Source organism: Clytia hemisphaerica, unplaced genomic scaffold (assembly GCF_902728285.1).
Source record: "Clytia hemisphaerica strain Z4C2 unplaced genomic scaffold, Clytia hemisphaerica genome assembly, whole genome shotgun sequence".
In the NCBI taxonomy this organism is placed as follows: domain Eukaryota; kingdom Metazoa; phylum Cnidaria; class Hydrozoa; order Leptothecata; family Clytiidae; genus Clytia; species Clytia hemisphaerica.
In genome coordinates this window covers 10,947-155,125 of record NW_027103590.1, presented here as the reverse complement: position 1 = coordinate 155,125, position 144,179 = coordinate 10,947, and the positions used below count along the sequence as shown (strand labels likewise).

Below are 144,179 nucleotides of genomic sequence, written 5' to 3'. Positions count from 1 at the left end.
AGCAATTAGAAATGGTAGACCATGTTTCAAAATAAGGTGCAAGGGCTTCTTTCTTGTTGTCGTTTTTGTTAAACAATATTCTAAATTATGAATTTTGTAAAACTATGATGTGCAGAAAAGAGAATTTCAATTATCGTTGCTGCACTTGACTGGTATTTTGTATTTTTTGCTTTTTGTTTTTGAAAAGTTCAAAGAAACGCATTTGCTGGAAAGACAAGGATAGATCAATTTTTGACATTATGAATAATCAAAGGTAATCTACAATCCTGTCTAAGTGCCCCCTGAGGAAACTTTGACACTAAGGGGACAGAAATGTCCATTCGAAATTTTTGTGGGGAATCTTAAAGATCTAAGGATTTGGGTATACACCCCCTTCTCAAAGATCTAAGGATTTTTTCAGCCAGTGGGATAAAAAGAACGGGCTGAAACTCGATGGAGATTGACATTCCCAATTTTTTTTAATGTCTGGGGATTTCAATTCTTTTGTTTTCAATTCAGAAAATTTAGTAGGGATGGAAAAAAAGCATAATATTTGCAGTGAGGATTGATTTATTTGATTATTTTCAGTGGGGACAAAAATTGGAGAATAATTTTCCACTGGAGACGATAATTTGGACAATTTTTCTAGGGTAGGAAGGGGTCCCAGTGGGTCTTTGAGGAGAAGGGGTTGTAGGTATTGATATCCAGGAGAATATTTATTAGATGTAAGTACCAGAAAGACACTTTTTCACGGACCCGGTGCTCCTCCCCCCGATTCGAAAAATAAGCCAAACAGAAAGTTATACTCCTCATTGCACATGTACTATTTTTCCATTCCCAATTAATATTTTCTGATTTGAAAACAATGGATTTCAAATACCAAGCTATCAAAAACATGGGAATATCGATTCACATCGAGCTAGCTTCAAGCTTCAGTGTTTTTATTATTTTTATCTCCGCAGGAAAAATCTTACAAGGTCTGTGAGAAAGGGATGTAAAGACATGAACAGGTGCTCATACAGTATTAATGAAAGCTCATGTATTGGATGCCACCATGAACATATAAACGACTGGACATCCATCTCCTTTGTCTTTTTGTAGAAAAGGCTGCTAGCTTCGTTGCCGCCTCGTTAAAAGCATAAAATGAAACAATAGATTTTGATGGTATACCACTTGGGAATACCTTGCTAACAACGTCAAAACTTCGACAAAAGTCTCTGTTGTTCTACTCTTCTCAAGTCGTTTATCTATATCATAACAAAGATAACAGAGGCAAAATCTTTGTTAGCTTGTCAAAACTCCGACTAATATTTCTAACTTTTGACTTAAAAGTGTCTAGTAATTTTAGAGAGTGTCACATTCTAATTTCGATTTTCTTATGAAACAGGCTCTCAACTTTGGCAAGCTATTTTTTTCAAGTCACAAAAAAAATTATTTGAGTGACAAAAGAGATTCAAAAGTATACACGCAGTTGAAGCTCCGCATTTTAGAGTTGACAATGTTGATAAAATATATTGCAAACTTGTGAAAAAATTCGAAAATAATTTTTTTGGACATTAGGAGTAATGTTCAAGCTCTATCAATGCTTTTACCTAAATAATTCAAAGAAATAAAATTATGACGGAATATTGTCGGATTTTTCATACCAATTTTGAAATACAGGCGGCAACGAAGCTCGCTTCAAAGAGACAATAAAAGATAGACGTCTAGTCGTTTATATGTTCATGTTTTGATAGAGTGCGCTACAAGGGTTTTCTCTTAGCTGGATACCCTGTAAAGCTGTGTCTGGAGAATGCTGAATCACAAGTCTGACAATAAAAGTTTGATGTGTCATTATAGCTTTGACTTGCACCCATTTTGATTTGTTTTGCACATTGTGTCGACATCTTAGGCTCATTTTCAGGTGGGTTCAGCAAAGTTAGATATGCAACCAAACTACACTTTAAGAGTGAGAAACGTTCGGTAAAATACACTGTAAGGGTACTTTTTCACTCCTCAAGAGATTCACTGTGTAGGTGTCCGATTTTGAAAGCTGATTTTTTGGCAGCACATGCCGTCGTTTAGAAATCGAGTACCACACAAGCATTAGACATCTTCATTTATTCCCAATGGTAAAGAGATTCTCACCACATCAATGCGATAGGGTAATGTTTGGAAGTTTATTAAATTAAACTTTTGTACTAATATATGATTTGCTTGCCATTTTTCGAAAGTTTTTATCCTAACATATTATACAAGTGTTATACACACCGTTGAAAAGATAACTTGGAGCAACTATACACCCCTGCCTCACAGCGCTGGTGGGACTTTTTTTCTCAGTGGGGATAAAAATTCCTATTGAAATCCCAATGGGGATAGAAATTCTATTGTTCAAAGGTTAAAAAATCCAGTGGGGATGGTTTTGGATTGCAAATTTTAAACATTTAATTTCGAGTGGGGATGAAATATAAGTCAATTTCCCAGGGTATTTTCCTACCGGGGACAAAATTTTTGCTCGTTTCCAGTGGGGCTGGGGTCCCAGCGGGTCTGTGATATAGGGGTGTAACTATAATTTTGAGAAAAATGTTTCATATTTTTCGAAAATGAATACGATGAAAAATAACAAATAAAGAATTTTTCTTCATTTGTGCTACAAGATTTGTTTTACTACTTGGAATCTTTGAAGCCTATGGAAGATTACTTTCCCAAAATATTTATTGATATCGTAAATTACAACCTCGAAGATAGTAGCTCTCCTACTCTATTTCACTGGGCTGAGATAAAAAATTCATCCCTGTTTCAGTAGTCCACCAGAATTGTTGAGGAAAAATAAATTTCACCGGGTTTTAATCTGAGATTTGGCTTAATTTTCATCGGCGTGTCTTGCTTCCGTGCGTTATCCACCAGGTCACTGTTGCAGGGGTGTAAAAATGGTCAGAGAGAAAGTTCATTCACAAGTAGTTTCTCAAATCAATATTGCTTCAGGTAAAAGTTTCGTAGTTTCATACCATATTGATTGTTTTTGCTATGAAGGGGAATTCTTAGAATTCGACAGATGGTCTTCTCAAAAAAGCTTCGTACAATTTTTGTCTAGTTGAAACCGAGCCTTCCATCTCCTTAAATATTACTCCATTTAATTTATGCGCATTTAAAAACTCTGAAAGCCTGACTGAGGTATATCTTATGTCAGTTTCTTAGAACTTAGCTGATGCTGAAAGTAGGAAAAATAAAAACACTCCATAGTGAAGGCAATTAAGTAATAATTTCTTCGTTAATTGCCAGCTACAACTTCAACGTTCTTTCAACGTCCATATAATGCGTGATTGGAACGTTACCGTCATTTCAGGGACGTAGTTTAAATGTTTGGTGTGAGCTTGGTTTCCTTCTGTAAAAATTCCTTTGATTTATTTTTCTCTTAAATGTCCTATTTTCACATATCATCTGCAAAACATATCTATCTACATGCAAATACGAAACAAAAAGAAAGTACCTCGTTGACATGATTATGTTCGTTATCCCAGACAAGAAGCAGTTAATATTTAGTACTTTCAAAATATAATTCTTGGAAATTTTATGACAGATGAAAATGAATAAGGATCATGGCTATAAACAAACACCGAGTTTAAAATTAATGTTTTTTTGGGTCAACCTACTTACTCATAAAATGAGTTCAGCCTGCCCGGGGGGAGGGGTACTTAGGGAGAATTGAGTACAAGAACGTGCCAATGATGAGGGTTCCTTTTTAGGCTCTGAAGATGTCTTAAAGGTTACCAATCTTTATTAGCATATTCATCCTACTTTTAACATTCATAAAAAACTTCGTGTTAAAGCCTCATTGGAAATTCTATCTTTATATAGCCTATATCGTTTCGAAAAGAAATACCTTGAATTTTCCCTATACTCTTATCCCCAGTGGGAAAGGGAGTAAATTATAAAAAATCCCCACTATTATTTTAGCCGTGAGCAATGATATTTAACAAAAAACTAATAGGGGATCTGTCATTCACGTTGGTAATTATTGTTCCTTTATCTCTACAATGGCTAAAACTTCATTGAAACAAGGGTGTAACAAGTTCATTTGGATATAATATACGTTGGATGGAAGTCATCCATGAATTATACCTCAATGGCTAAAATGTCACTGAAACAGGGGTGTAACAAGTTTATTTGGCTAATTATGTACTCTTCGAGCCACTGCTAAAGTATCCTCAGAAAAAATGTCCATTACTCATTGTGATCAAATGATTCTCTAGAGCTTTAATTTTAAACGGGCTTTTAGCATAAGAAAAGTCAAATATTTCACATCAAAGCCTGGTACAAATACGTATCTTTATAAGAACATCTAAAACTTTTAAAGCCTTCAGATGTTCTTAATTTTTTGAGTTTTAACATGAAGGTTTTAAGCTTAAAAGTTTTCTTAACATGTTCTTATTTTCACCGTTTTGTGAGTATTTTTATGCAACTTCCTTAGATGATTTAGGGTCCGCAAAGCCATAAAATGTTCTTAACTTGTTCTCAATATTTCTGCCATCGATGCCTTATGTACTTAAGGGCTCTGATCATAGTCAAAAGATCAGTTATGAGATTGAAGATAAATCTTGTGTTTTGAGTTCATTCACACTTTTAACAAAGCAAAGCATTGAACTATCTAAATGTTTTCGGAAAATTACTCTAAATTGACGCTTTTTGTACGAGAAATTGGGATGAAAATTGGTGAAAATCTACTATTTTTAAGATTTTGAGACAAAGAAGCTTTTACAAAAAATTTCCGAAAATCTATCGTTAGTTTGCGGCTAAAGATACACCATCTAGTGCAAAAATTCGCCGAAAATAAGGTCCTCAAAGTTAAAATAGTTGTCTTCGCAATTGCTTTCATTTTCTTCTTCTTCAAATTTTTTTCAATTAAATATTTGAATTTTCAGCTTCAGGAATAGTTGGCCTAACAGAAAATGTATAACATGCTATAGTTTTGTTGTTACATCAGTCAGAAAAACACATTTTATACACGACAATTATGAAAAACTCACTTTAGTCAGAGCCCTTAAATAGTTTGTTCTTATAAAAAACGTGTACGTTCAAAGGTCAAACTTATTGTACGCACGGTATCTATTGTGTTGACGTTCAGAAGCTATTCTAAGCGCTTACTAATTCTGAAACTTTGTCATAGATAACGTATATGGATTTATCCCAATTTCGCCTTTTTGCTCTTTGAGGAAGTCGTAAAAATTATTCCCTTGGTAATACGCCTACATGTGATTTATCTTGTTAAGCTTTAACTTAAGTTGCCAGGGGTTTCTAAGACTCCATTTGCCAGTAACTTTCTCAGGCACTTTATTTTTTAAGTTTCCCTGTTGTTTAAAGCTGTTAATAATCTTCATGAAATCATAGAGTTTTGAAAACAGCTTTGTTAATCTCAAATTAGGAAAACATTTTTTTAATTAATTCTTAGAAGGATGAGAAGTGATGTTTTTGTTGAATCTTAATATCAGATGAAAAAAAAGCTAATAAATGACGTTAATATTCGTCCTGAATGATTCTTAAACTATTTTAGCTCTAAAAAAATACGTGATGAATTTTATCGGTCATTCGTTTCAAAGAGACCTTCAATGTCAACTTTTACAGTAAAGCATTTTGATCTAACACCATAAGAAAGTGCCACCAAGGCGAATTCTGTAATCATATGTATAAAGTTTTTCACAAAAGCATGACCTGTGTGTGACTCGAATGACAAAACATTTATTGCGACGAATTGTTATTGTTGTTTAAAGTGATATCTAAAGAAAACTCTCTACAGTAATCAATTCCCTTCTCACAGACCCGGTAGGATTTTTTCAGCCAATTGGGATAAAAATATTGGACTGAAACTCGATGGGGGATTGATATTCCCATATTTTTTATGGCTGAGGATTTAAATTCAATTTTTCCAGTTGGAATGGGTCCCAGTGGGTCTGAGAAGGGGTGTATCAATTGACACTCACAAATTTATAAAGACATTTTGTAGGGGATGCTAAAAGGGTTTGGTTTGGAGAACAGCTCATTAAATGACCTAGTTAAAAACATTTCTGTGTCACAGAGCTTCCAGTGGAAATGTGGGCAAAATTCGATCCCAAGTTAGAAAACTGCCCTAAAATTTTACCCTTTCTCCATGATAAGCTACACTGAAACTCTTTTCATCTTTTGGATAGGCACAAAGATGCTCAAAATTTCCATGAACTAATACTGAAAACAACAGAGTTTGAGATCCCTATATGGAAAGCAAGCCATTAAAACATAGAGTTTTGTGATTTTATTCACTTGTTGAAAAGTTATAACCGGATCAGTTCATTCAGTTTAGAGTTTGAGAAATCATTAAGTTTTCTCAAGCAAGAAAAATTGAAGCCTTAAGCTTTTACCGCTTTTAAGATGACGGATTAAATCTAACACTTCCTTTGTTTTTACACGGCAAAACTTTCAAAATCTGGCGATAAATTTCATTTCAATTTGACGTTTGTGTGAAAACCAACATTTAAGATGGGAATTACTAGCTTCATTTTCCATTCGAGAACTTCAATACTTCAACGGCACTTCATACTCAAAGGTTTCGAGTAGATTGAGCCACCCACAATAGTTCAAAAGGGTCTTGATTTTCATTACTTCATAAAAATAATTTGATGCTTAATCAACAAAAAGTTTGCGGAACATCTTGTTATTGTGTTTGCACAAATGTCGAAACTTCTTGCTTAATCACTGGGTAAATAATCATGTGATTTTCTAGAAATTCCCTTTATGAAATACGATAAGCTTTTTGCACATATTTCCACTATGATCATAAAACATCTGTAAGCCTGTATAGAATTTCTAATACAAATATGGTATCTCCTTCCTAGGTTTAATAGCGCGCAAGTTTGTATCAGCGTTATTTGACGGCTGTTTCAAGCTCATAATTATCGAGTTCTAGCCGGATTCTTGACCGAGAAATGTAGAACAAACTCATTGTTTTGATTTTGGTCCATTGTTTTAAGAACCATTAATAGCCCCCGGGGGAAGCAAATTTATACTTTGTGAACTTAATTTTCTTGTGTGTATGCCGTTTGCTGTGACCAAAATTAAACCCCTTAATTACACAGAGCTATGTCAAATAAATCAATTGTTTCTTTATCAAGGCCGAACTGTTGTGTAATATATCGATTATAATGAAGTTTCTTGCATTGAGATATGCAGAAATTCATCAGATATGCAAAGACTTGTGAACCTTATCTTTAAAATAAAGAGAAATAAAAAGACATTCGGTTTTTACGTTTCCTGAAAATGTCATTGCAGTTATGGTTATGAGTGACGTTTGATTTTGGTGCAGTGGCTTCGCTTTAGTGGATCACAGCACTCAAAAGCTCATAGAATATTGATGCCAGCTCTGAAGAAGAACTATGAAAATGTTCTAACCAATCTGGGCAGAACCTCATACGATGCCATATGGGCTTTAGAAAGAATGCGTGTTATGCGCAATTAGGATCTGCTCGGGGAGATTAATATTGGAAAGATTCTCTGAATGTTATCTTTAAACAAAAAATTTGATTTTATATTTCCTTGAAATTCCATTGGCATTCTCCGTTCTCACTAATTATCTACTTTCCCATAAAACCTTACAAAAGCGCCATTATGCGATTAATCAGCAAAGAAGACCATAAATAGCTTAACAAATTGATGGCTCCTTATTGATATAATGCTATTATCTTCTTCAGCAATGCTTGCACACCTTACTTTTCCTTGGAGCAAATAGAGCCTCATTGAGGTATATTGGCAAAGATCTTTTATCAGTCACGTTTCAGCAAATTTGATAGGTTTAAATTGTTGTTTCAGCTTAGATAGCATATCCTAAAGATTGAATAATTACATTGAAGTCCAAAGTTGTGACACATAGAATTTTATCATTTAGCAAACATTTGGCTCAACATCTTTCTATCGTTTCCATTCATGTAAAAAAACACGAAGTGATTTAAGAAGATTCTTAGAAAAACCAATTATGTATAAACAATGTCAAAATCTTTCGATCACGTTTTCTTCGCATGTCGACGATATATGTAGTTCTAAAGTCAAGCTGCAGCAAATTCTATCTAAATAGTTTTAACAGTGAAGTCGGAGTAAAACTTCTGTAACAATCTCTTAAATAGGTGAAGGTAGTAAGATACTGGATACAAACAAAGAAATCTAAAGAAGAGCTTCGTAGGCAGGGGGAGGGCTCAATTTGGAAATTCAGGGTCTCCAAAGTTTATTGGTCTGTGTAAATACAGTTTTGCTAAAAGAAATTGGGCACATTTGCGTAAATTCGAGCAAGAATATAAACCCAATTGTGAATACTTTCGGAACTATCGAATGTTTGAAAGTCTTGCCACAAAAAATTAGTTTTCTTTCACTTTTTACACGTATTACATCTTATGTTAAACTTATACCAACTACTTCTTACTCACTACAATTAATAGAGCCTGAAAACTAAACCGAATGGCTGTAACTACACTAGGTCAATCATTACCTGAAACCCCTAGGTCTGTATGCAAATCATAAACTTATCTTTACAAACATATCCGATGCAATATAGCCGGAAGATCAATGCTATGATTTGTTTTTTTATATATTGATGGCGAAATGAATAGCATGGTTTGGACTGTATTCGATTTTAAAGTGAAAACTAATGCGTAGTGGTATAGTGGAGGTCATCATCCTTGACTCCCACCTGGGAGGACCGAAATCAATACCTGCTGTGTCTCTACGATGAATATACCTTCGCCCGGGTCAACCCATACCATGTGAGGGGAATTCGGTACCATTACTCTGATACAAGAGTGTGGGTAGATTAGACAGACATTGTGACGTGTCGTGGCGCTCATAAGGTTCGGCCTCGCGTGAGCATCGCTCTCCCAGTGTCGTTCAAGTGTCATGGTATACGCCATGGCTTTGTAGCTCGCGTCTGTAAAGTCGCAGTGTCTGTCAGCGCCGTGATTCCTACTCCTTCGTGGGTAGGACCCATCCCGAATGCATTCGGCCCGGGGGGGGGTACTACCCTTGTCAACCGACGGGGGTGCTCCGCTGAGGTTCGAAAAATGGACCCTACGTGGGACTCGAAATTTGCGAAAAAAGTGACCCTGAATGGGACTGAAATTCCCAGATTTTCTAAAATTTTCTACTTTTTCCCTAAATTTTCCAAAAATAGGCACCCTACGAGGGACTGATTTTTCTATTTTGGTGTTTTTGCGACCCTACCTGGGACTCGTGGAGGTCAAAAAAGGTACCCTGACCAGCGGAGCATCCCCGTAACCCATCTTGCCCTAGTACCCCCCCCCCCCCCCCCCCCCGGGCATTCGGAGGGCTCATATCTATCTATCTAAAAAGATTCTTACTCACAGTCACACCACTGTCTCGGTGAAAAGTTTTTATGCAAGTTTGGAAATTGTGCGAAATTTTCCAATTGTATCCAATTGATTTTGATTCAAAGGGTGATTTAGAAAAAATTGAGTTCAATTACAACTTTAACTTTTTGTTATTACTGAAAGTCAGCGCGAAAATGAATTCTAGCGCTAAAAGGCTACACTTTTTTTATTTTAAGAACAATCATATAAAAGCGAGGCTCAAAATCGGCAAAAATGAGAACAATTTAAGAGCAATGCTGAACCTGCAATTACTCTATTTCAAGCAATTTAAGGGTCAAGTATTGAAAGCATTGGGTATAACTACAATTACACCCTATAAATAAAACAGGATAAGAACAATTTGAGGCTCAAAGTGCCAAAAAGAATAAGAGCAGCAGAGCTTCAGCAAGATTTTACTGGTTCTTATAAAAAGTTGTATCACACGCTGAATTCCAAAGAAAGCCTAGCATGTGATGTTCACAGTAGCTAAAGGGCACTCCCAGATGACATGAAAAATGTCTCCTCTGCCATATCATAAACAATTATGGTCTTAAAGAAAGTGCTCAAAATTCCTGGAACTTAGTCTGGAAGTGATGCTAGAGAGTTTGCCACGATAGTTTCATCTAACATTTACCAAATTAGATAAACGTTCAAAAAACGCTAGCTAGGAAAAGAGAAGCAGATATGTCAAGGCTCTTAATCACTTAACAAAAGTTTTATTACATAAGAGGAAAGTCAAACAATGGATGGATGAGTAGGTTAGATAATATTTCCTCCCTTCATATACTTCTCAGAAGAGATATGAGTAGGACTTCACATCTCTTTTTTTTCTAAAAAAGTTTTCTAAAAAAGTATCAAACAAAGTGTTCTTAGAAAATGGTTAGGGGTGATTTAAAACAGTACAAGTAGTACGTGACAAACATAACGATAAGTATATGACTGTATACACCACCCCTCTGTGCATGACCGAAAATGTTGATCGCGATATAGAATCTGTAAAGATCTAGCCCTGATTTTCTTTAGCTAATCTAGCATTTTTTTTTTAATTTCAATAATGTTCTTAATCTTATAATTGGTCAAGAAAAAGTAAAAAGATGATTAACATCATGTTTCTTAGATAAAAAAATCAAATTTGGCTTGACCGCAACACAATACTTGATGAACAATTTAAAACAAGAAAATTTTGCGGTCTTCCATGACTTCTATCAAATGATTGTATCAATACCATAGTAGTAGGAAAGTGTAAAGTCCCAACCTTTCTTTAAAGTTATGGTAGTATACCATAACATAATCAAACATCATTAAAATAAAATTAAGGCTTTTTCCGTCGAAATAAAAAACGAGGATAATTCGTCATTCTTGCTAGTGTAGGTTTAAAAAAGTGTACATGTTGACAAAATAGCTCTCAAGTTTCGATATAAGTGTTTTTGAATCATTCATTTTATAATTTCATAGAAAATGACACGTACTTACGTCTATGAGGCATTTCTTACACAAAAATTTCGCTACAGGAATAGACATTTTTTATAAGAAAGAAACTATATAAGAACATAAGGCTTTGATTGCCAAAATGTTAAGAGCATTTTAAGGCTTTGTGGACTCAAAAACACCCTATTTCTTAGCAAAATGGTCAAAAATATTCACAAAATGGTCATCATATAAGAACATGTCAAGAACATTTTTAGGCTTAAAACTCAAAAAGTTAAGAACATCCGAAAAATGTTTTGGATATTCTTATAAAAAAAGGTTTAGATTGATAAAGAAAATAAATCACAAAATGGCATAATGATTCATTTGTAGGCTGAATACCCTTTTTTGATTCTTTAGATTTTTCCCTTATTGGTTATGTATAAATGACGGGAAAAAAAAAACTTTAAAAAATATAATATATCATCATACACATGCTAAAAAAAATAATCCACACTTTAGTACATTAATATTTTTAACGACAAAAATATATGTTTTTGTCCAATAACTTAAAAAGTTTAAATACAAGTGAATACTCCACCAAATTTATTTACAAAATAATTTGGATTTGTACAAAACTTCTTATATTATAATTAATTAATGAAATATATAGAGGGCATATTTTCTGTTTGTGTTTCTGCGCAGAGACAGCTGCAGAAATACAACGTAGTCTTAGTATACATAAAAATAATAAAAATCTCTTAAGTTAATCTTATAAATTATAAATTTTTACACATTTTATAAATATATTTGAACAGTACCAAAATTCATAACATAAAATTCAACATAGTTAGCAACTAAAGCCTAAGCCCTTACAGAATATTTTTCTTAATATTGATTAGAGGTTATTTTAATGCATTTTAAAGTCTTTCACATAAATAAAATATTGATTTCCCGCAAATTTCATTTTCCGCTTATTTCACTCTTGAAATGCTCATAAAATTTGATATTAAATATAAGATTTCAGACTTTATATGGATAATTTTTGACATAATCTTTGAGTATCCTTGGTAAAACATTTGTATCAACTGTCTCGTCATTTACACAAACACGACACATATGCTTCAATGAAGAAACAGTATGTTTAATTGGTGTCAAAAGAAAAATCTTTTTAACTGATTTATTAGTTTCTTTACATTTCTTTACGTACAGTTCAATGAGTTTGATAACAGAATCAGCTTTCAGTACGGAATCTTCTTTAGGAGTTTCTTGCTTTCCCTTTGAATTCATAAAAAGTGTTGGACTGTGTGGTGACATACGTTGATCTTCTTGTACAGGCAAAGACGATTTCTTTGCTGACATTGAGAAATAAAATAAACCAAAGCTATATTGAATTCTCGTGTTCTTCACCTCATTCTTTTGATTTTTAAAAGTTAACGTGAAATAATTATCAACAGATTTACTTTCCCTAATAAGAAAGTGACCTGGTCCTTTATCAATCAGTAGGTTTGTAGCTTGCTCCTTTGACATTCCCTTATAATAGAAGTTTGACTGGTGTAACTCGTTTAACACATGCTGAAATTGATCTTTTTGGTATCCAATGAAGCGATCAATATTATATTCTTCACTTTCAATCTTTGTTTCTTCCTCGTACTTTATGGGATATGCTCCCGAATAGTGTAAAATCAGAGCCATACAATTGCTGCATTTCTGTTGTATTTGTCCTACAGCACTTGTCATTAGAATACTGTTGTAGATTGAAGCTGTCTCCATTATTATTATAGCCACCACCAATAATTTATGCAAGAACAAGTAGCCTTTTTACTGCGGCTATGTTCTCGTCAATCAACCTTTTGAATATGAACAGCTATCACTTTCTACCTTTTTATTACTGAAAAACAAGAGCAAAGGAAGGAAACGTTATAACCTTTGGTATATTAGATTTCCTAGAAACCTACCCAGTGTGTGGTGTTGCCAATGTCCAAAACAAACCCGAAAAAAAAAAAAACGCTTTCTTTTTCTACGATCTCAAGTTCTTGGAATTCTCATGGTTAGGCTCTTAGTACACGACAAAGCAAAAAAATATAAACAAAAAAGTCGTGAAAAGATGGTAGCCAAAGTAGCGAGCATCAAATGTTTGGATTTTTGCGGCTTGGCAGCCAATTCTGTTCAGCATCACAAACTAGCCGTATTGTATAAGGGTTGCGAAGCGATCCAGACTCCACCTCAATTCGCAAGTTGCTAGCAAAATAAGAGACTCTCTAAAAATCCCTCTTCTAATAAAGCCGCTACAGGGTCGTAAGAGCCTTAATGCCCCAAACACACCACATAATCCACGGCGGTACAACACCCGGGCAGCGGGCCCGCGCACCCGGGGGGGGGGTACTTAGGCAAAATGGGTGCCGGGTATGTGCGAGCCATAAGGGTACCTTTTCTCATTCCTCAAAAGTCTCTCAAAGGGGTACAAATTCAAAAGTTGGTCTCTGAAAGGGTCCCAAAATCACAAAAATCAAAAATTTCTCTCTCAAAGGGTCACGATTTCCAAGAATTTTGACTAAAATTTGGTGAAAATCAAACCAAAATTTGGAAAAAAAGGACCAAAATTTAGGAAAAAGTCTCCCAAAGGGTCCCAAAATCACCAAATTTTTTTCTCTCAAAGGGTCGATTTTCGATTTTCGGCTCGGACATACCCGTCACCTCGCAAACCTAGTACCCCCCCCCCGGGCCCACGCATCGATCTTTTGTTTTCCTTCTAGTTATTCTAGTGTAAATGTGCCTTAATAAAATCGAACGATATTCGTCGATCGAACATTTTTATTCGAATCACGAATCGTCTGTCGAAATCATCACAAAACATAAAAATAAAGCAAAAACAAAAATGTACAAAGATGGCTTGTTGGTTCTTCGGCAGTTTTGATTTATCTCGGATTTATTTCTTGACAAATTCGACAAATTTGACTACCTCCGTACTTCTTTATTATAGAATATCCACTTGGTTTTGCAAGGTAAGTTTCGTTCACTAAAAGAGCACTCCTCCCGCCCGCGCGACTTGCAAAAACTCTCATTGATTGACCTTATTTGATACTTGATACTTGCTGTTAAAAGTCAAGGGATGATGAAGATCCTTTTTGTCACCGTTCAAACTTTTTTTTTTCCATTTAATAGCAAAATAAACATTAAAAACCGAAGAACCACTGCTTAGATTGCTTAGATGCGTGCCGCCCGCGCGGCAATATTTTGATCAACTTCAGATTCTAAGTCCGTGTTTCGGCTTCCGGTAATTTTGTTGCTGTTCACTGCTAGGGTACACCATTTTAAAAAGGCATTTTTCGCAGTCCTAGCTACCAAACCGAGAAAATTTGCGTGGCTTCAAGCCAAACCATTCAAGGTCATTTTGATAAAATCATCGGTTGGAAGATGTGATTTATATAGCAAATTTTATGGCAAATTTTCGCTTGGGATAGAAGTTAAAGGTACGTGCACAATATAGCAAAACTGCTTCGCTCATAAATTCGCTTCGCAATTATTTGTACCTTTTAGCAGTATTCACTTATCAGTGAAACAAAGAAACACATACACAAAACGTCAATCTTTCAGGTAAAGCCTTTCGATATTGGTTATTGATGCTTAAACTATTAGTTTTGTGTTATTATGCCAGTTATGTCTAAGCTTATGTGCCCTGATTTTGGGACTTCTATTAATGATTAACAGTGCACCTGACCCTGCCTGACCTTGTGTACCTTGTGTATCAAAACTGGGGTTTTGATATTTGCTTGAAAGGGAAAGAATGTGTGACATCATAATTACTGCTTCTAATTCGGGTGTTCTTAAAAGTTTTGTGTATGTCTGTACTCCGTGTCTTCTTAGCTTTCTTCAATTCATTCTCTTCTGAATCTTGCATCTTGGAATGTTTTAATGGCATCAAAACCAGACAGTGTCAATCGAACGAATCGAATGAGCCCAATTGAACATAATTGAATAATTTCAATTGGATTGTGTCGAACGCAATCGAATCGCAATCTAATATTTTCCCCATGATTTGACGTTCAATTGTTTTTCAATTGTAGCGTCAACTGCTCTTAACTTTTGGGAGGATTGGTCGAAACATGCCCTTGGGACTGTTGATATCTAACCTGTATTTTCACTTACTGTTAAATCTCTTTGACAACAAATTTGTTTTGATAACTCCACCAAGTTTATCACTCATACTTTCTGTAATACAGGGTTCAGACAGACCCTGGAAAACCTGGAAAACCTGGAAATATGATAAATTTTCAGAAAAATCAGGGAAACTCAGGGAAACCCAGGGAAAAATTTTTTTTTTTCCCAGTCTGCTCAGGGAAACTCAGGGAATTTTATTTTTTGAAGAATGAATTTAAAAAATTTTAAATTCTTTCTTAGATTCATTTAGATTTTTGCTAACAACAAAACTTACTCCAATCAGTGTCATAATACATTGGCACTTTTGGCTAATTTACAATCTTTCAAAAATTGAAGTTCGAGCGAGAATGTCAATTTTTAGGCCTTCAACTTGATTTCATCGAGTATTTCGATCTGGGAGGGATTTATTGGTTTCTACAGGGGGGCATCGAGTCAGTGTACTGGCCCATAGCTGGTGGGGTGGTGTATTTTTTAGGTTAAATTGAGTTAGTACAGTGTACTAAAAGGGTGGTCCTCTGAGAAAAATACAATAAAAAAGTTAGTACACTGTACTAAAAGGGTGGTCCTCTGAGAAAAATACAATAAAAAAGTTAGTACACTGTACTAAAAAGGGTGGTGTTCTGAATTGATACACACTGAGAAGTTAGTACATTGTACTAATTTCAGTGGTAAAAACACACAAACCCAATGAATTCCCATGTATATTTGCCCTAATTTGCCAGGTGCAAGCTGGTCCGAGACCTTCAAGTCAAGGCTGGTTAAGCTATACAAATTGATACACTAATTTTCTCCCAATGTTTCCTGTTTACTTGATTGGATTTGTTTCAGAGTCGCAGAATGCGCAAGTGGAGACCGGCTTTAAGTCCAATCTTGTTTACGTTTTCTTTAAGGCCCTATCTACATTATGGCAACAACAAGAATGTGTAAACGTTCGAATCGAAGCTTTCAAGTTTTGTAAAAACAAATGTTTCATGTTTTTTAGTAACCTTGTTGAATTGATGTTAATTGAAGAAAATCTGTATATAAGTGAAATCACCGGGGGGAGGGGGTGAAAACGACCGTACGTTCGGCCAAAGATCAGGTCTCTAAAATCGGTCCCTTACAGTACAGGAAAAATTTGGCTGAAATTCGAATTTTTTTTGCCCTTTTCAGGGCAAAATTTTTTGAAATTTCTCAAATTTTACCTCAAAATTTGGTATTTTATAAAATTTTACACCCTTACAGTGCACTTTTTCCTACTTGCTCACAAATCAACCCTTACAGTGCACTTTCCAAAGTCCAAAAAACCTACCCTTAAGGGCCGCACATCCGGTAGGTAACTTACCTAGTACAGTGTACTAAAAGGGTGGTATCAAAAATCCGGTCATGGAGAAGTCAGTACAGTGTACTGAAAGGGTGGTAATAAAAATCTAGTTGTGGAAAAACGCCAGTACAGTGTACTAAAAGGGTGGTATCAAAGCTCCGGCTGTGGAAGAAAGTTAGTACAGTGTACTAAAAGGGTGGTGTCAAAGCCCCGACCGTGAAAAAAAGTTAGTACATTGTACTAAAAGGGTGGTGTCAAAACCCCGACCGTGAAAAAAAGTTAGTACAGTGTACTAAAAAGGGTGGTGGTCTAATTGTTTGGAAAAAATCCAAAAATCAAGTTAGTACCCTATGGTCCAGTACACTGACTTGGTACCCCCCCCCTGGTTTCTAGGCTATATTTCAAGCCCTACTGGACCATTTTTGAACTTTTGGATCCTCAGATCCTAAGGTCCTAAGTGTTAAGTCTAGCGTTAAAACTCAGAGTTAAAACTCTACCCTTTCAACCTACTTTAGAGCACTTACAAATCGATTGTGGTTTCAAAACACCCCGGTGAATTTCCCTTTTGTGCCAAGTATTTTGTCACTGATTGTAGTTTTAAAAGATACTAATTTAGGTAGATTGTTGGCAGAGATATATTTTTTGTCTTGAAAATATGCTGGAATGTGTTCGTCTTCAATTTTAGTGTTGTGTTTGCAGTAGTTTATTCCATTTATCTAGATGATAGGTGCTAATCAAGTAGATTGTTGTGTTGACAGAGAGAAAGACGCTTACTAATAAGGTTTTATTTTTACCTTAGTTAGGATTACCTTTTGTTTGAAAATTATATACGCATAGTTGGTATTGATTTTTCCGTCAGTTCATTGCTTCAAAACTTAAACTTGAGTCCAATTTTATAAAAAATGAACTACCGATGGATTCACAAGTGGTTCTTCTTCAGGTCTAGAAAGCCTAGGTATATACCAAAATATGAATTTTTATGCATTCTCTTTTAGTTTTGTTTTCAAGACAGTGTAAAATTTTCAAGGTCTAGGGTTTAAATACCTTAAATATGAACGTTTTGGGACTTCAAAGTCCACCATTTTCAACATTTTACTGCATAAAATTTGAAAAACTTTAAGACTCAAATCTAATTTTGTTAAGGCTTTTTAAGCTCTGAACACGCGCCTGTATTTGCAGTTTTCTCAAAATGGAAAAAACAGATTTAAAAGTTTTTTTAGTTTTAAAGTGTTTATTCATATGCAGTATTTGTAGCTTTAATTTTTACCTTAGGTTCACCATTTGATTTGTGTGCCTTTTGTTTAAAGATACATCTCTTTTGACTCTGCTTAGTTTTTATGGTTTGCTTGATACTCAGGGAAAAAAAAGCTAAAATGAGGAATTTCTCAGGGAAAAAACCTTTGAAAATTGATTAAAATTCAGGGAAACTCAGGGAATTTTATTTTCGAAGGTCTGTCTGAACCCTGTAATATAACATGTCATGATAACTTTCACTGATAGCGTGTCCTTTTTAACTTTTTTGTTTTCATTCAAAATGACCGGACGCTGATTGGAGAATTAGAGAACACCCGCCGCCTAACCGCCTATTGCCCAATGAGATTAACAAATAACGAGTGTGTAACTTACTGTGCGAGTGACATCAAACGCTCCATTGTTTTACCACTAATTTGGTCAGTGAAAAGGTGGCCGAATATAGCAGATGGATCAGCAAAAAGGTCTGACCAACACAACATAACATTTCCCTTTTCCAAAATGTTTTGAGCCTGTGACCAACTCTTTTGAATTTTAAATGTTTCTTACTCATTGACAGTCAGTTACATCAAAATGCCTCGAAAAAGTCAATATGAAAATTGCGTAATCAGAGAACGTATGTCTCGCTCATTATAAAAAAGCCGAGACACACTTTCAATAATAGACCTTTTTTCAAAGAGGACGTCCTGTTGAATAATTATGTACTCCAGCCATAAAAACAATGATAGAGCCATGTATAATTACTTTATCATGCATATTGTAATAATTATGCATGGTTTTATCATTGTTTTTCTGCTGGACTACATAATTATTCAACAGGGTGGACTCTTTGAAAAAAGGTCTATTGGATTGTAACATCGAGTTAAGTCTCTTTTGTTAAGTCACCAGGGGGTAAATAAAACAGACCTTGATACATTTGTCGTTCGTTTCAACTCGACGATTCGTTTAAAACTCAGCCTCCTCTAAATATTTGGGGTAGGTAAAATATGTACAAAGAAATTCATACTTTTCCAACCCGGCGAATCTTTAAAAAAGAAGCGAATAATAAAATATAATTACCCTTTCCAAATAAACCTCCTCGGTGGCGAGCGTAGTCTACTCTGACGTAATTGTAAAATTTATGTGATGTGAGTTTGACATATACTCTCTGTGTATTTACGTTTGTTGTAATGTAATGTTGTTTGGGGAATTTTGAAGTTCTCTGGAATTTCGATTGCATTTATTCAGGTTGATTTTTTATGACTTCTAAGGGGCCATTCAAAAAGTACGTTCGTCCAAATTTCCCTATTTTCAGAACCCCCCTCCCCCCTTGTTCGTCAGCGTTCGTTTTGAAGTACCCCCCCCCTTTGTACGTTCGTTTTTATCTCAAATTTTTACCCCCCCCGTTTTTGCTCTCTTATTATCTAATAATTACTAAACAATTATAACATACACAATTGTTTAGGGGATTAACAATTATCTTCGGTTATCGATTCAAAGAAAAAATGTAATTAGGAGATAGATAGAAAAAGATTTTTCATAGACTAAGTTAAAAGTCACGCTTGTGACAAGCACCCTCCGCAAAAGCGAACGTACACAGATCAACTTAACCCCCCTCCCCCCATTCGTTTTCGTTCGCTTTTTTGCTGACCCCCTCCCCCCCCCTCGGCGACGAATGTACTTTTTGAATGGCCCCTAATGGTACTTTTTCTAACGAGTTTGATTACTCTGTTCTCACACTTATGTCTTTTTTTTTGCGTCCTTTTCCGTGATTACTTTTATATTTTTAAAGACAGGTAAGAAGGCATATTGATGTAACTGACAGTGCTGAGTCAGAATTTGAATGTTACCAAGCTAAGAAGTCCTCTTTTAAAATAGTTGTTTGAGAGAACGCAGCAGTTATTTGAATAACTAATTAGAGTCTTGCTTACTGTGCGATTTTGAGCTCAATTTTTTTTGTAGAAAAATTGCCGTATTGATCAAAGAAATTTACTTTACTTGCAATTGATAGAAGTAGGGCTTTCAAAGTTTGTAAAATATTATAGCGGCTATCATGAGTAGGGGGGGATGTTAGGACTAATTTTTTAAGCCCATTTGTCAAAATTTGCCTTTGGGTATAAAAAGAAGAAAAATTCATTTAAAAACCCCGTGGCACTTTTTTCAAGGTTGCCACGGGTAGGGTGCCACCGACAGCAAAATCGAAATTTCAAAAAATTTTAAAACATAGTGAAGTGACCTCATTTGAAAGGTATTTTCATGCTGATTAAGAAAATCAATATTGTAAGGGTGAAAAACACTCTAACAAGAAGTAACTTAAGAAAAACGATCAAAAAATTGCGTTTTTAGCAAAATCCTCAAAATTTTGCCAACTGTCGGAAATTACTTTTTGTGACAGTGTTATTCAACCTCATTATATTGACTTTCTTAATCAGCATGATTAATACCTTTCAAATGAGGGTCACACTTCACTATGTTTTGAAAATTTTTGAAATTTCGATTTTGCTGGCGGAGCGACGGTGTCACCCTGCCTATGGCACCCTTGAAAAGGGTGCCACAGGGTTTTAACATGAATTTTTCTTCTTTTTATACCCAAAGGCAACTTCTGACAAATGGGCTAAGAATTAATGCCATTTTTGCAAAATAACACCCCCCCCCCTATCATGAGCTAAATCTTGCTACCATTTTCAACTTTCCCTAAACTTGCCCTCCTCCAAAATGAAGAAAAATAAATCAGCAACCACGATGGGGCCTATGGCATCAACTGCGGGGCAAATTACCAAAAATTACACCCTTGTTATTGGTTTTTATAGAAGTGTTGGGAAATTTGACAGTGGGTGCTCTGTTATTCTCCGATCAGCATTGTCATTGGCAATTTTGAAGGAAATAGAAAAATTAAAGTGGGTGCGCTAACAGTGAAAATTTATTTGTTGTGGTCTCTTTGCAGAAATGTTCGCTCAATTGTGTTGTTAAATGCTGAGAAACAAACATATCACTGTGTACCCTACTGAATTACTCCAGCATTTATTTTGTTGATTATCATGTCTTTTATATATATAATTGATTTAAGTCTTTAAAACAGCTTTTACCTAGGGGTCGGATATTTTATCTCGTTTGTACTGGGTAGAATAGAAAGAAATGTATTCAGGCCATATTTTAGAAAGGCAGGGCAGCGTCCGTTGGTGGTAAAAAAAGGCACTTTTTCTCGTGTTTCTCCACTGAAAAGGCTGTTTTTACCAAAACTTTAGTCCTAAATTTTTTCCCCGTAATTTTCAGTTTCTCTTAAAAAATAGTTCAAAATCACCTAAAATCTACTAAATTCTCCTAAATTTTGATCAAAACAAAATAGTAGCAACCCTTATACACTTATACACTTATAATAATATTTTAAAATGTGTCATTTTTTCAGTGCCAGAGTTTTTAATTATCCAACTACACATGGCATCGCATCTAGCAAAAGGTCTATTTGGTGTGACTAACTGATTCGAGCCAGGCCAACCTCAAAAAATTTATTTAATTTGAAGAACAATGTTCCAAGCAAAAATCTACAACTACAGGGGAGAACACCCCCACCTAGATCTATGCACTACCGGATAGGCTATTCCTGGGAAATTTTGCAGGACCTAAAACACTGATCCATTTATACATAGTTAGGGATCATTTTTACTTTACTTTAGCGTGTTATAGAGGCCTAACAAGTCGAAGCCTGTTCTCTGGAGTTTTATAAAATAATGACAAATTTTGGTTGGTTGATAAGCTGGCTGCGGCAAGTTTTATTTTGGTTCAAGCTTTTAAAACAATTTAATTAAAAAATTGACTGAGGTAACTCCCATCCTTGTTACATTCCGTAGATCACTGATGCTGTTTTTCAGAAACCTTGATTTCTTATTGTATTTTTTTTTTAACTGGCAGGAGTAATTTGTTATCCAATAGGTGGTTGTGTACTCAAATGACTATATACTGTACATGCTGATTATAATTGAATCAAAAGTAAAATACACATCAATATCAGTATAGCTCTAACTCTTCTTTTATTACCTTCTGGTCTTTGTTATACACAAAGCGAGCTGTTGAAAAAACACACTTTAAAACACATTCAGAATACATAGCGTCAACCGCTGTCAATTAAATCAGCAAATATTTTAAACTAGATATAGGACTCGGGGCTGCTTAAAACACTTTTGATATTTAGGACCTAAATCTTTGGGGGATCTATTTTTTTGCTTGGGACCTAGACCTTGCTGACCGTATGGAATATTGTTTGATAACTTTTTCGAGCTCTAGAAACATTTTCCTTTGAAATTAAATTCAAATTTTTTGAGGGTTAAACTGTCATCACTAACCTATAAAATGTAACCTGCAACCACTACTATGTTTTTTATTGACTGTCAAATACAGGTTATTGACAAAATTAATTTTCCATTAATTTTTGTGAAAACTGAAATGATATATAAACCTTCAATATTTACAGTAAATTAATTTTTTGCATTAACTTTCACTACTTATATTATATTGACAGTTGGCATCAAAATAATTGAAAGGGAAACCGAAATTACAAAACTCTGTAAATCTATGGTCATTCTTGCCAATATCTTTTGATATACTTCATAAGATATGTAAAAAGTTTGTTAAAACACTTTGGTTTGGGATTGTTTTAGCTTCAAAAGTCTGCAAGCTTCTTTCTGTGAAGATACTTTAAAGAGAAGAAATTTTGGCGGATGAGCCCATTCGTCAATTTTGGCATTGCTGGGTATGCACTAAAAATATTTGATATAAAAGGCGCGTTTAATGTCCAAAATGAAGTCCAAAGTAAAATTGCTTTTTCCCTTTTTTAAACATTTTTGCAACAAACTTGAATGCAATTCAAGAATTAAGATTCAATAATCAAAGACGAATTGTAACTAAATCTCAAACGAGCAGGAAAATTCAATTAATATTTTATTGGTTTGATTGGAACTTTGCCATTCAATAACCTCACAATCTGTATTGAAGCCTTAAAGCTAGCATCACAAGTTATCTTAGAAAAAACATTTTTACTTTGTTATTCTGCACATTAAAATAAAAGACCAGCAACATCCTCACATTAATCCTCAACAAAAACTTGGATGTATTTGTTTTTGAAAACGACTGTATGTGCAGCCAAATAGACGGATCTCAAATTTGATCCTTCTAGTGCAGAGAAAATTTGATTAAATTTGTGCAAGAAATCAAACCTTGCCCACAACCATTGTAGTTTAATGTGTTTTTCTTCACTCAAATCTCTTTCCAGTCGAAGCTTAAAAGATCTTGTCTAAAAAGTTTCTTGGAATTCTTCATTAAATCCACCTGCTGTTATCTCATGAAAAGCTTCTATTCCAAAAAATAAAAGGAAAAAAACAATGACAACGAAAAAGAAAATTTAATGTTTTTCCAATCATAAAAAGACCTTCTGTTTTTGCAATGACTATTCATTCTCCTTCGTTTCTAATTCATTAGTTAGACATTTGGATAGGTTGGGAAAAAAGAATCCCATAATCTGTCCATGATGAATCCAGCTATGAAAAGTGCTTTATCATTAAGAACTTGATTGCTTTCTGTTTGTCCATCAACTCTTCATTTTTCCAAGAAAACTTAAACTTATTATAGAAAAAATTATGTAAGAACGCAAGACTGAAACTGAAAGACAAATTTTAAGAAAATCACAATCATCCATCAAGCACTACGTACAGTTTGAACAGTTTTTACAAATGTGAAAGCAAGAAGATCACAAGAAAAGGACACCTGAGCCGAAAGTCAAAATTCCCTGGTTATGAGGGAAAAAAGTAGTGTCCCTTGCATTCAATGGTTTTTCCCTTAATTCCATTTGCATTTAGTGTGCACTGATGCTTTTTTCTATTATTACTTTTTTCAAGGAGTAGTATAAATTTTATAGGTCGTAGAAATGTAATTCAGAGCAACGAAATTTTCTTTTTAGAACGAAAATAAAACAACAAGAAAAACAAAAAATAATTTCTATCCTTTGAGACTTCTTTTTTGACACACGTGTTCTTCAGAATCCCCTGACTCCAACTATATTTTAATTACTTTTCACATAGAATAGTTGTAATAGAAGGTACCTTAAAAATCTTGCTAGAGGCTGTAAAACAAACTAGAATTCTGTGACCAAAAGGGCTTAAAGTACCAACAATGTTTTTGACTTTTTTTGTAAAATAATGTAAGCACAATAGAACTCAAAATAGAAAATAAGGACAGTTTAAGAACAACCCTTATTCTTAAATAGGAAAGGAAATTCAGAGAATAAAACAAAACTCCAAAAGTTGAGCTTGAATAAAAATTTACTGGCTCTTAGAAAGAAATAGTGTAGCCTATTTTAAAGGATACCAGAGAAATTCCCACCGAATATGACCAATAAAACAGTCTAGTCTTTGCCTTTATCTCAACAAAAAACGTAGTTAATGCTACTTCAAGTTAATTGCTTGTACATAGCCCTAATTGCTACAGTTTTCGAAAAAACAGTTTTTCCACTTCCTCCCCCTTTTATTAATGTTGGTGTTGAAGTCGCGTGAACGTGCAAATTTTCAACTCCAACATTGGTTTTAGGGGGAGAGGGGGACTTGCTGGTGAAAAAGGGTCCTTACACCAGTTCTGACCATGATTGTTCAATGTGTATTTCTTCAAGACACCAAGCAATCCATCCTTCTTAAAGCTCTTCTTACGACTAAAATGATTATTCACTGCTCTGCTTTGGTCTTTATACTATGTGTAATTCTTAGTAAATTAGGTGAGGTGATATTTCTGTTAAGTGCCTACTACTTAAAATGTTTGATTGACGTCATCTATTTGATTGCGTTATCTTTTGCGTGGTGATAAATTCGTCGTTATGGTGAGAAGGTTAGAAAATGGTTATGAAGTGTCAAAGAAAAGACTTTTTTATAAGAAATTCAACTTTAGATTTGTATTTCTATGAAAGATTTGAATTTAGATTGAATATTGAAGAAGGGATTGGATTACTTAAGTGTGATATACTTTCAAAGCAAGTTATACCCATGCTCCTTCTATTACGCCCTTAGCTTTACTCCAAATTATATTTCAATCTTCCTTCTAATTCATGAATTAAAGATAAAAATGTGGAACATTTTTGTAAAGAATGATTGTGAAATAACTTGTTAAACATGTTTGCTTAGATAGGTAATATGACTTTATCGTGATGTTTAGTATGGCCAATTAGTTCATTTTATTTATTTATAAGAACTTATCTCAAAAAAAACAAACAATGTAGATTGAATAGCTCATGCCATTTAAAGGTTCTACAGTACTAGAGCTCCCAAAACATTAGAATGCTGTTATCTTTTTGGCCAGAACAAGCCTTATTTTGAAAATTCTTGTTGAAGCTCGACTTTTTTTGGTGCTTTAAAATTGTTCCCATCTTGTTTTCATTTTTAGGGAATAATTTATTCACTTAAGCTTTCATACCAGATTTTTACATACCGATTTTTAACCTAGACGCTTAAATTGCTTGAAATTCAGAAATTCCAGTCTCAGCACTGGTTTTAAATTGTTCTTATCTTTTGACAGTTTCGAGTCTTACTAATTGTTCTTATAAAACCTTACCTTTTGTTTTCTTACAAAGAAGAAAATTACCAATCCCATTACAAAGGATGGGAAATTCTTTGAAATTCCTTAACTTGCACTCATAAAGATTAGTAATTTTTTAAACAACTACAAGGCTTATCATGTGTACATTGTGTGACAGATCATTTCTAGGAAGTATTATTTTCAGTTACTTAACTAGTAATATTTTTTTCATTGCTTTGTTGTTTTCACAAAACTGAATCATCGGCACTCCAAAGTCAACAACACCACTTAAATCTATTAACAACAAAATTTCACTAACAAGTAGAATACGTACATACTGACTTTTTTCATAAGAACAATTTTATGAAGAGTGCGAGTTTCGATATTGGTCAAATCTTTATAAAAGCAAATTAAGAAATAATCATAGCTACAGATTTTAGAAATGGCTAAGAAGGTGCTGGTTTAAGCCCCCTTTTTAGTCAATAAACATAAGCATAGCTAAGGAACATTTTGAAATAAAACGGTTTTGGGACGCTCCTAAATACTAACGACCAGTCCTTTATCTAGTAAATAAATGGAACAATCAGGAATGTCGTGAACGTTCAAGAACGTTTCGAATCGTTCGTTTATCTGGACCGTTCCATTTTATTAGTTTTTACAGTCGCCTTTGGTGACACATTTAAGCTAGGAAACAACGAAGAATAAGAATAGTCCTTCGTGTATCTAGCTGAAACTGCCTCTTATTTTTGTAACACTTGGCAATGATACCTTTTTCAGAAATACATCTCGAATCAACAAACTCGTGCTTAGAATCAACTTGCCAACAGCCAATATATTCGTGCTCCTATTTCAGTTGTTCTTATTCATATTTTTGCCAATTATATTTAAACATTTCAAGCCAAATAACACTTGATATTCTGCCAAGTCCATTCTTCAATTTTTCTCTAGTCATTCTAACATGGTGGCCACGCTCCTGGAAATTCCTGGAATATCCTGGAATTAATGTTTTCTCCTGGAAAGTCCTTGAAACTCCTGGGATTTCTTGTAATTTTTCAAAATGTCCTGGAATGTCCTGGATATTCTAAATTCTTTGAATATATTTTTTTTTCAATCGACTTTTTCGTTTCGCATTCTAAAATTGGAAAAATCTTGACTATGTATCTGTTGTTATAATCTATTTCTTTTTCTTATTAGCAATATCTTGACTGCTATCTGATATTTTCCTTGCTGAGATAGTAATATTTTATTTTTTTATCCTGGAAAATCCTTGATTTTTTCTGTTTAATGCTTTTTTGTCCTGAAATATCCTGGAATTTGATGATCTAAAGTCCTGGAAAAAGTCGAAATTTGTCCTTGAAAGTCCTTGAAAGTCCTGGAATTTGAAAAAAATAATTCTGTGGCCACCATGTCTAACACCCCTACAAGTTAAATCTTTCCCCATGACAATTCAATATTTGAACAGAATTTGAACAACAGTGAACAGTGAAACTAGCTTAAACAGCGAAAGAGATTTTCCTTACGTTTTGACCTGTTTGAATTACTATTTCAAAATCAGAGAATTTTGTTTAGAATTCGGACATTAAATGATTGATAGAGTCATGCTTGGAATTTAAATAATTTACTTAATAAATCAACTTTCAAATGAAAGTAATTAGCTAAAAGGAATATTTGATTTGTAAGTACTTTCCAATATTACATTACAAAACTATCTAGTTTCGGATTCATTGGTTTTGTATGTTTTATACTTCAAAATAAATCATCATACATTTAAAAATCAATAGTCAGGGAATTCTGGATCGAACTTTAACTCCTTGTTTATTTATTATAGGGCAAAACTGTTCAGATTTTAAAGTAAGTTTTTCCCAAGAAAGCAATCCTCACAGTGCACTTTGGGAAGCTTGTAACAATGAGTTATTGACCTCAATCCCCCTCGGGAAAAATTACAAAATACGACCGAAATATATTGACTGATAACAAGAGTACAACGACATTATACACTTATATCTTATAAGACCAGTCACAACACTCACCTCGGTTCAATAAAAGAATCTTGGACCATTTACGCGTAGTATTCGATTTAACGTAACATACTTTTTGATCTGAACAAACGCACATCAACAAACTTAAATGTTATATCAGTGTAAAAAACACTTTTACAACTTCCTTTTCAATTTCCTGTGCCGTTAGTTTTATGAATGACTGTTCTTTGGAAGTCATAATTTCATATTTGCTCGTTTTCCTGTTTTTGCGGTAGTAGAACCCAGTCCCATGTAGAATTTTGAGAACATAGAAACTTTTCTTGTATAGGCCTTGTGTAGGATATTTGATAAGCTTCGACTGTTTTTAGGTTGATTTTAGTTCTATTTTCTGTGAAAGATGACTACCCTTCAAATTAAAGGCTCTGGTTTATACCTCTTTCTAAAAAATGTCTCTGCAGTCAAGCCTAGGTCTGCGATCTAAACTTTAATTTCCTCGCATTCTGATCTTCAGATTATAGAAAATAGCTTAATCGGCTTCATAACTTTCTCTGAATGAATGAAATATATATTGTGATGGACAATTAATTTGGTTTGGTGCTATCGATACAATTTTCCTGACTGTGTGTCCTGACCAAATATTTATCATGGATCCAATTTTTTCAACGATTTCCATGTAAAATTACTTTCGATTTATAAATTAAGACGATTATTGTTTTTCTTTTTCCCTACAACACGGTCTCGACAATAAAAAACGGATCTTCAATAGAGTTTCTCAGAAGTTTGTTGTGAGAATTTTTCTGATTTGAAGAGGAAAATGATATATTTTGTACATGTCGATTTGATGCCATTTTGAAATACTTCATGTGGTCATTCATAAGCTAACACTACAAAGGCCCTACATAAACCTTTTCAATAAAGGGCTACATACACTACACAATAATATTCAATATATTGCCAGGTAATATATTGACAATATAATAACGATATATTGCTGAGTGTCAGCAATATATTGATAAAGGTATCCGCAATATTATTACTCGATTAGCAATATTCCAACAATATAGGGGGTTGTTTACAGAAAGAAAATTATTTTTTATAATAGAGCACATGTTCTTGTTTACTGTACATTATGGGCTGAAAACTATATTTTCAAATATTGCTCGTCAATATATTGTGTAGTCTAAGTAGCCCTATATCATAGAATGCATGCACCCCCTTGACCTTAGGGGAGGGGCTAAACCATTTTGCTTGATTGGGGGCTGTATTTTTCAAAAAATACTGGGGGCTAGCTTGCTAGGGGGGGGGCTGAGTTTTGTCTAATAGAACTGGGGGCAGAGCTGATAGGTTGAAGATATTTTAAATTATGTTAAAAATCTATACTGTGGGGAAGGTTTTATCCCCCTCTTCAAAAAAAATTTCCTATTTTCCTTTAGCCCCCCCCCCTGAAAATGCTGAGGCTGGACACCTCTGCACACTATGTATATTCAATACAAAATAACTTGGCAGGCCTATATTTAAGACTTTTAAGAAACAAAGTCTATAACATTCGCTATCAATCGATAAAATGAGTGAAATCGATAAATTTTCTATTCAGGGGGGCTGTGAAATGTCGTGGAAATCCTTGAGTCCTTAAAACTAGCCAAAAATCCAATCGAGGGGATTGACCTATAATCTGGAATACAATATTTTGAAATCGATATTTGGCACTCTTCCTCCATGTATAAAGCATTTTGCCAACACACTTTTTTGATATATTATTGATATCAATTTTATTTTTCGCCTTGGCCATTTCCATGACCTAGATTTGACCTAGTTTAAAAAGTCGACGTGTTTTTTTATAAGAAAAAGTCCTCCTTACTAGTGTATTATAAGCGAGTTTGTGTATTCTATGCTGCAATTTACAGAGGAGACAGTTAGCTTTTTCCTACATCCTGACTGACTGAGGGGAACGACGGTTAATGAGTACTTTTACCGTTCACAATTTTGTGTGTTGTTCCAAATCGTTTCAGTCACTTGACTCTGTCGTCACGAACTTGATATAGATTCAAGTTTGAAGAAAACTAATAGCATATTATTTTCTTTGAATTTTGAACTATTTAGTTCCTTTTTTTGTAATACCTATTCTTCTATTCCAATCGAAAAACATTCTTAGAATTTCATTTTCTTGTTATTTTAGGTCACCCTTGGCAACGTTAAAACCAATAGCAACCAAGCTCAAGATTCAATTCGAAGAATTTGTAAGTTTTTCCCATTATTCTCTAAAATAAAGACTGGATTTGACATTTCTATGTTTAGTGTCTGTCAAGCATAACTCCAACATTTTGCGCAACTTTGAAATAACAAAAGGGGTAAACAGAAGAACGGTCACCCTACCATTTTTGTCATTTTGATTATTAAAAAACCTTGAAAAATGAATCGCTATTCAGGGTAAAAAAAATTTTTGAAAATCTTGGCCAGAAAAGTCCAGAAAACCTTGAAACTTATCCTTTTATAATTATGTCAATAAAATTGCAGGGAATAAAAATGCCAAATTTTTCTTTGTAGCCCCTGCATCTCTCCCGGTTATTTAAGAATTTACAGGGTTTTTTATACAATAGCATAAGGCTTCGATGGTCGAAATATTAAGAACAAGGTAAGAACATTTAAAAGTCTGCTACGACACCCAATTTTTTAGAAAATAACAAAAATCACAAAAATACTCACGCAGTGGTGAAAATAAAGAAGAACATTCAAAGAATATTTCTATCCGAAGGCTTCAAAATTTTGAATGTTCTTATAAAAAAAGAAACGTGTATACCCGAATACGAAAAAACTGCACCCAGTCGCCTCACGTCTTTTACATCCAAACAACGTTAGATGAACGTTGATGAATTTATTGCGTAAAGCGATATCTTCTAAATTGTGTGATTTTTTACCGACTTTGTAGTTTTTGCTTTTTAAGTGAATGAGGTTTCCAAGAAACTGAAATTCTGACCACAGATGGAGTTGGGCGTTGGCTGTTTTTTCTTGCGAAATCCTTCTGTTTTCACCTGCTGTTATTTTTATCACCACATGAGTGACAATGAAGAAGAGAAAAATTCGTGGAAAAATATTGCATTTTTATTCATAAGAATAGCTAGTATGTCTTTTTAAGAACACAGTGAGTTCGTATCCAGAATGACAAAAAATCTTTTCCAGAGGATATTTAGAGGATATCAGATTTTCTTTTAACTGTTGAACCTAAGGATTTCTAAAGTTTTGAAATAAAAGTCAGGTTAAATAATTTGTGTATCAACTCAACCTTCGATGCAGCAATTCATAATGGTTTTCGAGGACCATTTTCGTACTACCCTGTTTTCATTTGGATTGACACTGTTCATTTCTTACATAACATCACCTTGCAAAGTTTAAAACAGATGCTTTGATGGATGTTTGAAATATATTATTGAGAAATTCAGAGAATTCCTACTTTCGTCAATTATTCATTCGTTTTTTTATTTCTCTATTTCTTTTTCATTTTCATTTTCAATTTTCTTGTTTCGACCTTTCAACGTGTGTACTCAGCCTTAAAAATAGTGTTCACAGTTTTTTCGTCTCAACTAGGGAAGTAAAACAAAAGATTTTTCCGCCCTCAGAATTTAGAAAAAAAGTAGCAAAATTTTGAAAGTCTGAGCTAATTTGTCGTATTAAGTCTGTTTTGATGTCTGAGATGAAAAACTTTGCTTTAGCTACTACTTAAAAAGTAGACAGAGAAGCGTTTGCAATAAACTCTGTTTTTCAGCGGAACAATTTTACGAAAGACGTTTGAAAGAGGTTTTTCATAAAAATACATTTTTCAACTCAAAGTAAACACATTATCACTTATATTTCTGAAAGGTAAATAACATGGTAAACTCATTACCGCTCTTATGTCGACATTTGGCAATAGTTCGAACCTTTATTTTTTCCCTTCGGCAAATATATCGAACCTTACAAAAACGCACGGCAGTTAAAGGGTTTTAAAGAACTTTTTAAGAACATTTTAGACCCAAAATACAAGAACATCCAAAGGCTTCAAAATTTTTCGACGCTCTTATAAAAAACGTGTACAATCATAAACTTTTACGAGGTCAAAATTATTCAGTGTTAAAAAAGCGAGTCTCCTTCTCTAGGTGATAGCAACAAGACACACCCTAACACACGGTTTTGATGGAACAAAAGGCCGAACCCCATCTCTCCGTTACCAAGTATCTGCTTAGCTACTATAAAGAGAAAAGAAAACAACCATGTTGTGCAATCTTTAAGTAAAACACTTTTTTCATTTAAATTCTCAGAATCGAAAACACTCATTAAATATCAGATGATTTTTTGACCTCTTTCTTTCGCAAATATCTTGACCTCTTTCTTTCGCAAAATGTTTGATTGTTTATTTTGATAAAAGCCAGTAAAAATGAAACAAGAGGAGATGAATTTGTAATATTTCAAAAATTTCAAAAAATGGAAAACACAACCAAAATTCGACAAAAACTGGCATCACCTGACAAGAACCTGACCCTTGATGAAGATGAGATTGACAACAACCGTTGTACGGAGCATAATTGCATTAAAGATAATGAAAAAATGAAGATTCAATGCCATAAATGTCAAAGAATGCTACATTATGCCTGCACTGGACTACCACCATACCAGCTGAATATGTTTTTGAATAAAGGTTACAGAAAATACCAATGCATAACTTGTTGTTCTCCGGCAAAAGACCTCAGCATAAAAATCCATCATCAAGCAGAAAGAATAGAATGCTGTACACATAGCTATAAAAAAATTGATGCATGTGAAACCATAATACACCATAAAAGTGAGAATGAAAAGAGACTTAACACCGTGGTCAAGGACTTAAAGGCAAAATGTCAGGACCCAGCCGGCACACAACGTTTTCAAAACGTTTTTTTTAGGTTTAAATTACGTTGTGAAAAAACGCGTTGCCAAAAAACGTTTTAAAAACGTTTTTTCAACGTTGTAGAGAAAACGTGTTATTTCATAACGTTTATAAAACGTTGTTGAAACGTTAAAATCCAAACGTTTTTCAAAGGTTTTGCTAACAACGTTTAAGAAACGTTTTTGCTAAACTTGATTTAAACGTGGTTTTGATCAACGTTTTTTAAACGTCTATAAAACGTTTTTTGTGACGAAAGTGTAGTGCCCAAGATTTATATTTGAAATATATAAATATAACTTCATCGCCTCTCAGCTTTTATCCCAAAAAAATTTCTGAGACTTTACCTACCTGCTCTGAGATATAGGAGAGATATTCTATATATCTTTTTTTCTTTTACTTTATTGACTTCTCTTTAACCCTATTCAAACTAGGCTTTTAGGGGCGGTTCAGAACTAGGGGGGGGGGCTTTTCCTGTACCACCCCTTAACTTTTGATCTAGTGGGTCTTTTTGGATGAAATTTAGCACACAAGATCCTTGTGACGTAAGGTAACTTTTGACAAAAAAATTTTTTGATGACGTCACTCATCATGCCCAAAGTGAGCAAAAACCGAAAATTTCCTTTGTTCTTATAAATAGCTATTGTATTCTAACAAAGGCTTTAGAAAAAAGTTGCCTGAGTTTAAAATGCTTATTTTATCCTAAATATTCAATAAATTACGGTCTAAACGATATATTTGACAATGAAAATAAATTTGTATTGTAAAAGTGTCAATTTTTGTGACACCTTACTGTCAGAAATGTCATCATGCTCGAGGTGTGAAAATATTTAGGTGTCAAATTTTTTTTTATTTTGAAGCTAAATAAAAGTTAAGAATTTACAGAAAATTTCACGGCAAAAGCTCTATTATTTCAGGAGCTATTAGAAATAGTTTGACCTCCGAACAGAAAGAGCCCCCCCCCCTAGTACGAATAGGGTTAAGTTTTAAAAAATATATTTTAATAAAACGCCCACTCCCTACCTCGTAAGATCGCCCACCCGTAGAATATAAACTTGTAATAGAAACACCCACTCGCCGCCCCCATCGTCCGCAGAATTAACAATGGAATGACTTCTTTTCTGGACAGCTTTCGAACGTTCAAACGTTCGAATTCGAAATCACTTGTAGTTCAAAACAAAAATCAAACAAAGTTGGATGTTTCATGCACGAAGACTGGAAGAAGCTGGTTCTTTTACAAAAATCAACTAGATAATGTAAGTAGTTTACATTAAACTGAAAATGCTTTTGATATTTAAGTTAATTCTTAGAGGCTTTATCGGTGTAGCTTATTTCAGGTTTCAAATTCTGATGATATTTATTTTTGAGAGCAAACCTTGGAAAAATTACATAATCTTCAGTAAACTTTATGTTAAAACTTTTTATTTTAACTTCTTTTCCCTCAGATTCAAGCTGGAGTGTATTATTGGTTTCCTTATTGCGACTATCCTCAGCTGACTTTGTGTGGTCGCCAGCAGAAAGTACCGAAAATATGCTAGTAAAGGTAGGTGAAATGTAACAAGACTTTAATAATATCTTTCCAAAACTATGCTAATAATTTCTTGCTAATACCCCTGCATCACTGAGTGAGCTTGGTACTTCAACTACTGAAATTTGACTTGGAAACACCCCTGTCTCAACGACAATAATTTAGCAAAGACTTTATAGAATACATTTCGTGAAACAAAGTTTGGCCATGAAATTTAAGAAGTTTTTTCTTTATCCTTCTGGAGCATTCTTTTTCCCGTGGAAAGAAAAGATAGTTTTCAACGTCTCAACTGCAGCTAAAAAATCTTTAAACATCAAATTTACAATTCGTCTTTTATTTTTTCAGGATCGCAAATGTGTGAAGGAGACCAAAGAAATCGCAATCAAGATATCGTTTTTTAACACTTCGAATAGCAATCATACTGGAAACGTTTGGAATGATGATCACAAAGATGCCAGAAAGGAAGGACGGAAGAGAAAGAACATCAAATTTTTGATTTCATTACGTTTAATTTATACTGATTGTAGATTTTCATACCCAGAAAATTATATAGAAAAGAGCATTCAAAGAAAATTCAAATTTGTGTACGGTCTTTCTCATAATAGTGCAATGAAAAGGAATTATTTTGGCAAAGAATGTCTTAGAGACGTGTAAAAACTAATCTAAAATAACTTTTAAAGACGTTTTTAAGTCGTACCGTAAGAAACGTACCATACCGAAATGACAAAAATTAGAACCTCTCGGAAACGTCCTAGAGACGTCCATTATTCGTTCCAAAAAGACGTCTTTCAAGTGGCTAGAAGAAAACGTAGAAACAACGTTTTTTAAACACCTTGCAAAAACGTAATCTATAAACGTTTGAAAAACGTTTTTTTGACGTTGTGAAAAAACGTTTTAAAATGCGACAAATACAACCTGAAAAAAACGTTTTCCAAACGTTGTGAAAAACGTTTTTTAAACGTTTTTTAAACGTTTTTTTGCCGGCTGGGGAATACCTAAAAGACAAAAATCAAGTAACTGATCTAATCCAGAGCCAATTTTCCGTCCTGGAAAAGAAGCTATCCACTAAAATTGAAGAGACAGTGAATGCTAAGATTTCGAAAGTCCAAGTGGCTAAAGAACCAAAAAGTTTTGCCGACGCTGCGAAAGTAAATGGTTCGTTGAACCTAAACAACATCGAAAGAAAGTCGAAGAACAATTCGAAGACCAAAGAAAGCTGTCAATAGACGCAAACATCATCATCCACGGGGTGCGTGAAAAAGAAAATGAAGAAGATATCGATTTCGTAAACGAACTTTTGAACGACGTCAACGTAAAAACTCAACCAACCTTCGTCTCTCGAGTTGGAAAACAATCAAATGGTGTGCGTCCAATCAAAGTCGCCTTCAAAGACAGCCATATAAAGTACCGCTTCATGAAGAAGTTGACTGAACTAAGACAGCACGAGAAGTACGTAAAATTGAGCATCACCGACGATTTAACGAAAATTGAGAGAGAGCAAATCAAAGAATGGAAAAGAAGAGCAAATCAAAGAATGGAAAAGAAGAGCAGACGAGATGAATAAAGCCAAGTCGAATGAAGACTTTAATTGGAGGGTGCGGGGAAGTCCTCGTGACAAACTGTACCTAAAAGAGATTTTTTGTACGAGATAGGTTTAGAGGCCCTCGCGTGCCTGGACTGTAATTCTTTAATAAATAAATAAATAAATATTTTTGGAACTATAAAATGGTTGTCTTTTCCCAACTAAAACTAGTCTCTGTAATCTTTTCTGAACGTAATATACTACAGAAATTACATACAAGTTCATTTAAATTTCATCTTGAAAAGTAAAGTAAGTCTGCGACCGCAGTCGGAGGCGACCCGAAGGCTCCTCTTTCGATAGCTATCTACCCGAAGGTAGGGGAGGGCGCCACTCTTTCTCCCTGGATTTCTCCACTTACCCTTGATCCTTCTCTTAGTTGCTGAGCATCAAGCAGAGAGGCATCAAGTACCATTTTGGGAATCTTTGGTATGACCCGGCTGGGGGTCGAACCCACAACCTTGCGAACCGTATCCGGATGCTCTACCACTGTACTACGGGAGTCGTACTCTTCCTCTCGATCCACGGATGCATCTCACTGTAGATCTGCCAAGTGAGAAGCATATGATAGTTCTATAGTAACTTTTGAGAAAGTTTCATGTCTCTTGTCTGCTATCAGTTCAGCTAGACGCTTGTAAATTACCGTGCATTCTTGACCCATCGCCCCATATACCGTAAAAATAAACGGAGAAAAAGTCCCATTTTCGGCTTGTAAAACGCGTCCACAATATTGTCTCTTCTTCTCGCCTTCATTGGATGATAAGTCTCTCAATTTTTGAATTGCTGTAGCTTCGAGCAAGCGGATTGAAAACCCTCACATCATTCAAAAATTGCTCTTTGGCTAGCAGTCCAAAAATTTAGAGCGCTTATATCCAGTCTCGCTTCGAGTGAGACATTTGCATGTCTTGGTAAATCTTCGTTATTAAGTTCAGTTCTTACATATATGCACACTTCTTCCAGCAGTTTGGACGTAATATCTCTAATTTCATTGTGTCTCAGAGACACGAATTCTCCCTTCTTGCACGAGAGCACGTGTGCTAGATCGAACGATGATCCGCACACGCAAGTTGATGGGAGTCGGTCGAGAGGCCAGTTGTATCGTATTCTGCACTGATGGCATCCCTTCGGGTGCACCAACATTCGTTTGAAGGATTTGATTCTGCAGTGACACAGTTGCACTCATCGAGTCTCTTGTTGAGAGGTACAAAACGTGAAGTCAAAAATGATGCGAGCGTTGAATACTTCACATCGATGGAGCCTATCTTTCTGATGAGCGCCGCAACTGATTTTCGGATGTCTGTACCCGTGTCTTTATCTGTCTGTACACGTTATTTATGATGAAATTTGCCATAAAATAAGTAAGTATACAAAACGAATAAAGAATACAAACATCATGGCGTTTGACAACTGAACCTAAGAATACCGAGTTGTTTATTTGTAAATTGTTTGCCCCCTCCCTCATCCCAAGCAATGCTAAAACCTTTCATGCGTAATCTCAATACACGTTTTTTATAAGAACATAAGACTTCGATGGCTAAAATGCTAAGAACAAGTTAAGAACATTTTAAGGCAGCTAATTTCTTAGGAAAATGTACAGAAATACATAAAAAATGGGGAAAATAAAAACATTTAGATTAAGAACATTTTTAGGCTTGAAATTCAAAAAGTTAAGAACATCTGAAGGCTTCAAAAATTTTGGATGTTCTTATAACAAAACGTGTACTGAATTAAGTGTACACCTTCTTTTATAAGAACCAAGTATAAAAGAACATAAGGCTTCGATGACCAAAATATTAAGAGCGAGTTATGAACATTTTAAAGCTTTATTAATTCTAAAACTCCAGATTTCATACTAGAACCAATTTCTATAACTCAGGGTAATTCTATATATTTAAGTAAATTAATTTTAAGAAAATTTTAGGCTCAAAATAAGCACATCCAAGCTCAATTAAGACGTTCTAATAAAAATACTTGTTAAATTAACAATTTTACCAAACATATATAAGTTGTTTCGTCGTGGTTTTAAAAAGTTTACATGTTTATGATAGAAAGAAGTAAAAACAATTTCTATAAGACTACTTTCCAACCAGTCAAACACAGCTGAAAGCATGCTGAGTCACTGTTGCTTGTCAATGTCCTTAGAGAGATACCCCGCAACGCCGACGTGAAGTGTTTTGTTGTTTTATTTTCAATGTTTATCAAGTGTTTAAAAGATAATGACCGATAATTAATTCATAAAATTATCTCTTCTTAATCGTGATAAATTGTTAATATTTTTTTTCTTCCGACCTTCATGTTGGTGGTGATTGAATGTGACGGAAAGTTTTACTCTTATTTGTTTGGTGGATGTGAAGAGTTATCATTAAAGAGGCGTTGTGGTATAGTGGACATCAACCTTAATCCTGTACAGGCGACCAAGGTTCGATTCCCACTCACAACGGTTCACTTGGCAAGTGAATAAACCTTAGCCCGGGTCAACCCATGCCATGTGAGGGGAACTGGGTAGTCAGTTCAAGGTGCTGACGGGATGCTTACTCAAAGCATCTATAGCTGCGAGAATGGGCTCCCAGAGCATCCTGTAACTCAACCATAATAGAATAGATGATAGATTCTCGTGTGGGTTGTACTGTAGGATATTGGCTAAACTTTCGCATTCCCCGGAAAAACATTTCTAACGCATTTCCACGATTTTTCCGCTGCTTTTTTATGACGTACCGGCCGGTATATGCTTTTATACAAACGAATGCAAACATTATAGACTGACCGTCTAAAAAGTTGTTGAATCTGCTTTGGTACCTACCCGGTACCTACCCAGAGTGTAGGTTTTTTTACATTGTCGGCGACAGGAAAGCTTTGCTGGGAATGAGAAAGTTTATTAGCCATCCTACAGTACATGTTTTTTATATAAGAACAACCTTTTTAAGAACATAAGGCTTCGATATGGCCAAAATGTTAAGAACAAGTTAAGAACATTAAGGTTTTGCAATTTCTAAAATGGCCATATTTCTTAAGAAAAGGGACAAAAATGCTCACAAAATGGTGAAAATAAAAGAACGTTAAAACTCCTAAGGCTTCAAAAATTTTGTATGTTCTTATAAAAAACAACGTTTATGATAGTTTTGGTCATCGAGTTCAAAGCCCGATTAGGCTATAGGTATAGGGATATTTATCTGTTTCCAAGCAAGATTACTGTAAGTGAAGCCTTCAGAATTACGCCGCATTTCGAATGCCGAATTAAATCTAGTGCTTTCGTGTGTTTTCTTTTTCGTTACTTTCAATCCGGACCTTGTGAGTCAAGCGTTTTGGATGCGAAATGAGTAGCTCTTCTTCATTTTTCATCTTCATTCTCAAAAATGATTAGAATTGTTTTTCAACTTATGATACTCTGAATTATCTGTTTCAACGGTTTGGTATGTATTCTCACGTTTATAAGGAACTCGAGCCTGAAAATGGTCCAAAAAATAAGGAATTGATAAGGAACTGCTCAGGCTGAGAATAAGAAAACAAGTTAAGGAACAGAGAGCTAAACTTGAACTTGACACATTTAAGAAAGCCTAAACAAAAAGATGACAAAGTATTGACGAAACAACATTCAAGTCTTTTTTCTGTAGAGTAGTCCATATTATTATACTTACACATAGTACAGCAAATCTAATATTAGCAGCTAAGTAGAACTCGATAAGGAATTTTAAGGCTGAAATTATCTGAAAAGATAAGGAACTACAGGCGCAGAGCCAAGTTAAGGTTCCTTATAGAAAAACGTGTGGTTTGTTAATTACTAAAACACTCGTTAACCCTTTTGTGCGCGTTTTTTTTTAAAAAAGCTGAAATGTTTTTTTTGTTGAAACTTAAAACTTTAAAGTGTCATAAAAGCTTGTAGCTTATGATTTAGAAGATGGTTTTGGTACCATTGGAAAGCAATTTTTATACCCTTTCTGAAAGCATTCGGTTTATTCCGCTTCAAATCAAGTGGTCAGGAGCTATAGCCTCAAGTCTGAGATTCAGTATTTTGGTTTGTTTTGGACGCATATACGCGTCCCTCGTGGTCTAAGAGTTAAAAAAGGCGAACAGTACAAAAGTTTTAAAACCTTTTTCATTCTAATCTAGAAATTTGGAGCGATTATATAAAGTTTGTTTCTTTGTAATTTATATTTTGATTGAAAAGAACGAAGGGCTACGCAAGTTTCTGCGTAGCTAGCCAGGGATTCTATAAGGCCGGAATACCGGATTCTTCCAGTCGTTTATACAAACTAAATCCCGTAACATTAGTCTTATTATCATATAACGCCTATACTTACTGTATTACACGCATATTATAAACGACTCCAGCCTATCAAATCGACCTTCAAGCATTTCGCACACCGCTTGTGATATTTCCGGTTATTAGATCATGATTTCGATATGCGAACCGCTGTGTTTATTGAGTACCATTTTGACATCAATATCCGTTATAAAAATTCGAAATTCAATAAAATGGAGTTTTGAGGTTCAATGGATTTTGAACACTTGGTAAAGAATTACGCAAGTTGTATCTCATATGAGAAGATATTATTGGTTTTGACTCAGTCCTTGTTAGTCATGGCTCGTGGATTAGGAATTCTCGTTCATTTAAAGGATAGTTTGAAGTACACTACCTTATGTTGTGTAATTTCTTTTTCGAGAGTAGACTGCACAGATATGTTATATACAACACTAAATAGAGAAATTCTGTATTTCCCAAGCAACGGCAAGTGAAGCAAAATAATGCGCCCTCTTTGCTGAAAGAAGGTCACAGTTCGGTACCGGCAATTTGTTTAATCAAGGAAAAAAATCTGAATGGTGCGAACGACGAGGCGAAAGATAGGCTTGATCGATCAAATTGCCGGCACCGAGATATGGTCTTCTTATCAAAGATATCAAAGATGGTGGATTATTTTGATTCAAATAGGGACTTAGTAGGTCTATCTCGGGTTTTATATAAGATATCTATGTTAGACTGGCACTCCAGTTTGGCCGAAACGATACCACGCGGGAAAAGTGAATGTAGGAGTAGGTAAGCGCAGGAAGATTTGTCGGCCGGAGGGGCATGTGAGCACATTATCGCAAACCTTTTCTAGTTCTCCTACGCAGCTCCTATTTTAGCAAATACCCGTCGAAAACTGATTCCCAACATCTTACCTAATTAATTACCTTTGCTAATCTAAATTTCACATTAAAGTGGAGCCGGACAGGCTCGGTGTTTTATTAAAATACAAAATCAAGAAAAACTGACCAAGTCGGGCTTATTGAATCGATAAAGTAAAACATCAAACTTGTAATATCTCATGTCCAACTGGTGGTACTCAGTCCCTTTAGGTTCTGAACATTAACTCCCACCGGTGTCGGTTTATCGGTTGGCTGTTTCACTATAATACTAAATAGTCGTAGAAGAAAGAAATTTGATGGAAACGATCTTTAAATATTTGTCATTACCTGAGATTTTGTCAAAGGCGACGTGGTTGGCGTTTTATTGCGAATATTGCTTTAGAACTCACTATCATTTATCAGCTGATATGTGATCCTCCAAGCGATTTTAAGTACATAAAAATCTTTCCGGCAAACATCGGAAAATGATCCGCCAATTTGCCGGCAATAGTCGATAATCGTCCGCTCACTCATAGAATTAAGCCGGTAATTTATCGGTTCACGAAATCAAGCAATCTTTTCTTTCTTAAACCTATAGGCGGGAACTTTGCGGTTACCAGCCGTGACGTCTATTTTTAGAAGGGTGTTTGATACCGGTAATTTGCCGACAATTTGCCGACAATTTGCCGGCCTTATGGATGCCGGTAGACGAAGAATAAAAACATTCTAACATTACGTAATCAATATATGGTAAATATTCCTATATTCCTATATATCTATGTATCTACATATCCACGTATCTATGTATCTATGTATCTACATATCTACGCATCCATGTATCTATATATCTACGTAACTGTGTATCTATGTATCTATATATCTACGCATCCATGTATCTATGTATCTATGTATCTAAATATCCATGTATCTATATATCTATTATGTTCATATATATATCTAAGATCTATGTATCTAGTATCTCTATCTACGCATCATGTATCTATGTATCTACATATCTACGCATCCATGTATCTATGTATCTATGTCTCTAATATCTACATATCCATGTATCTATATCTACTACGTGTATCTATGTATCTATCTATGTATCTATGTATCATATCTATGTATCTATGTATCCATGTATTGTATCATATCCATATCTATCTATCTACATATCTACGCATCCATGTATCTATGTATCTACATATCTACGCATCCATGTATCTATGTATCTACATATCTACGCATCCATGTATCTATGTATCTATGTATCTATATATCTACATATCCATGTATCTATATATCTACGTATCTGTGTATCTATGTATCTATATATCTACGCATCCATGTATCTATGTATCTATGTATCTACGCATCCATGTATCTATGTATCTATGTATCTATATATCTACATATCCATGTATCTATATATCTACGTATCTGTGTATCTATGTATCTATATATCTACGCATCCATGTATCTATGTATCTATGTATCTACATATCCATGTATCTATATATCTATGTATCTGTGTATCTAATATCTACATATCTATATTATCCATGTATCTATGTATCTATGTATCTATATATCTACGCATCCATGTATCTATGTATCTATGTATCTACATATCCATGTATCTATATATCTACGTATCTGTGTATCTATATATCTACATATCTACGCATCCATGGATCTATGTATCTACATATCTACACATCTATGTATCTACATATCCACGTATCTATGTATCTACATATCTACGTTTCCATGCATCTATGTATCTATGTATCTATGTGTATCTATGTATCTATGTATCTACATCTATATCTATATATCTACGTATGTATCTATGATCTATGATATATACTACTATCTATGCATCTATGTATCTATGTATCTACATCTACATCTTACACATCTATGATCCACATACCATATCTATGTGCTATGTATCTACATATCCATCTATCATGTATCTATGTATCTACATCTACCTATCCATATCTATGTACTACGCAGCTATCATATCTAATGTAGCCCATGTATCTATGTATCCATGTATCTACATATCTACCCGTATCTATGTATCCATACTATGTATCTATGTATCAATATCCATATCCATGTATCTATTATCTACGTATCCATGTATCTAGTATCACATATCTACGCATAAGTATCTACTACTATCTATCTCTACGCATCCATGATCTATATGTATATGTATCTACTACGCATCCATGTATCTATGTATCTATCTGTATATATCTGTATCTATGTATCTAGTATAACGCATCCATGCCTATATCTAGGTATCTATATCCATCTGTGTATCTATGTATCTATATATCTAGCATGTATCTATGTATCATGTACTATCCCATGTATCTATATATATATCTAACTACATATCTACGGATCTATGTATCTACATATCTACAATACATGGATACATAGATACATGGATACATAGATACATTGATGCGTAGATATGTAGATACATAGATACATAGATACATTGATGCGTAGATATGTAGATACATAGATACATGGATATGTAGATACATAGATACATGGATGCGTAGATATGTAGATACATAGATACATAGATACATGGATGCGTAGATATGTAGATACATAGATACGTGGATACATAGATGTGTAGATGTGTAGATATGTAGATACATAGATACATGGGTGCGTAGATATGTAGATATATAGATACATAGATACATAGATACATGGATATGTAGATACATAGATACATAGATACATAGATGCATGGATACGTAGATATGTAGATACATAGAAACATAGATACGTGGATATGTAGATACATAGATGTGTAGATAATGTAGATACATAGATACATAATACATGGATGCGTAGATACATAGGATAACAATATGATACATATACAGTGATGCGTAGATACATAGATACATGGGATACATGATACATGGATACCTGGATGCGTAGATATTAGATATAGATACATAGATACATGATACATAATGCATGTAGATGGATAGATACATAGATACATAGATACATGAATGGATACATAGATACATGGATGCGTAGATAGATACATAGATACATGGATGCGTAGATAAGATAGATACATGGATACATCGAGTAGATACATGGGATACTATGATAGATGTAGATGTCTAGATATTAGATATGTAGATATATATAGATATACATAGATACATAGATACATAGATACATGGATATTTAGATACGTACATACATGGATGCGTAGATATATAGATACATAGATACATGGATGCGTAGATACATAGATACATAGATACATAGATACATGGATGCGTAGATATATGTAGATACATAGAATACATATACATGATACATGGATACATAGATGATACTACATGGATGCGTAGATATATAGCTACCTGACATAGAACGATAATACATAGAGACATAGGATATAGATACATAGATAATGATGCGATACATAGATACATTGGCGTAGATATGTCATAGACATACATGGATACAGATACATAGACGCGATACAGATAGAAATACATGATACATGGATGCATAGATGTTCGTAATATGGCTACATGGATGGAACGAGGCAACTATTCTCACGCAGCCGAAATAAGTGACGCAATCAGCTCGTGCCGATATTTTGCCGCTGTCAAAAATCTGAAGTCGCGCTGAAGATCGGCAATTTAGCCGGCAGATTGCCGGTCTACCATTGAGCGGTAATTTGCCGGTAATTTGCCGGTGATGATTTAAACCAGATCGGCAAGATCGGTAAATTATACGCCAATTTGCCGGCAATAATGTTACCGCTTCGTTGCCGGTAACAATTTCGTGTCTTTGATATCGCTTGGAGGGTCACATATTTCAAGGTATTTTTCATTGCTAAAAGTAGCGCGTCAAATTATGCGTTGATAATCAACGTCATTATGATGTTCATAGCGATAAAAACGTGTGTCGACGAGTTGCTCGGCCTTTTTGTGATATGATAAAAAATCAGTTTTGATATCATTCTTTTGCCACTGATGAACTCTATAGTAAATACTGGAATGAACACTTTGACAATGTTCGTTAAAAAAAGTTTCTAGTAATGGGAGATATTTTGTCTAAGAGAAGTTATGCTGTTTCACGAAATACACGTTTTTATAAGAATAAAAACTATATAAGAACATAAAACGTTGATGGCCACAATTTATAAGAATAAGTTAAGAACAATTAAAGGCTTCACTGATTCTTAAACACCCAATTTCTTAGAAAATAGCACAAAAACATTCACAAAAATACTAAAATTAAGAACATGTTGAGAACATTTATAGGCTGCTTAAAACTCAAAAAGTCAAGAACATCCAAAGGCATGGTAACGGTGCTTTGTAGTCTTTTGTAATTTTTTGCCTTTATTTGATAACCAGTAGATCTCCGTTTCAGTCATTATTTTACGAGTTCAGTGATTTATCCACTCTATTCTATCATCACCATGCAAAGCGATAGCAACGCGGCTTTCGGTTGTTATGGTAACAACGCGTCATGGTATTTTTATCTCTATTAGAGATGAAATAGCGTTTAATATTGATGTCATATTTCATACCAAAGAGAAAAAAAGACAAGTTTTTTGTAAGAAACTAACGTTATGTGTGGCAGGTTTTTAATGTTTCCTCTGAAAATTGCCACTCATGAAAGATGTCCCATAAGGGAAACAGCCCCTACCTCAAATGTGACCGACATTGAAATTTCTCATTCCAGACGTGTCAAGTAAATTTGAAATACTCATTTAAAAACTTATTGGTATCAATAATAAAAGTTTGATATAGAATATCCAATAAAAATACTGCAAAGCAGTTTAAAACCAATATAGTTTCGAGTCTTACCTTTTGCTATTCTTACAGAAAAAAGAACTTTATCATTTCTAATGATGCTTTATTCTCTATAATCGACATGTATACCACAATCGCATCACGCATACAAGCTACTGCTGCTTCAAAGTTTGGTATCCTTCATTTAAGTATCATGAACCTTTCGTTTGATGATGCATTTTATGAGCGACTGAGGAAGGTATAAAGAACTTTGGGTGTTGTGATAGATGTGATGTTTTTTGGTTCGAGTCTGTTTGAAATGCTCGTTTTGTGTTTATGCTTTATTTGGCTTGGTTTGTTATACTGTTATATGGATCTTTATCATTTACATACATTTGCATATATTTGCATACTTTTGATGTCTAGTCAATATTGAGTGGCACTCGATGCCGGATAGCGGCGCGTAAGATGGCCGGATAAACCGGATAAACTTCATTTTTTCCTGGGTCTAACTACTGTAATCATTTTCGAGTGTTTACATAGACATTTGTATCAGGATATTATGTGATCTGATATAACGCGTCACAGCAATGATTCCGGTCATGGACACAATGTTCAACATTTGGCGTGGATTTTCGGATTTCCAGGGAAATTTCTTGACCGCCACACGCCTTGAAAAATACGCTGGTAGCTGGACAGCTGCGCCCGGTTGCTCAAAAGTGGATTAGCGGTCGATTAGCTTAATCTCCCTCAAGCGTTTGGTCGGCTGCAACCTTTTTCTATACACGTTTTATTTAAATAACGCCAAGAAGTTGTGAAGCCTAATCTTAACCTTTCGGTTTTAAGTCTTGAATTTTGTTCTAAAAATGCTCTTAATTTCAGCATTTCATGAGTATTTTGGTCTAACTTCGTATAAGAAACTGCCTGCAAAACTTTAATATGTTCTTAGGATGTTCTTAGATTTTTAGCCTCGAAGCTTTATGCTGTTATATTTTTTTACTTTTGTAAAAAATTGTCTATATTAGGAAACAACATACTATGTACAACAACGGGAGCTTCTTAGAGATTTTGGTCGACCTTCCTAAGCCTGCAAAGCCTTAAAATATCCTTAAACTTTTTATCTCGAAGCTTTGTTCTATATTTGTTCTTATATAAAATTTTTGTACCCCGGGAAACAAACAGTCTACTTTTTCAGCCAGTATACCTGAAAGAAACAATTTAAGCTTCTAAAGAAATGTCAGTCGAAAGTTTCCCTGAGACAGAGAAGGTTTGACACAACAGTACATGCAGCAATTGTTTTGAACTACATGTTTTTTTATAAGCAAGTGTCTATCCCCATATCAGGCTCGCATTATGCTTAGTACTCCATTGTTCTCAAGCAATAGATCCATTGTTTAGGTAGCAAAAACTGAGCTTGCATATGCTTATAAACGTTATGCTTATAAAAGAAAAAACATGTATAATATTTAGAGAGCTGTCTTACACGTTCTTATAATGGACAACATATGTAAAAACATATTATGTAAGGCTTCGACCAAAAATTTAAGAACTTACTAAGAGTATTGTACATTCTAAGGCTTTGTGAGCTCTAGAAAATGCATTTTCTTGGAAAACTACACCTATATTTAATGCTAGATATAAGAATATTTTAAGAACACCCGAAATGCTTTTGACGTTCTTATAAAAAAAGACGTGTTATGTCAATGCACGTTGAATCATCGAAAATTTTAATTACTTACAGATGGTTCTAGATCAAAAGAATCTCTTTAAATGTGTTCAATCTCTGTCTGTTAAGCGTTTCAATATGTGCTGACTCATCAAAATTCTCAGCTATATCTTTCAATATTTATTTTCATTTTTATAATGTGTGTTATAATATGATGATGATTTTTTTGCACGGCAAGAGATTGTTATTGAAAACTGTCTTTAATATGTTTGTGAAAAACTGGCTATAATGTGGAGAAACTTGTTTTATTTATGACTATTTTGACTTGACTAGATGGTTGAAATGTTTGGCGTGTGTTAAATCCACTTTAAAGTGATGTTGACGAGAATTGTTGGTTGGTTGAAAGCCTTTTGAATTATCTGGTATGAGTTTCGACTCTATTGGAAGCACTAGATTCAATCCTTCATTTCTAGTCTTGGTAAATGTCGAGATTTCTTCGGGCTTTCAAGTCACGGATCTTAGAGCCCTGGATACACAACTAGTTTTCTTGGATCTACGTTGGAAAGATGTCTTTGAGTAGAAAACCGATCTGTCTTCCATTCAGACATTTCAGCTAAAAACTAGATTTCATTTTGCACACCCTTGTCAAAGACACTGTAAAGCTCTCTCTGATAAGAAAAGTTGGCAAAATAATTTCCCTCAATGGAATGGATACCCTGAGATATCAACCCAACTGGGAAATAGCCATAAGATGTACAGGGGTGTAACTGTTTTTTGGACCTACCCCGGTGGGGTAGAGGTCCTATAAATTAACCGATGTCCGTCTGTCCGTTCGTTCGTCCGTTCGTTCGTCCGTTCGTCCGTCTGTTACCAGCTTTTCTCAGGATTGGCTCATTAGTTTTTTCTGATTTTTGGCACAATGATGCAAAATGGCAATGCCCAAAATGTGACGGAGCCCGATTTTGGGAAAAAAATTTTCTCCGGCCGAAAATGCCGGAAATATGCCGGAAAAACTGGTTTTTTGGCATTTTCTCGAGATTTTATCATTAGTTTTTTCTGATTTTTTGCTCAAAGATGCGTATTAACAATGCCCAAAATATGGCCGAGTCCGATTTTTGAGAAAAAATTTTTTCCGGCTTAAAATGCCGGAAAAATGCCGGAAATCGCCGTTTTTGCAGATTTTCATTGGCTTTTTTTTCCTTATAATTGATTGTTTTTTTTCATTCAAAAACATTATTAATAGCAATGCCCACCATCAAGCATGTTTTAATTTTTCAATAAAATTGATTTTTGAAGCCGGAACTATTTAAAAATCGCCGGAAACAGCCTATTTTCGCCGGAAATACAGTATTTTTTGAATTTCTCGAGCTGTACTTTATATTTTTTTATGAAATTTTGCACATTGATGCAAAATGACAATACCTAAAATGTGACGGAGCCCGATTTTCGAAAAACATTTTTTCTGGCCGAAAATGCCGGAAATATGCCGGAAAAACCGTTTTTTTGGCAATTTCTCGAGATTTCATCATTAGTTTTTTCTGATTTTTTGCACATAGATGCGTAATAGCAATGCCCAAAACATGGCTGAGTTCGATTTTTGAGAAAAATTCTATTCTTGCCGAAAATGCCAGAAATATACCGGAAATCGCCGTTTTTGCAGATTTTCATTGGACTTTTTCCTATTATTTCTTTGTTTTTGCACGCAAAGTTATTATTGATAACAATGCCAACCATCAAGCATGGTTCAATTGTCAATAAAATTGATTTTTGATGCCGGACTTTCTAAAAATCGCCGGAACAGCCGAATATCGCCGGAAAAACGATTTTTCTTGAATTTCTCGAGCTGTACTTTATATTTTTTCATGAAATTTTGCAGACTGATGAAAAACGGCAATACCTAAAATGTGACGGAGCCTGATTTTTGAAGGAAAAAAATTTCGGCCAAAAATGCCGATAATATGCCGTCAAAACTGGTTTGTTGCCATTTTCTCGAGATTTCATTAATCGTTTTTCCCGATTTTTGCATGAAGATGTGTCCTAAGTGTGGCCGATTCGGATTTTTGAGAATCATGTTTTCCGGCTGAAAATTCCGGAAGTGTGCCGGAAATCGCCGTTTTCGCAGATTTGAATTGGGCTTTTTCCATATATTTCTTTGTTTTTTCACTTAAAAAAATTATTGATAACAATGACACCATCAAGCATGATTCAATTGTCAACAAAACTTTTGCAAATTTGCAACCGGAACTTTCTATTTCTTTTTTCCCTAAACCCCTCCCCCCATCAAATATCAATGATGAAATTTAATGCATTTTCGCTAACTGCTATATTTTCTTAATGATTGTTTTTCTCCTTATTGCTATCTAAGTTTCATCATCAGGTAGGTCCATTCAGCATATTGCTTGTTTTCTTTCTTGTTGTGCTGTATGTAAATCACGTTTTTATCTTGTTGCTCGATGAATCTCTCTTAGGAACTTTGAAACATGTACCAGGCTTTCAAAATATAACCTTTATGACCCCTTGTACGAGAGTTTTGAAAATCACGTTTTTATCGACCTATGGAATGTTTTAATAGCTTTAGTGACGATTTCAGATTTTAAATGTTATAATAAATATTATCAATTCATTATAACACCGTCATTTTTGTTTAATCTGACTCCATGACCTACTTGCCTGTAGTTGCTCGTATTTGTAGATGATTTTCTTCCAAATTCACTTGAAGAAACAGTATAACTGTCATTGACGAGGCCGAAATTTTTTTGAAATCTTGCAGGAGGGTCTAGATGGAATCGTTGATTTATTTTTAATGTTCAGCATTGAGTAAATGAAAAAGTTGAACTTCACTTTTTGCTATTCTAATGCAATGAATGAATTGAGATTTCTTAGGGCTCCTTACACATGTCATTTTTGATCACTTACACAAAATATTTGAAAAATATTTGAAAGATTTTCAGGCAAAAATTGCATAAAATTTTCATTAAATCGTTGAACTGACGCGAAATTTTATTTCGGGCTCATGCCTTGGAGGGTCAAATATGTCAAATATCGATCAATGGAATTGACATGTGCAAGGATCCCTTTAAAAGGAACTTTGATCATTAATCATTACACAAACTGTCATTTGTATGACAGTGTATATCTCGAACACTCGTGGGCAGTCAATGGGCCTCTTTCAAAAGAAAACTGTTTGATGAGAAAGTAGTCTATTTATGGGAAAATAGTTGGTTCGCTTTCCTTTTTTTTGTTCTTGATATTTGATATGTCTTAAGCTTAGCCGTACCAAATCCTGCCTTATTTTTTATAATAGACATTTATAGACAATAGGTTTTGATCGGAGTTTTAAAATTTAGGGCTACTTCAATAAAACGTCGACTACTGATTGAACCACCTCCAAACTTGAATAATGCACGGGTCTTCTTAAAATCCTCTTACTGGTAGTAAGTACCAAGCTAAAACTGTGTGTGGTGTAACATACATTTTCTCTGGAGTGGTTGGTAATAATTTGAGAGGAACTCCTCAACGTATGCAAAAGATTACCAACACATGGTTTTTGAGGAAGTCATTACATCCTAAACTATTCTTGATTGAGACTTTCGAAATTGCCAAATTTGTTTGCTCTCTCTACGGACTAATTGCAATGTCAATATTTTTACTCTCATAATGAAATACAGTGGGGTCTCCTTGACTTCGAACACGCACGAGAAATACGAGAAATTTGTTCGAGTTAAGGAGGTATTCAAGATATAAAAAGGTTAGAGATGAAGAACTTCCACTGTATACCTTGCGAAAGATTTTGACATTTGACTCAAGTCCTTGTCAATGATTTCCAAAGTTTCTCTCGAAGTCGTCGATAAAGTATACACGTTTTTTTTATAAGAACATCCAAAATTTCTGAAGCCCTTGTTATTATCTTTTTTGAGTTTTAAAGCCTAAAAATGTTGTTAACATGTTTTCAAATTTCACCATTTTGTGAGTATTTTGGTCTATTTTCCTAACAAATTGGCTCTTTTAGAGTCTGCAAAGCCTTAAGATGTTCTTAACTTGTTCTTAAGATTTTTGCCATCGAAGCCATATGTTCTTATATAGTTTGCTCTTATAAAAAACGTGTAATGTCATGCGTTACCTTAGTGCTTGATCATTTTGTGGTTTTTTGGTTTTGTTTAATGTTTTGTTTAAGTAACGCTTTTGGTTGTTTATCATAAGTATCTTTAGGGGACTCAAAATTTGATAATTCAATTTTTGGTATTGCGTTTGTGCTGTGTCTCTCTTGTCTTATATTATGATATAGAGCGTAGTTTTGTTTGGAAGATTAAGTTTTGCTCAACGCTTTTGTTTGATGGTATTTAGCTTTAGAAGTTTTTCAGTAGTGTCTTAAATTTTTAGCGAGAGGGGTATAAGGTTAACTACCTTCATTACTTTTGACTGTGTTTCTCTTTTTACATAACATTATGTATGATCCATTTACCCGACGATCGTGTAAACGTGAAACAGCCTGTAGTTTGTTTTGATGTTTGTAGAAAATAAATTTTGATTTTGACATAACGTTATGTGTAACTTTTTGTTTGAAGATCGGAGGGATTTTCAACATTTGGAAGGTCTAGAACGGAATTTTGTCCGACTTTGTCAAGAATTTTCCAACGGGAAGCCTAAACCCCAACCCTTAAAACGTGTCAGGGTTGTCTGACCCGACTGAGGATGTGGCACATTAAAGGCCGACGATCATTTCTCTCCGATGGGAAATTGGCCCGCACCTTTACAGCTTTAGTGTGCGCCAATCCGCCATCGGAATATCAGGAGTTTACTGTTGGAGCCATGACCTGATGGGCGTTTTATGAAAATGAGAAATTTAAGGTTACAATTTCTATCTTTAAAATATATTTGGCGGTAGCGCTTTACTCAGCTAAGCAGTTTCTTTTTCTCACGGTTTTTTTTCTCTAAGCGTGAATTATTTTGACATTTCAATATTTTTAGTCTTCTCTACCATTTATAAAGGTTCGAAAACAATAAAAAGTAACTGAGTTGACTAATAAAGTGCTATACGTCTCCAAAAGAACTCAACCTGCCCAACTTTGGACGTCTCCTGGCAACGTTTTTTTGACTTTGACATACTGTAACGTTTGTTTGAGTGTGCTTTTGATCTTCTAGCTTTAAATGTTGAGTACAACTGACTAAATCATCACCCTCTGAATTCTCTTTCTTCGTTTCCAGGAATCAAAACAAAAACGAAGTCAAATTGAACAACAAAAATATCAAACAGAAATATAAAGATGAAGAAAGTTAATTTATATATTTACGATATCTCCAAAGGGATGGCCAGACAGCTCTCCTTACCACTTATAGGTAGGCTCCTTATATTGACATACAGTTGGAGATCTCCAAATTCGATTTTCAAGAGGAATTTGATTAGTATCGAATAAGGGAGCGTATCGAATGGTAGAGCGTCGTTTATGAGCGTTTGTTGTTGACGGTGACATTCGATATTATCGAATAATATATGTTATGGAATAGTTCAAAGAACATCGAATTAAATAGGGCATGGAATATCGAATTAGAGAGCGTCAACTGTAAGTAAAACATGTAAAGAACCTTTACAAGTCTCAACCATATTTTTATATAGTCTGGAGCGGACTTCAGCCTCAGGTTCGAATGCAGACGATCTAGATAGATCAGACCGTAAGCCGTTAATGGGAAAAAATATAAAAAACAAGACTATTGAATAGTTTACTGTCAAGATATGAAGGGAGTTTAGTCATTTTATTGTAGTAACATATATTTACACTGGTCTTTTCTTCTCTTATAGGAAAACAAATTGATGGAATATGGTACGGACTTTGTCGTGTATAAAACTAACTACAGTAAAACCCTAAAAGTTCTGTTTCATTGAGTGGCTGACTGAAATGTGATACCGTTTTTATTCCTGGGCAGAAAAAGTTTATTTATTAGTTGACCTTGCGATGATTAGTAGTCGCTAGTTGTTGTTGTCCAGTGTAAACATACTCGATATTCTCCAACCCTTTTACCCCCGAAAACTTTGTTTCAATTAGATAATGGGATGATTCCGAGCACTGACATTCATATACCACGAAACATTTTCAGTCTCGACTAAGCAAATAAGTTTTTTAAAGTTGTATTCTAATGGTACCACTACTCATATTGAATTATAGATTGACCCACGTCGAGTAGTGCTACCATTAGGGTACCACTTTCAAGAAACCCCGACCATAGATGGTGGTTATAGCTTGGCCCAGGGTTTATAAACGTCAGTGTCTCCGTTAACTACTTATCTGAATTTATCTCCTTCTCACATAGGCACACGGCAATTGTATGTTTCGGTAAAGAATATTACTTCGGTTCTGATGGGATCACTAATTGTGCGCCGGTAAGTTAACAATATTGAAAAATTCCCTACCTTGAACTTCGAGGGAAACTTATGAAATACGCATGTGGAGATACACAGTTTATTATGAAATACATTATTTAAAATACGAAATTTTTTTATAAAATACACATGTGAATTACGCAGTTTTTATAAGGCATAATTCGAAATGAGCCTAATGATTTTTTAAAGTTTTTGATTTCAAGCCCAAATATTCTTATATGATTCTTAAAATTTTTAAAAGAACAACAATTATTTTTAATTAATGGTCGTTTTATATTAAAATTTTACAAAAGATTTTAACAACACAAGATTGTCTGTACTCGACAAGCTTCTTAATCTGCAACACATACGGAATGAATGTGATGAGAGAAGTCAGACATCACCCCTTTAAAATGCCAAGAATCAACCCTACGTTTTTTGCAATGTTTGACAAACTTTCTCATTCTCCTAGACAGTTATTTTTCAAAGCCTCTCAGTATCATAGAGGTTTTGCATTGTTCTAAATTTTAAACAGTTTAGTTTAACTTTAAATTTTTTCTTTTCTATTTCACAAGTGTGGTACTATACTTGGTCAACCAGACGAAACAGTTTGTCTTGGTGAGACGTCTGTCACCAAAAGAATCTTCCATGAATACTTAGCTGGATTATCGAGAGAAGCTTTCAGGTATGCAAGACTCCAAGGATTTTGGTTGTTTGTTTTTTAGACACAGTTGACTATAATTCAGTCGTTAATTCAAATTCTTCAAATTTGTTCGAATGACAAAGAGATTCGAATTAGAGAGTATTAGTAGAGAGTATTTCAAGACAGTCTCCTCCTGACAGGGACTTAGAATTAGTGCGAATAATAAAAGTTCGAATGACTTAGTGAGAGTCGACACTTTATAAACCATTGTAAATCATGCATCTGTTTCGTTCAAAGAGAATCTTCCAATCTCAAGAGCGGATTCCACAAGTTATTAAATGACAATTTAAAAAGATGAATTTCTTGCAGTTCTTCATTTTACTTTCTTTTGATGTTAGTTGTCTCTGTGTTGATGCGTTTTTCAAATTAGAACATCCAAAAGTCTTCGGTTGTTCTGAACCTAAGTTTTAAGCTTAGAAATGTTCTTAATGTCAGTGTTTTGTGAGTTTTCAGCTGATTTAGAGTCCTTTAGTTTAAAATGTTCTTGTTCTTGTTCTTAATATTTATATTGTTCTCATAATAGTTTGTTCTCACAAAAAACGTGTTAACACGGATATATATTTTTCTTTCTAGACCTGAGCGCTACGATTTATTCCTTCACAATTGTAACACTTTCTCGAACGAAGTTTCGCAATTCTTAACGGGAAAGAAAATCCCATCACACATCACAGACCTCCCACAAGATGTGATGAGCACGCCTTTTGGTGCAATGATCTCACAGTTTATACAAAATGTGCGCGTGCACCCGAGCGCCCTACAGAATGGCGGAGGTCCGCCCACCAACAATGATGCGCCAACTTTACATTTAGAAGACGATGAAGATGAAGAAGCGCCGTACGAAGGAAATCCTGATTAGTGAGTTGTGAAATATTTTAGTCTCAATAACTCGAAATCGCAAAGGGGGGTACTATCTTTGCCGCCCGACGGGGATGTTCCGCTGAGGTCCGAAAAATGGACTCTACGTGGGACTTTTTTTCAAAAAATGTTGCAAAAATTTGCGAAAATTGGACCCTGAATGGGACTAAAATTTGCAGCGGCACCTCCCCGTACCCCCTTTTACCCGAGTACTTCTCCCCGGGCCCATTTAAAAAGGCAACTAAATCCGTGGAATCTGCGAAATCCCCGTGAAATTTTATCCCATGAAAATTACTTCCTTTGTTTCTCCATTACAGTCACCCAATGGAGCCACCACACAAAGACCATTCGGCTTCCGTAACAAGTTACGATGATAAAAACCGCAAGACCAGCCTCAAACCTCACATCTACCCAGTGAACCTCGAAGAAGTATGTATTGTACTTATTTGTTTGATCCTTTAGATCTGTCCAATTTAACTCCGGATGACTCGAAAAAAACTGAACGGCATCCTAAAGTCTTAAAGTCTCAGTTTGGTCTAACTAAAATTTTAAGCTATAATTTTTTTGTTGTTGTAAATATATACGCAAACCCAAGTGAAAAAAATTATCTGTCTCAGAAGGTTGTGAAGAAGATAAACAAACATAACTTTAGTAGCTGCAACCAGCAAATCTTCTCCGCTTGGTCTGCATCCCGGCCAACCTTTACTGATCTTTGCCGAATCCGCTGAGACCCCTATGTAGATCCATTTTAATTTATAATGTTTCAAATAATGTTTAAATTCTTAAATTGTTTTTACTATTTGGAAAGCTCATAACTTTAAGAATCGTATTTCCATCCCATAGCTCGATGACAGTATATCATACTTAAAGAAATGCTTCGATAAATACTCGAAAGATCTCGATAAACTCCGATCGATACTCGAAGAAATCGAATTCGATTTTGGAAGCGAAGAAGATGTTAGATACGATATAACTGATACGCTAAGTGAGTATTTTGATTTTTTTTGGGTATGATACTTTCGATATTTCGTTTGCTTAATTTTAGTCAACTACTTTTCTGCTACAGTTTCAATGGAATATACTAGAGTTTATTTTGAAAAGTCACCAAGGTGACACAGTTCACTAGCCTGCCTTTGGTGTCATATATATTTAGCCATACCGTGATAATTTTCTGTTCATTAAAAAATATTATCTGATATTTCACCCTCCCCCTCCGATCAGGTTCATGGCTTCCTTTAAAGTTTCATTACCCGCAACTAACGTTTTGATTTTAACAAATACTCTTACTTTTTCAGGTTGTCTATGTAAAGAACTACAAACTCGGAACCCAGACCCCAAAGCATTCAAAGCTGTTCTAGTCACATTAAAAGCATCTGCATTAAATTTATCAAAAATATTCAAATACGCAGAAGGTTTGTAAAACTTTTACTGTGCCCTTTCGAAAGAGTTTTTAAGATAAACAATATTACAGGACATTGTCTGTTTTCGAGAAATGCCTTAAAATGGGTTGTTCCATTAAAAAAACATATAGGGGGGGGGGTCAAAACTTTTCAAGTCAAAAAAGATTATTGAGAATGTGTCGATACCTCCATGGAAAATGACGAAATTTGAAAAAGTACCCTTCGAAAGATTATTTTCATACCTTTTAGTGAGGGTGGATGAACTGAAATCAGTCTTTTACCCCGTGGAAATTTTAGAATTACTTTTTACCCCTTGGAAAAATGAAAAAAGACCCCTTAGAAATTTTTCTCGGATTACCTTTGGAAATGTTCGTCCACCCCCTGTATGGATATAAAATGGAATGGCCCAATTTGCACTGTATTTCGAATGACAGTCTGAACCTAGCATTTTTTTTGTGTTCCGGTTTTACATTTCTCGTCATTTCTGGTCGTGAATGTTACTTACAATACAACTTTTGTAAAACTTTTAAAAATCACGTGGACCGCGCAACTTAAGTAAGAAATAAGTGGCTTTATTGAATCTTACATACATAGGGGCCATCCATTTACGTACGCAATGACGGGGAAAACGGGGGGTTAGTGAAAGCGTACGTCTATTGGGCTTTTCCAGAAAAAAACCGTATACCCCCTGTTGAGGAGGTCCATCCCTCTGTGGCTGGAAAGGCTGTAACCCCCTGGAATTCCAGGCAATTTCAGGTTTAAACCCCCCTCTGGAATTCTGAATTTTAGTAGGATTTAAAAAGCTACCCCCATGGAATTCCAGTTATTTTTGACCGATTTTTGTATCTCCCACTTATCAAACCTTACCTCCTTGGAACGGAAATGGACCTCCTCAACAGGGGGTATACGGTTTTTTTCTGGAAAAGCCCATTGTTTGAATGACGTCTCTGCGTACATGGGGGAAATGGTGTAAAATATTTTGAAAATTTTGCGTGTACGTTCTTTATGAATGACCCAATAATAGAATCGACTCCAGTCCTCGGCTATACCTTATTGGTTTAAAATATAGTTTTACCTTCTTCTCTTAGGCGACGAAATAGTACTAATGGTGATAAATAAATTACAACATGGACCAGCAAACGATGTCAAACTACTTAGGATACAATTTGTAAGTATCATATGTACAGGTGTCCTAGCGGGTTGGCCCCCCTCTTGAAATAGCAAAAAAAACTCCACAAAGTGTTTAAAAGGTTATTCCTCTGAAAAATTAAGATTTTCTTTGTCCCCTCCCCCTATTTATTGGACATATTAAAACCTAAATATTTAACCCCCCCCCATTATTAATCTACCCTCTCAAATTTCGAAAATTATTTTCTGGCTCCCCCTCTCTCCCTTTTGAAAGGGGGGAGTAGGATACTATGTATCTGTTCATACATTATTAAGAAGATATATCTTGACGTTTTTAGGACCCATATAGAGATTTCTTCCCATCTTTTTGCTCTAATCCTTTGGGATGAAGGGTTTTCGAATTTAGTAATTTTTGAACCCTTTTTAAGAGAGTGGATTGGTTTTTGTAGGCCTTATAGTTTTTTTTAGAACTTTACGCTTATCTTTTACCTAAATGATTCACATCTGACATGTGATTAACAATTAATTGTTACATTACATTTTCACTTTTTACTTTCAGTTAGCAAACCTACTCAGTGTATACGAACTACGTAATCATCTACTGGCTATCGATTCTATGCTTCGGATACTGGTCAATCTCACTGTTTCAAGTATTCTCGATGGACCAGGTCCCTTTGTCAGAGAAGCTGGATGTTGTCTCGCCTATTCACTCTCAATTGTAAAGGTAACTGTTGTCTACACTTAGAATATATATAGGTCGGTCTGGCGATAAAAGAAGCATGCCAAAGAGAGGTATCAATTCAACGTCTACACTAGTTTAAGCTAAGTTCTAACCATAAACATGAGCATTAACGCGAATTCATATTAAAAAGGACACGGTTAGTTACCAAACCCCTATATTTTTTCGTGGAGCACCCACTATCTACAAAAAAAACAAGAACCTTTCGAAGGGTTCGAATGTTTATGAGCACCATTTGAGCTATCTTTTTTCCCTTGTTGTTACCACTGACCACTAAAAGCCCAAGACAAAGATACATTAACCAATTTTGATCTGAGATCTTTAGAAAGTGGTATACGCAAAGAAGCCATTGTATTTTTAAAGATATTCAATGTCAAACGGCAAAACATCATCAAAAGTCTTCAAGAATAAAAACAGATCTAGCGTTCTCGATGCCTTTACCCTACTATTGAGTAGTGCTACCATTAGGCTACCACTTACAAAAAAACTCCGATCAAAGATTAGCTTATGCGGGATGGAGAAACTTTACCCAGGGTATATATGAAGCTCAGTGCGTGTTAGGCGTTTAAACTTTCCCATCTCTTCCACCAGATCAACGATGATCACGCCTTCGAATTATCGTCAGCTCTCCTACACGTTGTCGCTGAACTCTCCTATAACTCCAAAGCTCGTAAGTCACTGGTTTTTCGAATTGTTATTGTTTGTTCTTTTTGTAAGTCGATTGGATTTGAGGTGCGTGTTCAGTCATTTTACCAACAATGTATCATAACTGACTCGATCAATTTATGCACAATTTTGAATTTCAACCCGTTGGTGCATTAAAACCCTTTTTACTGAAAAGTGTTCGGAAAACTTTATAATATAAATAACAGCAAATCTGCGAGGAAAAAAATACGGTATTTATAAAAGCTTTCACACACAAATGATGCTTATCCTTGTTTTTCATTTGATTTGGCAGGTGAATACAGTATCGCTGCACTACAAAATTTCACCAAAAAGTTTGACCAGGTAAAAGCTCTATATCTTTACAATTTGTTGAATATTTCACAAAAAGAATGAAAAAGGCCAGGGGGGGTCCATGTACAAAACAACGGCATGTATCAGTACTTTGTGGCAAATTTCGATTTTAGACACCACTCCACCCCTATAGTAAAAAAACTGCAAAATACTATCCAGCAAACTCCCAAATATACTCCAATACACCCTGTTTAGTACAGAATACTATCCAGCAAACTCAACACTCAAACCCCAAAAAACCTCATGTATATTACACAGATGCTAAGCAGATAATACGAATTTATACCAAACAGCAAAAAAAAATTCAAAACACCCACCCACCCCATGATACATGCCGCTTTCTTGTACATAGACCCCCCCGCCCTGAAAAGGCTCCAGTTTTATGGTACGGAATTTACGGAGCTCTACAGGTCACCCAAAATCTAAGACCAGCCTAGTCTGTCTTGTTCTTTTCTGTTTTATATCAGATTTTTGAACAAAATATCCGAATTCCCACAAAATTGCAACAACAGGGTCGGCTAGTAAGCCTGTTAGACGAAAACCGCTTTCTAATTGCGCCTATCAACCCTTAAAGCGTAAGGTAACTTGGTAAGAGTTTACCAGGAAGAAATGAATTTTGGCATCATTTTCCTGATAAACTCCAACCCATTCTCCTCGCACTTTTAGGGTTTACAGGTGAATATAGAGAACTATGAAGTTCTCATTGCTCTAATTTTAATCATACAATGGATTCTCCATAACTCGAACACTTAGTTTATTTGTTCGACTTAAGTTTGAGTTAAATTTCGAGTTATAGAGGGACCATAAAAGCATTGTTGACTGAAGGGACCATAAAAATTGTTCGAGTTATAGAGGTTCGAGTTAAAGAGAATCAACTGTACCTTCATTGTAATGACCGATTTTGGTTCACAGGTAGCAGAATTGGCACAGATGATCGTCCCAGATGTTTACGCCAGTGAACTTGAATCACCCATTTCTGTCTGAGGTGTGAATACATCGAATGAAATGGAGAAAAAGAGATTGAGTATACTGAACATAGACCGATGGAAAGCTGTTCTTAATAATTGCTCAAAGTAGTGCTTTCATTACCACCGGCTATTATGTATGGATAATGTAGGGATATTACTTTGCCAAAGAACGAAAGAAAATGATGAAAAGGATGACAAGCAAAAAAGAAAGATCAAAGGAGCTTTTACAATCCTGTTTTTTGCAGAGACAATTGATTTTGTGTCTATTACATCAGATACTTTGTTGGAAAATATTTGGTCAAAGTCAACACTGGACGACCCTCTTATATCAGATGAGATATTTTATGAATCGTGCAAGTGCCAAAAATAATTATAGTGAGATTTTATCACGGCGCCCCCTCCCTCCTTCAACCGCCCTACCCTAACCTTTACCCATCTGCCCATCTTTTCTCATCTCTTTACTTCTCCCTGTTTTTAAATCCCTATCTGACCCATTCTTTTTTTGCTTTTATTCTTTTATTGTCTTGATACATGTGACTGCGAAATAATTTAGCAGTCCCTATTAGTAGTACCCTTAATAAACATTATTGGTATATTATTGAAATTTAATACGTTTCCTATGGAAAATTATTGGCCCAATTATTTTCGAGGATAATCTTCACTAGAATGGCTTGATTTTTATATTTTGGCCTCGAAAGAGAGAGCAGGGTGTATTCGTTGCCTTGAAAGTATCCCATTTTTAGAAATTTTGAATATCAAAATTCTATACTATTCGCTATTAGGCTGTGGTCGTTACACAATAGTAGACATTTAAGGATAGTGTATATTTGCTGCCTACCTCTAAGGCATTAGCTCGTGGGAGGTCGTTCAAGTGAATAAAGTAATATTTTTACCCCCCTTTTTCTGGACGGAACTGTGACATTGTTTTCTGTACATGTGATTTTTTTATAAGCCTCCTGAAGTTTTAAGCCTAAGAATCTTCCTAACTTGTTCTGAAGATTTTAGCCATCAAAAGCTAAAAATTATAAATATTGTTCTTATCTGAAAACATGTTAGCAGGTGTTTTTTTATCATACCCTGTTTTGATGTGGTTTTTCAAAGTCAACGTAAAAAAAACCATGATAGATCGCTTGTTGTGATAAAGTTTAAATTTAACTCAAATTTTATTTCTTTTGCGCACGAAGACTTATCTTAAAACCACGATTGATGCAAAGAACCCTGATTTTAAATATTGTAATTTTACAAGCGTTTTCTTGGTGTCATGATTGCTATTACCAATGCGCTTTCTCATGTACGGTATGCATTTTTTGTCCATTTTTTAGTTTACATTTTTAAAAGATTTTATTTTTTCGTTTTTTTTCTTCTTGCATTTGTCTCTATTGAATTATGATATAATTTTATCATAATGTAATGTTCCAAAAGAATTTATTATTTATTACTTTCAATTATTTTCGGATCATATACAGTGTGTCCGGGAAAAAAACGGGACAGAATTTATGTATGATTAAAATCGTCATTATTTATTCCAAAACCGTCACCTTAGGAATTAAAGGGATAATCAGATGGTTCGAGATATTTTGTCTGTAAATTACTTCAAATGTTCTGAGCGAAACCTCCAAATCTTTTTGTCCAACTCTTTTCATGCTAAAGATTTCAACCTATCTGATTATCCCTTTAAATATCTTTTGATTGGGTTAATTTAACTACTGAATTTGTCCTATTTTAGATAAATTCAAACTCAGTAAGATAAATGATTTTCGAGGATTTTACTTCGTATGAATTCTGTTCGGACATTCAATGTGTCCGGTTAATAGGCAACAAAAAATATTCATTTTTGCTGTTTTCCCCATTCTTTATTGTAAATATTCATAAAAAGATTTTATGTTTGAACTTTTATGTTGTATTTTTTTTAATTCTAATTTTATGTTGTGTTTGAAATGTTATGAAAAAGTTTGAAAAATAAAAGCCTAAAATAATTTTTGGTATTCGATATAGGCGTGTTATTTTTTAAGGGTAGGCTCGGTTCTTCTATATTTTTTTCGTGATTTATAGACTTAAATGTTCTTACATAAAAAATCTGCATTTTATTTTATTTATTGAAAATTAAAGTTCCTTGGAATTAACCCTGAGATTTTTTTTCGAAACATTAAAGAGGAAGAAAAATATGATCGAACAAAAAAAGAACCACTTCATAATGTCTTTTATTCATTGAGTTATTCAATCTTTAATTTCTCACAATTTTGACTCTACAATGGAGAAAAACTTCCCCTCTGTTGATTTTGTGACGTCGCATGCGCTCCAACTATTCTTACAGTTACACTCTATTTGGGTGTAAAAGAGATAAAAAACATAAGAAATTAATCTTTTGTAGAGTAGTTATAGCAAAACGTTGAAGAAAAAATACTAGGAGAGTCTAGTTGCAGGTGCAGTGAACTTTCTAACGGTAAAAAGAAACTCAAAAACTGCATTTTAAATCATCATTCACCACTCTTCCCTTGTAAAAAAGAGACACACAGGGCGTATGCTACGTCACATTTTTCGTATCCATAGCAACGCAAGGGAATTTTCAAACAACTCTTATTCCGGATGTAGAAGAGTAAAGCCCTATAACCCTATTCATACTAGGCTTTTAGGGGCGGTTCAGAACTAGGGGGGGGGGTTTCCTGTACCACCCCTTAACTTTTGATCTAGTGGGTCTTTTTGGATGAAATTTGGCACACAAGATCCTTGTGACGTAAGGTAACTTTTGACAAAAAATTTTTTTGATGACGTCACTCATCATGCCCAAAGTGAGCAAAAACTGAAAATTTCCTTTGTTCTTATAAATAGCTATTGTATTCTAACAAAGGCTTTAGAAAAAAGTTGCCTGAGTTTAAAATGCTTATTTTATCCTAAATATTCAATAAATTACGGTCTAAACGATATATTTGACAATGAAAATAACTTTGTATTGGAAAAGTGTCAATTTTTGTGACACCTTACTGTCAGAAATGTCATCATGCTCAAGGTGTGAAAATATTTAGGTGTCAAATTTTTTTTTATTTTGAAGCTAAATAAAAGTTAGGAATTTACAGAAAATTTCACGGCAAAAGCTCTATTATTTCAGGAGCTATTAGCAATAGTTTGACCTCCGAACAGAAAGAGCCCCCCCCCCCCCCTAGTCCGAATAGGGATAAACCATATATATTTGAAATTGTCTCAATGAGCTCTATTTGAATCTGTAATTTATTTGTTGACAATTTTGAAACGTTAATTCCCCTTTAAAATCTTCAAATAAGCATTTTCTTAACCTGATAACAGCTCTTCATAATTTTCTTACGCGCACGGTGAACCTCTGAAGGCGCTTGAAAATTAAACATCTAAGGAAAATAGTCGTTCTACAATAAGAATCTTGGTGTGCGCCGGAAAGTCAAAAACTGATACGGCGCCCTATTCATAAATACACTCACGCAACTTTGTTGTCATTCCTAGTCCTTTAACGAGGTCCTTACGATTTCGAGATTGCATATTCGTCAGATTGTTATGTGTTCACACATCCCTTTAGAGCTTACAGCGTGGTGTGCTGAAAACAATCACAATCTGATCTCAGGTAACATTTTCTTAGGCATTCCTGAAATTCCTTTTGGACGGTATATGCCCAAGGGGGGCAGTGGGTTTACCAATTGACGGTATGTGCGGCGAAAAAAAAATTGGCCTTTAGAATCGCACCCTTACAGTCTAGAAAAAAATCGGTGAAATTCATACTCTTACCAGTGAACTGTTATCAGATAGAATAATATCTCACTTTGGATTATTGGTCGTAAAAACAGTTTCTCAAAATCTGATGCGTGGATAGAAATCTCTTTATAAGGGTATGTTTGGTTTTGGAAAACGATTGATATTTACAAATCTATTTTAGCTTACGATCTGGAATTTTAGGAGCTGAAATTTAGTGATTTTAACTCCTAAACGGAAAGAATAACTAATTTAGGTGTGAAAACTTGACACCCAAATTTCTTTTCTTAGAAGTACGTTTTCAAATAGTTTTCAACACTGGTGAGTCAATAAAATGAGCTGATTTTAAATATGTAATTCTTATTTGCATTGAGGGGACCGAATTGCCCGAAATTTCCAGTTGAAAGTAATCACTTTATGTGCATAATTTTTTGAGAATTCAAAAGAATCCAATCAAGCATGATGAAATATGCAATTAGAATACGATAAGAACAAAGAAATTGCATTATCATTGCATGCGTGCAATTGAATTCCCATTGCAACTAAGGGACCCCTTACAGACACGCTTCATTTTGAGGAAAAAAGCATGAATTTATTCTACCTTAAAGGAAGAAATTTTGGTGGAAAGAAAATTTGGCGGATTTGGCCAGAATCCGCCAAATTAAGTTCCCGCCAAAATTTCTTTTTTCCGTCATCCGTCAAATTAAATTCCCGCCAAATTAAAACATTTTGAAAATATGATCTCTTTTAAGGTGTTTTTGCATTTTTTTTGCTGTTTTTACGACATTTTATTTAAGGATTAAATTTTCAGCAAACGCCAAATTAAATTCCCGACCAATTTAGTTTTTTTCGTCCATCCGCCAAATTAAATTCTCTCTAAAAAACTTTTTCGGCCATCCGCCAAATTAAATTCCCGCCAAAATTTCTTCCTCTAAGGTATCTGATAGTAATTCTATGCTGTTACAGTGCATTTTTTCAAATTTTAAACTCTTTTAGAGCAAACAAATCAAGATTTTCGTACAAAATTTGCAATTTTTCCTAGATTTGCTGAAATTTCCACCCATACAGTGCATTTATCAAAAGTCCACCCTTACAGTGCATTTCTGCTATTTTGAAAAACACCCTTAACCGCCGCACATACCCGTCGGTCAAATTTGCCTGACTGCCCCCCCCCCCCGGGACTATATGAGATTGATTGGTATTGTTTTAATTTGTTCTTAGGGTTTTGCAAAAGTTGAGCCTTAATGTTCTTATAGAGTTATTCTTCTTGTGTCTTCTGAATGCCAATCGCAATTAAAGAACACCCTGGTCACAGTTCACTTTCTTCCTAAAGAGAAATATGACAATAATAATTCAGGTTGAATTTTTTCTTAATGAGAAAACAAACTCATTAGTAAAAGTTTAAAACATTTAATTGATTTGATTCCCTAATGTTCAGTATTAGATATTGAACTGATTATTACGTTGAAATTACTTTAATTACACGTTTTTTATTAGAACAATTTAGTGAGAACAAAACAAAGCTCTTGTTCTGTTGCTCGAAGTTGGACTAAACTATATGGTTAACCCCGTACCCAGCACCATGTCCGCTCCTTATTGATTTTACTGATAGACCCAACGTACAACTTTTCGTGAGCGAAGGAATCATTAAAAAGGTGAATTAAGGGACTGGGTTTAAGTTTGTTCTAAGTCATGGAAGATAATCTAAGCTGAACAAAGTTAACAGGATACATACAGATTGGGGAATAAGTGAAGCCTCGCCAAAACTTGCCTGGTTTTTGAGTCAAGAGTTTTTATTTGAACTTTGTACTTATAGTCTCATGCTGATCCTGTTCTTATTCTAGTTAAAATTCAGACATTTTTACTGCTTTGACTGTGTTAAACTACATGTGGGAATTTCCAGGCTCAGCTTCGTTCTAATGCTCTTAATTTTTTGCGTTTTTTGAGTCTTATTGTTCTTATAAAATATGATATATTGAAAGCAGTGTTCACGTTGATGTTTAGTCTGTGACATAATCAGATAGATAATGAAGAAATTAATCAAGAGAGAATATTCTGTGTTTCCTTTGGTGATAGAAGTTGGTTGAATGTGTTTGATTGAATCATGAATATAGGGCATTTCACACTGCAGGTGGCTGTAGCCATTTAACTCGTTAAGTGTAAGTAGTGCCACTGCTTGATTTTTAAGATCCTGTACTGGTATATCGAGACCTATAGAGCGCCGCGACCAATGCTATCCTATTTTTTTATCCTGCCCGAATAAAGATTTGTGATATTTTAGCTTGGTGAATAAGTAGTACGCACATTTGAGATTACAAAAAATATTTTAGTCTAAAATCTCGCAAGCTGGTGCGATTCTTTGCATTGAGTTTAAACATAGTATAAGAAAGCCGCGGCTGGAATGATAACATCTGAATTTCTGTTGTTCTATCTCTGTCGTATTTGATGACTATTTGTTGATCAAGAAAAGTAATGTAGCATCTTTAATGGTAAATTTTATTGGTTTCTCGCTGATACTTACTTCTCAGTGCGTTTTAGATATTAATGATATGCCCTTGATAATACACTTGCATTATAAAACCATTATAAAGGAAAGATCAACAATAAGAAATTTAAACAAGCACAAAATGGCTTAGCTGAAAGAACTCAAAAATTAATAAAGTGCCTCGAAATGCCTTCATAATATTTCAGTGAAATCTTTTTAGAAATCAATGAAATAGTACATCAAGATAATTCTGTGAAAATTTCAAGCCAGCACCTGCAATATGTATCATTTAAACTGACAGGAAAGTTGTCATCTTGAATATAGTTCTTATGATTTTAATTTTGGCGAAAAACTATCGTTACCACAAAATACCCCTAAAATATGTCCAAAATCAGTTCAAGTGTTATATTGGATACAGATTCAAAGATATCTAGCAATAAAAAAACTTTTTGTGAAGGAAAATAAGAGAAAAATTTCCAAAACTATCTACCAAAAATAAACTAAAAATCTTGATGTTCTTATAAATCTCGGAGACAGAGATAGAACAGCAATTAACTGAAAAGACAATGCAGTACATATTCCAGCCGCGGCTTTCTTATACTATGGTTTAAAATAGTAGAATCTTTAACCTTTCCCAGGCATCGTCATTTTAAGTTCATTTTGGAAGGAGCGGTGCTTTCTGGTAGCGAAATGCACACATTGCAAACAAATATTTGACTGTTGCTATGTCATTAGGCGTTCTTGCTGTTTCGGCTCTTGTCTTTCGTTGACTAATCCCTAGTTTCTTAGTATACTGTAAAGTTCCTGAGACTATTTATACTCTTTTTTCTCAGTACACAGTATACTCATAAAAAGATGAGCTCTTTTCTCAGATATTTGTTAATTACTGCGTGTTGACAAAGCTTGTTGAATCGTGCACCTGACATGTAGGTATCATTTTCCGCTAATCGTTGTTTTTGAACATTCAATCTTGAACAAGCTTTTCCGAGAAAATTTGTCTATTTTCTCAAACACGGAGCAAAGATACCAAGAAACTAAGAAAACTTAGCTGAAAACATCATTCAACGCTTCCCTCCCATCAATTGCATACACAGCATGTTTAAACAAAACAAAAAACTATTTTCTCCTCATCACGCGCCTAGCGAGCAAAAATCTTGACAATTTTTCCTGCTTTGTCAGCATAACAGTTTCGTCTCATTACTACATTATAAAAAAGAATATCTTTAAGTAAACTTTTTAAAGGAAGACTTGAAATTGAACCTTCTTTCCTCCCGTACTTATACATTTGCTTAGATGTTGTGAGATATTGCGAATTTCCAAATATCATTGGTTCATACGTTTGGTTAATGTAAAGCAAACTCGTACCAAGTCCCTTAGTTTGCTTTTTATGGTTCTCTGTTTACGAGATCGATATCTTAATAAATGGCCTTGTTCCGTTACATACATATGGACAGCGCATAGACAGCCTGCTATCGGGTGCCAATTAGAAAACATCAAGAAATCGTACGCTGGGAACGAAATCGATCAACATTGCCCTCAGAAACATTTTATTTTATTTTACGTATGATGTCAAAATAGTATCCATGCAGAGAAAACGTTATGACTTAATTCTTAGTCAAGCTAAAAGTGTGGTGATTACAACCCCCTTTGACTTTGAGCGTGAATACGTGAATGGGCTTTTTCATATTCGTGGTGCGTGACATTGATTGAGTTAAATTGGAAAACTTTGCGTGAGCAGAAATTGCGTGAATTTGGGAAAAAACAATTGCGTGACTCAGACATAACCTGAGATCAGATTGTGATTTTTTCTGCCCACCTGATGGGCATGGTATCAGTAAAATTTAGTTTTTGACTTTCCGGCGCACAACAAGATTCTTGTTGTAGAATTTTCCGCGGGAGGACTATTTTCTTCAGATGGTTAATCTTCAAGGTTTACCGTGCCCGTAAAATTATGAACAGCTGTTATCAAGTTACTCAGACAGTGGCGTCGTAGTATAACAATCCAGCAAAAAAAAATTTCTATTCCCCTTCGCGACAGCCCAGTTGGAAACCTTTTCACTACCTTATCGGCCCCTTTTACGCCGGTCCTTGTTAATTGATTTTCTCCTCGTTACGTCCTTTGTCTTAAGAGGTACGCAAACCTACCTCTTGTAACAATGGCAATAAGATCAATTATGTTTATAAAAGAATTCGTGAAAGTGATTTTGAGCTTTTGTTTTGTTTATATTCTGAATTGTTATCGACAAAAGGAGTGTTTCGATTCTCCCCTACAGATGTAAACCCACCCGTAATTTTATGAAAAGGTCTTTTAAGTATTGCGAGCTCCTAAGGGGGTATCACAATTTAATATAGGGTCAAACAATTGTTTCATTGCATCACATGAGAATTCATTGTATACATTTTATTCATACTGGGAATTATCTTTTTTGTCTTCTTGACTGTCTCATGGGAATATTGTTCAACATTGGTTTGCTCTCCCAAGAGAGCAGTATATTGACAAGACCAACTGGTATAAAGTATAAAAAGAGTAGAATGACGCTCTTCGACAATCACAATACAAGAACACGAGGTGCTGTTAGAAAACTTGTAACAGTCTAAAGATGAAGGTTTTCACCACAACAATTTTGATCCTTTTGGTCAACATCTCCATGCTGGAAACAAGATCCATCAGTGATAAAGAATTAAGTAAGTCACTCACAAATCTCAAATGCTTGCTTCAAATACTTCTTTCTTTCTTTCAGGGTCATGCCTCCTGTCTTTGAACTAATAAACATTATTGATAAGCTATCTAACATGAATTCTGGTTATTTTTTGGTGTGTAAATCGGATGTCTTGGGAGATATTCAATGAACCGGTTAAGAATCTTTTTATGAGCCGTTATTTCATCTAAATTTCTTTCGTTTTTGTCTGCAAGTACACCCCCTTCTCACAGACCCACTGGCACCCTTCTTTCCTGGAGAAATTGGCCAAAATAACGTTTCTGATGGAAAATTATACCAATTTTTTTTCAAACTGAAAAAAAACTAAAACCAATCCTCACTGAAAAATACTAGGCTATTTTTCCCATACCAACTGAATTTTTTGACTTAAAACAACAACAAAAAATTTAAATCCCTGGTCATAAAAAGTAGGGGAATATTAATTCCCAAAGAGCTTCAGTTCGTCATTTTCACCCCCACTGGCTGAAAAAATTCTGCGGGTCTGTGAGGAGGGGGCCTGCAGGCGTCTGTCAGACACCTTCCTAGAAACATGTTGACTCTAGCTCATCCTTTAATTGCGTTTTCTTCCTTTTCAGTTGACCTCCTTAAGGATGCCTTGAACCGAGACGCCCAAGCACCCAAGTCGTTCGTCCAAGGTGGAGACGCCCAAGGACCCAAGTCGTTCGTCCAAGGTGGAGACGCTCAAGGACCCAAGTCGTTCGTCCAAGGTGGAGACGCTCAAGGACCCAAGTCGTTCATCCAAGGTGGAGACGCCCAAGGACCCAAGTCGTTCGTCCAAGGTGGAGATGTTAAATATCCCTTCACAGATTATACAGGACCTTACGACGCGAAACAAACCAAAACCGAACGGAGTGATAAGAAGGACAAAAATTTAGTTATAAACTTGAACGTTTTCTGAATTGTAATTTTTTAATAATTTTTGTTCTGTTTATTTTCAAAATATATTATTTCGCTAAAAACCAGATCTTGATTTATGCTCACCGTAAATAGGTGCTATTTTGGCATAATCTATAAACTAAACTATAGAACAAGAAATTAAAATTCTACTTGTTTTCAAGCGTGCACTAATTTTCGTTTGGGTGTCATTTTCCAGCCTGATAGTTCAAATCTTCATTTCATTTTTCATATACCGCTGAAAAGATAATCCACATCTAAAATTAATTTGCTTTTACTTTGTGTGCAAATATTTTGATGGTAGCCCTTAGGAAAATAGTCTAATGAATCTGACACAGAAAAGAGATTGGAATGAAAGCAAATTAATTTTAATATGAAAGACATTTTCATTACTATTAACATTAGCTTTCTTCATTTTTCCCCGTTGATTAAAAAATCTTATCGGTATCACTGAGACATGTGATGAGCGTCCCAGGATTTACTCATTGAAAGACTGTCACTATTATGCACACAGAACCAACTTTATACATATATTTAAACAAACATGAATTTCAAAAAATTGATATCAATGACGTCAGCTTTTTTCTAAGTATGTGCATATTGCCAAAAATAATTCAAAATTGCTTTGACATAGAGTCTAATGAGTTTTTTCTGATGAAAGTATGCTTATATTTGCACTTTCGTACCTTAATAGACGTTCTATAAGAACAACTTAATTCTTTGATGCTATCGGATGATCGTAACTTTTTGAGTTTCAAGCCTTAATGTGTTCTTAACATGTTCTTAATTTCACCTTTTTGTGAGTGTTTTTGTGTGATTATTTAAGAAATTGGGTGTTTTAGTCCACAAAGCTTTACAATGTTCTAGACCCGGGGGGGGGGTACTTAGGCAAAAATAGGTGCTGGGTATGTGCGGACGGTAAGGGTCGGGTTTTTCACCTTTCAAAGTCTCTCTAAGGGTTACAAGAATCAGGAAATTTCAAAGTAGTCTCTCTAAGGGTGGGAAAAATCACGATTTTTAGAAAAAAAAATTGATTTTGAGAGAAAAAATTACAAAAAAGTCTCACTAAGGGTAGGAAATTTTTGAAAATCAGAGAAAATTTTTCGAAAAAGTCTCTATAAGGGTCACTTTTTCACTAAAATTTGGTCTCTCTAAGGGTCGGTTTTCGGAGGTCCCGTCCGCACATACCCCTCATTCACCAACCTTAGTACCCCCCCCCCCCCGGGTTCTAGACTTGTTTTTTTAACTTGATCATGGAAGTCTTATGTTCTTAGTATGTTGTTATATAAAAAAGTTGTAGTCGTTTCATAAAGGAACGGGATTACAAATGGTTAAGCTTTTGTAATATAGCAGGGTATGGACCAGATCTGTTTAAGGAGGGTAGGGCCCTTTCTGTTGCAACGTTTTTGCAACGAGCAAAATTTTCGAACCCAATGGAAGAAAGTTTACCTACAAAAGAGCTCGTCCTTTGGAATTCTATCGCGTCTGTTATTTACAAGAATATAATAAGTTATAAAAGTTTCTTATAAAATGATTTTGGATCAATGAGATAGCAGGATGATGACATTATTTTTGTTTCATCAAAATAAGAATGCAATAAAAGACGGGATGGTGACAAAAAAAGGACAACCTCTTTTCTATTATTTTGTAATGTAAACATAGCGTGCTTTTTGAGGTATAATATCATCAACCATCATATAGAATTGATGTGATTAAGAAAATCTTTAAGATAGTAGAAAGAAAACTTAACTGGAGTATTTCTCAAAAAGTGCTTTAGAGTTTGTTAACTGCGGTTTTTTTGTTTTAATCTCGTATCAAGACGTTTTATATTTGAAATTGCTGTTACCGCCAGAAGTATCAAAAGAGCAGACATTTGAAGAGGGACATTTTCGGAGAGACTTTACGGAATTCTTAGACCAAGCTGAGAGTGAAACCTAACCGCTCTTTGCTCACATTGACACAAAATAGAGGAAAATCACAGCTGTCATCTTGTTTTTAAATCTGACAATCCAGAGTATTTGAACATTGGCATATTTTAACGACCTAAAAAACTTTTGGGATTGAGAAATATTAAAGTACCAATCAAAGCAAGGAACTTTAGTAACATTGGGGAAGTGAAGTAACAAGAAACTTAGCTAAGATAATCCTATGATGGATATAAATCAAATTTAAAAAAACAAGTTGGGAAGCTATCAACTACCTTTGAAAACGTACCAGATAAAAGTATCAGAAGACTTAGAAGGAAGGACAAACTGTTCATAAGACAAACATGAGTAAGTATCTACATCATTGATTTTCAACACCACTTTAGGAGAATTTTCTTGACTGAGGAGGATATGATAGATAAAGCTATAATACAGGATGATCCATTACTGATAAAAGTAGTTTTTATAGACTTTCTTACATTGTAGGTGTAATCTCTTCTAGGTATATATTTTTAATGAGAATATAAGGACGTTCCAGATTTTTGAAGCCTTCATGGATGCACGTGGCTACTCCTAACTGTTTGAGTTTTACGTCTTAAAAGGTTCTTGACATGTTCCTAATTTCACCATTATGTGACTTGTTTTTGATATTTTGGCCATGGAGACCTTATGCTCTTATATAGTTTGTTCTACATAAAAAAGTGCTCTTGTAGATGGTTAGTGATTGGGTATTATGATATACGTAATGTATTAGTTCACGACTTTAGCTGTTGATTAAGTTGATTTTCATCAATTCATTCGCTTATTGTTATAAATCTCAAACTTTTAGATAGATAGGGGTGGTCTCACATCCCTGGTAGACTTCTTTCTCAGAGTGGGGTTAGGTTTCTATTAAAATCTCAATGGGGATAGAAATTCTATTGTTCCTAGCTTAGAAAATCGGTTTGGACGAGACGATTTTCTTGTATTGAATTTCAAATGAGGAAGAAGTTAAAGTTGGGCTGAAATTGTTGGAGTCGAAATTTTGGTCAAATTATACGGTCGGGTGGAGGTACCACCTGGTCTGTGACACAAGAATTCTTTAAATCAGTTTTTCACTTTTTCACCTCAAACTATTCATCCAACGATTTGTAAGTGTATTACACAAGTGCATCACGTATATTACTAAAAACCACAAAACAACTTTGTTTTGCTTTTTAAAATGATGATTTAAACATGATGGGCTGCATGTGTTTAAGTGGACTTTGAACTGTCATTTCTTTTTTATGGATTTTAGCAAATTGCAAATAGTGATGAATTAGAAGGTTCAAAAGAACCAATATCATTCACTTGGTGGGTCTTCTTTTTCCAGAATAGGATGAGTTTTATTACATTATAACATGCCTTATCACTGGGAAAATATTGAAGTTAATTTTTCAATTACATGTTGCGCAAAAAAGGCTATTTTTAATAAGAACAATTTTATTAGACTATGCTATAGTCTAAGACAAGTTTCATCTAAGAAGAACAAACGTGAAGAAGGGAATTTTCTCGGGGTAGCTGTTGTCGTAAACACAGACTCTATCCGCCGCGAAACATATTACGTTTTATAATATACAAACTATGTTATATCATAAATATTATACGGACGATAGCATCGTCTACAATTTTATGAGGAGTATGCGGCTAAAAATGTTGAAAAAGAAGAACAATTTCAAAAAAGCCAAGCCTAGAGTTCGTGCTGAATTTAAAAATAATCTAAAAGTGAAACTAAAGGTTTAAAGCCTTAAAATACTTCATTATTGATTTATTGAAAAATAAGAACAAGATAATAACAATTTGAGGCTAAAAGTGCCAAAAAAATGAACAGCCGAGTCTGAGCAAAAAGAATACTGGTTCTTTTAAAAAATTATCTCTTTTATCATTAAGAATATTGTGATTAGACCAACAAGCAAACAAATAATGAATACCATTAACGGATATTTAATTGGACAACTACAAAATTCCTGGAAAATTGTTAGATTAAAAGAGTACGAAAGAAATTCCGAATAGTGAATTCATCCTCATCATCTTGATCAAAAAAAATTGACAGCGAATTGGTGTTCGATTGAGTTTGATTGTTTGATATCCGTTATCAGCTGGTAACGGTTATTGTTGGATTAGTTCGTCGATTCAATAATTGCTAGAAGAAAGAGTTAGTTGCAGGTTATTATGAAGTGACTTGTCACATTATGGTAGAACCCACTCATTCCTATCGGATTTCCAACTCTACTCTTTAGTTGCAGATTATTTTGTCATTTTATTGTTTTGCTGTTGTTTAAGTCTTTGGTATGACCAAGTCAGAGATGGAAACCACTCTGTTGTGTACCTTTCCCGAATGCTCTTCCTTGGTCTGAATCAAAGACCTCTATAGATAATTGTAGTGTAGTGGTCATCTTGGTTGCTCCACATGCGACTGAGGTTCGATTCCCACTCGCAGCGGTTCACTTGGCAAGTGAATGAACCTTCACCCGGGCCAACTCATGCCATGCGAGGGGGATTGGGTACTCAGTCCAAGATGCTGACGGGGCCTCATTGAGGACGTCTACAGTTGCAAAAATGAGCCTCAAAGCCTCCTGCGACTTAACCAAATAGAAATAGAAATTCCTTTCAGAAACTCCTTTCGCTAGAGGATTAGCAAAAGCTTTACCTTTGCACTAACGTGTTTGTTTTATTCTTTTTTTTAGAAAGCCCAATGTATCCAACTTTGGAAGACGTCTTCACAAATGGAATCAACGATAACATCAATTGGATCAGGATTCAAAAACCATTCGAATTTGATTCACAACAATTTCAGCTTGGTAAACTTCTCTACGTTCCAAACAAAGCATTCACGAAACGACGTGATTCCCTGACTTGTTATGGTTTTCCTGATGGGAATCTCCATTTGTTACCTTACAACATCGAAGGGGATTTCTTGAGTTGCGAAAAGAATGGTGAGGTGGCAGGGAATCTATTTACATTGGCTATTGACGAACATAACAACGTTGATGTTCAAATATCCGTCACCGACAAAAACGCAAACAATAATGACGTCGTTAAAGGACTAAATGACGTCACTTTGATGGAAGAAGTTGGCGACTTCTTCCGAAAATCGTCCTCGTCATCTTATGAGAAAAACGTCGAAAATCTTTTAAACAGCGATGAACATTCAAACAATGTGAGTACTAACAAATACAGCCCAAAGCTTATTCTTAGAAACTCATACCCAGGAAACTCAAAGAGACGAAACGCCCCTGCTTATGAGAATGTCACACTAACAACAGCTAATAACGAGGATGGGCGGACTCCAACCAAACCAATACCACGCCCAATCAAAACAGTAGGGAGTATTACAACAAATGCATTTGACCAAATTGATGCATTGATGGAGCAGGGTCGCGATAATGCAGCTGAGCTGTCAAAAAATCATCAAAATATTCACCCAATCCCAATGAATAATGATAAAACCAAATCTCTGCCAGCTACTATCCATAATGGTACCTTAGCTATAAAGCCGGAATCTTGCGAAAGAGATCACAAAGTTCTAACACTGAATAACGAGAAAACATTTACTTCTTATTTCAAAAAGACAGATACTCACGTTACAACCAAACATCCAAAATTCAATAGAACGCCTTCAAAACAATTTGATAAACGATTTAGTATTTACGGCGACCGAGATTATGTTCAAATTTCTATGGAAACGTTTGAAAAGCGTGCAACATTACACCATCAAAACAGTATGAATTTAACTCAAGAAGACTATGAAGATATGACTCATCCGGAGGTCGTAATCCCGCAGTTTTTCCAACCGGAAGAAATGTTCACGGTCAAATTACGGACACGAGCTAAAAGTGCGACTCTGATACGGAAAAAGACGAAATCACCAAGTCTAAAGGCTAAAACCAAGGAACGTTTGTCAAAGTCGAAAAGCATAGCTGACTTGGATGGAGATTTTTCTACAGAAGAGTTGAAATCATTATCGGATATAAACCCTCGAAAAAATAAAGAAATGTCTTCGAAAATGAAGAAATCGAAAAAGCAGGAGGGTGGTGATCAAAAGAGAAGGACTACAGGTAAAACTATTACGCCTTATGAACGCCTTATGGTGGAGGTAGCAAATTTTGAAGATGATGAGGAAAACTTTGATCTGGAGGAATGGGACGAGTGTAGGCTATCAAGACGAAAAGGTTTTAATCGGTTCGAAAGTCGGTTGGTCTATCACACTATACACGGTTGGCAACCAAGACAAAACGAAAATGACGTGGGTGCTAAATTAACGTTTGCCGAAGATTACTCTACCCAGGGATTACACGTATTTTTAAAAGATGCCCTGGGTAATGAAAGTCTTGCGAAATATATGAAAGATTATCATGTTGATGGATATTTAATGAAATATATTGTTATGGATGACTTGATATTGGACGATCAAATGTTCGACCAATCATTCTTGACTATCGAAGAACTGAAAAGGTTACGATCAGCTTTTTATCCTAACCGATTGAGATGCTTTGCAATGGATTCAGATACAGCACAGGAACTGAAAAGTAAAACTGTGCAACGATTATGAATTCATGACGTAATATTTTCTACGGAAACGGCGTTCGCTCGTAGTGACAAAGCGTTAAGTTAGAGAAAATATTTTAAAAACGCTACTACTGGAAAACATAAGCAGGGGTTTTTCGGTAGAAAATATTAAGTAATGAATACCATGAATATGCTTTGATTATAGAAAATTTTATGTGTAGTTTTCCATAAGCTTGTTTTATGCAATTTTATATTCACAATAACTATTAATATTATATATTTAGCCGTAAACTATATCATTCCAACCTCTTTATATTGATTGATAAAAATTATATTTTTATCCCAACATATCCAAAGTGTAAATGTTTTTAACCTCTCAGCAAGATAATGGTCATTTCAGCAACCCTAAATTTCATCATAGTAATGTCATTTTTTGGGGAGGGAAAGTTTCAATGTGCAGACAAAAATGAGAGTCATTGGATCCTTACAGTGAAGAGAAAAATCAAGTCAAAACTGAGAAAATTTAAAATCTCCGAGTTTTATTACTTTTTAATTCCCCCACAGTCGCTTTTGGAAGCCTGAGAAAAGAGGCTAGATTTGAAATCCTTGGATAGGAAATAAAGCCACTCATTTCCGATCCATCTATATGGTCCGACCCACGACATGTGCCGCCCTTAAGGGTAGGTTTTTCGAGACCCTCGAAATACACTGTAAGGGTGTACTTTTGATAGAGTGCAACACAAGGGTTTTCTTTTAGCTGAATACACTGTAAGGGTGTGTCTGGGGAATACTAAATTGCAAGTCTGGCAGTAAAAATTCTGATGTATTGATGTATCTATATAGTTTTGACTCGCACCCATTTTGATTTGTTTTGCACACTGTGTCAATATCTCAAGCTCATTTCAGGTGGCTTTAGTAAAATAAGAATTAAAATCAAAGTACACTATAAGGGTCAGAAACGTTTGGTAAAATGAACTGTAAGGGTACCTTATTTCACTGCTCAAGAGTTGCACTGTAAGGGTCTGATTTTGAAAGCCATTTTTTGGCGGCACACGGCCTCGTTTAAAAATCGAGTGCCCCCCCCCCCCCGGGTTTCCAATCTAAAACGCGTAAACCACGTGGTTTTCACACAAACACCTGATTGAAAATAAAACCAATCACCAAATTTCGAAAAATATGCCGCACTAAAAACAGAGAAAAAGTTATATTCAACCCGTCATTCTAAATGCTTTTCTTGTTTGAGAAAGGTTGAAGATTCCTCTCTAGTTCATTCTGGCTTTAACTCAATGAAGAAAACTCACGCTTAAAGACCGACTGTTAGATCCCTTATCTAATTGCCCCCTCTACCTCTCCAACGAAGGAAGAAGGCACTAAGATTTTTGCATCATTTTTCATGAATTTTATCTCGTAATCGAAATGTCTGGGACGATCGATTCAAAGAATTATGCAATATCAGCAAAAATTTGATTAGCTTCAAACTGGCTGTTAAAAAGAGTATGAATATATCATTTATCAGAACAATGAGGAAATACCCCATTTGAGAAATGATATCTGTAAAAAAAGATAGACTAATCTCTAAGATGGAGTTTTTAGATACATTTTTTACCTCATTTCAAACAAGTGAAGCTCTTCGTCTCCGGGACACTTTCTTGGATATTTTAATGATTTGTTTTTAATTGGGAGTTATGTCAGATCTTATTATTTTTACCCTGTCTACTGCAAAAGAGATAAAAAGATTTTGTTTTGGTCAGTATAAGTTTAAAATTAGTTGTCTATGATCTACTATCTATCTACCCTGTTGTGTGGTATGGTATTGCATATAGGTTAATCGATATAAAAGTAATTCACGAGAAAAATCAATGTCATCTTTTGGATTTTTCACGGCGAAAGACTGAAATCTGTTAGTTTATTTCATAGGATTCGTGCATCTGTTACATGATATTTTCTAGTCATAAATTGAAAAAGGAAGAAAAAAGGAAAAAGAAGAGGAAGAAGAGGAGAAATGCAGATTTCCCCTTGAGGGAGAGGGTTCAGAGGGTAGCTGACCCGACGAATTTTTCCTTAAGGGCTCTGATCATAGTCAGAAAGTTTGTTAAGGGATTTGAAGATAAAACTTTTGTTTTGGGTTCCTTGACACTTTTAACAAAAAACTGCTTTTAAAAGTTATTTGGTTATTTATCCTGTCAAAAGTAATTAAGAATTTAGTTACAAAAATGACGTTATGAATTTTAAAAAGACGTTAATAAAATGTTTTTACCCTCTTCATCAAAAAGTGCTAAGTTATAATGGGTAATCAACTTTTGTGAAAGCTAAAATTGTGAATCTCGATTAAACCATAAAAAATTAATAACTGTAATGACGTAGAAAGATATCATGTACTAAAGACACGAATCCTGTACCTAACAACGATTTATCCCGAAGGGCTAGATCTGCGGCCTTTATCAAAAAGTAAAGCAAGCTTTGGTAGGATTTTCTAACAAAGAAATCACGTGACAACAAGCAATTTCACTGGTTTGAGAGAAGCTTTTTCCACCTACTTTTGTTTATCTTGCGCTCCGAAAACAATTATAATGCTAGATCATATCCATCGGCACGAAATTCAGAAAGTCAAATTTTTGCTTCACTTTTTTTGCTGGAGAAAGCTTAAAGTTGCCTATATAACCATTCGGGTTTTACAGATCTGTGGTACCTAATAACCTAATAGGCTGTTAAGGATCCAAACTATTTGTGTGAGTAAAGTCCGTTTGCTTTGATTGTACATTTATTTTTCCTTCATGCTATGAAAAAGCCTTGCCAGCTCAATAAGACAAAATCCCTTGAGAGTGTTTTCCGCTAAAGTAGACTCTCACTTTTTCGAATCTTTCTATAATTCGAGTTCGAATTAGCGAGGGTAAAGTGTAGTAGTAAAAAGGAGTGTACACTTGAAGAGAATTGACTTTAGTAAGTAACCTTTTCTCCTTTTCTTATTCGTTTTAGCAAAAAAAGTGATAAAATTTCATCATAAATTTCTGGAAGAATAAATCTTCCTCGCAATCATGTCTTTGCGACCGAAACGTCGATCAACCCCGATCCCGCCCAGCATGTCGCCCCAAACGTGTTCTACACCAAGGCGTTTACTATCAAGAAGAGCTATGTCACAAGACAGTGTTGTCGGAAATCGTCCACGAGGATTCTTACAAAAATCGTCGTCGGTATTTTCTGACGATATCTTAATGTCTTCTTCCGATTCATCAAGTTCGTTTTACCGAGAATCGCCGTCAATAGCCGAGGTTTCTGTATCAGGATACAGCCGAGTTTCAAACGATGAGACAAAATGTATTCTTACCGACGATTCGACTTCGGTAATTTGTCGGAATGGAAAAAGCCGATCATTGTCATTCGGTACCGATTCCGACTATTCTCGTAAAAATGTATCTCGTAAAAACACGTTACAGGAAAGTCGACTTCGATATTATTTCAATAGTTTAGACGATGGAACACCGAGTATTGAGTTGCGAGAGAAGAAATCTCACGAAGCTTCATTCCAAGGCGGAACACGTCACATGGTTCTACCTCAAATTAAAAACGTTGAGAACACACGTTTAACAAGAGAAAATATTGAAAAATTTGACCAAGTTTAACTATGTACCTAACTGTTGCTGTCAAGATTGTTGCATTTTTGACTGTTGGCTTTATTGATTGGGAAATGTAAAAAAGTGTAAATAGATATCTTTTGTTCTTTATTTAAAAGAGTTATTCAATTGGCCGCAAGCATAAAGGTAGAGCATCCACGTACGGTGTGCAAGGTTAAGGGTCATTCCTGAAATTGTACTCGTTGATATTCTCGGCTTGATGCATAGCAATTAAATAGACGGATTAAAATAAAAGGAAACCTCTGGGTTACACCCTAAAAGCGGTCGCACACTTACTACTTACTTTCCAATGGACGATGAGATGCTTTGATGTTTTTTATTGTGTACACGTTTTTTTATAAGAACATCCAAAAACTTTTTGAGCTCTAAGCCTAAAAATGTTCTTACCATGTTCTTATTTTCACCATTTTGTGAGTATTTTTGTCCATTTTCCTAAGGACCCAGGTGTTCTAGAGTCTACAAAGCCTTAAAAGGATCTTAACATATTCTTAACAATTTGGCCATCGAAGCCGCCTTATGTTCTTATATGGTTTTACTAACAAAAAATACGTTTCTTTGCTTCCACTGTGACTTACAAAGGAGACAATGATATCAAGATTAAACTCTTATTTTTATAAGAAAATTTTATAAGAATTATGAGGTTCGAAAAATGAGAACAATTTAAGAACAATGCTAAGCCTAGAATTACTCAATTTTAAGCAATTTAGGGGTCAAAGTAGTAAAATTTGAATGTAAAGCCTATGATATCCTGATTTCACACTTTAATTAAAGTCTATTCACGATAAGTGTGCACTCTTTTTTCTTTTACCTATAACTTTTGACGGAATTCTTCAATCTTCAAAAATTTGGTATCATGGGAAAGATATTAGTGAGTGGATGGATTACTGAGGTGAATCCTTCAGTCAAAAGATATCAAACAAAGTTATAAGCTGATTGACGTCTAAAAATGCTGTTTTCTGCAGTTTTTTGCTGTTTTTTTGGGGTCAATCACTTATTAACTTTGTATCATAACTTTATATTTAATAAGTATTTTAATAAAATTTCTTCACAGTGATAATCTCCTAAGATCAAAGAATCTCTCCAGTGAAAATGAAAGTTATAGCACTTTTCTACAAGATCTTCATTTTTTTCTTCTTCATTTTCATCTTCATTTTTAGAATTCTTTTAAAGATCTTTTTATTTCAAATTGTTCCACTCACTAATATCTTTCCGATGATACCAAATTTATAAAGATTGAAGAATTCCTTCAAAAGTTATAGGTAAAAGAAAAAGAGTGCACACTTATCGTGAATAGACTTGAACATGATATGAATAATTTGAGGCTTAAAGTGTCAAAATAATAGCAATTGTTACTAGTTCTTATACAAAAAGAGTGAATAGGGATGAAATGTCTCAGTCATCCAAGTTGTAATGTTTGCTCTTAGGCAATTTTTATACAGTATTCCATTCAATTTTTGCAATATTTCCTGGTTTTTCAAAGTGGCTTCAATGGTTTATTCCATATTTCCTAAAGAAACATGAATTTGGAGGCTGAGATAGAATCGGTAAAGGATAACCCCTGTTTGAGAGGACTCGACTATAGATTCGTGAAATGAAATTTAATTGTTGACAAAATTTTAATTTTTCTTAATATTATTTACATTGTAATTTCTAATTATGATTTTTAAAATATCTTGAAAATGTATATTAAAGAATATGTAAAACGAAAGCTCAAAATGACGCTCCGGTCTATCTTTAAATAGACTGGGTAAGAGTTTAACAAGAAATGTTGACCTCGATTATCTTGAATTCGTTGCATATGATATATCTCCTGTTAAACTCTAATCTAGTCTCCCTATTATGTGTTTATCTGGACCTTTCTGGTAGTTTTTCTCCGAGTCGATTGAAGGGTTTTCTAACTTTAACCCGCTTTCGTATTACTCTACACCCCTGTGTAACAGACCCGTTGGGACCCCAGTCCCACTGGAAAAAAGCCCGATGGGAAAATACCCTTGAATTTCAGCCCCACTGGGAAATCGACTTTGATTTCATCCCCACTCGAAATTCCATGTTTAAAAATTACACTCTAAAACCATCCCCACTGGGTTTTTTAACCTTGGAACAATCTTTGAATCTCTATCCCAATTGGAATTTCAATAGGAATTTTATCCCCACTTAGGAAAAAAGTTCCAGTGGGGCTGTGAGACAGGGGTGTTTATTCTGATAGCGCTTACAATTGCATCACGTCCATCAGTAAAACCATAATGTGGTGCAAGTTGCTCTGGGCACCAGAATGGAAGATCGTTCAGAATTCCTTGAAAGAAAAAAAATCCTTTACAACACATGAGAATGTTCTTAGAATTTCTCTTTTAAATCGTGTTCCCCGATTGCATCACATCGGGTTCGTATCGGATAAAACGATTCTCTCAACTTTTGAATTTCTCCCAAGCTCAGTAAGCAATCTCGAAATAGAAGTTCATCTTTCACCAACAGACTCATCATATAACCGTCAACTTGGTATATTTTTAGTCTGCAAGCTAACTTTGAATCACAATTACCAGATATGAATAAAAATAGTTCGTACACTGTCAAATCCTCTGCGAATTTGTCTTTCCAGGCTGAGGCACGGAAACCATTTTTAGGTTTCCAGCCTCTCAAATGGTGGTACAAGATCCTGCTTTCAAGACCATTCCGTATTTTTAGTTCTAAGGCCAACTTGGATTCATCAAGCTCGAAAAGCCAATCATCAGTTGCCAACAGTTTGACTTTATCAAAAGTTTTTTTCAATGGGTTATCTCTGTTTAGTGTGTTTACTAACTTGGTATTGCTTTTCTTGAATTCGAATTTGACGTTTACGGACCTATGTACACTACGCTTGAAATTGCTTCTCTGAAAACCTGTACTTAGCCTCTCTTTGTCACGTGTTAAGGTATGACTGAAGAAACGTCCGTAAAACTCAGGTTTTTCATTCTGATCATGACATCCATCTAACGGCGTATACATGTCGTAATAATCTTCATACGGACTATCAGTACCGGAAATGTCGTCCTCAGAATCCGTCATATCACTGTCGGAGTCGGATCCACTTTCGACGTTTTCGTAAAGTTCATTTATACGACTTCTACGCTGTTGTTTCTTTAATTCTTTCTTTTTACGTAAAACCAAACGTTGATATCTTCCAGAAACCATGCTATCCCGGTCAGGAACGTTCAAATGAAAATCTCGGTTTTTTCTGGCGTTGTTTGTTTTCCGTTGACGTTTTTTTATGTTTGGTGTGTCGTGATGGCCGTGCATGATTGCTTTTGGAACGTCATAAAAGTGCTCAGAATCCATTGCAGGATGAACGTCAAAATCATCTTCAAGAGGTTGTAATTTCGGAATATCGTAATGTGTAGTGTCAGTGACGTGTATGACAACATCCGACTTATAATCGTGACGTAAATTGACGACGTCAGATTTATACTGGTAACGACTTTTGACGTCATTACTTTTACACTGATACTTTGATGCATCGCTTTTTTTCTTCGGTTGAAATGAAGATGATGTCATTGTCTCATCGATGACGTCATCCATAGTCACGTGATCATAATCGTCGTAATTGAACATGTCGACATATCCGCTGTGTCGTGCTTTTTCAATGTCATAACTTCCACTACCGACGGTGTAGATATTCTTTTTGATGGTGTTTCGAACTCTTTTTGAGAATTTCTTCGTAAGAGTTGTATACCAAAGCTCTTTGATCGACATTGCTCTTTCTAAATGCACCAATATTTAATAAGTTTGATCTAAAATCTAAAATCTAAAATCCAATGAAGAAAATAATATAAGGTAAGGTTGCATTCTATTCAACCACATCCTGAAGTTACATTTGAGCTCCACGTCAAAGACTCGCTTTCCCAAACAACTGTCATCTCACGAATTTAGTACCTAGTAGGGGGTCGAAAGTTATTGCCTTCCAATCACACAGTTTCCCCTATATACAGTGTGACCCAAAAAAACGGAATATGTTCTATCTTAGTTTGAGATAATTACAAAAAGATCCTTTTTGTTCAACGAATAGATAATGGACTCCCATGTGATGATTTAAATGAATATAAAAATTAATTCGGATATTAAAATTGGCAAAGGTTATGTCGGTGTTTTTTACACTTTTGGCGAAAACGTGACATTAAATTTTCTAAAAAACGGTTTTTCTTGAATAGTACAAGTTTCAACAAGGATTTTGGGATGAAATCTTCCAAAAAGGTGGAGCACACGAGCTTAGAGCTTTGGTTTTGGTCCCAGGAGCGAAGAAGGATTCAATATTCCAAAATATTAGATTTTATGAACTTTGGAATTATGAGAGTTACGTGGCTCTTGGATTTATTCTGATGGTCTCAACATGTCACACGATCTCCATATTTTATGAAACAATGATGAAGAGCACTTTTGGATCCGAAATTCCATCCGGAAAACATCTCTGAACTTGAACAATTATAAAAGATACATTTCATCGTTAAAATGGGCTGATTACAATCTAAAATCAATCAAAAGTCAATTGCACTTTACGTTAAAACATTCTCAGATACCAAAAAGTGCAGTTTCACGAGCGTTTTAGGATTAAAAACTCCAATTTAAAGCGATTGAAGTGGTGCACCCAACCCCAGCCCCAACTTTTCGCAAAATGGAATTATTAATCCTTTGGGGCTCTATCTGAGCTTATTTTAAGGCATAGACGTAACGACATATCACGTATAACGTAAAAAATCAGTTTAGAGCCTTGTAGAATATTTCATTCCAGACTAATACGCTCATTTTGGATAAGGCAAAGTATGCTTCTTTCAATGAAGGATTCCATAATCCTTGGATGCTCTATTCTAGTGGAAAATTTTATTTTCGTGGTCTTAGGGACCCAAACCTTCCAAATAGTTAAATTCGAACTACTTAATGTCAAATAAACATACTCCAGTCCTCAGTTCAAAAAGACTCAAACTCAAAAAGAAATCAGGAATAAGTAATTCCAAACTGCTCCCAGCTGAAAGATTTTTTATTTAGGAATAGAAAGTACATAAATGCTCCATCCTGCAAAATTTCAGTTCTAAAGCCACATTATATCAAAAGTTATTGCTCTTGGAATCCATAATCCATTTTCATTATGGAACCGTTTAATCCTAACGTGCTCCTAACTTTCAAAGGTTTTAAGTACTAGCTTAGTTTCTCTAGAAGGCTCGGGAAAAAAGGAATGGAATCTTCAATCCTTTGCCGATCCCCTGATATCCAATTAAGAAAAGGTGCACTTTGTATTTATTTTTAAAACGTGTTTTAAAAAACTTCACGTTTTCGCCAAAAGTGTAAAAAACACCGACTTATGAAAGATTATTTTCAAGTAAATGATGTTAATGTTTTCTTTCAGGTATACAGGGTGTCCCTAATTAAAGTATCGAGTTTGAACATGCGATTGAGTAGAACAGTTTGAGTGTGTTATCGCTAAAATATAAGAACGTTCTCCATCACACTGGCTTATTACAATTGGTAGTTACAACGTATAAATTAATCGTAATGACAAAGAAAAAAGAGGGAGAGCTTAAAATACAATTTTGTGAACACGCACATAAAACTTTCTACTCATAGTTGTGTTTCGACTCGATACTTTAATTAGGGACACCCTGTATTATTCACTCCAAAGGTCATAATCCTAAAAAATCAATACTCACCTCTGTCGCTTAAACTCCTAGCTTGTTATGTCTTGTTTATTATAAAATGTCAAACACCTTCTCTTAAAAACTTTATTTGGTCGATCATAGTTCAAGTTTGTTATATGCTCTTCAAAGCCAAAAGAAAATGTTGTTATATCCTTTTATTTGAGAGTAGATTTATGTTGCTAACTTTGTATCTAAAACTACGCAATAATTTTACAGTCAGAAACATACGATGATATTTTTCTGTGAACGACATCGAAGATGGAGGCCTTCTTGATAGCTATTTAAAGCCAAATAAGGCATACAAAAACACTCCATATGAGAGGGTCTTATTGCATTTTTCTTTCTCACAGATGTTGAGAGTGGAAACTTTCATGTATGATCGTGAATTTTAGCAAATATTTTGACGCCCACTTCTCCGATATTTGTTACACAAGCAGCAAAGGAAAAATTTCGCTTTCTGTTCTGACACGAACATCTCTGAACTTCCACCAAATTGAGAAGCAACCGGTGTTTAAGGCATTAAGGCAATATTTTAGAAATATGTTCTTATTGTGAACATTAGATAAACGTTAAAACAACGTTGTGTGCCAGCTGGGAGGAGACCGAACCAGATGACATGTTTTTCCACGAAAGATGTCCTGTTCAGAAATGTTATATCCCGGCTACTAGCCAACTCGTCTCACCAGAACGCACTAATATTTATTAATAAAGAAAAAGGTCACCTCGCCATCTGCTTTCAAAAATTGAAATTGCTCTGTTAGAGCATCAAAACAGCGTGTCGAATCTTGTGAAATTGTGCAATACAAAACATTAGAACAGAAAGAACTTGAAAAGGAAAGTCGATGTACAAGGGTATGTACAGATCTAAAGTCAAACATTCTCATGGTTATCTTTTCAACGAGCACAAGAGCTCCTTCTAACTCAAGTTCTATCAAAGAGAATAATAAAAAACGACAAAAAGAACGACAAACCCGAACTATCGGGGAACGACATATTTCGTCGTCCACGACCCCGACCGAAAGTGACTGTACACCGCTACAGACTCATTCGTCTTTGTTTGTCACGGGAATTAACTACATGTGGTTTAAAAGAACGCAAAATCACGCATGCGTATGAGTCTCTGTTTGGGTGAGCTGGAAACATTAGGTGAACTAACTCCAAAAGTCATTTTCTCTGCGCTTCAGATGATATTGAGATGGGGATGGTAAAAAAAGTAAACATTTTGCAGTGAGGATTGGTTTATTTGATTATTTTCAGTGAGGACAAAAACTGGAGGATGACTTTCCACCGGGGAAAAGCGGTTCCAGTGGGTCTATGAGAAGGGGGTGCATAAAGTCTATATTTGCTTATTAGTAATAAACCTTATTATTTCCCTTTGGATCCGTAGTTTCGTTCGAGGGACGCACATGATACATGATGATGATCACATGTGATCAAAATTTGACGTCAGTCGTACTGAACCTGATAGAACCTTTAAACTTCAAATGTCTGCATTTCTATATGCTTGAATAAGAGATTTGCTTTGGTAAATCTACACACAGTAAGCCTTCTCTACTTTCGAACCAGTCACATGCAGTTGCGTCACACAAATGATGCCTAGGATCCTAAGGATTGACCCTTTAGTTTTAGGTGCGCACAATTGTTTCCAAAAATGTCCAAACCTTGTCAGCGTAGTTAGATTACACGTTTTTTTATAAGAATATTCAAAATATTTGAAAGCCTGCGGGTGTTCTTAACTTTTAGAGTTCCAAGACAAAAGATGTTCTCAATATGTTCTTATTTTCACCATTTTGTGATTATATTTTAGTCCATTTTACTAAGAAATCAGGTATTTAAGTTATCTGGTAATCGATGTAGAAATTTTCTTCCGACACGCTAAAGCTCTGAAGGTCGGGAAAATTTTAACATCTGGAACCTTTGGGTTACCATTTTTCATTTTTCTGTAAGGTTTCTCAGGCAGCAGAGATTTTCATGCTAAATTCAGTCGGGTGCAACCGATAGTCAAGGTCTATAGGTCTCCTGTGATATTGGCCCGCTCCTTCAGAGCTTTAGCGTGGGCGGCCGCCAATACACCATCGGAATATCAGATAAGTATTTAAGGTGTTTGAGAGACCTTAAAAGCCAGTAGCTAAAAACGTGTGCAAACTAAAACCGAATTGACTTCAAAAATTCGTGCTTAGGATGAGATACCTTGATTATGGTGATATCGTATATGACCGCCCAGGAAATGCTACCTTTGTGCAGAAGCTTGAATCTATTCAATATAATGCTTGCCTTGCTATAACAGGCTGTTTTCGTGGAACGTCTCAAGAAAAACTATATTCAGAACTTGGTCTTGAAAGTCTTGCTGACAGGCGCTTTGCTAGAAGAATGACATTCTTCTATGGAATTATTAACAATTTAGCCCCTTCGTATTTACGTAACTACCTGCCAGTAAGACTTACAGCACCAGGTGGCCTTAGAACAAGAAATCCTATTTATCCTCTTAATATACGAACTAAGCGTTTCCGTAACACTTTTTTTCCGTACTGCATATCTCAGTGGAATGTTCTGGGAGGTAATATACGAGATCTACCTTCAATTAAAACTTTCAAAAAAGCAATCTATGAATTTTTGAGACCCAAGCAATCTCATGTTTTTGATGTTCCTGACATTCAAGGAGTGATCTTTCTTAATCGACTTCGGGTCGGTTTCAGCCATCTCAACGAGCATAAATTTAGACATGGCTACCGCGACACTTTAGACCATTTCTGTGGTTGCCGAACTAACTCTGTTGAAAACACTCAACACTTTCTTCTGCACTGCTCTATATATTCCCATGCAAGACTATCTTTGTTCAACAAACTTCAGACCCTAGGCATTATTTTTCATCCGCCACTTAACCCTCCTTTTTTCTGTCGACTTTTATTATATGGGGATGAAAGTTTGACTTCAAATCTAAATAAATCTATTCTTTGTTCTGTTGTTGAATTTCTTAACGAAACTGGAAGGTTTAGCGGTGCTTAATTTTAGGCTTTTACCTAACAACTGTAGCTTCCTTCTCCAAGATTTTTTTTTCTCTCTTTATTTACTTATTTATTTATTTTTTACATAGTCTAGTACCTCTGGCGATATAACGTTAGTTCCTAGCGGGGGGAGGGACTATATTTTATGTTTAAGTAATGTTTTGTAATATATGTTCGTAGTGTACACGTGTCTTTGTTTCAATAAAGAAACAAAAAAAAAAACCAAAAAAAAAAGATACCTGCCACTTCACTATGAATGTCATACATACCATGAAGGTAAACCAACACTTGATGAAGTCATTCGTTATGCACCTGTATTACTTCGACAGTTGCATATATATTTCGCCCACGAGTATAGCATGAGTAACGAGTAGCATGTATAATTCTAAATTGACTCATTCAATCAGCTGTAAAATTTTAAGCTACTAAACATTCCAACTAACCTCCTCCGTTTTTCTATATTTTTAGCCCTTTTCCACAAGGTATGTCTCAATCCAGTTAAATTGATAGGTTTTCACAATTTAGTTAGCAGTTTCGATGACTTGGAGATAATAGGCCTTACAGAGAGGTTTCCAAAAGTGATAAAAAATATTGATTAGGCAAAGCTATTAAACTAATTTGATGGACCAAACAAGTCAAAAATGGGAATTGAACTGAAGTTAAATTAACCAAAGAGTTCAAAAGATTTAAAATTTAAGATGAAGCGGCTAACGATGGGTTAATCGAATTTTATTATGTCAATTTTTACAGATTTTCGTTGATCTGCCGAGTTTACAAGGTGGAAATGAATAGAACAGTGTTAAGTTTTAAATTATAATTTCACATGAACCATGTATGTATGCGTAAATACAAAAACAAAACTAATACAAATAATTTAGTATTTATTAAATAAAAATCTGAATGCATCTAGAAGCATTTTCTGTGGACGATGGATGGACCAGATTCGTCGTATTCTTGTTTGGAGATCCACATCTGTTGGAAGGTGGAGAGTGAGGCCAAGATGGATCCTCCGATCCAGACGGAGTATTTTCTTTCTGGTGGAGCGATAATCTTGATTTTCATGGTTGGTGGAGCAAGAGCGGAGATTTCCTTTTGCATACGGTCAGCAATACCTGGGAACATGGTCGTTCCTCCAGACAAGACGGTGTTGGCGTACAAGTCCTTACGGATATCGACGTCACATTTCATGATGGAATTGTAGGTGGTTTCGTGGATACCAGCAGATTCCATACCAATGAAGGCGGGTTGGAAGAGGGTTTCTGGGCATCGGAATCGTTCGTTTCCAATGGTGATGACTTGTCCATCAGGCAATTCGTAGGATTTCTCCAAGCTAGAGCTTGATGCAGCAGTTTGCATTTCCTGTTCAAAGTCCAATGCGACGTAGCACAATTTTTCTTTGATGTCACGGACGATTTCACGTTCAGCAGTGGTGGTAAAGGAGTATCCACGTTCGGTCAAGATTTTCATCAAGTAGTCTGTCAAATCACGTCCAGCCAAATCGAGACGGATGATGGCGTGGGGAAGAGCATAACCTTCGTAGATTGGGACAGTGTGAGAGACACCATCTCCAGAATCCAAGACAATACCGGTGGTACGTCCAGAGGCGTACAATGATAAGACGGCTTGGATAGCGACGTACATAGCTGGGGAGTTGAAGGTTTCGAACATGATTTGGGTCATCTTTTCTCTGTTAGCTTTAGGGTTCAATGGAGCTTCGGTAAGGAGAACAGGGTGTTCTTCTGGTGCAACACGGAGTTCATTGTAGAAAGTGTGATGCCAGATCTACGAAATTAAAGAAATCAAGCTACTCACTAAAGGGTAACTTTGGCCATGGTTATGTTTTTGTCTGACATATGCCTAATGCTTATTTTATACAGCGTGTTCTCAAAAACGGATAAATTTTGAAAAATCCTCAAAATTTGTCATCTTAACTAGGCTGAAAATCTTTTGGGTGTAGGTATTTAATTTCCAAGTCGATTGAATGGGTTTTTGAAATTAAAATATTAGTATACAAGTCTAAAATCTGGCATAAATTCAGGATTCACTTTGTATCAAAACAGAACTAAATTGCAAAACAAATTGATCCCAAAATTTTACTGATGCCTCGCCTATTTCCTCTAATTAGTGGAAATAAGAACATCTAAGACTTGAAAAAATTTGGATGTTCTTATTTATAAAAACATGCGATTATGACCTTTAAGAAATTCAATTTAAAAATGTAAATTGTACCTTTTCCATATCATCCCAGTTGGTGACGATTCCGTGTTCGATTGGGTATTTCAAGGTGAGGATACCTCTTTTGGATTGAGCTTCATCACCGACATACGAGTCTTTTTGTCCCATACCAACCATGACACCTTGATGACGAGGACGTCCAACAATGGAGGGGAAAACAGCTCTTGGAGCATCATCTCCAGCAAATCCAGCTTTGCACATACCAGATCCATTGTCTACGACAAGAGCAGCAACATCATCGTCACACATATTGAAATGATTTTGGATTGGCTGGATTGGGTCTAAAATAGAAAATCAAAGTCTCAGCCAAAAAGAAAATAAATGAATGGGGAGAATGAGCTTTATGAGCGTAGATAATTTGAAAAGTCGGCTATCAATGGCTTCGTGATGATTAAAATTTTTCTACAAATTTATTTCAAATCTACAACTGATAGCATCTAGGTTCAGTTTTCAAATATATTAAGGTATTAATTTGAGTCACATTAAAGTCAGTTTCTTTTTCTATGAGACTAGCGAATTAATTTAAATCCAAACAGAGAAAAAAAAATCAAACTATACTTACATTTGAAGTATGAAAATGCTTGTCCTGTCACCAAGGCTTGCTTTATGAATCGTTTTAAAAATGTCTCGCTATTTAAAGCTTTTTTTGCAATTGCCTTGATTCCCAAAAGAATATTTCAACAGTCCCAAGTGTACCAAACAATCTATTTCGTTAGTCCCTTGGGAATTGAGGGTTTTTTTTCTTTTTATGATTAAAAATTGCAGTTATTGTCTATTCGCTATTCCTTAATGAGTTTTTAAAGTTTTCGACTCTGATATAAAAATAATGTCATGAGTCTTGAAATACCATTCAAACGGGAAGACTACATCAGTTAGAGACATCAGCGATACACACCGAAAGCCGATCAAGGGTATAAGTAATAATTTTTTCTCATTTTGTAGTTCTTGAGTTTTAATGAATTTTATATACACTGTGTGCTTTTAAATTAGCACTTTTGCCAACCGATACATTGCAACACCCCTGTCTCAGTAACCGGGTGAAAAAAATTCTTAGTTCTAATGCAGTACCTAAAATAAATGTGGTGTCCAAGGATTAAAAATCCAAAACCTGAATTTTACAACATATTTTAGGGTAGGAAATGTCGGAGCTAAATAATCAACTCGGATCAAGCAAAGTAATTTAATTTTGGAGCTTCAAAACTTTTTCAATTGTTTTATCATTTCATGGGATGTTTTTAAAGTTTGGTTCTAAATATTTAGGAACACGTTATTTTCGCATCCCATCTCTAGTCTACCATTTTTAATCCGCCATTTTAGATGCTTGACATATTTCATATTTCTCTCCTTTAAAAGGAGATTTACAAAAAGGACTTCTCGACAATGTTTTGATTTTGACTTAATCCAAACATTACAAAATGTCACTTGACAATCTCACTTTCCTATGTTTTGTCCACCCTCATATCTTTGTTTCTTTCCCATTACACGTTTGCTATAGAACTCCATATAAGGATTGCTGTAAAGTGTTTTGACTCTATTTTCTAACCTGATAAACCCTTCAGGAATCCATTTAAACGTATTGAAAATGTTGATTTGACGTTAAGGTGCCAATTTCCCGGATCATCTATGTCATTTGACAAAATAAACACTTTTCGTATAAATGTGTGTTGACAAGTTTGAATCGATCACTCTGTTTTCCTTACTTATAGGAGCAAAGCTACACGAACACAGCAAAAACACACCTCTTCTCGAAACTTTCTAAAACACAAAATTCAAAATGGCTGACGATGATGTTGCTGCTCTTGTCGTAGACAATGGATCTGGTATGTGCAAAGCTGGATTTGCTGGAGATGATGCTCCAAGAGCTGTTTTCCCCTCCATTGTTGGACGTCCTCGTCATCAAGGTGTCATGGTTGGTATGGGACAAAAAGACTCGTATGTCGGTGATGAAGCTCAATCCAAAAGAGGTATCCTCACCTTGAAATACCCAATCGAACACGGAATCGTCACCAACTGGGATGATATGGAAAAGGTGAGCCAAATGCTATTTTGATAATTCTAAATTAAACCTGAAACTGAACATGCCACACCCCGTCTAACATCTGTTTAGAAATAGCCTTTTTAGACTCCACACTACCCTTTATTTTATTTATTTACTTCTGGATGAACTTTAACTATTGATGGCCCCTCCCTGAGTTTGTGGGAATGGATGAATGGGCTTTTTCTGTTGCGTGAATTCAGGGTCCACTGAGGAGGGCCAGTGATAATTTTCGATGATGAGTTAAATCAAGTAGAAATAGATAAGTTTCTTTTGGGTAAAAGCTTTCATGGTATGTGAATATGGTTTAATCAACTGTTATATATATTTTTTCAACTTGTGTATCAAAACAAATCATGAAAGTGTTCTTATATTAGTGGACACAGAGATTTCATATCCAAAAAATAATAAAAGTGATTGTCGCTCTCTATTTAGATCTGGCATCACACTTTCTACAATGAACTCCGTGTCGCACCAGAAGAACACCCCGTCCTCCTTACCGAAGCTCCATTGAACCCTAAAGCTAACAGAGAAAAGATGACCCAAATCATGTTCGAAACCTTTAACTCCCCAGCTATGTACGTCGCTATCCAAGCTGTCTTATCATTGTACGCCTCTGGACGTACCACCGGTATTGTCTTGGATTCTGGAGATGGTGTCTCTCACACTGTCCCAATCTACGAAGGTTATGCTCTTCCCCACGCCATCATCCGTCTCGATTTGGCTGGACGTGATTTGACCGACTACTTGATGAAAATCTTGACCGAACGTGGATACTCCTTTACCACCACTGCTGAACGTGAAATCGTCCGTGACATCAAAGAAAAATTGTGCTACGTCGCCTTGGACTTTGAACAGGAAATGCAAACTGCTGCATCAAGCTCTAGCTTGGAGAAATCCTACGAATTGCCTGATGGACAAGTCATCACCATTGGAAACGAACGATTCCGATGCCCAGAAACCCTCTTCCAACCCGCCTTCATCGGTATGGAATCTGCTGGTATCCACGAAACCACCTACAATTCCATCATGAAATGTGACGTCGATATCCGTAAGGACTTGTACGCCAACACCGTCTTGTCTGGAGGAACGACCATGTTCCCAGGTATTGCTGACCGTATGCAAAAGGAAATCTCCGCCCTTGCTCCACCAACCATGAAAATCAAGATCATCGCTCCACCAGAAAGAAAATACTCCGTCTGGATCGGAGGATCCATCTTGGCCTCGCTCTCCACCTTCCAACAGATGTGGATCTCCAAACAAGAATACGACGAATCTGGTCCATCCATCGTCCACAGAAAATGCTTCTAGATGCATTCAATTTTCGGACAGTTTCAACCACCGGACACACATTAAAATACCACCAATCAAACATCGGATATTTTTCAGTTATTTATTGTTTATTGTTTTCATTTTTTTTACAAAACATACATCCAAAAATGCAATCTCTGAGTGTAAAAATTTTTTGAATGAATTTTTATAATTGAAATAGAAAATAGGACTTTCTTGTATTCCTCGCCTTGTTTTAAAGACTGTCTCGATTTAGTGTTGCAAACTTCATAGCATGTATTTATGCTATATCAAGAAGCTATATAAAAGACATAGGGAAAATACTTCCAAGGAGAATAATATAAAGGATTTAAAAAGTTTGAAAAATGGAAAAATAAAAATAAAATGCAATATGAGGGTCTTTTCTATTATTTATTAATTGGTTGTATTAAAAGCCGGTCAATACAAGAAAATGCGCTATTTTGATTGGTTCTCTAGCGGTCAATATAATACGGTAAAGACCACTTCAGTGCTTTGGTCAAACTGACGATGATTTTGAAAAAGGAAATTTGTTTCGTCAGTTTGAACATGATTTATTGGGTAAAAAAGAAACGAAAAAATCATGGAAAATGAGTGGAAAATGCATTTTTTTGGCCAGAAACACACAAAGAATGTTCACCAGTTAATAAACACAATAATATAACTGTTTTCTCCTTATCCTGCGCACAGACCTCGCAAGCTCGGTCTGTACTTCGGCTGCGGTCAATATTTTACCGTATTGACCTCCAAACCAGTTATTATTGTATTATTATAAAATCATAACATGAAATTCTTATAATATTTACTGAATTTAAATCTGTATTCAAATTTTCCGGATCCTTCCTTGATCCTTTGAAGAAGGCCTATAACGGCCAAAAACAGTAAATAAAGTCCAAGTTTACAATGCTTTTAAATTACTTCCACAGTTCTATTTTATCTTTTCTTTTCATTTTAATGCTGAAGTCGAGGCTGCTTCAATATAATCTGCAGTGGGGAAGTAAAATGCTTTAACCTTTTATAGAATTTAATCGTAGTTAAAGTAATGAAAATTATTTTTTCAATACTGGCAGTTTCATGTTTTTACAAACAATCCTCAGTTGAAAATAATTTTTTTAAAAAACTAGAGTTCCGTTGCTCTTACAAAAAATAACATTGCAGGGTCTTCGTCAAAAATTGACGTCATTTTAGTCCTTGGTGTCGTGAACTTTTAAAGTGAACTTGTTCACGTGACGGCATTTTGAAATCAGTTCATTCCTGGAATTCAAAAGCTTGTCCGGGTTCGGAAATGTAGCGATTTCAAGCTTCTCCGCGAGACAAAGTGAGCATTTCAGCGACGAACGGTTGAACGGTGGGCACTGTCGGATGGTTTTCCATGCGATTTTTGGCGATAGGTTTTTTCGTTTTAACCTCCAAACTTCTTTTGACAATTCCGTCTCTTTTTCGTAGCGGTGGTTTGCGAAAGAAGACTTGTGGTTTGCGAAACGTTTTTTGAAAGCAGGTTCGGCAAGTCCGATATAAAACTTCTCGTCGTAATCTGGTTCTTCCTCGCATGTTACCGTGGCTTGGTATACTGATCGCTCAACTAAACACGATCCGTTCAAGGGACAGTTGGCTTTTACCCTGCAGTTACATAGTCGGTTGTCTACGTTCTCGTTTGCTTCGTCTTTCAGGATGTTTTTATTGTGACTCTGTATGATATTTTTCATGTTTTTGGTGCAACTATAGCTGACTTTGACAGTGTTGCGGTTGAATATTTTGTTGAGTCTGTGGTGTTTTGGAAAGTGCTTATCTATGAGTTGCAGAAACCTTCGTGCAACTTTCGTTTCGACGTTCTGGTTGTACGGGGGGTTGAACCAAGTGATTTTACGCTTACGGTTATTTGTACGATTGTTATTTGCGATGGTAGGATTGTAGGATAGCTGGATGCTGTAACCACTATCTTTCAGTGCCTTTTCATACGGCTTTTTGGCTTGGTTGAATATGTGCTCGTTCGATGAATGGTTAGACAGTCTTTGTTCGATAGTTTTCGGAATTTGCTTGATCACGTTCGGTGGATGGTTTGACTGTTTGTTGATGTATTGAATCTTGTTGTCTGGTTTTGAGTACGGCTTGAAAGTTCCGTCATTCAAATTGAATGTAACGTAACACTGTCAAAGTCAGCTATAGTTGCACCAAAAACATGAAAAATATCATACAGAGTCACAATAAAAACATCCTGAAAGACGAAGCAAACGAGAACGTAGACAACCGACTATGTAACTGCAGGGTAAAAGCCAACTGTCCCTTGAACGGATCGTGTTTAGTTGAGCGATCAGTATACCAAGCCACGGTAACATGCGAGGAAGAACCAGATTACGACGAGAAGTTTTATATCGGACTTGCCGAACCTGCTTTCAAAAAACGTTTCGCAAACCACAAGTCTTCTTTCGCAAACCACCGCTACGAAAAAGAGACGGAATTGTCAAAAGAAGTTTGGAGGTTAAAACGAAAAAACCTATCGCCAAAAATCGCATGGAAAACCATCCGACAGTGCCCACCGTTCAACCGTTCGTCGCTGAAATGCTCACTTTGTCTCGCGGAGAAGCTTGAAATCGCTACATTTCCGAACCCGGACAAGCTTTTGAATTCCAGGAATGAACTGATTTCAAAATGCCGTCACGTGAACAAGTTCACTCTACCCCCGCTCTCCCCTTGTCTGTGTCTCTAGGCCTTATGTTTATCCTCAGTTATTGCAGCTAATTCTCTACATACACCAACCAGACCAGAGTATCCCTCTCTTGGAACCCCTCTCTTATACTTTGTTTTGATTTTTTGAGGTATGTTGTTGGTTTTTTGAGATCTTACTCCTGGGTTTTTGCTACCTTTTGTTTTGATTTTGATTTCTATCGAGGTTTTACTCCCATATAGGTCAGGGAATCACAGTTTCTTTGTTAAGTGACACATATCAGCGGGCTCATCCTAGGTGATTCCCTTTTTTATTCTATACGGGTAAGCGAGATGACCTGGCTTTCCCTAGGGCATATCATACTTCCATACGGATAGGCCCTGTAGCGGATCTATGAGCCCGCCCCCGGGGAAGCGAAGTCACTCCAACTCGTTTGTTAGTCTATAAAAAAAAGTAAATAAAAACGAAATTTTTAAGTGTAAATTATTTTTTCAAACAAGAGTTATTGCGAAGCGAATTTATGAGCGAAGCAGTTTTGCTATATTGTGCACGTACCTTTAACTTCTATCCCAAGCGAAAATTTGCTATAAAATTTGCTATATAAATCACATCTCCAAACCGATGATTTTATCAAAATGACCTTGAATGGTTTGTCTTGAAGCCACAGAAACTTTCTCGGTTTGGTAGCTAGGACTGCGAAAAATGCCATTTTAAAATGGTGTACCCTAACAGTGAACAGCAACAAAATTACCGGAAGCCGAAACACGGACTTAGAATCTGAAGTTGATCAAATTGCCGCGCGGGCGGCACGCATCTAAGCAATCTAAGCAGTGGTTCTTCGATTTTAAATGTTTATTTTGCTGTTATATGAAAAAAATTAGTTTGAACGTTGACAGAAAGGATCTTCATCATCCCTTGACTTTTAACAGCAAGTATCAAGTATCAAATAAGGTCAATCAATGAGAGGTTTTTGCAAGTCGCGCGGGCGGGCGGGAGGAGTGCTCTTTTAATGAACGAAACTTATATACCTTGCAAAACCAAGTGGATATTCTATGATAAAGAAGTACGGAGGTAATCAAATTTGTCAATTTGTCAAGAAACAAATCAAAACTGCCCAAGAACCAACAAGCCATCTTTGTACATTTTTGTTTTTGTTTTATTTTTATGTTTTGATGATTTTGACAGACGATTTGTGATTCGAATAAAAATGTTCGATTTATTAAGGCACCATTTACACTAGAATAACTAGAAGGAAAAAAAGAGCGATGCGCGGCGGCGGGTGTTGTGCCTCCGTAGATTATGTGGTGTGTTTGGGGCATTAAGGCTCTTAGCTTACGATACCGTGAAAAGCACAGTTCAAAATCATATATTTACAACGCTGTGCCGACGAATCGAGATTCTATTCATCGCGCAATCAGCGAAGACAAAAGTAACCATGAGGACCATCCAAGATCTTGGATGAGCGTCATAGTCGATATTTTTATTCCCGTCGTTGAAAACACAACTTACAAAAAGTCATCAATGCTTTGTAAAAAGAGTCAGTGATAGAGAATCATAACATAAAGTCTGTCTATTATTTCGATTCAATTAAAGTGACATTTCCATAATTAAAAGTTTAGTAATTACTGTTATACATTTGGGGATCATGTAAAAGATTTCTTTCGAAATAAACTCATTTCAACTACACTTGGAGGTTTCTAGGGAATTCGTAAATAGTAAACTGCATACTGATACAGTCTGCTAGACATTAATATGGTAATATTTTGCTCTTCATCTTTGATTTTTTCTACAGTGATTAGATTGACACATGCGCGATAAAATTTCTATTATTTGTCTTCAGAGGTTACTATTTTCTTTGAAAACTCAGGGTAAGCTTACGACCCTGTCTCTATAGCGGCTTTATTTATCAGAGGGATTTTTAGACTGTTTTAGAGTGTCTCTTATTTTGCTAGCAACTTGCGAATTGAGGTGGAGTCTGGATTGCTTCGCAACCCTTATACAATACGGCTAGTATATTATACCATATTTTTGGTGATTAAAGAGAAACGAAAAAAAAAAAAAAAACTTTAAAAGTTCACGACACCAAGGACTAAAATGACGTCAATTTTTGACGAAGACCCTGCAATGTTATTTTTTGTAAGAGCAACGGAACTCTAGTTTTTTAAAAAAATTATTTTCAACTGAGGATTGTTTGTAAAAACATGAAACTGCCAGTATTGAAAAAATAATTTTCATTACTTTAACTACGATATAACGCTTCTAACTTCGGTTGGTTAAGCACTCTTTTGATGGATGAAAGCATTGCTTCAACAAATATAGAATTTAATCAAAATTTAATCAAAATAGCGGTCTTTTACTCGGGGGTAGGTACTTGGGTCAAAAGGGTACGGGGTTGTGCTGCTGGTCAGTATACCTTTTTTTCACCTCAAAGAGCCTACCTGCGGGTAGGGTCGCAAAAACACCAATAGAAAAATCAGTCCCTCGTAGGATACCTTTTTGAGGGAAGGGAATTTTGGAATATCAGTCCCATTCAGTCTCTTTTTTTCAGTGAAATGAGTCCCACGTTAGGTTCATTTTTCGAAATTCAGTGGACACCCCCATTGATCGGCAATGCTAGTACCCCCGGGTCTTTTTCTTGTTAAGATTTTCAGGTGTTGAATATCATTAAAAGAGAAAAAAATTAAAGGACCATCTTTGCCACATATTTTCAAACTTACTGAAATCTGTATAAAGACCTCTGGCTTTTTCTGTTGTTTGTTACGCTCTGAAAGGCTTCCTAAAATATAACCTCTTAAAGGGTCCCGATTTGAGATGATTTGCACAAAAAAATCATCAATTTTATCTCAGTCCTGTTAGGTTAATTTCTATACAGGGTGTCCCTAATTAAAGTATCGAGTTTGAACATGCGATTGAGTAGAAAAGTTTGTGTGTGTTATCGCTAAAATATAAGAACGTTCTCCATCACACAGGCTTATTACAAAAGGTAGTTACAACGTATAAATTAATCGTAATGACAAAGAAAAAAGAGGGAGAGCTTAAAATACAATTTTGTGAACACGCACATAAAGTTTTCTACTCATAGTTGTGTTTCGACTCGATACTTTAATTAGGGACACCCTGTACCTTAAGGGACGAAATTTTGGCGGGAAGAAAATTTTGTTTCCGCGGATTTTGCGGATTTGTCTGAAATCTGCCAAATTAAGTTCCCACCATATTTAATTTTTTTTCATTTTATGTCCGAATTTTAACAATTTACCCCCTAAAATAATATCAATGTTTTCACCTTGATTTTGAATCTAAAAATCTGCCATCCGTCAAATTTCTTCCCTTAAGGTACATCTAATGATGCACATTCAAGTACGAATAATTACCACGTCTATGCGTGGCGAAAGTGAGCCAGCACTGACTAGTCTTATAAAATAACGTGTAAACGATTAAGTCAGTAAGCCATTAGGTTGGATAACTATACTTTTTTTACATCAATAACAATTCAGATATATACAAATAAAATTCCAAATGATAAAAATTATAGACACATAATATATCAAACTCAACGTAAAATCATATTCATAATAAAAAAGTGAGAACAAAAAAAAAAATTTCAGAATTTTTCCGAAAATTTTTTTAAATTATCTGGTAATAAATAATTAAAACAGTTTTTCTGGTAATAAATTAATTAAATAGTCATTAGATATTTACAATTACAGAAGAAGTTTAGGAACTTTTTTGAAGCAAGCACATGAAAAGTTGAAGAAAATCACCGTTGTTTCTTCGGAAAATTCACGGTGAAAAAAATATGAGAGTTTCATAGTTAAATATTTTTAAACGCTTCTTCCAAAGTTTCTTGTTCTTCTAAACAAACGAATTGTACCGTACTCACACCCCCTTCTCACAGACCCATTGGAACCCCTTTCCACTGGAAAAAGTGGCCAACGTAGTCGTCCCTGGTGGAAAATCATCCTCCAAATTTTGTCCCCGCTGAAAATATTCAAATAAACCAATCCTCCCTGCAAAATATCATGCTTTTCTCCCCAGCCCATTGAACTTTCTGACTTGAAAACAAAGATTTGAAACTCCCAGTTATAAAGAATATGGGGATATCAATCTCCATCGAGTTTCAGTCCGTTACTTTTATCCCCACTGGCTGAAAAAATTCTACCAGGTCTGTGAGAAGGGGATGTGTACTTACCTATGACAATCCAAAAGTTCCCTTAACAATTAAAAGCGTCAAAATCGCAAAAAAAGTGAATATACCGCAGTAATATTTGAATTTTTGAGATTTCGGCGCTTTTGATTGTCAAGGGAACTTTTAGATTGTTACAAGTGCGGTATGTATTTTGGCGCTTTTGATTGTTAAGTAAGGTAAGTACGGTATGTATTTTCATAGATACAAAAACATTTTAAGCTTTATCAGTCGTCGCAAATTTCAAGCCTAGATTTCAATTTGAAAGTTTAAGACCAATAATATTACAGTACACGCTTTTTTTATAAGAATATACTTCATAAGAATATTTATGATGGAATTGGCCAAAAAATTAAGAATATGCTAAGAATACCACCATCATGGAATTTGGTAACTGAAGCTAAGAATGCCATTATAGAATATTTTACCATTTAATTGGCAATCACTATACCCAGCAATGTTAAAAGGTTCCACAAAAATGCTAAATTTTTGCTTGAGGTATGTGCTACATGCTAGATCTTGGATCTAAACCTAAGAATACCTTAAGAATATTTCAGGATAATTGTTCCCAAAAAGTTAAGAATATTCATGATGAAAAACACCATTCTTATAAAAAAAAGCGTGTAATGAGAATAGATAGAAAATAAAATTTGTATTTATTTATAATAGTTTTTTAGTTCATACAATATCTTATAGTATCAACATTTTTGATTTTTTTTAAAACAAATACGTAGCCATTTATATCTCACTCCGGCAAACAACGTTTTTTGTTCATGCCAAAACCAAACAAAGCTTTTGTTTCTAAAAAAGGCATAAAATTGCCATACAGTAACTCATAAGTTCATCAGTAAAAATACACATATTGTCCAAACTTTTACTTACTTAAAAGCCATAGTTCAAATTTATAACTTCCAGAATGTTGGATGTCCTTGTGGGATACCAAGCTTTGGCAATATCGATGTCTGTAATCGATTTCGATCAAATCCATGGAATCTTTTATCATTGAAATATTTATTAATTGGGGCTAGAACTGTCAACTGTCAATACTTGTTCTTTCAATTCTATCTTAATCTGTATACAGGCTAAAACCAAAAGATCTGTTACTGGATCCGGTCTTTTTCCTTTATTTTAGGAGACAATATTATGCAACTTTCATTGAGTGTTCAGCAGTTGCGGCCGCGTTTTGAGCCATATGTGATGATTGGTCAGCCACGCCCCCACCTGTTGACCCCATAGTGCCCCACATGCCGCTGTTCAAACTGGAGTAGGGATTTGAGGTATTGTATGTGCTGTTTGGGCTTTGTCTGTTCGGGTTATAAGATGAGGCCAATTGTGAGCTGGCATCATTGTAACTCATGCCAGCACCTTGATATGGCCATGAATTGTTTACCACACTACTCGTGCTGCCATTTTGATATGTAGTCGGTGTAGAACCTGGGGAGAGGGAGCATGCGCTGTAAGGTGATGCATTATTGATAGGTGACGAATCACCGTTCAGCATTTGATTTGGATCTGAACCACCATTGGTTGGTTGCTGATTGTACATTGATGACGCGGTATTATACGTACTTCCTATGTTATTGTAATTATAATCGAGGGCGCCACCGCCCGTCATGTTGGCAGAACCATTACCACCCGTGCTTCCAGCACTGACCGACATTGAGGAAGGTGAGGAGTAGGAGGATTGATTGTATTGTTTCATTCGTGGTGACTTTGGTACGGTGGAGGTTGGCGAGTTCATTTTTGAGTAATTAGACATTTTGGAATTGCTACCTGTTGGGTACATCTGCTTCTGGAATATCGATCTGGAGAAGAAAAAAGAATCAATGTTTCAAAAAGCGGAAATCTCCTAACTAGTCACCGTAAATGACTTACCCTCTTTTTATTTATAAGAACATCCAAAATTTTTTAAGCCTACGGATGATCTTAACTTTTTGAGTTTCATGCCTAAAAATGTTCTCAAAATGTTCTTATTTTCCCCACTTTTTCTGCATTTTTGTCCATTTTCCTAAGAAATTAGCTGTTTTCGAGTCTGCGAAGCCTTAACATGTTCCTAAATTGTTCTTCATTTTGGCCATTTTGAAGGGTTATGTTCTTATATAGTTTGTGTATACTACCAATACTATCCATCACACATTTGGCGCATTTCTAATGGCGTAGATCAGAAACACGATTTGAAGTGTAGATTTTAGAAGGGCTTTAAATGAGCGTACGATGTATACAAACAATATGAGATAAATTTAAATGGATTCTTCTCCTAAGGACTATTTCAATGCTTATGACAAGTCAAGTATAATTGTATGACTTTTTGTGCTTTTTAGAGAATTCAAAAAAATGATTAATGGCCAGTGGGCTAGTCTCGGACTTAAAACAATTTAATGCTGATGTTTAAAACGTCTGATTAAACAGAAATTCAAATAAATTCATCCTTACAAATCTATGACAAAGGAATGCGTATTTATAATATGAAAAGGATGCGAAAATTATCATTAATCAAAAATGAAGAATAAAATAATTTCGCAAATTTAAACAGGTGTTTTTTTTTAAACAAAATGGCGGCCCAAATCAAAAACTGTATAATATTTACTTAACAAATTAAGCAATATTATCAAATATTTCACTGGACCATGTTAATTTTACCATCTTTTTCCCTGTGACATAGCGATACTAAAAGACATTGCAATATGCCAACCACATCAGCTGAACCGCAGTACAATCACCCCGTTACTCCTTAACCTACACAGGCCCGGCGGAAGCGGGGAGGATGGGGAGACTTTAGCCTCCCTACTTTTGAGCAAATGAGATTTTTTTATCAAATCCCTAAGAAATTTTATCTCATTTTGAGCCTTCAGCTTCCTCACTTTTACAGTTGTTCCGCCGGGCCTGCTACACTTGTTTTATTAGAACTAGTAATTTTTTCATGATGCTCAGTTATACTTATTGATTTGACATTTTTGAGCCTCATTGTTCTTATTAAAGTGCTCTTATAAAAAGTGTAAGGAGTGTATATGTTTGTTTTACTCAAAGCTTTTAGCCTCAGCAAATTGTTCTTTTTTATTCCATATTTTGAGAGCGATAATTCCGATTTTTTTTATCCTCTATTTTTTTTAAGTCCTCGATTTGCTTGAAATGTTCTTACTTAATAATTTTGTTTTTTGAGCCCTCACTGTTCTCATAAAAAAATAAGGCAAACATTTTTGGGGAACATCCGGCCGGAGGCATTTCTAATACAGACAGACTAGGGTAGATCTTTGGACCATGAATACGGTATGTGGAAAGTATAACCACCAAGTAAATCATTTTGGCGGTTGGTATTGAGAAAAAGACCAAGCTACTTGAAAATAATTCTACAATATATTCGGAAATCTCAAACGTGTGAAAACGAAAAGTCTATAATTTCAAAACTGTAATCAAAAGTCAAAATATTTCACACAGGAAAAGGGGCAATATATTTTCTATTTTGAATACCAATATATTTTATAAGACCATCTCAAGGAATTTTAGGATGAATAATTTATGGTTTGTATTTCACACCTTGAGATACGAGACCATTTAAATTTCTTGAAAATACACGCGCAATATTTCAAGAGTACCTCGCCCACGCTAAAGTTCTAAAGGAGCGGGCCAATTTCCCATCGGGGAGAAATGATTTAGGTGGCCTATGATGTACCACATCCCCAGTCGGGCTTAACTGTCTGTGCTTAAGCCTGAAAATATCTTGGATGGACCTGCCAAACCTAAAAAAATCACTGTGACGCAGTCTGCAAATATTCGTAGAAAATTTTTGTTACTTGGTTCAAATTTCTCAAAACCTATTTGACTTTTTTGGGAATTGATTATTAGTATTAATATTATCAATTATTATTATGAAATTATTTTAATAACTTTTTCCGGACACACTATACACAAAATTATTTTTATACTCGAGAGGAATATTTTCAACGTTATGAAAGATAGATACTAAATAATATATATAGAAATTAAAATACCTCCGCCTTTCCTGATTTTCGGTTTCTCATGTATATTTCATAATTATTTAAAATATTCGTTTTGAATATTTTGATCATCATGATGACAATGACTTGATAATATATTCTTTGAAGATTTAAAAATCTAAAAGACTTGAAAACTAGGTGTTCCAGCTCAAATCTCTAGTTCCCTAATTCTCCCCCGAACAAAGTGAAAGCCATCGCAAGACTGTTAAAATCTTTAAAACACTCCTGTGTCACAGACCCGCTGGGACCCCAGCCCCACTGGAAAATTTGGCAAAAATTTCGTCCCCGGTGGGAAAATACCCTGGAATTTTAGCCCCACTGGGAATTCGAGATCCAATGTTTAGAAATTGCACTCCAAATCCATCCTCACTGGATGCTTTAACCTTGAAACAATAAAATTTCTATTCCCATCGGGATTTCAATAGGAATTTTTATCAAACTGAGGAAAAAAATTCCAGTGGGGCTGTGAGACAGGGGTGTCTTATGTGTTTGTATTTTTCTGTGACTGAAACGGTTAGCTTTTGATTTGTCTAGATCCTGATTGACTGAGGATGATGGTAAACAAGCACTTTTACCGTCCACAATTTCGCGGGTCACAACTGCGGGTTTTTTCAAAACGTTTCAGTCACTCCACCATGCTCAAAAGTGTAAATACATAAATTCGCTAATAAGGGATCCACGCGAGTAAGTAAAAGAAAAACAGCATACTTAAAAACCCACTTATTAATATTTAAACATAACGGTTAAAATCAAAGAAAACCACTAAAACATAGAGAACAAAAGGCCCAACCCTTAAAATTCCCTTAAAGCTACTGTAAGCTCTTGACCACGTTATTAGACCACGTTCGACCGCAGCAAGGGGGTTTAGCATTGAAAGAAATGTCAGCATATTTTACAATGATGACCCAGAAAAGATATCTCATCCTGTAAGAACATTTTCGAAATACAGTGTGTCATTTAAAAAAGAGAAGTGGACCCGACGTGGGGGAAATCTTTTTTTTAATTTTTGCAGAAATTTGGGAAAAAATTTACACTGGACGAGACTAAAGTTCCAAATATTTGGATTTTCCCGAAAATGACTCAAGTCCTTTACGCGGGACTATTTTTCAATTGTTTGTCTTTTTCCTTGACTCTACATAGGACTGGCGGAGCTGAATAAGGTCCAGTACCCTTTTTTCCTAAGTACTCCCCCATAAAAGACTTCCCAAACAACGTAACGTTGCGTGCCAGCTGCAATACCATCAAAGATACCATCAGGTTTGTCGGAAAGGGATTTTCCTAACAGTATTTTGATCGTCCAAAAAAGATAAAAAGTGGAAAATAAAAATAAAAAGTAAAAACCATATTTTAAGTTTGATAATCTCTCAGTGAATTTGTGAGGTTTTAAACTGATTTTTTTCCGTTTCCGTGAGAATGAAGAAACTGATTTTTTTCGTTCTCGTGAGAATAAATAAACCGATTTTTTCCGATTTCGTGAGAATAAATAAACTGATTTTTTAACCTCAGGTTCATCATATTCTTCACGACCGAAAGTTCGTTGATTAAAGAAGACCTTTACTTTTACGGTTAACCCTCTCTAATTCGATATTCGAAGGATCAAAGATTTTATTCGAATTAGAGAAAGATTCGAAGAACAGAGATCATTACATATCGAATCGTAGAGATTCGAATAGAGAGAGTTGAGTGTATGTGTTTATAATTGTGAATAATGCTTAGTGGGTGGACTGACACCCTAATTGCCTCTAACATTTAAAACCTCGAACCTTGAATCTAAGGAGCGATTGGGTGGTCTAAAGTGGTAACCCTAAAACCCAGGGGTTCCTGGATCGAGGCCCAGTCCCTTCTAGTTCCAGTCCTTTCAATCCATTGATAGCCAAACCGGTTGGCCGTGGACCCCGTGGATAGCAATCAAAAGACTGTTTAAAAGTCCTAGATAATTGGGTTGTCGACGTAAAATATAAAATACAGCCTCTATCTAATAACTAATTGTGGAAAGGTGCAATATGGCAAATTTCATTTCTTGGCTTCCCTTGAATCTACATTAAATCCATTTAGGAGAAGAACGAACAGAAAATTATGACCATGTAAAGAATTGTTGTTTTTCTTTTGCAAAATCTGGATGTATCTTTGTTTCGTGAATTTTATTGCAAAGGAAAGTGAAAGATTTCAATATGACAGTATCCTGTAGGTTACTTATCACTGAGCTGGAGAATCATCAAAAAATTTCATCCCTCTTGAGTATCTACTAAAGTCTGTTCACGATAAGTTTGCACTCTTTTTTCATTTACCTTTAACTTTTGAAGGAATTCTTCAATCTTTATAAATTTGGTATCGTTGGAGAGATATTTGTGAGTGGAACAATTTGAAATAAAAAAATCTTTAAAAAGATTCTAAAAACGAACATGAAAATGAAGAAGAAAAAAATGAAGATCTTGTAGAGAAGTGCTATAACTTTCATTTTCACTGGAGAGATTCTTTGATCTTAGGAAGTCATCACTGTGAAGAAATTTCACTAAAATATTTTTACAAAGTTAATAAGTGATTGACCCCAAAAAACGTTATTAGACGTCAATCAGCTTATAACTTTGTTTGATATCTTTTGACTGAATGATTATTTTTGAGAAATCTTTTCACAGTGATAACGTTCGATAATCAAGGATTCACTTATCGTGAATAAACTTCAGTAGCACACTACAAACCGGCCTGTAATACTACCAGTAGAGCATTTCATTAAATTGATGCATTATTTTTATTAAAATTTAAAAAGGGAAGAAGTAAGATTCATAAGGAAACAACTTCAATTCTTATTTTCTCTTCTATCATATAAATACGACTTTGGTATTTCACTGAACCAAACCAAATATGGGTCTCCTCCTAAACATATAATACGTTCGTTCGTATGATAAATAGTTTGTATTGCAAAGGTAGTTTTAAAGTTTTGAAATCAGTGTTATTGCATATGGTTCAAGGATAAGTAAGGATCATAAATAGTTTTATTAACAATAAAATCTATTTTTTATTTTGAATATTCCCTCTAAAATCCGTAACAGACTTATTAAAATACTATGAAAGATACCATGTTTTTCTAAGAATCACCAACGCACTGGCGGCACCCTTTCAGTGTGGGAAGAGGATCCACCCACCCAGGCAGTACCATCCTTCTTTTTTATTCTCCAAATTCAAGTCCATTTATTTTAGGGGTGCGCTAATTCCTGTTTTGCTAGCCATTTTTCAACAAATGGTTCAATTTTAACAAATTTTAACAAACTACCGTTGAAAAGTTACTTTAGATCATAGTAATCTTTAAAAGTAATTTAAAGATATTTTCGTGTAAAAAATGTGACCAAAATTACAGCAAAGTTATATTTGCCTAAATTTGAAGTGTTTTTTATTTGTCTGTCAATGGAAAAAATAAATTTGTGAAAAACTACCTCAGATAGATTCCACACATAGGACATGCGAAAGAGGCATTATTGAAGTTCGAGATATTGATTGCAAAATGACGATTGAAGTCAATTTCGGGTAAAATACTACGGGGGAAGCGTAACAAAAAGAGACTCCTTTTTAAGTTTCTTAGTTAATTAAGATGATGCAAGAAGCCAGAAGGAGGTCTGAAAAAAACGGAATAATATTTTGAAGGTAAAATGGAGAAAAAACACAGCTGGATACTGCATATCAAATTAGTCTACCAGTATAAAATAAAAACTATTGCAATAAAATTTCTTTTCTAAGCATGTTCTTTTTTTTCCATCCTGTAGAGTTTTTTTCCGAATCCTCTTTTTTACATTGATTTTAACCAACTGGCAGCATACAGGTTTCTTTATAAGAACAACTATATAAGAACATAAGGCTTCGACGGCCAAAATATTAAGAATAAGATAAGAACATTTTAAAGCTTTGCGGACTTTAAAACACCCTGTACCCTGTTCTTATAAAATCTGTATGGTGAGAACATTAAAAGATCATTTTGCATTTTGTGAAAAAAGATTTTCGACTATTAAATGCCATAACTGTAAACTAAAAAAGCGTAACTTTAGATATCCAACTGGTTCAAGTCTGCGTGTGTAGTCCATTTGAAAAAGACTGATGCGCGGAAAAAGATATTACAGGGTCTGAAAATTGGCTATTAATTTATATACTCCCTACCTTTACTTTACTACGTTGCTATTAAATTCAAAAATTTTAATCCGACACGCTAAAGCTCTGAAGGTCGGAAAAATTCTCAACATACTGGAAAGTTTAGTTTACGAAATTTCACTAGACCGCATCGTGGATTTCCCAGCCCTCTATTTCGGGGATTGGCGGGTCCAACTGAAATATTTCCAGGTTTGTGGGTGGGGTAGTTGAACTCGACTGGGATGCGGCACATCAAAGGCCAACTATCATTCCAGTCCGATGGAAAATTGTCCCGCTTCCTTTAGAGCTCTAGCGTGGGCGGCCACCAATCCGCCATCAGAATATCAAATAGATATTCATAGAAATTTTAGCACTTTTTCTCAGTGCCGTAACTACCACTCCATAATTCTTTGAGAAATATTTTTTCCCTATCAATTTTCTGAAAAATCTCACATTTTTCATTTTCTTTCTCCGAATAAAATTTGTTTTGCATGAAATCTCCAGTCATTCGCTAAAATCAATACCACCTAAATTGCATTTTGGTCAGTCGCCGTGCCTGCACCATTTTAAATCCAATAGCTGAAATTAATTCAATCGAGGCATCACTAATGGAAACAAAAATAATCAACACGAACAAACAAAACACATAATAAAGGAAAACTGAAGACTAACCTCATGTAAGGTTGCACAGTATAATCTGGGAAAAAGCCATTCGTTCCATTCAGCATGCTCAGTCGTTTTTCTGTTAAATGAAGAAAAGACAAAATATTTTGAAATACCTTGCAATGTAATTTGCGGTGAAGACGCATTTTAAGACTCCCATCCCCCGCGTCTAAGATTTCAACATCGTCTGGCAATAGGCATGCAATTATCTATGTAAATTGATTTGAATATGCTTTTTCGAGACAACGCTGTTAAAAAGTATATGGTCAAGAGAACAGCAATAAAGAATAAACTTTACGCTTTTGCAATAGTAACCTCTACCCGAAAATATTCTTTTTCCCTTTGACCATCTTTATCATTACACTTGCTTACTACGCGTTTTAAGCCCATCTATTCGGCCACCAAGAGGAACTGTGGCAACTCATTTATCAAAATATCGAGACAATACACCTTTTCTACCGTAGTCGCGCGGTCATGCGCGTGCCAATTCATTATTTGATTATCCCCCTAAAATCGATCCAATCCTTTTTAACACCTTTTTCTATTGTCTATAGGTGCGAAAAAGGACTGTGACGGTTTTATGGTGGTAAAACGGACAAAAAATTTCCGCGCGGCATTTGGCGGCTACGGTCGAAAAGGTGTATTTAGTTACCTTTCTGCCCCTTTTACGTCGGCCCTTATTAATATATATTTTTCTATCGCTTGTGTAATAAGGTCCGGCGTAAAGGACCGGAATTAAATTACGGCCGGGTAAAATTTGAAAAGAATTGAGCTTTGGCGCAATAAGGGCCGGCATAGAAGGGGTCGGTGTAAAAAATGCCGATAAGGTAATATGATGAAAGATTGTTTCATACCGTGTTCTCGTTTGAGTACACTCGTGATCGATTCCAACCTTTGAATGTAATTGATAGCTTCATCTAATATTCGTGCTTTTGATACACGACGTTTATCTTTGACGGTTGGTAAAACTGACTTTAAACGTTCATAACCATCCGACAGTCGGCTATATCGACGTTTCTGCGTAGTACGATCAACTCCGATGTCGGCGTCTGCCAGTGACGTAATGTCATCTTCACCATCTAAATAGAAAAGTGGATCGAAATTTAAAAGTAAAATTTGAACAGGTCAAACGTTTCCAAGTAGTGTCAATGTAAATCTTGTCTCAAAGCAACGATTTCCAATTTTTAAAAAATTTGTTAACTGTAAAACTAATTTTGGTCCGATTTTTGTTGTGTTTTTGGTTAAGCTATTAAATTTGCGTTTGCACCTGAAAACATAGCATGTACCGTACTCTAAAAAATTAAAACCGCATAACTTGGCGCGTACTTTGTATAGTCTTTTCCGCGAAAAAAGAGTTTGGTAGACATCAACAACTATTTGTCAATAATCTATCTACCTTGTCTGTAACAAAAGTTTTTTCTAAAGCTCAACATTTCAATGTGTTTTCATAGTGTAATATCCACGAAGATGAAAACTTGAAAACTTTCATGATTTATCGACCTTTTGTTGCTCTTTTAAAGCCAAAAGAGTATATAAGGCAAGTGTTTTTACCAGCTTTACCCCCTTTTAAGTATTTTCAATTTTCGTTGAGAAAACTGCTGTCACGCTGAGATCAGAAAATGTTAAGAGAAGTCTATTTGGAACTTTCTGAATGCACAAATAAGACAATATACGGTGTTGACGTTGGTACAGCTTTTGGGAAAGGGCCGTGCGTGTAGTATTTTAGAACTTTCTGGCAGAGATGGGAAAAATACGATCAAAATAAATGAAATAAGACTACCTTTTTTTCTAAGGCATCTAATATAAGCATTTTTCTCTTCATCTTTCGTTTAATATATTAATACTTGTCAAAAGGATGTTTTTTTCTATATCAAAGATCGGGAAATTTAAAAATCTGGAATTAAAGGACTCGTGGGGTTGATTTGTAAATTGAGCCTTTGTATCACGATCCACATACGTAAGACATAACAAAAATTCCGATATCAAAAAAATCAAAAAGTACTCTAAGAAATACAGCCTAAAAATGTCCAGTTAACATAAAAAAAAATCGTTGAGTTTTGAAATGTTATTATTGAGTTGTTTTTCTTCAATCAAGTACATCCTTCCAAAACACCATTGCTTATATAATATAGAAAGAGCAGCATCAGGGTTTTTAAAAATTTTTCGGAGTCAAAAAAAGCTTTTATATATACCTCTATATACTCTCGTATCTTTCAGGGGGAGGGCATGGTGTGGATATTTTTTACTTTCTGTTGTACTTGGGAAGGCATAAAAACCAACCATTACCATCCACGCATGCCAAGAGCCTATTTTTGACTAAATACACCTCTTGGGAGACTTTCTTACAGTGGAAACTCTGAAAAGTGTGCCGTGTTGCTGTGTGCCGTGGTTAGGTAGGAAATCCGACCTAGGTCACGTGACATTACAATAGAATTTCGGCGCTTGAACAATCAAAAGCTTCGGGGAAAGGAAAACAATAAAAACAATATATTTTTTACGATATTCACTTGTGTTGCCTATGATGGCTTAAATCAGTCACTTTACCTGAAAAAGTGACGTTGAGAATAATGCCGGTGTTTTTTATTTCTTAGGTGTGAAAATTGCAAATTAAAAGAAGAGTGAAGAGAAACAGAAATTAAACAAAATCATTTACCAAAAGGTATCATTAATTCAAAATCCATAATATCACCAAAAAAGATACCAATTGCAACATGTCAAAACAACTAAGATTGACTAATATTTCAATGATGATTAGTGCTTCATAGTAGTAACAAAAAGTAGATTGAAATTAATCCATCTAAAACTTTTTAAATTATAATTTTTTTTTTACTTTTTCTTTGAAATACAGGAAAAGGATTAGAAAAAGAGTTAGTCAGTACAAGGTCAGTATATTACACCTGAAAATGGTTATTGAAAGAAAGTTAAAACGAAACTTATCAAAAGAACAATACAGTAGATGAAATACTCCATGTCTACTGATCTGATCTCGTGTAACAACAGGAGTAAAAATAAATAAATATATTAAAAAAAGTAAAAAAGTAAAAAATATCGTTTGACAAAATATCATAATATCGTTTGACAAAACACAAAGAAGGAATTTGATGGTCAAATATAATCAAGTTATTTCTGATCAGACATTAAAAATTTACAAGTCTGGTGACTACGCTACTACTTCATTTTAATTTCTTTTTGTTTTTCAAAAAAAGTTCATCTTCCGCCAGTCGTCATTTTTTTAAATGTACTGTGTCGAAAAAAAGGCTTTTTTTGTTCCATTAGGTAGTCATCCAACCTCGTCCCCGTCTATCCCAGGCTTTATGTAATATGCTCTGACAGGTTGGATATTGAAGCCAATCTGTGATATTCTAAACTTATAGTTTAGTTTAGCGCAGTTGGTCATAAGAAATGGTATACCTTGTACAGAAAATATAAGTCATTTTTACTTACCTAGCAACGAATCAGGTGTCAATGATAATTCTTTCATTTTTTTACTGCAGTCAGATTATATTATATCTATTTTGTTTTGTTTTTTGAATTATTCCACCAATACCAAACAAATAATCCAACAAAAACGTGGATTTTTTTTAATTTTTCCTGAATTTTAATAATAAATAAATTCTGAAGCATGACCACTGAACTACAAAAAAAGTTTTTTAATACTGGATCAATGAATTAATTCAAAGATAAATTTCGAGCCCCGATGAACGATCAAGTTAAAAAACCCAATGGATTAACTAGTAAAAAATATTGCTTAATCCCGGTTTGATGAAACACATTCAAAAACCCCTTAGCATTTTTGCTTTTGAAAAACTACGCCCGTAAGTTTAAAACTTGGGCTTCCATTTATCTGTGGACAATGAGATAGGGACAAAAAATGATGACAGCAGCTTATCACACTCTTTTGTAACTAAGCCAAACGGCCAAACTAAAAAACTAAGCTTCCCGGTATGTTAAGAAACCAAAAAAGAGTAAAGAACAAAATCTTGTACCATGAACCTACTAAAGACCAGCAAATACACAGCCAAAGGTTTACAGCTTGGTTTTTTTAGAGATCTGTGTAGATGGACCAAAAACAGCGTAATAATCTTGTTTTCACCGCAAAAACGCAAATAAAGAAATAATAGAAAAAGTTTTTGTGGTAATGATTGGGGGTTATGAGAGATCCCTTGTTGAAGAAGGGAAATGGACAACAAAGATCAAATTGAGAAGTTTAAAAAAAAAGACAAAAGCGATATAAAACAAGAAATCCATGAATGAAAATGAGTGAAAAAAGAATACTTTTTCTCTTGAACCTGAAGATGAAGAAGAAGATGAAGAAGACAACGAATAATAGAGAGGTGATAAAAAGGCTCAGGTGCAACGACAACAAAACGGAAAAGTTTTTCAAAAAAAACAAAAGAAGAATAAGCTGTATAAAAGGTGGCTGTTGATGTAGTAAGAAATATACTTAATTAATTTTTAATGACCTAACACCTGACCTAAATGTGTGAACTGATTAAAACTTCATCAACTGCTTTTGTTGTACACTTCACACAACAAAAGAGAAAGAAGATAAAAAAGTGATGGAGATAAAAAAAAGAAAAAGGAATATGATGTAAGTAGAAACAGTGAAAGATTCTGAAGATTGAAACAGTGTACGGTCACTGGATTGGAGCGCTCTCAGCTCTTGCTTTTTTTAAATTTATAAGAACTACTTTTAAAGTGCAAGATCTCAAAGTATGAGCACTTTTTGTATGTTTTTCATATCTTGCTTCAAATCAGGCTTAAAACTGGCTAATTTGGCAAAAACGACCCTAATTTAATATGATTTTCTATTAATCCATCCAGGAAAGACAATAGAAATTAAGATACGAATTTAAATACGCTAAAAAATCTTCTCTTCCTCTTCATTTTCCATCTCCATAAATCAATTTTTAACAAAAAGAAGAGTAATTCCACTCTGTCTTATCCTTCCAACAAAATAACAAAGTTAAGGTGTAGTCTTGAACCATTCTAACAAATTTCACAAAAGATATCGCTAAAATAGATAAATATACAATATCTAAATTGAAAATCAGTAGGCTGAAAGAAACTTAACTTTGACAAACACGACCTAAAATACGATCTAAGCTACAAAAACTGACAATGTACTGAGATAAGGGTTTTAGTAACTAAAATATCAGGTGTTTCAAAAATAAATTCAAAAAATGTTTCGAATTTCTTATAAATGAAAAAGTTCTTACAAAATCAATAAAGCCATGTGGAACAAAAGAGGTTTTTCTCACCCCTCAAATTTTCTGATTCATACTCTTTTTCTCTTTCGCCCCCTTCTTATTTGTAACAGTAACAAAGAGCGGCTCACTTTGATCTTTCTGATGTGTTTTTCACGACAAAAATATATAATACATATTTTTCACGCGACAACGTAATTTCTCAATTTATCTGTCTAATTTATCTGTCTAAATTTTGGAAAATTTTGAAAAATCACTTAATTGGTGACGTAGAAAAACATCTCATAGTTAATATACATACTGTATACCATGATTATAAAGTACAATGTCATACAATGGCATTTCCAACCTTAAGAAATTAAGAAATTGCAAGAGGACCTGGATCGTCATGCCACTCATTACAATCACATCACATCAAATCTTTTCTACAATCACTAAAATTAGCAACATTTGCTCATCATGCAATAAATTGTGACAAAAAGCTCAAACTACGAAATAAAACAAAAGAATTGGTACCAAAAAAATCGCCCACAAAAAAATCCATTACGCGAAGCACTAGCGGAAGGGGTTTATGTTTTACCCCATGTATTCCTCCAATTTACAAATAAAGATGATGAGAAAAGCTAAAAAAGTAACTTATTCCTTCAGAACAAAATACAGTGAAAACTCTTTGAATCGAACCTCTATAACTCAAATGCCTCCTCAACAAATTAGCTTGTCAAACCCTATTCCATAGTTCGAACGAATTTGTGTCCACCGTAAGTCTTCGAGTTATACAGATTCCACCGTACCAACACCGTACCAACACCGTACCAACACCGTACCAACACCGTACCAACAAAAAGCAATGAAGTTTCACAAGAACTGATTCCCTTCATTATATCATTAACACATTATGATCAACCAGATTACCAAATTTATAAATAAAAAACAAAACAACCCAACCAAAACAAACACAACCTGTATTTACAAATCAGTCCAATATCACAAAATATTCTCCCATGTGAAAAAGCTATCTCCGTTTGGAGAGAGAAAGAAAAAAACATGAACAAGCATAAATTTTCCCATGCGTACCAAAAGAGGAACAAAGGGATGTGAATTTCGACATTTGCTGGAATTTATTTTCGTCCGTTCCTTCACCTACACATAGCAAAGAACGAGGCTGGCCACAGGAGTAAAGAGATTTAAAATCTAAATCTTCTTCTTAAGGATTAAGTGAACTGACGATGGCAACTTCTGCTGACACGTGCTCAGAATTTAAAGTGAACTTTTTTATTCACTCGGACAAAAAACCGTCACATCGATAAAACTGATCATTGATTGCAATCTAAACTAATCAATACTAATCCCAGGCTGTAGAGACCCGTAACAAAATTAATTTAAAAGTTCTAGATAACTTGACTATCAACGTAAAAATGCCGATTCTATCTAATCGCGAAATTATGCCAGAAATCTTGTCAGGTGAGAACAATGTTCTGAAATTGTTCTTATGGAAATTCACTGTAATTTTCATTGAACTGGAAAGCCAAAACGTCTGCGTTCTAATGTTTATGTTTAAGATGGACGTTTTTTGGTGCCATCGTTTTTTCTTCAAGCTCAGCCTTAGTCTTCAGAGTAATACGTGCCATACGCGGAGTTATCAGAATCTTTTAGGAGTATACAGTATTTTTGACCCCAAATCATCATATTTAGCTCCTGTATTGTCACTGATTGTGTAAATATCCTCATTGGGTCACCAGGGTGTAAACATTGCCAAACAAAGTAAAACCGACACCGACACCAATAAAACATAGCAACAGTTATCGGTTCGTCACTACCAAAAGCGATGACGATGGTCGTGATTCGTGATATATAAAAACAAAAACATAAAAACATAAAAAGAAAGTCGAAAGAGTTAAAAAGAAGAAAGAAAAAGAATATAAAGAGGACGGACGACAAACAGACCTCTTTCCACAACAACAAAGGCAGATGTTTTCAAAACATAAAAATTTTCCCTATAGAGTGTCCTACCATTTACTTTTGACGTTAGCTGTGCGCATAAAATTTGAACCACACTGTGATAAAGTAATAAATCCCACCAATACTGACAAATTTAAAATTGTAAGTTCAATAGGACATTTTATGGAATTTTGCCAAAGAGCAAATCGATGAAAAGTTTTGATCAAAGAATTCGAAATTTACAGACAAAAATGACAGACATTTAGATTTTGCAAATACAAAAACCTAACGAAACCCCCTTTTATTTCCATTATGTATGAAAAGCGATGGCTGAGTGATCTGCGCTGTCAGTACCACAAAAGGCTCCTGGTTCCAACCCTCCCCCCAACTCTTTCCATGGTCCATTCAGTTCTGAGGCAGCTGGCTGTGGACCCCTGGGAAACAATCGACTAACCGGCTAACTGAATAACACGACCTACTTATGTCACTTTTTCATGATTCGGATAGCGGTAACGAAAGGTTTGTTGTAAGACGTCAATTAGTAAATCAAAAAGTGGTGCGAGTGGCACTATCCCAGCTGGCACACAACGTTTTTTCATCGTTTATCTAACGTTCACAACGTCCATATAACGTTAGATGAACGTTAAAACAACGTTGTGTGCCAGCTGGGATCTTCATATCCCTACCACCTGCCACTCATCCAATACCACTGGGTGTCCGAAACAGCAATCTAACCTGCATGATGGCGAGTTTAGAACACGACACAGTAACCAATGCATGTCAATAACAGAAGGCCTGGTATATAATTTTCATACTGTGTTTTTTATGTGGTTTTCTTTTCTTTTCATTTTGATTTCATGAATAATAAAAATTCTTTTATCCTCTCATCTTCAGGGATCGTCTTTATCTTCTTGTTCTTCTTCTTCCTTCGAGAGAAAACACATGCAGAGTACATGACCACTCCAAGCGGATGAGATTTAGAAAACCGCAAACAGAAAAAAAATCCTTTTTTACAGTAGTGAAAGAAGAAGAATAAAAAGAAAGGGATTCACAGAGACATTGAAGAGAGTGATAAAACAGTGGGATTGTTGAACCCCTGTCCTGTGAATGATGCCGAAAATTAAGATTATTTTCCGTGGGAATCATGTGAAAGAGAAAGTACAAAGGGTGCAAAATCGCAGGATACTTAAGGTTTAACATTTAAATAAAGCTTAGATTAATCTCACCCATTCTAATATCACTGCACTCTGCTCTAGGATCCAGTAAATGCGATAATAATCTCTTATGGAGTTTTCGTATTAACCAAGATCTGTTCGCAGAATAATAAGTTAAGTCTGAAGTTTTCACGATAATAAGGTGTTCCAAAGTACTCTATAAAAATGATTATGCCATTGCCTGGGGTCTTATCGTACTAGCAAAAACAATAACCTTTCGACTAAAAAAGTCTTAGCTAATCTAAAAGGGTAACGATATCGGAGGTGCAGGTGGTCTGAAACCATTCAATGTTATCGAAAAATTCATCTCGGCCAGCTCTCCAGAATTACCGTCCCAAATTTCCGATGATTTTTATCGTATTCATTCACAATGCCAAGCGCAAACAAAAGATAAACGTTAGCATAGAGGGTGAAAATAAATGCTTTATATCACAAAAATCATCAGATAATATGAAAAAGTAAATATATCAACATATAAAATCAAACCCATTTAAGCCAAGCCAAGTAAACGGATTTACTCGTATTGAACTTTTATTGGTCACTTCCAAAAGAATTTTGTTTGGTTTGAAGGACCTCTTGAGTTTCAATAGATCGAAATGAATCCATTGTCGAAAAGTCATGTTATTTTGATGAAGTTATAAAGAAGTCTTTTTGAAATTCCAAGTCAATCTTCACTCCGAAAACATTTTCTTTTGAAGACCCCATTGAAAGGGACAATCAACAAAAAGAATTTTAAGACAAACATTTGAGGTTGTCTTTTTTTTTCTTTTCTTTTTTCTTAAAACATTATAAATAAAGGATGAATTTTTAGATAATAGATAAGATAAATACGTAAACAATTATTCCAACAAACAGCCAAACAAAATAATTTTTACAACAATCAAAAGGTTTTTCTGCTCCTAGCAATATGCACTAAATGGAAACAATTATTTTATCAGGACACCACTGCACCACAGATCCGAAAGGACACCATTCAAGTGAGATTTTCAGAAACTCTCCACCGTTAAGAGCAAGAGATCTTCCAAAAGAATTGTAGTAAGATATTTTTCATCTTTCAAGGTATACCAGGTCACTGAGCGGGAATTGCTTAAGCAAAAGAAAGAGAGTCTCAAGATCTCCAGATTTTCATACATTCAGTTATTTACTGTATATGTGAACTTAGACTTCAGACAAACAGTCATTAAAACAATCGCAACAGGTGACAAGTTGTCAGAAGAAGCAAATCATCATAGTCTGTCTAGAGCCTAAACCTAACATATATTGAAACCGAAACACGAAGAGTGAGGAGCCTGACACCATTCCCATTCTGAATACATCTGAGACAACAGTATACACCACCGTTCAAGCATTTCCCTCATCTTTAAACTATATCGTAGACTCTCTCATATTATCTCCAGGTGTTTTTTTAACTATCGGCTTCGGCGATTACTGAAAAATACAGGCATATTCAAAAACATCAATTTGAACCATTACTTCAAAAATCAAGGGCTCCATAAAACAAGGTTGTCGGTCAGGCCCCGCGAAAGAGAAAGAGAGATTTCTTCCCTCTAGTGCGTCTTCAGTAGACATTCTTTCCCTTCAAAGTCTTCTTTTGTTTTCTCGTGTGTTGGTTTTCGAAGACATATTTAGGATTTTATCGTGAAAATATTTCTTGGCACATCACTGTGAAGAAGACAGATGCAAAAAGATGGAAAAAGAAACTGGATTGCTTAGTACTCCAAGCCTCAAGTTTTTTTGCTACTTTAGGATTAGTTAAGAAATTTGTCCCACATTTTCGGGATACACATTTTTTATAAGAATAAGCTATACAAGAACATTAAGACTTCCATGGCAAAAATATTAAGAACAAGTCTTAAGAACATTTCAAGGCTTTAAAACACTCAATTTCTCAGGAAAATGAACAATAATACTTACAAAATGTTACAAAATGGTAAAAACAAGAACATTTTCAGAACATTAAGAACATTCGAACGCTTTAGAAATTTTGAATGTTCTTACAAAAAAGTTTATCAGTATAGAAATTTGCCCCGTAAAATGGTAATGAGATTTACATCAAAAGTTCAATTTATCAGTTGAAAATGTACCACGCAGTAGTCGAAATTGGGCTGTTCCAGAAATAGTCTGTACCCCCTATGTTGAGGAGGTGTGACGTCCAGGTTGGTCTGGAAAATAAAAAATCCAGGTTGTTCTGGTTTTGTGAATGATAAAATCCAGGGTGGTCAGTAAAATCAGGTTGAAAATCCAGAGTGGTCAGTAAAATCAGGTGAAAATCTAGGGTGGTCCAAAGAAATGGGAGAAAAAAATCTAAGGGGGTCCTGAAAAATTGGAAAAAAATCCAGGGAGGTAACCTTTTTAAAAAAAAGATCTCCTCAACAAATTTTTTATGGAATAGCTCATTGGGGCAGACTTGGAAAACATTTTTCCAAAGTTGGTACAATAAAGTCTCCATAACTCAAACGTTCGGCGATTTCAAATTTGTTCAAATGATGGAAATTTCGAGTTATGGACACTGATTTATAAGGCATTGTTAACTGAAGGGTCAAGAAAACTTGTTCGAATTAAGGAGACATTTGAGTAGTAGAGGTTCGAGTTCTGGAGAGTCAACTGTATTTTTATGACACCCATATTAAGAAAAATATTTTTCAGAAGAAAGTAAGAAAACACTGGTCACTGGTACAGTCTACACGCTTTTTTTATAAGAATACACTTTATAAGAATGTCCATGATGAAAATGGCCAAAAAATTAAGAATATGGTAAGAATATCACCATCATTGAATTTAGCAAACTAAATCTAAGAATGCCATTTTTAATGCATTTTAACCTGTAGATTGCCAATATCGATCTTAACCTAAGAATACCGTAAGAATATTTTTGGATGATTTTCGCCAAAAAGTTAAGAATATTCATGATGAAATGAAAAAACACCATTCTTATAAAAAAAACCTGTATGTTCTTATAAGATTGACTTTTCAAAGAATGTCAGAGAAGACACAGAGAGATTTATTTTTATGAGGTTGAAGGCTATCTGTTTAAGCCTTCTTAAGTCAAACCCTTCTAAACGAGAGAGAAAAACGCAAGATCATAAGCTCGTTACTGATTTTAACACCTGTCTCTAATACTTATGATAATCTGAGGTTGAAATTACAAAACATTGTTAACTTCTCGATCTATATGGGCATATAACCATCCTTGCTATTCGGTCTCGACTGTTGCCTCTGGAAAATATGACTCTAGAAATTGAAATACTCAAGGGTATTTAAAGCAAATTATGGCAAGAGAGGGTGCATACCTTTTCTTGTCCGATACACTTAGATTTGACTTCCGCCGATCTTAAGGTCTTAAAAGATAAAGAAGACTATTGCATATGCCTTCCCTCTGATCTTGTGTACAGTAAAAGAAAAAAAATCTCTCGACTTTATTTTTTGAGCACCTGCTATGGTTCACACAAGTATGTGAGCTTTAAGAACACGGCGGAATAACTATTATGAAAGCTTCACTGGAATTTAAACTTTGACAAAAAAGTCTCCAGCTATCTACCTTCTCTTTATTAAGTAATTCGTGTTCTAGATGTACCCTTTATCATCGATACAGGTGGTTTCAAAATCTTGCCTGAAAATGAGTGAAGTTGAAGAAGTCAAGAGGTTCATTACGAAGTCTAGACATTTTTGGGAGCAATTTTCAATTTCTAACAATTAATTTAACACCCCTGTCTCAGTTATCCGGTGAGAAAAATTTACCGAATTGGGATAAAATGAGTTATTTGGAAGGAAAATCACCGTTTTATGATCAGGGTTCTCCAATTACTGTTTTTTGTTTACAGTTCAAAAGGTCAGAAGCATATTGTATTCAGTGAGCTCTCATCATCACTGAGTAACAATGTACTTCTGGAAATTCACACTGGATTTTAAGTGTATTTTTCCACTGGGTACGATAATTTCAGCGTTTCTGGCACACCTTTAAATAATTCAACAGCTTTGATGCTTGTAGATAGCAGAGAAATTTGACAATCCCCTTCCAAAAATATCATTCAAATACTTCCAGCTAGATAAGAAGATTTCCAAAACGACATTATGTTAGTCTAGTTTTCAAAGGGCTGATACTTTTGGCGAAAACGTACGATTTAGTATCAGAATACAACACCTAAAGAACTAAGAAAAATATCTGAAATGTTCAAACTTTCACTTAATAAAGATAGCTTCAGTTTCATCCCTTCGAGTAAAAAAAGGCGAAAAATTTTAAGTGTGTTGAATATCCATGCATTTCGGCTCGGCAAATTTTATAAGGAACCTTAACTTTGCTCTGAGCCTGGAGTTCCTTATTTTTACAGAAAATTTCAGTCTCAAAGTTCCTTATCGAGTTCCTTACTACATAGGAAATTTTGAACTTTTTGCCCCTTGAAAGATCAAAATTTGGTCAAATTAGTCGCAATAAGGTACATTATTTTCAAATCCACTTATTCTCAGCCTGAGCAGTTCCTTAACATCCATATTTTTTTAACCATTTTCAGCCTCGAGTTCCTTATAATTCTGAGTGTGCTGCATATCCGTGCATTTCGGCCCGACAAATTCCAGAGATAACAAAAATTTAAACAACAGAACCAGTTTTCAACGGATATAATCAATCATTTGACGATAATAAGAATTGGCTCACTACGGTAAGAAATTGAAGTAAGACCTCCGAGCCGTAAACCCCATCATGCTTCCTTCAAGCTTTCAAAACAATACTAGTTTTCACAGAATGTCTAATTTAGTTCTCCCTGGAAGATATCCGCTGTCGGAAAAACAATATCCTCATCCAAAACAAGAAATGCATAACTTAGAAACAAGTTTCATTTTGATTGGATCTCTCTTGTTAAAAGGGTATTGTACTTAGATTTTAATGAACCAATAAGTATAACGCTAGGATAAAACTGGTATTTCCCCCAAGAAATGAATATCAATTTCATATTTTTCATGAAAATAATATGTTGTTGTGCAAATAACAAGCGAGTCACTGAAAATATCCCCGATCACCGCTAAAAATAATGGATTTCGATGTTTTTGTGGAAAAGTTTTCTTAAAATAAATTTTTATGAATTGTGTCAATTAAATCAAAAATGCTTAGTAGTAACTTTCTTGATGCCTAAAGTCTTATTTTAACACGCCCTACCGGCATTTTTTAGCAAGAAAATTAAAAAAATCTTGGGATCTTATTCTTATAATAAATCTAATCAATATTTTTAAAAGCGTTTGTAGTTCCAACATATCAATTATTAATATGAAGGAATTTTATGAAATTTAAAACATTAAAGAACAGATTTTATATGATGACTAGTCGATAAAATTTAATGTGTTATGGATCTGTTTGCTTTCCCCGACATTTTTTTGAGTGAAGGGATAAAGTTCTCTTGATTATTATTTACTTTTGAAGAAATATTACACTCTATAGAGAATTTAGAGGGACTCCGTAGGCTCGACTTTCTTAAGGATGGCACAACTATTATTAGACATTCGCACACTGTCACAATTCCACCCTGTGGCAAAAGAAATTGACCTATTGCTCCTGCTATCGGTAAAATATACCCAAAAAGAACAAACGAGAAGAACCTGAATTTAATGACCAAAAGCAAAAGAAAAAACCAACGAAGTAGCGAAATATGATATGACACAGAAAATTCCTATCAAATCCCTTCAAACATTATTTTCAAACCTAACCGCTCATTCACACATTCCTTTAAAATACCTTTTTAGATGGGAATTAATATTTTAAAATAAGAAGCCTCTTTATACCGAGTCAGATTACAAATTTTCAAAGCTTGAAGATTTTTTGCAAAGTTGAAATTATACGAAAGATGCAGGCACACTCTTTTTTTAGAACAATGATGCACGAAATCGTCAAAAAATAGGGAAAATACTGAGCCTAAAATTGATGTGGCAATTTCAGGGACGAAGAAGTAAAAATCAAGTACAAAGCCTAAAATATAATAATCTTGCCCTACAATTAAGAACATGATAAGAACAATTTCAGCCTCAAAGTACCAAAAAAATACGAAATTTACTTAACTGCAATAACAACTACAGTAAAACATTTGTACCCTAAACTGTAGAGTAGTACGAAATACTCTCCCTAATTAGAATCTTCGACTTCCTGGAAAAAAAAATTCTTGGTCACTTGAAGATCGAGTTAAATACAGTGAAGTATATAGTCTAACTATACCAAAAAATATACCCATTAGCATACCCTACCTAAAGCTAACAAAGAAGAAAATGTGACGAAAAGAAGTTTTAAATCCTTTTCTTTTTTATACTCTTAGGTATCAGTGGGAAGATACTGTGATTGAAATCTTAATGTATTCTACATGATTTTTCATAAGAACATGCAAAAGTTTTAAAGCCTTTTGGATGTTTTAAACTTTTTTAGGTTTTAAGCCTAAAAGTGTTCTTAAATGTTCTCATATTAAATATGTTGTGAGTATTTTTGTATAATTTCCTAAGAAACGATAAGATAAGAAATTAGGGCGGTTACACGAGCTTTACAGACTTAAGTTTAAGGCTATATATGGTTAAACTAAGAAGGATTTATTCCAGAATTAGTCCTTTTATCCCATGCTGATGAGGGAGGAAGCGTGGTCTCCAGGGAGGTAATAAACAGAGGTGGTACGTACAATATTTCCATTTGACAATTTAAGAAAAGAGATTGTACCCTCCCCCCTGACGAGAAGATCATTTATTGAAAATTCAAATCCCTGTCGCCTAAACTTTAAATACCCCTCTTGGATTTTAGGCAAATTCATGAGGTACCCCACTGGATTTCCGTCTAGATTTCAAAGATCTTCTTTACATTGTTGCCCTATATTAAGAGGCCCTCTAGGTTTTCCTGTTTTTTAGGGCGACCTGAACCGAAAATTTGACCTCCTCAAAAAAAGGTATTTTTTTCTAATAAGGCCAATGTGTCTGCATCAATTAATCAATTACCAACTCCTGAAACATTTCAGCGCCGATGAAAATTTTTACATTTTCACAGCCATATTGCTTCATGATGTATTCACTTTAATTCTCTAACGATGGTATTAAAAGCCCTCTTCGCTATCAAAAGTGAGAAAATGTGAAGAAAAAATCCCACTTTATAGCCCACGCCAAATATCGCCTGCGGAATGATTAACTGGAGAAGATTAACTCTTTTTTCGCGGAAAAAATGTGTTTTAAAGTGTGCGTGGGAAATTCAATCTTAGTAATCTGCTGTTCCTTCATCGAGCGTTTCGGATACAACCGTGGTGGTAGTTTAGAATGTGCAAGAGGTTCTACCTTGAAATATTTAAAAATGGCGGACTTCGAAAGAACTCTATATAATTCGAAACGCTGTTAATTCGAATCATTCTGCAGTTCGAATCTAAGCATTGACCCCCTTGACTTAAAAGTAACCGCTTTATCACGTAAAAAGAAATTATCAGTAATATCAAAGTCCCTTTATAGTGCAAAACCGTTTTGGATCAATTTATGATATTTGTGTTACAGCCTTTGAACTAGCTTTTATTTTATCTGGCGTGCGACATAATCTTTTTTTCAGACACGCGAAAGTTATGAAGGTCGGGAAAGCTAATTCTACATCTGGAAGGTTTAGATTACGGAATTTCGCCAGACCACGTCAAGAATTTTTCTATCCATAAAGGACCCCATCATAATTAACCACTATGTGGTGTCGTATATGGAAGAGCCCTGCCCCCGTCACCTTTCAAATCACGCAATCACGCAATCACGCAAAAAAGTTTTAAAATCATGTTATCACGAGTTAAATTTCCATTCTATCACGATCACGTTGAACACGTTGGTTCCTCCGATCACGCAATCACACACTTTTAAAATTTTAAATCACGAAATCACAAACTTGAAAAACGCCAATCACAAAAACCACTGGGGGCTCATGGAAGTATCCATAAAATGTTTAAAAAGGGTTTTACACTCACCTTTTTCTTCTTCCACGGTATCATCCAAAGATCCATCGGGACTTCTTCTTGTGAACTTTCCATTCATCATATGAGTATCAGAAGGCGCAACCATTTCGTTCGGACGCCAAAACTCATTCAAGAGCTCGAAAATCTCATTGGGAAGCGGCCCAGTAGAGTCGACAGGACCATTAGTCGGCGGATATTGGCCCGCCGTAGTCCCTCCATTCCCCATTGAATTATAATGGTTTGGATTACTCATAGCTGGTACGCCATTATGATTTATGACGCTTTCTTGGTTGCTAGTAGTAACAGGGTTTTGTGACGTAGAACAACTGTTGAGTCCTTGTATGTCTTTATCATGACTCTGATGCGAAGGAGAGGTAGAGGGGTCCGCTAGCAAATCGTTTGTAGATTTGCCGTTGGCCGGTAGACCCTGGTAACCTTCTTCTTTTCGTTTTTTATTAGCAACATAGTCTATAGTAGGTGAACTAAGGCTTCCTTTTCCTTGAGGTCCTCCAACATGGTTACTACGCATGCTTGCTGTGACAACTGACATATTTTCTTAACTACTTTGTTTTTCAGTTTGTTTCTTTGTGTTTTGTTGTTTATTTTCTGTTGTTCTTGGTGACGTGTACAAGATATTCCAGCGCGCTGAAAAAAAAAATAAATAAAATAAAAACAGATAAATAAGTAATTAGAAAAAAACATCGGCCACGATTTAGAAAACTCTTTTCCTAACCTTTCAGGCAGGGACTTTCGTTCTCATAACTTACTCCGTTCTCTCCGTATCTACCAAAACGAAAGTTCAAAGTATGCCAAAAAAATTTAAAACATTGAGAATGTTTAGGGATGAAAGCTATGGAGAAAAAAAACTGAAATTATTTACATCAAATGAAGATCGAAGAAATTAAACCAAGGAACTAAATTGAAAACTTGTAAGTGCTCTACTTTTGCACATATTGTGGGTAATGGTTGGATGACGAAAAAATACCAAATAAAACCTAATTGACTCCAGTCCAGCGAATTATAGATCCTAGCAAGCAAAATTTTTTACAAATTCAGTGGGTTGCCTACAATGAATTGTTCATGAGCCGGCAAATGAAAAATATAAACCTGCGAATGCTCCAGTTAAATTTGTCATTCGGAGGTCCAAAATAAGACCCCTGCATCAAAAAAATAATTCAAAAGAACATCAAACAAGTTTTGCAAAAACTTCATAAATAAACAAAATAATTAGCTTAAGAATCAATAAAAGCAAACTGACAATTGCAATAAGTATGCTTAAAGATGCAAAAAAGCTAGATTGGAGTTTAACGAAGGGTTTTTCCACCAGGCAGATAACACAGATAGTAAAAAAATAACAAAAAAGACCCTCTTTAGGGGCTTGTAGTGTTCATTTATTTTTTTATTCTAAACACAAACATTTAACAGATAAAAAGGAAAACATAAAAATTGATGAAAAGAAAAATATAAATGATGAAGAATTTTTAAAGGAAAATGTATGTTCAATAAACATTTCCAAGACTTGGTAAAAAAAAAAAATTTGGGGAAAATTTGGGGAAATATTTTAAGGGACTCGATTCTAAAGGGTTACTTCAAGAGAAGAAGAAGAGGAAAAGCAAAAGGAAGACTCAAATGAAAAGACATATAAAGAATAATGCTCTAATCAAAATTAGTCTCCAAGCAAATAAGAGGAAAGTTTAAAAAGAAATCAAAAAGGATTTAAAAGAGAATAATAACAAATAAATAAATAAACAACTATAAACTAATTACTCCCTCAGCTAGGGGGAAATCTCTTATTTTAAATCCTTTATGGCTGGCTCACTAACACTGGTGTTTGATTATTTGATTTTACCCATGGCTTATGAGTGAGTCTAGGAAGTTAATCATCGCGTCTCACACCTCGTATCAAAGCTCCGGACCTATCGGCTGGATATTTTGAGAAAGATACACTGAAGTTTCATTACCGTTGCAAAACTCTCTGAGCTTCTCTTAACTCTCATCACCAGTTGATTTTAATACCCCTGTGTTGCAGACCCGGTGGGGCCCCCAAACCCACTGAAAAATTTGGTCAAAATTTCGGCACCGTTGACAACAATACACTACAATTTCAGCCCTACTGGGAAATTTACTTTGGCTTCATCGCCATCCAAACTTGAATTTTAAAGAATCGCACTCCAAAACTATCCCTACTAGATCTTTTTTAGGTTGGAACAAAGAACTTTTATCCCCATTGGGATTCCCATAAAAACATTTATCTTCACTGTGGGAACAAATCCACAGGGGCTGTGAAACAGGGGTGTATATTATTAGCAAAACTAGTTTTTAAATTTTAACCGCACCTATTTGAAAAGGTGACCTACCCAATTACCAATTTATCCAAGCTAGCAAGCACCATACCAAAAACCGGGAGGATAAGGTTCGTAAATTAAGCAAGAGCAAACTTTGGATAAAAAGGTTCTTGGGGTAAAAGGTTCTTGGAGTAAGAAAAATAACGTTGGAAAAAAAAAAGAAAAATGAAACACTAATAAATCCATGTTCGAATATATGTGACAAATCAGTTAAGAAATAATCCCAAGGAATATAATGTATCGATAAAATGTTTTAAAAACACTTTTTTAATGTTTATCGCACCAAGCCTTTAATACATAAGAAATATAAAACAATTTTAAAGAGTGAAAAATACCAAAACATAAAAATTAAAAATTAAGTTGAATTAAATTAAAGTTATATTGAAGTTAAGAGCTTTCTTTGAGTTCTTCAAATAAAATATCAGATCCTTAACGATATTGTATTCTGCTTTGTGTTTGGTACTTAAGCACGTGCGCTAAATCATACATGCAAGCTCCCCTTTATATCAGATTTTTAAAATTCAGATTTTTGAAAAAAATCCAAAAAGTGTAAAACACAAAAATTAAAATTCAATCAAAAATACAATGTAAACTTTTTATAAATAAAATAAAATAAAATTTTCGATGTTTTTTAATCATACTTTTTTATTAAATGCACTTTAAAAAAATTATCATTCAAATTTAACAGATTTTTCTCACCCGTGTAACTGACTAAAAAAAACTTCATATTTTTAAGTGTGCTTTCTTTTTTCTATGCAAAATTAAACATTGTTACAATTATCGTGTATATTTTTTTTCAACCGTAAAAAAAATCAAGGAAGTACAAAAGCAAAATAATAACAATACAACACAAAGCAAACAACAAACAAAACAAAAATAAAGACAATAAAAAAGTAAGAAGGTCCTTGTTGTGTTTTTATAAATGTTATTTTTTTCATACTTACTGTATTGTTCTAGCAAGTTTTTGATCGTAAAAAAAGAAACAAAAGAATTGAAAAAAAAAGACAAAAGAAAATAACATAAAAACAATAAAGACAATAAAAAAGACAAAAGGTTCTTCAAAATATAAAAAGAAAAGGAGAAAAGCTCCAAGCAGGTGGAAAAGCTTCTTTCAGTTTTTTTTATATTTTGATTATCATAGTGTATACACAACACAATGATGAAAAAGGGGGCCTTTTGCTTTTTCAACATCTTCCTCTTCTTCTTCCTTTTTAACCTTCTCAACACACCACTGTCTTATACACCAAACATCTCAGCACAAAAAAAATTTCTTTCTCTTTCTATTTCTCTCCCCAAACCCCTTTCTCTTCATGTTTATCACACCTTAGCAATATATTTGAGGTGTATTTTTTGTCTGTTGCATTATAAGTGCACCTGTCTGTCAATCCATTAACCAATCAAATTTCACTATACAACGATCATATTTAAAAAACAATTTTTTTTCATGAAAATATACTTATCATTTTTTATATGGTAAACCAACTTTTGACATTCTCAAATTTATTTTTTAGGGGGTTCAACATTGTGTCATGAATAATTTTTTTTCGCATTATTTTTATAATCACGTTTGACTACGTTTTGAAAGACGAAAAAAAAGTGTCAATTTTTCTTTTATTTAGTTTAATAAATATCGTTATGTCTACATCATAAAAATCTAGAAAGTAGCTTGATTCTTCGTCGACTTTAGTGGCCCTGCAAAAAAAAAGCTCAAGTACTCAGGGGAAAACTCTTTCATGGCTACGTGTTTTAAAGAAAGTTTTGCACATTCGAAATAATATTCCACCAAGTATAAACAACACGACATAGCAACATTCTTCTAACGTCAATATCATCCAAATGGACGTCACACGAACGTTAAAACAATGTGGCGCATATCTGCTGCCCAGCTGGCACACAAAGTTGTTTCAACGTTTATCTAATGTTCATAACGTCCATATAACGTTAGATGAACGTTGAAACAACGTTGCGTATATCTGCTGGACATTTTTAAAAATTATGAAATAAAGCGGCGGCTGTTTTTTAAATTTCGTAAATTCAGAGATAATGAAATAAGAAATTCAGATTCCAAAGATTGAGAAAAATTAGGACTGTGAGAATGCAATCGACGTTGAAAATGTTCACATCAATTTTATCATGAAGTCTGTACTACGCAGTTCAAAGATTTCGAAACAAAATTTTTAGCATGGCAAAGGGAAGCACGTATGAATATCACACAATAATACACGACAACATATAAGACAGAAAAACACCTGCGGAAAATGAAAAGTTATGAACGTGAAATGGTCAATAAAAATCTTGACAAAGTAGTATTTGAGATTTTAAGGAGGTCAGCAATAAGATAAAAACACCGCTGTGTCACAAACCCGATGACACCCTACCATTAGATAATTTAGCCATTTTCCCCGGTGGTGAAAATACTCTACAATTTCAGCCTTTGTTTTCATCCTCATTTGAAATTTAATAGAAAAGATTACACTCCAAAACTACCCCCACTAGATTTTTTGACCTTCGAATCATAGAATTTCTAACCCCATTGGAAATTTGATAGAAATTTTCATTCCCGCTTTGGGAAGAAGTGCAACCGTGGCTGTAAGACAGGGGTGTATAAAATGGGAAATCCTCTACTTTACTCTTAATAAATTTTTGAACTAGGGGAAACTTGGTAAACTAAAACTAGCATCTAACTTGCTTGCTTAAATATATCTAGAGTACTTCCCAAAAGAATTATTAGTAGAATTATAGTTAAATGTCACGAATATGTATTTAGCTAATTCTGGTTTTGGAAATGAAATTTTCCCATTTTTATCAATGGGTGTATCTGTTGTATGTCACGTATAATTATAGTGTCGAATTGATTCTCGGAAAAGGATTATAAAAGGCATAAGGGGCCATCGATGCAACTTTGCTTGGAAAAGACTCTATATGGTAAAAATGGATTAGATAAGAGAATTTTGAAGATAAGGTTATGAAATATACTAAGGTATCAAGAGTATAGCTATTTCAGTTTTGATACTTCATTGGTGCAAGAGGATTTGAGAATTTTAAAGATGGTAGAATAGCACCTACCTGTTGAATACTATTTAATATTTTACAAAATATTACTAAACAGTTCTCCAAATATACATTCTATAAAGTAAAAATAGGAAAGGGGAGAATGGGGTTAACTAAAAAAGCACATAAAATATAATATTGAATCTTTCATTTTTAAATATTGAAATTGTGTGTGCAAAGAGGGGTGAAAGAATGATAAATACTTTTTAAAAGGGAATTCCTTCATTCTAACGATAGACTCACATATCCGACTATATTAACCACTCATGAGCAATAGCAAATTCTTGATTTTTACTTCCTCGCATAGCAACGCTTTATTATGCTCCTAGGGAACTTACACAATGGGTAACGAGTTATGTGAGCTAATCTGCTAATCTCTCATCTCACTTTCTAAAAGGGTCACCAACTCACGAAGATTTCCTCTTCCTAAGGGGGCGTGATTTCTGGAAACTTTGGAGCAACATTAGTTAAATATCACTCAAAATTTAAGGGATATTGATTTCAATGCTCCTGGAAGATGGATTAACAAGTCTGTTTAGGAAGAATTAGATATGGTTCATGGCACTTCGCTTGAACAACCTGAAAAAAGACGATTGCAGAAGATAGCTCCTTTTCTTTAGAAAGGAGGAGGAAAATCCTAGGGAAAATGACGTCATCCTTTACCCAATGTTTACAAGACTTAAATCGTTTGAAAATGTAAACAAAAAGGAATTGAGAGATAAGGTCTGTGAAAAGCTCTACTAGCTTTTAAACGGCGCGCTGCAAAAGCAAAAGAACAAAAATTTGAAGAAGAAAAACGAAGAAAGTTTGAAAGCCTAAAACAGATGACTTATCTTTTTCATAGACTTAAAGTTACTACATAAGTTGCATCATTAAACAACGATTTATTATTATTTTGTATGCAAATCGTTTCAGTGGGATAAGTAAATAAAAGTAACAAAAAGATTAGATAAAAGGACAGAGAAGATGTCAGTTTCTTTCTTATTTTTTCTTGTTTCTATTTTATTTTATTAAGTTCAAGTATCTCTTTTCATCACTCTGATGAGGACTTTTTAGTCGAGAAAATAAGGCTCACAGCGTAAAGCCCAGTTTGAACATTAATTTTTTAAATACACGCTAGTGTATTTAATACACAATAGTAACCTATTGTGTTAATAAAAAGGCATTTGTCATGGACCTTGAGAGGTGTCATCATTGGTTCAATTTTCGTGTGCTCATCACATGAAGTCACAGTCAGTGTATGAAATGAGCAGGTGGTTTCATCCTAAGAAAGTTTGGGAGAAAAGCGGAAGATTGCGAAAGCTTAAAAGAAGAGAAAGAGAAGGCGAGGGGGAGCGAGAGAGAACTGTTGACGTGGTTTAAATCTCTATGTCAATGCATTTTTAATAAGAGCCGGAAAATTTAGCTTCACGTCGATATGTGCTTAATTTTCCTCGAATTTTTCAAGGCTTAAATGTTCTCAGAATGTTCTTCAAAAAGGTCAATTAATCTACCTAGGAATGGCCTTGAAAAATGTATATATTTTCTTAATATTTACTGAAATTTAAGTCTTAATCATTCTTAAATTTGTTTGTGAGGCTCGGCAAATTTCTTAAAATAGGAGCAGGAAATGTTGGCGTGGTTGAATTTTTTTGTCAGTATTTTGTGACATCAACAAATGGTTTAGAGACAAATAAAGAGAAAAGGAAAGCGAGCGAGAGAGAGAGAGCGAGAGAGAGAGAGAGCGAGAGAAGGAGAGATTATGTATTATCTTTTTGTTATAGGAAGGTATAATCCTCTAAGATTTAAACTGTTCCAATCGAATAAAAATGAGTGATTAAACCACACGAAAAAGGAAAAGACTTTTCTTCATTGTAAAAAATCTTTTTTGACGTCCGTTTACTGGCGAACAATAACATACGTTACTTAGGTACAAATAAGGTGATTTTAAAGTTTCAAATTTAAAGCACGAAAAGACTTGGCAAGATACATCATTTAAGAATTAAATAAGCCCCTGTCCTAGCGGCACTCCTCATCATACAATCACGCCAAATTGTCCACTTTCATCGCGGTCACGAAAAAAATATTTGGAATCAGGCTATAACACTAGAAAAAAAGCTCAAATCACTCCATCACGCAAACCGATGGGGACCTCTTTAGTTGTTGTCGTGTATACTAAAAACTTGCTTCAAAGATGGCATCGAAGCAGACCCCTCAATTAAATAACAGCGAGATCATGTATCTGGAATTCTCTACGGCTACGGTTAAAGTGGCGAGGGAAATGGCGAGTGAGGCAAATAATGGCGGTTGAAAGCAAGTTCGATATTTGACGTACGGCATTATGTCGACTTTGCTTATACGGTGTTTTGGTGTTTTTCCCGTACAGAGCAAAATAGACAACGACATGTCGCTTTTGGTGACGACCCGCACGGGCAGACCCGCAGCCGTAGCCGTAGATTATCTCCGATACATAATCTCGCTAATATATCATACTATGACGTAGGCTGCCGGCATCCACTGAGGAATTCGTGCTTCATATACTACCTGCAGTTTTATAGAGGTCTGTGATTCAGACTACCTATGACGTGAGATGCAGACTTTTCCAAAATCATACAACCAAGGGAAAGTGTAGCGTTACCCCGATCACAGTATTTTAATTCTTTGGGTGAAAAACTAAACCCCGGAAAAGATGAAAAGATGAAAAAAAAGAATATTATAAGACGTTTTAAAAATAATCTGCTCAGATTTGTGGTCAGGGTTGGGGTCTGTATTTTTTGAGGACTTTAGACAAGTTTGAAGAGAAGATAACAATCAACCAGTTAAAGCACGATCAAATATTATATAATCTTTCTTTGTTTATTGGTGACCGCTTCCTTTTTGAATGATTTAATCGTGGACTTCTTTATTTTTTGGGGCTAGTTCGATACCGCCTGGTATGTATTGGCTTTTAAAGTCCATTAGATTTAAAACTGATGACACTAATCATAACAATAATTTGGTTTACTCAAAATTAATAACATTTAAGATATTTAAGACAAGCGCACAAATCTTGACAAAAATACTCAAAAAATATCGAAAATAAAAACATGTTAAGAACATTTTTAGGCTTAAAACACAAAAACTTAAAAACATCCAAAGGTTTTGGATATTCTTATAAAAAAACGTGTATGTGCCAAAGCGCCTTCATGCCTCAAATAAAACATCGTTAAAAACAAAGATTGGCAATAAAAACTCAACATCCAAAGGACTTTAGGTGCATCCAGCAACAGCTTAAAAGGTACCGGTTAGTACATAGTATAGTATATTGAAACTTTCTTTATGACGTTACTAATAAAAATGGGCTAACACTAGATGTCTGCCGAAATTTCAGAGGTCTCCCTGGATTTTTGGTAAATTTTGAAGGCACCCACTTTTATTTCTGACTAAGCTACTCTCTTAGATTTCACTGCCTCGCGTGGTGGGTAGAAGATCTTTTTTCGGGATAACCCGATCGCAAAACCAAAGTTTGTCCCTTTAAAAATCGGGAAATTCAGGAAAAATTTCTTGTATTTTCTCTTACCCCGCCATCAAGACTATCAATAAACCTGACCTCAACCTGACAAATTTAGTATATACATAAAATTTACTGAAATACACCCCTGTCCCACAGCCCCTGCGGGGTTTGGACCAAGCGGGTTTGTGACACAGGGGTGTTCATCTCTTAAACAAGTTTCTTGAATAAATACATCTAAACTACCTCATATTCGAATCCATTTTGTTATTCGAACACTGGTCTCTTTATCAAATTCGAAATTCTTACTAAAATGATTTTTGTAATTTGAATCTCTCTCTATTTCAGCAAAATGTATTTAATCCCTTAGAAAGTAAACTCTAATATCTCAATTCGAAATTTTATTAAGTTTCTTGCACTACACTAGGAACCGTTGACAAACATACCATAAACTATAAAAATTGACACAAAAACATACAGATTGGTTCTGCCAATCTTAAATGTAAAACAATACAAAGGAGGAGTGTTTCCCATCTCAAAAAAATTGCCAAAAAGAGAGAAACTAGACACTCCTTTGCAGTGTTCTGATAGAATGAACAATCTGAAAAGTAAAGACACCTTCAATCTTATCAGAGTTGGGGAATCTGGAAATCTACTTTACTTTTCATCTCTTTCAAATCATTTATTAAACACTACACTCTTTTTATTTTATAAGAACAATGAGTCCCCGCCAAAAAATAAGAACAATTTAAGAACAATGCTGAGCCTGGAATTACTCAATTTCAAGCAATTTTGGGATCAGTGCAGCAAAAATTGGTTATACAGCCTAAAATAGCTCAATTTCACCCTATGATGAGGACATAATAAGAACAATTTGAGGCTCAAGTGGCAAAAAAATAAGAACAGTCGAACCTCATCATAAATCTACTGGTTCTTATAAAAAAAGAGTGCATAAATAAAGTATTCGTTTAAACTATAAGGGGATTGGTCAGGAAAATCTTGTTTTGGCACCTTTCATGTTAAAAATCTTACTTAAAATCTTATCTTAAGAGAGAGAACAAGTAATCATGATTTGGATATTAATATTTGATTAAAACAAATTTTGATGATTCATTTCTGGCTAAATATTAGACTGCCTGGACAAGGTCAACTATGCTTTTAGGGGGCCGTGCCCCCCCCCACCCTTTTTGCAAAGTAAAACTTTTTGGCTGCGTCTAAGGAGTTAAACTCTATATTCATTGCACCACCCCCTCACTTTCAATTTCATGGCGTGGGCCCTGTTTTAGGGTTTTTAGATTTCCACAGTGTGTAGGAAACATATTATTGTGAAAAGCATAGCGCTGTTAACCCCTCCTAAACCTAATTGTGTTAGTTCAGTACTCTGCTACTAAATCAAGGGTCTTAATTTGTCCAGACGAAGGACAAATTTTGCAGTTCTACAAGACATACAAATAATTAATGATTTGTCGGTCTAAGATGTTTCATTTAGCAGACTATAAAAAACATTCCTGTTAATCGATCCACTGCCTTTGGTAAAAAACGTCAGCCTAAATCAAGTTCCTTTTTATAGTATTTGCAGTAGTTTCAGGTGGCGTAATTCGCCGGCCTAGAAACAAAGAAAAATCCCACTTGCATATAACATATGATCTGTTTTAAGTAGATACACGTATTTTTATAAGAACATCTAAATTTTTTTGAAGCATTCGGATGTCCTTACTTTTTTGAGGTTTAAGCCTAAAATGTTCCTTTTAACATGTTCTAATTTTAGTATTTTGTCCATTTTCTTAAAGGGACAAAACAGTACTTGCGAAATTTGTAAACAAACTGCATGCAGCGGATACAAAATCAAAACAAATGTCACATGTCAAAATAAAGAATCAAACCAAATATGGCTAATTTTGATTGTTCAATTGTTTTACAAGTTTGTTTTGGACACGTGATTTGAATTGTTCTCTTTAATGACACGTGGTTCACGCAATGTTTACAGCCCTTTACATTTTACTACTTTAATTTCCCTTTAAGAATATAGGTGTTTTAGGGTCCGCAAAGCCTTAAAATGTTCTTAACTTATTCTTAAGATTTAGGCCATCGAAGGCTTATGTTCTTATATAGTTTGTTCTTATAAAAAACGTGTACATCCGAAGGAGAAATGGGTGCCATCAAAATTTTCACAACTTTGTTAGTATTTTTTGCGATTTACTGATAAACTGGGTGTTTTATAGTCCACAAAGTCTTGGAATGTTCTTATATAGCTTCTTCTTATAAAAAAACGTGTACACCCTGGTCATCACGTAAACAGCTTTATCAGCTTGTAAGGTTTCTTGGAGATCGTTTGAAAGACAAAACACCATTAAAAATTAATGACTATATGTGTTGATTGTTTATAGATGGCAACAACTTTTCGACGTGATATGAATGAGTTTGATTGAAAACCCCTTTCAGGTCCAACATACAAGGTGATAAGAGTATGGGTTGACGAAAAGTGTGAAATTTCATTAATTTTTCATTAGGGTCATCTTAATCAAGATTTGGTCGAAAAGTTATTGAAATATTTATACCATGAATTGCGCAAGCTTTAGCAACCCGGGGGGGGGTACTACCCTTGTCGACTGACGGGGGTGCTCCGCTGAGGTTCGAAAAATGGACCCTACGTGGGACTCGAAATTTACGAAAAAAGTGACCCTGAATGGGACTGAAGTTCCAAAATTTTCTCAAATTTTCTACTTTTCCCCCAAATTTTCCAAAAATAGGCACCCTACGAGGGACTGATTTTTCTATTTTGGTGTTTTTGCGACCCTACCTGGGACTCGTGGAGGTTAAAAAAGGTACTCTGACCAGCGGAGCATCCCCGTAACCCATCTTGCCCTAGTACCCCCCCCCCGGGTTTAGCAACTGGTCCATTACGGCCGAAACAATATGGGGTGAAAAGTCTGATAACTGTGGGCGTGGAAAAGGAAGGTTTAATGAAGAATAAGATAGATATATTCTTTTATAAGAACTTTTAAATTTCTGTTCTTTTTTGGTATTGTGAGCGTAAAATTGTTCTCATCCTGTTCTTATATTCATAAGACAAAACAAAAGTATTCAAGTTGTTTTTTTTACAATTTAAACCATAATTTACTCAAAATTCATCTTTCCAAGCATTGTTTGCCATTTTTGACCCTCGATGTTTTTTTGAAAACATTTTTCTTTTAAGGCATATGATGGATGAATACCAGGGTATTGATCAAGATCTTTACCAGCTGAAATTTACGATCACAGTCCGTATTGCGCTGTAATTTCGTTAACACCATTAGCCCCAAGCTTTTTTATCTTTGTAGCCCCAGGGTGAAGGTTAGAATCTCATTGAATATTTTATATCCAGAAGTGCTATGCTCATAAGAATTGGTATATATATATATATGTTCTTTATCGTGAATCGAATTTCTACAAGTCCTAGAATGACTGATGACGTCATCACTAAGATGATCAGTACGGTGGTAGATTCAACCCCCATGGGTACATAGGGTTAAGGAAGTTTGACATTTTTTGTCATTTTTTTCGAAAAGAAAAAAAATATCACAAAGCGAAAATATTGAAGGGTACGAAAGAAACAAGAAGAAGAACTGTGAAGAAAAATAACAATATAAAACTCATTAAATATAGATTAATCGTGAAGGGAAAAACATAACAGTGAAAATCTAAAAAGAAATTATTTTTCCCTAGAGAGAGGAAGGGTGAGGTCGAAAGCAAAGGGTGAGAAAACACTTTATGACGCTCACTAAGACACAGTTTTTCACAACGTAAAAGAAACTGGGGCGAAATAGAAGAACAATGGGGTAGAAAAGTCGTCGAGGGAGAGACTTTTAAGAAGACAGACACTAACTTAAGCGTTTAAGATTGCAGGTTCATATTTGCAGGTAGACAACCCTGTCTCATAGCCCCGTTGGAAGGTTTTCCTAGAGTGGGCTATAAATTTAAATAAATCACAATGGGAATATAGAAATTCTTAGAAAAGCTTACAAAATCCAGCGGGATAGTTTTGGGGTGCAAATTATTTTTTCTATTAGATTTCAAATGGGAGCAAAATCAAAGTGATATTGACAGTGCGAGGCTGAAATTTTTGCCAGATTTCCAGTGTAGGACGGCTGTCCCAACGGGTCTCTGACACAGGAGTATAGGCGAGAACAAAGATAAAGACCAAGGGTATTTTGTTCAATTCCAAGATTTTCCATCGTGAATGTATGAGATTGCAAGGGAATCCTAAGAGACTCTCAAATGAAAATAGTCCAGAATTTGGAACAAAATCATGAACAAATTATATAAACTATCAAAACATCAAAATCGAATTTCGAAATTTGACAAGGGTTAATGAAAGAGTTTAAAATCGCGTTTAATTTTTTTAAAATCCCATGAGAGATAAGAATAATACTTCAAAAGAAAAAAATAATGAGTCCGGAATAAAAATGTTAATAGGTGTGATTCTTTCACACCTACAAACACCATTAAGCAGAGAGTAACAGTGCAACTAACAAGAAGTGTATATCGCTGCAGGTATGCTGTGCCCCAAACCATTGGACTGTTATTTTGTTGGAGGTGAGTTCTCAGTTAATCGACGACCCACGCCTTAGTAGTAGTTAGTAGAGAACTAGACCACCTACACATAGTTTCGCACTTTCTTATAAGATCTGGTAAATGTTGATTACACTCCGCTCTATTCTTACACGTTTTTTTATAAAAACATACAAAATTTTTGTAGCCTTGGGATATTCTTAACTTTTTGCGTTTTAAGCCTAAAAATGCTCCTAACATGTTCTCGTTTTCACCATTTTGTGAGTATTTTTGTCCATTTTTCTTAAAAAATGGGTGTTTTGGAGTCTGCAGAAAGCCTTAAAATGTTCTTAACTGGTTCTCAAGCCTTATATTCTGATATAGTTTGTTATTATAAAAAATGTGTATTTCTCCAATGTTCCTAGAACGATAGACTGAAGGGATTAAGAACCCGGTTAAGAATCAATATTTTTTTAATGATTACTGAGTTTAAAGGTTATCTGATTGTTCTTAATTTGTTCCTATATTTTTGTCGAAGTCTAGGCTCGTGTTCTTATCTAAATAATTTTTATAAAAAGTATCTTTTAATGAATGAAAAAGATCACGAGATTACAAGATTGGAACCTTAAGAAATAAGATATAGTTATGTGCGATAAAATGGGAAATATTTTTCGAAAATGGAGGACACCTTAAGAAAATGAGAAAGTTGATTGGAAGGCCAAACGGGTAATTTTTAGATTTTTGAAGACGGGCAGGATTTTTTTTGTTCTGGGGATTTCTTACAACGAAAACTTACTGACCACCCTACAGTACCACTTACTACTGTATTTTAGAAGTACAAATTTTTGGGCTGCAAAACTGATACATGTTTTTTTTTATAAGAAAACTATAAAAGAACATATTACATTTCGATGGTCAAAATATTAAGAACAATTTAAGAACATTATGAGGCTTTGCAGACTCTAAAAAACACTCGATTTCTTAGGAAAATAGACAACAATGCTCACAGAATGGAGAAAATAAGAACATGTTGAGAATATGTTGAGAATATTTTTAGGCTTAAAACTCAAAAAGTTAAAACATTCGAAGGCTTACAAATATTTTGGATGCTCTTTTAGAAAAAGTGTAGTTGAACTCGCATACTAAGGCGCTCACTTCAAGTTTTATCTCCGAGCAGAATTAAGAAGAGAAAAGTGGTGCGACAACCTGAGCAGATATGATATCTGTATGATAGAATGATATCGTTTGCTTACTCATCAATTTTGATTCATATGCTTTTTCACCTTGGATTGTGATCGGATGTGGAGCAAGAGTGGTCAGAAAGAGGTTATATCAGTATAACATAACAATAGGCAGACACTGTCCTGATATGAAATATGTGTCTGATATGAAACGGGAACACTTATGTAAAAATAAAACCTTTAAATGAAAACGAAAAAAACATAACATAGAACTTACATACCTTTAATAATTTTGAGAACACAAAAAAACGTCAACTTCAGGTTTTCAATTCCTGAATGCTGGTCGAAGTATAGAAGCGTCTGAGCCTGAGATGAAGTTTGCAAACACACACCCCCTTGAGCCATTGACGATGGCTTACGTCCAATCAACATCTTTTTAATGTCTGTTGCTTCAACTTGTTGATTCACCTGGAAGACAAAAAGTTAACAAACAAAGGGTTTAACAAAGGGTCAAAGACAATAGAATTAAATCGAAATGAAAGACTTTTATGATATAAAAGAATTCTTTAATGATTCATGATGGATTTTAAAATAGACGTGCGCACTCTACCGTCGACGTCAAAAAACTTATTATCAGTTTTCACCAGTATTACAGGTTCCATAAAGTACTTGAAAACATTGAATTTAAAGTCCAAAGGGTAAGAATAAAATCTCTTACCTTTTCCAGGCAAGGAAAAGTGAAGCCACTTATTTCCCATCCAGAACGCACCTAGAACGCAATCATGACGACGGATTGTAGCGGCTCCTTTGTTTTTGAGGACTGTATTTTTTTTTTTAATCTAGAGATAAAAAATTATCCAAAATGAAAATTTGAAGTGATTTTGATGAGAACTTCTCAAGATAATAAATTTTTAATTTTTTTGACGTCAAAAACCATGTTTTTGGCTAATAACTTTTTTAAGGTGCAAAAAATAATTCCAACACAGTAATTTCGTTAATGTACATCAAAATACGTTTCTTTTGGTGTATAAACGAGTACCCCTAAACTAGTGCTATTGGTTCGTATTGGATCATGACGAAGTTGGATGTACCGTAACTCACTCGAGGGTGATTCAGGCTTGTATCCTATTTTTATTACTTTGACCTTTAATTAAGGTTTAACCAATCCAGGGTTTATGTTTGTTTCTCAAATTGTCCTATTTATGGCACTTTGTATATATGGAGTCTCACTGTTCCTATAAAATCATTTTGATGGATTTTGAATACCCTGTATGTACATATAATCTTTGTCTTCAGAGTTTTCATGTCATTCATGTAGTGTCATTATTGGTTGTAAGTCCGTTAGATATACTGACTGTGAAAAAGGTATTCCACCACACTCCATTTCTAGTAAAATTTGTAATTTTTTTCACGAAAGTCAAGAGAAAAATATTTTGATTGAAAAAAAACACAAAAAATAACAAAAGAAGCAAATAATTTAAACATTTCAATAAAGCTGTATCAATACGCCCGTCGAATGAAAAATAATTGACTTTAATAATTATTTAATTACAGGCGAGGTTAAGCATATTTAACTTTTTCATTAGAATTTAAATTTGAAAAGCTGACAAAATAAAAATCATCCAGTGATTAAATTAACTCTACTAAACTATTTGATTTTTATAAACCGAAGATTTTATTAAAGGAGGAGGGGTGCAAAAATGACCTAATGAAATCAAAGTCCAAAGTCATTTAGTGCACGGACAAAATGATTGATACACTTCTTCCTCGGGTTAGTTATGGCATGTCTCAAAAACATGAAAATTAACAAGATTTTTGGAAAGCATTAGCCGGTGGAAAATGAGCAAACCAATGATTTAATACGAGTGGTACCATATGATGAAGTTTCTCTGTAGAGTTGTTACCTAATTGTTCACACCCTCATTTTCGCAAAAAACCACAAAAACCAAAGTGTGCTGACGTCAGTAGAACTTGTTTTTTTAAATAACTCCTGTTTGGCTAATAGTAGAAATATGAAATTTGGACCAAAAGTTGCATATCGTTTTGCCGACGTCAGCACTTTTTTGCAAAATTTCGTATTTCACTGATTTTCTGCTGATAACATTCAAATTTCTTTTTGCAAAATGATCTTTTTAAAAACGTGTATCGAGAGAGTCAATTGTCAACAAACCCTAACGCCCCTATTAGATTTATGAAATTGTAAATTTGCTATTGATTATTGGCTCTGCCCCCAAACAAAAATCTAATATTGCACAACAAACATACCTTTATTGATAGGTCGAGCAAACGAAAAGTAAGAGGCTTCCAAATAGAGCTATTTGGAAAGGTGTTTCAATCTTTTAGTAAACGCCCCAATTTGATTTGTAAAGTACACAAAGTCTGTTTCTATAGATATTCAGACACTGAAAGCATCGATCAATAAAAACAAAGAATCTAATTACAGCATCGGGTAGAAGGAAAGTAATTTTGCCAGGGCCAGGAATCTATGGTAAATTGTTTAAATTTCGGCGCTGGCCTTTTTGCCAACAATAAGTTTACCGTATTTTGTCTTCCAATATTGGTATGTGAATCCGGGAGGGACCCACCGTACTTAGGCAAAATGGGTGCTGGGTATGTGCGAGCCATAAGGTTCCCTTTTTTACACCCTCGAAAGTCCCTCAGAAGGGTACTACAAAACCATTAAAAAGCAATTGATTCTCTCAAAATTACCAAAAATAAAAAATCGACTCCCTTAAAGAGTCATAAATTCTTATAATTTGGACTAAATTTGAAACTTCAGATGAAATTTTAAGGAAATAGTCTCTCTAAGGGTGGCAAAAACAGCTGGTTCCTATTAACCCTTCAAGCATTTTCTTGTTCTTTACTGGCGCCTGGGGGTTACTTAGGCAAAATGGGAACTGGGATTATGCAAGCCATAAGGGGCCCTTTTTGACACCCTCGAAAGTCTCTCAAAGCCCTCAAAAGGGTACAAACCATTAAAAAGCAAATGAGTCTCCGTAAGAGTCCAAAATTAACTCAAATCGAAATCTCCTGTTTCAAAGGGTCGTAATTTTCAAAAATTTGGACAAACGTCGAGTAAAAATCGACAAAACTTTTGGGAAAAGTCTCTCTGAGAGTCCCTAAAACGTCAATTTTTCGACAATCTTCGATTTTTGGCTCCGGAAACATCTTGAGGACTGTTATTTGCTATGACCTTGATATTTTGACCAGTGGCAACGATGAATAATTGGAGGTGGAAAAGGTTTTGGTTTGAAATTTTGGTTTCATGTTGGTATTTACAGACAGGGACGTGAATTTGGCTAAAATCTCCGTAATTTAACTTTAGCATCTTCTAATTCTAATCATAAGTTATAGAAACCAAAGAGAAGGCGGGCAGAAAAAGGGGTCACTTTGCAAAATACACTACAACGACAGGTTGCCATGCATCTCCAATATATGTGATTTGTGGAGTTGCAATCTGCAATCTTGGCAGACAAAAATTGAAAAAATCAAAGTGAAAGTAAGTCCTGTTGAAAGGGTCCTTTTTTCGACAGTTAAAATTGATGACGTCATTAGCTGACGATGACATCAATACACACTGACAAGGTTCCAATGAATTGGATAAATGTTTCAAAAGGTATCAAAAATTTCGATAAAGGGAGACTTTCAGCAGGAAGGGTTACAAAGATTTTCCAGACTTCTGAAAGTACCTTAAGTTAATTAATTTTGGCCTGGATTTAATTCGGCGATCGGCCAAAATACGATTTCTGGCGGGGATTTAAGTTGACGATGGATCATCTTTGTAAAATTTGGCAGGGATTTAATCAGGTGAATTGGAAATTTTAAGACACTGAAAT

At 34.9% G+C, this 144,179-nt stretch overlaps 8 protein-coding genes and 1 long non-coding RNA gene across 13 annotated transcripts; 5 read left to right on the top strand and 4 right to left on the bottom strand.

Annotated features, from left to right (window-relative positions):
• Positions 1-23: 23 nt before the first annotated feature.
• On the top strand, positions 24-59,911 carry LOC136801508 (uncharacterized). Of its 2 annotated transcripts, none has more exons than XM_067058146.1 (15): positions 24-253; positions 29,146-29,206; positions 51,756-51,887; positions 52,348-52,369; positions 52,857-52,926; positions 53,481-53,590; positions 54,182-54,463; positions 54,781-54,892; positions 55,307-55,448; positions 55,759-55,875; positions 56,952-57,031; positions 57,551-57,715; positions 58,322-58,400; positions 58,689-58,738; positions 59,660-59,911. In XM_067058146.1, the coding sequence occupies exons 3-15, from the start codon at positions 51,815-51,817 to the stop codon at positions 59,729-59,731; spliced, it is 1,374 nt and encodes a 457-aa protein (XP_066914247.1). In that variant the 5' UTR covers positions 24-253; positions 29,146-29,206; positions 51,756-51,814; the 3' UTR covers positions 59,732-59,911. The 2 variants fall into 2 exon arrangements, with proteins under 2 accessions (XP_066914247.1, XP_066914246.1); XM_067058145.1 differs by lacking the exon at positions 24-253 and adding an exon at positions 14,258-14,342 and having other exon boundaries at positions 59,660-59,815.
• On the bottom strand, positions 11,769-12,518 carry LOC136801564 (suppressor of cytokine signaling 2-like). The gene has a single exon (XM_067058200.1). It carries the CDS (start codon positions 12,516-12,518, stop codon positions 11,769-11,771), a length of 750 nt encoding a protein of 249 aa, XP_066914301.1.
• Positions 32,893-33,967, top strand: LOC136801498 (uncharacterized). The gene is made up of 3 exons (XR_010845865.1): positions 32,893-33,116; positions 33,306-33,403; positions 33,734-33,967. It is a non-coding gene; the product is annotated as an uncharacterized lncRNA (long non-coding RNA).
• An 8,541-nt stretch (positions 59,912-68,452) lies between the features above and the next one.
• Positions 68,453-69,567, top strand: LOC136801497 (uncharacterized). Its single transcript, XM_067058135.1, has 2 exons — positions 68,453-68,599; positions 69,210-69,567. The coding sequence occupies exons 1-2, from the start codon at positions 68,515-68,517 to the stop codon at positions 69,530-69,532; spliced, it is 408 nt and encodes a 135-aa protein (XP_066914236.1). The 5' UTR covers positions 68,453-68,514; the 3' UTR covers positions 69,533-69,567.
• A 1,577-nt stretch (positions 69,568-71,144) lies between these two features.
• LOC136801507 (uncharacterized) lies at positions 71,145-76,326 on the top strand. The gene is made up of 2 exons (XM_067058144.1): positions 71,145-71,801; positions 74,159-76,326. Exons 1-2 carry the CDS (start codon positions 71,798-71,800, stop codon positions 76,021-76,023), a joined length of 1,869 nt encoding a protein of 622 aa, XP_066914245.1. The 5' UTR covers positions 71,145-71,797; the 3' UTR covers positions 76,024-76,326.
• Positions 76,327-81,195: 4,869 nt separating this feature from the next.
• On the bottom strand, positions 81,196-85,456 carry LOC136801506 (uncharacterized). Of its 2 annotated transcripts, none has more exons than XM_067058141.1 (2): positions 85,285-85,456; positions 81,196-83,383 (listed from the first exon to the last, which is right to left on the bottom strand). In XM_067058141.1, the coding sequence occupies exon 2, from the start codon at positions 83,336-83,338 to the stop codon at positions 81,947-81,949; it is 1,392 nt and encodes a 463-aa protein (XP_066914242.1). In that variant the 5' UTR covers positions 83,339-83,383; positions 85,285-85,456; the 3' UTR covers positions 81,196-81,946. The 2 variants fall into 2 exon arrangements, with proteins under 2 accessions (XP_066914242.1, XP_066914243.1); XM_067058142.1 differs by having other exon boundaries at positions 81,885-83,376.
• A 3,620-nt stretch (positions 85,457-89,076) lies between these two features.
• On the bottom strand, positions 89,077-91,132 carry LOC136801512 (actin, non-muscle 6.2-like). Its single transcript, XM_067058150.1, has 3 exons — positions 91,075-91,132; positions 90,507-90,793; positions 89,077-90,059 (listed from the first exon to the last, which is right to left on the bottom strand). The coding sequence occupies exons 2-3, from the start codon at positions 90,759-90,761 to the stop codon at positions 89,184-89,186; spliced, it is 1,131 nt and encodes a 376-aa protein (XP_066914251.1). The 5' UTR covers positions 90,762-90,793; positions 91,075-91,132; the 3' UTR covers positions 89,077-89,183.
• Positions 91,133-91,348: 216 nt separating this feature from the next.
• On the top strand, positions 91,349-94,058 carry LOC136801505 (actin, non-muscle 6.2). Its single transcript, XM_067058140.1, has 3 exons — positions 91,349-91,423; positions 92,219-92,541; positions 92,983-94,058. The coding sequence occupies exons 2-3, from the start codon at positions 92,287-92,289 to the stop codon at positions 93,856-93,858; spliced, it is 1,131 nt and encodes a 376-aa protein (XP_066914241.1). The 5' UTR covers positions 91,349-91,423; positions 92,219-92,286; the 3' UTR covers positions 93,859-94,058.
• A 5,917-nt stretch (positions 94,059-99,975) lies between these two features.
• On the bottom strand, positions 99,976-141,149 carry LOC136801503 (protein lingerer-like). 3 transcript variants are annotated; one of them, XM_067058137.1, is made up of 6 exons: positions 141,062-141,149; positions 140,625-140,811; positions 125,780-126,412; positions 110,332-110,556; positions 109,487-109,556; positions 99,976-102,508 (listed from the first exon to the last, which is right to left on the bottom strand). In XM_067058137.1, the coding sequence occupies exons 3-6, from the start codon at positions 126,315-126,317 to the stop codon at positions 101,845-101,847; spliced, it is 1,497 nt and encodes a 498-aa protein (XP_066914238.1). In that variant the 5' UTR covers positions 126,318-126,412; positions 140,625-140,811; positions 141,062-141,149; the 3' UTR covers positions 99,976-101,844. The 3 variants fall into 3 exon arrangements, with proteins under 3 accessions (XP_066914238.1, XP_066914239.1, XP_066914240.1); XM_067058138.1 differs by lacking the exons at positions 140,625-140,811; positions 141,062-141,149 and adding an exon at positions 126,875-126,889; XM_067058139.1 differs by lacking the exons at positions 125,780-126,412; positions 140,625-140,811; positions 141,062-141,149 and adding an exon at positions 112,922-113,092.
• Between the last annotated feature and the right edge of the window lie 3,030 nt (positions 141,150-144,179).

Bases quoted from the DNA above. Each gene is read 5' to 3' on its own strand.
- LOC136801508 (XM_067058146.1), top strand. From the start codon at position 51,815: ATGAAGAAAGTTAATTTATATATTTACGATATCTCCAAAGGGATGGCC. The intron at 53,591-54,181 runs GTATGCAAGACT...TTTTCTTTCTAG, and splicing joins TTATCGAGAGAAGCTTTCAG to ACCTGAGCGCTACGATTTAT. The intron at 57,716-58,321 runs GTAACTGTTGTC...CTCTTCCACCAG, and splicing joins ATTCACTCTCAATTGTAAAG to ATCAACGATGATCACGCCTT.
- LOC136801506 (XM_067058141.1), bottom strand. From the start codon at position 83,338: ATGTCGATCAAAGAGCTTTGGTATACAACTCTTACGAAGAAATTCTCA.
- LOC136801503 (XM_067058137.1), bottom strand. From the start codon at position 126,317: ATGTCAGTTGTCACAGCAAGCATGCGTAGTAACCATGTTGGAGGACCT. The intron at 110,557-125,779 runs GTGAGTGTAAAA...TTTTCTATTTAG, and splicing joins TACCGTGGAAGAAGAAAAAG to ATGGTGAAGATGACATTACG. The intron at 109,557-110,331 runs GTATGAAACAAT...TTCATTTAACAG, and splicing joins TGTACTCAAACGAGAACACG to AAAAACGACTGAGCATGCTG.
- LOC136801564 (XM_067058200.1), bottom strand. From the start codon at position 12,518: ATGGAGACAGCTTCAATCTACAACAGTATTCTAATGACAAGTGCTGTA.
- LOC136801505 (XM_067058140.1), top strand. From the start codon at position 92,287: ATGGCTGACGATGATGTTGCTGCTCTTGTCGTAGACAATGGATCTGGT. The intron at 92,542-92,982 runs GTGAGCCAAATG...CTCTCTATTTAG, and splicing joins ACTGGGATGATATGGAAAAG to ATCTGGCATCACACTTTCTA.
- LOC136801497 (XM_067058135.1), top strand. From the start codon at position 68,515: ATGAAGGTTTTCACCACAACAATTTTGATCCTTTTGGTCAACATCTCC. The intron at 68,600-69,209 runs GTAAGTCACTCA...CTTCCTTTTCAG, and splicing joins CATCAGTGATAAAGAATTAA to TTGACCTCCTTAAGGATGCC.
- LOC136801512 (XM_067058150.1), bottom strand. From the start codon at position 90,761: ATGTGTGACGATGATGTTGCTGCTCTTGTCGTAGACAATGGATCTGGT. The intron at 90,060-90,506 runs GTACAATTTACA...TTAATTTCGTAG, and splicing joins ACTGGGATGATATGGAAAAG to ATCTGGCATCACACTTTCTA.